This window comes from Sminthopsis crassicaudata, chromosome 4 (genome assembly GCF_048593235.1).
Source record: "Sminthopsis crassicaudata isolate SCR6 chromosome 4, ASM4859323v1, whole genome shotgun sequence".
Taxonomy (NCBI): Eukaryota; Metazoa; Chordata; class Mammalia; order Dasyuromorphia; family Dasyuridae; genus Sminthopsis; species Sminthopsis crassicaudata.
In genome coordinates this window covers 207,857,628-208,001,806 of record NC_133620.1, presented here as the reverse complement: position 1 = coordinate 208,001,806, position 144,179 = coordinate 207,857,628, and positions in this window count along the sequence as shown.

Genomic DNA, 144,179 nt, shown 5'->3' with positions numbered 1-144,179 from the left:
TTAATTTCCTCCCACCAATTACATAAATGATTAATGGCAGTTATTGAGTGTCAACAATATGCTAGGGGCCATCCACAGTGCAGAATTAGACATGCCTGTTGGGCACACTATCTAAATTAGAGTTGTTGATGAACAAGAGACATGGAGGAAGAAGGTAAAACTCAGAAAAAATAAGATGGTTTATCTTGAAAAACACAGTCCTCAGTATAGGGAAATCTTAGTGAGCCTTTCTCCAATGATGCAAATAATGCTAGTCTGAAACATTTAGTCCTACTGTGCTGCCTGAAGATATTGAAATATTTAGTAACTTGCACATATTCTCATGTGTGATAAACATAGGACTCAACCCAGATCTTCCCAGCCTCAAAATCAGCCTTTTATCTACCAAGTCACACTGCCTTTTCCATTTGTATCTTACCAACTGTCTCCTAATCAGTTTTGCTCATACCTATTATCCCAACTGAAATGCTCTCCTCTCCATCATTGTGATGTGGACTTTGAGCTTACTCTCTTCCCTGTTCAGGAAGAAGTCCAACCTGAAATTATCAGACATAACCAAGTTCTTAACTATCTTGTTTGTATAAAATTATTGTGAGAATGAAACGCTTTATCAACCTTCATTGTCTATCCCTCAAATCTCTGGGCATCTTTAATCTTTGAGATATTGATTAGTATATCTTTAGATAGTTTTATTCCATTTGGCTCCTCCTTGATTCCTCCCTCTGAGCTACCAAATTCTTCCTGGTCCTCCCCTGAGAAACCTCCAAGGTTGTATTTCCCCTACAAAAGATCTGTTCATAAGTAAGATCTTTGCTAAGTCCTTTTCAGGACTAAGTTGACTAGAAGATTCTCTCTCTCTCTCTCTCTCTCTCTCTCTCTCTCTCTCTCTCTCTCTCTCTCTCTCTCTCTCTCTCTGTCTCTCTCTCTCTCTCTGTCTTTCGCTCTCTCTCTCTCTCTCTCTCTCTCTGTCTCTGTCTTTCACTCTCTCTCTTTCTCTGTCTCTGTCTCTCTCTCTCTGTCTCTCTCTCTCTGTCTCTCTGTCTCTCTCTCTCTCTCTCTCTCTCTCTCTCTCTCTCTCTCTCTCTGTGTGTGTGTGTGTGTGTGTCTCTCTCTGTCTCGCTCTTTCTCTCTGTCTCTCTCTGTCTGTCTCTCTCTTTCCTCTCTCTCTCTCTCTCTCTCTCTCTCTCTCTCTCTCTCTCTCTCTCTCTCTCATAGTGTCTTCCCTCTTATGCCATCTTTCTTCTTATTATGGCTAATTCCTGTTAGTCTGCTAAACTTTTCTATGAATTTAGGCTGCAGATCAATGACATATTCATGCCTAATGGCATATTCCTTTAATTCCTTTAACTCCTTTCCTCAGTCCTCTCTTTGGTAATCCTATTGCTTTCCCAAATCTATTTATATTTACCACTCCTGGTACCTATTTTACCTCTTCATTTTGTTTGTAACCTCTTCTCCTTAAAAACAAAAACAAAAACAAAATAAAAACAAAAACAAAAACCCTATTTTTTGGCAAAGAGAATGGCCATTGTGAATTTGTCAAATGTTTATTTTGAAATAGGAATTTCTACCTACCTGGACTCAGATGGCTTTGGAAGAAAAAGTGAGGCTGGTGATTTTTGTACAGCTCTGCCTGACTTAAATCCAACTTACTTCACTCCTTTTCCTGATATTATGGTCCTTTTTAAGAAGGAAGGATACAGCAATAACCTCCTGAGCAATTGATCTTATATCCTCTACTAGACGAAACTTTTTGAGAACAGGGATTATATTTCTATTTCTTCATAATTACCCTAATACTGACCTAGAAAAGTACCTTATACTTTGTAGATATTCCATAAATCTACATTTAGTAATTTCTTATTTGGTGAACCTGAGATCTTCTATAACCAGACTTGTAAAAATCAAAACCAACTCAGGTCAACTCAATTTCCAACTCAAGCTCCTGTTAGTGTCAAGTAAAAGTCTAAATTATTCAGGATAAATTGTTCTATATAGTCTGATCATGAAGTTTCCAGATATGGGTGATACTTCCACCCCCTCAAGAGTATACTCCAGTTTCTTATTCTGAGAAAAAAAAATTATTCCTTTTCCCCAAATGAAATGCCTAATGTTTTCATTTGAACCCATTATCTACTTTGTAACTCTTCAGATGTGAAGAACAACTAAAACTCTTTAAATATTGAAAAGCAGTCATCAGATGTCAATGTACCAGGTAAAACCTTTCCTGATGATGTTCCTTATAGAAAAGTTTTATCCCTGAACAACTGTCCATATTCTAATGCCTAGCACATAGAGGCCTTTATTAAATGTCTAATGCATTGACTCCCTTGTGGTATTGGGCAACCCATATCATCACTCCAGAACCTGGACCCTACTTTTTTTTCCCAGCATCAACCTGAACCTTGTAGACTGCAGCTTTCAAAAGCTATTTGACAGCAGAACTCTCTTAGTGCAACTTACCTAAATAAACATTTACCTTCTGAGTGAGAATGTAACCTCTATGAAAGCAAGGAGTATTTTATCTTTGTCTTTGTACCCAAATGTCCAGCACCATGCCTGGCATATTCTAGGGAATATGCCTCTAGGAAGGGAAGAGGAGGAAAAGGGAAAGGAAAGAAGGGGAGGAAACTCCCCAGAGTCTGCCTGTTCTGAAAGCTATTCTACCTGTCCCATCTCCACTTCATCTCAAACTCTATGAAACTATAAAGCTATGCTCTGACTTCTAGATATTCTACCTATCAAATTTCTAATCTTATTTGAACTCCCCTCACTCAACCCTGTCCACTTCTGCTCCTCAGCACAGACCTTTCTGCCATTGCTCAGCAGTGTGAGAGGATGAAAAATGTGCCCCATCTCCCATTCTTTTCCTGGAGCAAGTGGACAAGAAAATTAAGCACAGTTCATGGCATACTTGAGCTATCATAGCTGTCTGCTCGACTCACAGCCTGACTGATGTTAAGGAAGAAGCAGGGGGTGGGGGTGGGATGGGAGAAATCACTGTCTTTCACCAGTCCTTTTCATTTCTTTGTCTCCATCTTTCTCTTTAGTTTTCAAATGCCAGTAAGATGCTGAATTGTGGTTTATTATCAGCTACTTACTAGAATACATTGGTCTGCACCCTACTGGGCTACAGGCAACTTGAGAAAGTTTTTAAAGCCCCAAAAGAACCATGACAAAGAACAAACTTCAAAGTGTGTTGACTGCCTGAGATTTTAGCTGCCACACTGAACATCAAATAATTTTAGACTGGATTTTTTGATCTGTCCCTCTTTCATTAAAAAAGAGACAAAGAATTACAATAAGAAAAATAAATAAGGAAAGCTCTTATAAATCTCAGTTTCCAGAGAGCACCAGTTATTGAGACATTACATACATTAAAGCAATGTAATGGAAGTGAGAGAACACCAGGTAAGAGTCTGAGGACTAGGGTTCAAATTCCACATCTGATATTCACTAGCTAGGGGAACTCAAGGGACTCTCTTTGTCTAGCCTCAATTTCTATATCAGCAAATTGAAGGTATCTCAATTGAGGATACAAAAGGTATCTAAATATCAGGGATAGAGCTTAGATTTCATTAATATATAGAATTTCTTTCCACAGGAGGAAATCATTTCTACTGTTGTAAGGGAGTACCTCAGCTACAACTTAATAGTCTTAGAGAGTTGCCTAGAAATTAGTTTATCAGAGGAAGATCTAGAAACCACATTTTCCTGGCTTTGAAAACAGCTTCTGTTCCACTATACCATGCTGTTTATCTACGCAAGTGTTAGTTATTATCATTTATTATCAAAAAATTTCAGTTTCCCCTCACAGTGAATCATTTCTCCATTCCTGAAATGTTCTTCTTCCTCACCTAAACCTCTTGTATTTCTACCTCCATTAAAGGTTCAGCTCAAGTGTAAAACCAAGAGAACATTATGCCCAATAACAACAAGCTTATGTGTTAATCAACTGTGATGGACTTGACTCTTCTCAATTGGATGGCTATTCAAGGCAATTCCAATAGACCTGGGATGGAAAATGCCAATCACATCCAAAAAGAAAACTACAGAGACTGAATGTGGATTGAGGCATAGAATTTTCACCTTTTTTGTTTGTTTTCTTCTTGTGGTTGTTTTTTTTTCCTTTTGATCCAATTTTTCCGGCACAGCAAGACAAATATGGAAATGTTCAAAAAGATTGCACATACTTAATCTATATCAGATTGCTTGCTGCCTTGGGGAGGGAGGAGGTAAGTGAGTGACAGAGAAAAATTCAGAACACAAACTTTTACAAAAACGAATGTTGAAATCTATCTTTACATATCTTTATAAAAATAAAATATTATTTTAAAAAATTTCAGCTCAAGTATCATCTTCTACATAAGGCCTTCTCTGATTCCCCTCCTTCATTGCTAATGTTTGCCTTCTCTGATGCCCCTCCTTCATTGCTAATGTTTTTCCCAACCAAATGACTTTGAATTATTTATATATATTTTTGTATTGACTTCTCCTTGTATGCATTATTTCCCCCTCCATACTCCAAAATAGAGAAACTTCATTTTTTATATCATAATAGCAAATATTTATATAGCACTTCATGACTTCATGTGGGCATGTGGGGTTTTCTTGGCAATGATGCTGGAGAAGTACACTATTTTCTTCTCCAGCTCATTTTATAGATAAGAAAACTGAGGCAAACAGTTAAATAACTTGCTCAGGGTCAAAAAGCTTATAAATATCAGAGACAGGAATTGCAACTCAATCTTCCTAATTTCAAGTTCCTTACACCAAGATCAATAGATGAGTGAAATATAGTTTTGTTCAATCATTTCAGTCATATACAACTCTTTGTGACCTTATTTCGGGTTTTCTTTATAAAAACAGTAGAGTGGTTTGTCATTTCTTTCTCCAGCTCATTTTACAGATGAGGAAACTGAGGTAAACAAGGTTAAGTGACTTGATCAGAATCATACAGCTAATAAATGTCTGAAGCCAGATTTGAACTCAGGAAGATGAGTCCTCCTGACTTCAAGCCTAGTATACTATCTTCTATACCACCTTAGCTCTCTAGAATATAATAGATGCTGAATACACATTTATTGAACTAAATTCCTCACCCTATCCACTGGGGGAAAAAAATGAAATTTTCCCATTTGTTTCCCCTAATACTATACCATGCAGGCTTTTTGTCTCTTATGAAACATTTTTGACACAAAATGATTTTCAGTAGGTTCAAATCCCCGCCCCAAAGTCCCTCCTATCTCTCCCACAATAACCAGAAGACAAGATCCAGCAGGAAGATACATGGATATGGGACCCTAGGTATCAGTGTTCCATGGCAATGTTTGTACCTCATTAGTAAACATTTTCTTTAAATTATCTTGGATACTCATTAAATATTATCAGCTACTTAGAACCAAAGGATAATTATGAGTTTAATGAAGCATGTACCAGCTTGCTCAAGTCTAACGTTCGCTTCTCTGCTGGGATTCCATTTTACTTTGCACTTCTCCTTCAGCAAAGCTACTCTACAAAGTCACTTTGGCAATAAGAAGTATTTAATTAGATTAATGAATTTTTATCACCTCTCCTAGGGATTAGGCTTGTTAAATCCTGGCGACCAAAGAACAACAGATTTTTTATTACTAAATGTTTAGGGATGCACTGGTTGTGTTACTGTGGCAGTCCTCCTCATAAGTCAGGCTGCTCTGGGCAGTCCTACCTTGGATCCCCTGATAGGCAGGAGATACTTGGCAGGGACAACCTGTGCCTTCAGTTAAATCGCAGAAATCAGAATGCAAATGAAGGTAGTAGGCATACTCCAGACAGGGCTTCCAGCAGCCGACTTTCTGTCGGAATTTGCAGACTTTTAGTTGCACAGCAGTCTGGGAAGGCATCCTCTTTTGTTCAGGGGTTCCTGGGAAGAAGAGGCACTATAGCCAGCCCTATTAGCTTACCCAGAGAGAGGAAAGAATGAGCAACTTGCCGAGCCTGAGGTAATTAACAAAAGGATTAACAACATGCCAGAGTGAATCTCTTTATGACATTTCTGCCACTTATCCATACATTCTATGGGCCTTTTTCTCAGTCTAAAGCCAGTTCCCATGCCTCTCATTATTCTTCCACCAGTAAATGAAGAAGGTTTGGCTTATTGGATCCCCATAATAACCATTGCTTCTGATACCCTGAGCTATTTTAACGATTCTAGCTACCTAAAGACATGAGTTCCCATCTCTCTTTGGACTGATAAAATTTTTTAAAAGTCAAAAATGAAACTTGATCCTTTCCATAAATGTTAAAATTCTAATTCTAGATCTTTTATATATCCCCAACTTCCTTTTCCAAATCTCTTCTTTCAGAATTTGTTTCCACAAAGGACAAACAGTCCAAACACTGTCAGCACCAGATGCCAGTCCCTACTAGGATTTTTCAGTCATTCTATAATCCTTTCTCCGGATATTTCTCTGGAAATAGGACTGTTGATTTGGGAAGATACTTCTCTATATGGCCTCTTAACATACACACCTAGAATTCTTTCCCTTGTGCTCAGTAACCTTCCCCAGGTTTCATAGAGATTTCATTGGCTAGGATTTCCAAGTCCTCTTTCAAGTCATTCCTTAGTTCTTAGCTTTCTGAATCAAAAACAGTTCTTTGATTACTTGGCTTTCAAATATTCCTTCTCTGGGTCTCAGCCTTTATTGCATTGTATGTTCCACCTTTTTCTTTTAGAGATTTCAAAGCCACTGATCCCAGAAATATCAGCAAGTTCTAAATCTGTTTGGTTTCCTATCTTGTCATCTCTCCTCACCCTTCCACTCAATGCTTTCCCATAATCTGATTATTTCAGTTTAACAATGCCAAATAGAATTAAAAAGAGAAAAAAATTGCAAGGCAGCAAGTTGTAGCAGGAGAGAACCATATATGAACACAGGAAAATGAGTTCAAATTTTCCCTTTGATATATATTAGCATTGTGACCATGGATAAATCACTTAATTTCTCAGAACCCCCAGGCAATTCTAAATTGATTGACTGAAGATGCTAATCTTTGTTAGAGCAGGGATTTTTTTTACTGAAGATTCATGGACACTGATGAAATCATAGATTTCCAACTCCTTGTTCCCATCCCTTCCCATAAAAAAGATAGTGACAATTATTTTAAACAGACAAATAATAATACATTTGAAATATAGTTGGAAAAGACCTCAGAGGTTACATATGCCTTTAGTCAATAGCATTCCTACTTGAAAATGTCCAGTGATGGGGAAGTAGCCACCAGTAAAGAAAATCTCATTTTCCCATTTATACTATGCAAAATACTCTAGTTTGCTTCCTAAGCTCTCCAATATGTTGGACCCTTGTGCTATATTTCCTTCAAGCAATTCAGAGTACTAAACAAGTAGACTGAGAGAATGAGATGGACAACTATCAAATCCCTTGTTCAAATCTAGATACAATAAATCTTTCATGATATTGGTTTTTTTGTCCATTTTTGAAGAAGGCCAGAGACATCACAGGGTGATATCTTGACTCATGATGATCTTGACTGATACCACAGACTCATGCTTGAATTAAATTTTAAAAAGGTAGGATTTCATAGTCATTAACTTCATTCTTCTGCTTCAGAGTCATTGAAATCCAGTAGCAAGAGAAAAGTTAAGGTGACTGGTGATGGTCTGGGATGCAATAGATGATCTTGGCCCCTTTGATGTCTGCCCAAGCTCTAAGCACTCCATGCTGTCTGCTGTGGTTATCTTCATGGCTTTAAGAATAAATTGTTCTCAAAAAATTAAGAAGAAAGAAAGAAAGAAAAATGAACAGAAAGAAAGAAAAATGGAAAGAAAGAAAGAAAGAAAGAAAAATGGAAAGAGAGAAAAAGGAAACAAAGAAAGAAAAAAAGAAAGAAAGAATTAAAGAAGGAAAGAAAGAAGAAAAAGAAAAGAAAAGAAAAAATTGTTCCCATCCACATTTCTTCCAGGAGAAAGCTTCACATGTTTGGGATAAATATCCCCCTAACTCATGAATGGATTTGAGACCTGTTGGTTATCTCATTTTGGTTTAGCCCATCTGCCAAGATGGTTGTACAGGGATGTGACCACTTAGCATGTTATAACTTCTTAGAACTACAAGAGTACCAGAGATACACTAAATGTGGATGAGTAGCTCTGAAATGGGCTCAACAGCCCTCACATCAGAGGTATCAATCCTCCTTTAACAGCCCAAGTAATATATAATAATATAGGCAAGATGGAGAGGTATATAGGTGATAGTATAGTTAGAAAGATTCTGAATTGATGAAAGGAATTTTGATAAATGATTTGAATTTATCTGTGAAAGATCTCTCTAGTGTATTTCAAGGCTCTGTCCTTTGTCTTAGTTTGTTATAGTTGTTGTTTTAATGTTAAAGACTTATTAACACCAAGTATGTTTTTGCATACTTGTTGAAGTTTCAGATTCCATAAAATTGGAAAAAAATAATAATACAAATGGATGACTACAGTGATGAAGCTAATAAGCTAAGACTGTAATGCCAGAGAAACTGAGCAAGATAGAGATTAGAGAATAATTCAATAATTTATTAAATGGGAGATATTTACTGGAACCAAATGGATCCATGGTCCCTATCATCTCAAAGAATTCAGCACTGAATGTCAGATTCAAGATTCTTTTATAGGGTTACAAGAACAATGGCATAATGGGGGGAGGAACCTAGGATGAAGATGACATAATGGAGGCAGGCATAATGAAGGGAGGTACTGGAGAGGCTGCTGATATTCTAATGATGTCTAGAATGGATAAGGTTATTTTAATAATCCTTTATTTAGTCACACATCATTTCAAGTTTTAAAAATTCAAATTACATATACATGTAAACATATAAAATAGTACTAACAAATTCTTTCCAAAAAAAAATTGACCTTTAAGTGAGATGAAAATATTAAGTGTGAGAAATGAGGGTCTATGATACAGATTCTTTGCAAAAGAATCAGCAAACCCAAATAACTGAAGTTTGTGGCAAAAAGGGGGTTTATTACACTAAGAAAGCAACTTTCTTAGCAGGCAAAATCCTGTTAGGATTATTTGCAAAAGTCTGGGAACATAGCCTTTGATTATATTGGATTTTTTGTTGCCCCAAGCCAGGGAGCAAATTGAAGGACTAATTTTCAATCCAATAGAGGGCAGTGATTATGCCCACACCAAGATCTCCAATTGAATAGGAGGAGATTACTATCTGGGAGTTTCTCCTATAAATAGGAAGGTAGGGCTAGGAGGATTTTGATTCTGGATCTTTTCAACCCTTCCCCTCCAAAGATTAGGAGGACAGTTTGTATCATTGATCTCTCAAGCTGTCACCCCAAAATCATTTGGGGCAAAGGAATGAAGGTCTCATCTTCTGTAACTGCTTTAAGCTGATAAGTGTAGAGTTGTCCCTATGTTTAATGGGGGTTCAGGCCAGGAGGGGAAGTGTGAGACCTTCAGATCTCACATCTAGGAGATGTGGAGTGTCCAAGTGAGTTGTCCCATGATTTTTAGACTGTACTAGTAGTTGGAAATTCATAGCTTGAAGCCTAGAAGAAACAAATCTCACAAGTAGATTAAAAAATGGGGTGGCATCCAGGATAGAGAAGGCAACATTTGGGAATTATTTTTTTCCTTGTTCTTATCTCCAATAATGGCCGTGTTACATTATCTGGAATCTACTATTTATATTTAAAAGAAAATGTGCAAATCCTAGAGACAACTTGTTAGCTGTTGAACACTGCAATCCTTATCATTGGTTGAACGATGAGACTTTGTCTTCTGCTGGGTCTCCCCTACCAACTTAATTCTCAAATTCCACCTCTTTTATGAATCTTTCTCTAATTTCCTTCTATACAAGTCTAATAGTGAACTCTCCCTTATTTGAACTACCATTGTGTATTTGTTTCTCTTTCAGAAAATTTTCCTTGATTCCTTATCTATAAAGTCATGGACTTCATTTACTGATATCATGTACTAAAGGCAGTTTAGTTTCAGAAATAACTTCTGGTTTGGAGTCAAGAGACTTGTATTCAAACCTAGATTCTTAATTCCTACTAGCTAGATGATTCTGGGCAAATCAGTTAATCTCTCTTTAGTTTCCTCAACTTTAAGATCTAGATACTTGAACTAAAGTTTTAAAAGTTTTTTTTTTCCTTTTAGGAGAGGGCTTTATAAACCTTAAAATACTATACAAACATAAGTTGTAATTAAGTCAAAATATCATTGCTATATTCTGAACTCCTTGAAGGTAAGAGCCATTATTCCCTTTCTGAATATATATACACAGACACACAAAGAATATTGTATATATAAGGCACTCAATAATTTTATGCATAATGTATCACTTAGTCTATAAATTAATTCATAGTGAGAACAGTCAAGCTAGATAACTCATGTCCAAAAAAAATCAATTCTCTTTTTCTTTAAAATATCATTTTAATATCTTGCTATCCATATACATATTCTTTTGAATATAGAAGAATGTCTTTCCTCCATGAGATCTCTTTGAAAGGAGGAAAAATATTTGTATTTTTATGTATATAGAAAGAGATGAGACAGAGATAGGGCAGAAAGAGACAAAGAGAGAAAGTGAGAGTGAGACAGAGATACTGCAAAGCATTCAATGAAGCAAACATATATTTTCTGGGGAATTTTTAAAATATATATTTCTTACCGTTCAAATAAAGATGTTTTATTCATTTTTATCATTATTTCTCTCTTTGTTGCTTTCATCATTCTCTTCTACCCAGACATCTTACAATATGTGTGATTATAGGCTGAAGTTAGATTTTATACATGCCAAATTTGTGGAGGAATAGTACATCCTATATTCAAACCTATATGATAATTGTCTCAGCCTGGCACTTGCTCTTTTGGCCAGTTTAAAACAATTACCTCAAAAGTGAAATTCTGAGGCTATTTGTGCTTTGCTCCAGACATATAGGCCATTACCACCACTACCACCCCCCAAAAAAACCACAGCAATACAGAAGTAATCACAAAACATCTCTAGGCCCCAAAGCAAAAGACTTTGAAGAGCTGCTGGGGCTCTCCTTTATCAAGTGTGACTTGGAGGCTAAGAAAGAATCTCATACCCACAGATTTCAGGGGCGAAATTTTATAAGCCATTTTGTTTTCCAAAAGGGACTAAAAAAGTGAGCACTTTTTCAATCTAGGCTTCTCTTTTTAACCTGGCAGAGCAGAATTCAACTTTTCTCCTTAAGTGTGTGTGTGTGGTAGTGAGAATGACACAGGGTGTTGGGGGTTGGAAAAGAGTATTTTGAAATAATAATCTGTGAAAGGGAAAGAAATGGGGTGGGGGAAATGAAAAGGGTGGAACCCATCCAGCCTCCCCATCAGCAGAGCAAAAGAGAAATGCTTGATTTAGACAAACACTGGTTTATGTCACTCTGGGGGAGGAGGGATTAGGAAGGGGGGAGATTGTTGCTGCTTTTTTGAGGAAATTGTGGATTGGGAAGCAGGTAGAAAGATCCAACTGGATCCAAATAGAATGCCTCTGAGTCTGCCCAAGCAAAGCCTCCCCTGGCAGGAATGAAATGCTATCTCTCGTTGCTTTTATCTGCAGTTAAGACACAGTTTAAAAGAGCTGAGTGGTTGCCTTTGTGCTAATATCATTTAAGGCAGCGGGTTGAGTGGCAGGTCTGATTCATCTAGGTAGTGAATCTGTCCTGGGTGAGAAGGCTCTTCCAGCTGGAGACAGCTCTGAACTGCATAGGGAAAGTGCAGGTTTCAGGGAGCAATATCTGTGTCAGACTGCCCCCTGCTGACCTTAGAAGGAAATGAAAAGGGGGAAAGAAAGCTTTTTTTCTCCCCAAGACTGTCCACTCTGTTTTCTAACTCAGGGCTTTCCATTTCTGTTTATAAGTCAGAAAGCCTTAACTAGATGCCCTTTGAAAACAATGATCAAGTAATCACCAATCTTTTTCAAGATTCCTGAATTCAGTCACTTTGTGTAAATTTAGGACCAATTTTCTTTGAAGCAAGACCAAGGCTCTTTGTTTCTCATTGAATACTGACAACTTGATGTGAATTTTAATAGTTTAGATACATAGACTTACTGACCAATGTGATTTTGGGGGAAAATATTTTTAAAGACCTTATTTTAGGTGACTCCTAGAGAACAAGAAACAAATATAATGCATAAATGTGAGCATACTTTTTGTCACTAATCCAAAATATATTAGAACCAAGACTAGCAAGAACAATAAAACATCTTATACATAATACTTTAAGATTTGCAAAGCATATTACTTATACTATCTCATTTGAGTCTTAGACTCAGGGTGAAATCAATATTATTGTAATAATCATTTTAACAGATGAAGAAATTAAGGTTCAGAAAAGTTAACTGACTTACTCAAAGTTATATAGTTAATGAGTATTTGAGGTAAGTTTTGAATCTGGACCTTTCTTGGTTTAAAGTCCAGCATTCTATCCATCACATTATACTACTATGGCAAGTAGTCATGTGGGATCAACATACAAAGAGTTGCAGTGAGAGATACTTTTAAATATATTTTTAAATCAATATACATGTTTTATGCTTTATTTCACATTATTCTCTTTTAGGAACTCTGTGATCCAACCAAAATGATCTGCTTGCTGAATTCAGTATAATATTCCATCTTCCTTTTCTATTTTTTTTTGCAAACACCTGGAATGTTCTTCTTCTTCATCCCTGCCTCTTAAAATCCTTAACTTTCTTAAATGTTCAGTTCAATTTTCAATATCCTACAAGGATCCTTTCTGGTTGTTATTACTTTTCCCTTTCTCAAATTATCTTATATTTATATGATTATGTATTTACATGATTGTATCCTTAGGAGGCAGTTTGTGGCACAGGAGATAAAATGCTAGATCTGGAATCAGAACAAGTTGGAATTTTAATTTGGTTTCAGACACTTATTAGCTGTGTGATCCCGAGTAAATCACTTAATTTCCCTTTGACTCAGTTTCTTCATCTGTAACATGGGGATGATCATAATATATAACATAACACTTTTTGTAAGGATGACATTTGTAAATAACACTTAGAACAAAGCCTGGCACATTGTAAGCACTATATAAATTCTTATTCCTTTCCTTCTCTTCCCTTTTAAAAGAGTTTAGTAAAATGCCTGGGACATAGGTGTTCAATAAATTCTTGCTTCCTTACTTCCTCTTTTTAGTAGATTTTGAACTCTTTAAGAGTGGGGGTTTTTTCATTGTGTTTTTGTTACCATCACTACCACCACCACCCCCCACAACTAGTAAAAGAAGCACTTGATAATACTTACTGAATTAGACTGTGATTTTAGTTCTCCATTACACATGAGTATTTCTTAGTATTGTAAAGTCACATGTGTTCTATTGAAGGCTCAAAGCTTCCAGTGGAAAATAAAACTTGGGATGCACAACTTTCCAAAACTTGCTTAGGTAGGACAAATGCCTTGTTCTAGCCTTTGTATAATTTCAGTTATTGATAATGGTTTTATATGACCCTTTACTTTTCACAATAATGCATATATTTTGTCCTTCATTTATGCCTCAGTGACTAAGTTCTTCAGCTCACTAAATGAAGGCATCATATAAAGGCCACAAAGTGATTATCAAAGTCCAGTTGTTTGCATACCTTCACAGACTATAGTGCAAGAGTCTCAGTACTAAGGGTAATACAAATTCAGTAAGCATTTCTTTCCTAGTAAATGAGAATATATATGTACACATATATAGAATATATATATAATATATATACATATATATATACACATATAATTTAGGCCTTTTTTGCTTTTCTTTGGGAGTTTACTTTATGATAAATTGTAATATTTTCTATATTCAATCTATTTCCCCATCAAAGTAATTTGATGTGTTAATTAAATGAAATTCACTTTTATTTTCTTATATTCTTATATAGCTAGAACATCATCCTAGTCAACAAACAGTATTTTTTGTATATCTATGAACACATAACGTTATACATCAGTGTTCAGCAAAATCATTCAAAATAACTCTATCTGTTACTGCTGCAGGTTTCTAATTTTACCCTTTTATAGTGAGTTCATAGAATCATAAGATAATAGAATTGGATTTGGAAGGGATCTGAAGATCAATGAGACAAACTCCTTCACTTTATAGATGAGAGAGTTGAAGTCTCTTGCCCAAGAACACACAGCTAATTAGCAACAAAGCTAAAATTCAAATTTATGTCCTCTGTCTCCAAATCCAGCAATTTTCTACTGCACGACTCAATGCTTCTGAGATCCCCCTAGAATGAAATGGATGTTCTTAGAAAGATGTAGATGCTAAGTCCTTTGCCTGGACAGTCAGAAATAACAATGGGCCAGAGGCCCTTGTTTTTGTTGTTTTTTTTTTCATTTCCCCTGGCAAGGTTTGGGTCCAAAATTAACTTATGCCCTAGCATTTTAACCATATTTCAGTTTAGGAGTAGAGAGCATATAGCTCAAATAAAATATGAAACTATCACAAGGTCATTAATTTAATCTGTTGCTGGATCTAAATTGGCTGAGCATAAACTAACTAGTGATAGCACATGGAAAACTGTTAATAAGGAACCTGCTGTCATGTCCTGGATGGTAGTGATTGGAAAAACGTTAACATTTATCTTTTCTGGGCACTAGGCTCATTATAGGAAAAGGCTACCAATTACTGCAATAAGGTAAATATCACCAAGAGATAAAGATTAACTTTCTAGAAATCAGTCCACATACACACAATAAAGATAGATATAGATAGATAGATAGATAGATAGATAGATAGATAGATAGATAGATAGATAGATAAGATAGATAGAGATATAGCTGATAACTCACTGCAACTAGACTATAATTCCATTGAGTTATGCAGGAAGAATCCATACCTTTTGGAGTATATGTATATTCCCAAATATACTTTGTCCTCTCGACTTTTCTCCTTTTTAACTTTTCTTGGATCAGCATTTTTCTCTAAGCTAGAGATATTTGTAATGTGTTTTTAAAAAATGAATTATCACTATGCACCCTGGTATCATATATTTTAGAAATTGTCGTTGACAAGACTCTCATCTCATGGGAAGGTATTTTATGGACATGGTAACTTTGTAGCATTTTGTTTTGAAGAAATATTAGAGCAAGTGATTAGATGAAAAGAGCAGGAACCAAGCCCTTGTGAGCTCTCAATTTAGCCCTCCCATCAATTGTATTCAAGGTATCAGGTGCAGAGAAAAGCAATTAACTTCTTCCACCTCAATTTTCCTCCCTGTATAAAATGAAAATAAGGTATACCTACCTGACAAAGGTATGTTGTTTATACATGTAAAATATCTTGAACATGAAAAGGGATAACTATATCCCTTCTACACTGAGGCTTTCCTAATCATAGTTTCAATATATCATGTGTCAGCAAAAGAAATCAAATGGGAATTTGGAGGAAGTTTTGTGGAAGTCACAGACAAGAGGCAAAGGCCAAGAGATGACACAGAAAAATTTTAGAAACTGAGAAATGTATAAAAATATATGTATGTAATGCTATATAATATCCCATATATATGTACAATTTTTTAGTTAAAAAGGCAATTTGTGAAAAAAAAACATGAAAGCCATTAGAAGACTCACAAAAGCTACCACATTTTATGTGGATTTTCCATATGTGAAAATGTAAAAGGGATAACTGCATTACTATTGTAAGGACAAGATACACAGGTAGTTTATTAATTCAAATTACTAAATTTAGGTCCTTAACAAGCAATGGCATTAGAAAGAACCTTAGAGATCATCTAGTCCAAGAGTTTCCTACCCTTCTGATTAAGATTACATATACTCCATGAGAGTGATGGTGTAATTGGTACCTTTTGAATGAGAAAGATGATGACAAAAAAAAAAAAACTATTGAGTTTCCATAGACTTTTCAAATCTCATCTCTGACATTTACTATGTAACAATAAGCAAGTCCCTCAACATCTCAGAGCTTCTGTAGTCTCTATAAAATGGTGATAATATTATCTGGCATACCTACCTCATGGCATTGTTGGGGGTCTCAAATGGGGTAATAAACATAAGTTGCTTTACAAACAGCATAAACATTATTATTAACTTAATGCTTGTGATCTCAAAAATTGAATTTCATTAATTTTACTTTAACAATCTTTATTTGACCAATCATAATTGCACATACATGCATTTAAAATAGTAATATATATTCATTCCATCTAAAGAAGGTAAATTTCATTGTTTATTATGCTGAGTTATATTGTACATTTTGTTGGAGCTAAATACAAATAAAAGTGACAGTTCTTACTGTGCATGTAAATTTGTGGATCTCTTAATATAATTCTGCTTATATGGCACAAGAATTAGAAACCACTGATTTAGGCCAACACCGTCATTTTTCAGATGAGAAAATGAAAGTTCAGAGAAGTTAAATGAAGGTTTGTATACTCATATTATTAAGAAACAGATAAAAGGATTCAAACTTAGATTTGTTGCTTCTAAATTCACCCTCTTCCCATTGTATTACCCTATCTCTACACATATATCACATAAGAACTAAAATAAAATGACCACTTTATTATCTCTCAAATAATTCATAATTTCTGGCCTTTCTTCACCTATTGTTCCTTATGCCTATAACATCTTTCTCCAAAATCTCCACCAATCACTGTCTACAAGGCCCAGGTCAAATGCCACTCTATTCCATGTAGCTTTCTGGATAAAATAGGCCTACCTTTGGCTCTTTGTACTATTTTAAGAGCCTTCACATTCTACATTACATTTTACTATTTCTAAATATACATTAGGTATGTTGGTAATTGCCATTCACTTCAACCTATACTATACTGGATAATAAGGTCATGATATGAATGGATTATTTTATTCCTTATCATTTCCCCAATATGGTACCCACCGTGATGCCTGATATAAAATAGAGATCTAATAGACATTAGCTGATTTAAAGTTAGATTTTTATCTTTGAATATTTAATATTTATATTTGGACTTATAAAGGAGGTCTGGATTTAAATTCCAGTTATGCTCCCTAACTACCTACTGAATCACAGAGAAGTCAATTCTCTCTAGATCTTAGTTTTCTCATGTATAAAATGAGTGGGTTGGATTTAAGGATGACCAAGTTTCTTCCTAGCTCTAAATAGTAATAAACCTATTCCACATACATATACAATTCACTTTTTTGTTTTTCAAAAAAATCATTTTAATTTATCATTATTCTGAACTTTAGAAAAGTCAACAAACATAAAATTTCCCCATACAAAGTAAAAAAAGAAAAAGATTGTATGTTAACCTATGAATGTATTAAGTTCATTTTAAAGTATAAAATAAATTCAACACATTAATCTACTCCATATTTATCTTATATGTACTGATTTATGTATGTGTCATCTCCTCTATTAAAGAATGAGCTCTTTATTTGAAATTATGGAAATAAAGTAGTTCAAATGACTGTACCCTTTGATCCACAGATTCCACTGCAAAGCATATGCCCCAAGGAGGTCATTGACAAAAAAAGAAAGGTTCCAATGTACACCAAAACATTTATGTAGTAATAAAGAACTAGAAGCAAAATAGATGCCCATTGATTGGGGAATAACTAAACAAATTATGGAACATGAATGTAATGAAATATTATTCTACTGTAAGAAATAATTAATATAATGATACCAAGGAGCATGGAGCATCTTACATGAATAGATACAAAGTGAGATAAGCAAAACCAGGAAAACATTATACACAATAATTACTACAAAGTAAAATGAAAGAATAAGCACCAGAAAACAATGGAAAATGAATGTTATAAAATTACAAAGAAAAAGCTTGGTCCCAAATTGCAATGAGAAGATAGTTGCTTTCTCCTACTTCTTTGCAGAGATAGAGGTCCATAGATGTGAAACATTCCCTTTCAAGGTCAGATATAGACAATATAGGAAAGTGCTGTGTGTTATTGTCCATGTAGGTTATGTGTGACCACATGGCTCAGTCTACATGTGACTCACAGGAAAGCAAGAATAGTTTCCTAAGAAATGGGGTACAATGTATTGGTCAACCTGCCATCTGGGGGAAGGGGTGGGAGAAGGAGGGGAAAAGTTGGAACAAAAGGTTTTGCAATTGTCAATGCTAAAAAATTACCTATGCATATATCTTGTAAATAAAAAAGAAAGGGATACAAAGAGAGAAATATACTTATCTGCCTTCCCTCAAGTATTGTTACTCTTGGAGAAGTAATTTTTAGACATTAGCTGAGCATTTGATTGCTACCCCTTAGTAGGAAAGGAGTATCCCAAACTATTAATCCTAAAATTGATTGAGTCACACCAAATGTTTATTCCTAAAGGAACCCACATAAAAATACAAAAAAAACGCACACATATTTACTCTAAATTTAAAGAAAACAGAAGTCAAAGAAGTATAAAGATATAACCATATTCAAAAATATAATGCATAAACTGAATGTGCTTTCTCCGTGGGAATGAAGTGGGGAAAAGAGACAGAGAGACAGATATAGAAATGAAGAGACAGAGAGAGAGACACGGACAGATACAGACAGAGATTTCAAGAGGAAATTCCTCAAATTTTCTAATATGTTAAGATTGGCATAGGAATATAATTGAGGATCCAGCTCCTCATGTCAGCTTCTTCCAAAGTTTTTGTCACCCACTCAAAGAAAATCTGTAACCATTTATCTTCTCTCTTCAAGATGAAAGTCAGAAGGCCAAAACTCTCTCTTCTTCCAAGCTCTTGCCAACTCCATGACTCAGGAATGAAGCATCAAGTAATCATGCAAATGAGCTTTGAAACATATGTATACATACATACATATATATATACGTATATATATTATATCTAATATGTTTCTATATGTGTGTCAGTTTTGATGATATTTTCCCTCTTTTCCTCTCTTTTTTTCATTCTAAGAGATGATTCTCTATGAAGAAGAGAGAGTGATGCATAGAGAAATTTAAGAAATGTGAAAACAAAAGATATTAATAAAAACCTATTTTGTAAAAAATAATAATAATAATGTAAGCACCTTAAGAGCTGAGATTATTTTTGCCTTTTCTTTGTGTCCCCAGTAACTATTATAGTGCTTGGAATATACATAATAAGTGCTTAATAAGTATTTGTCAATTGATTGATTGCTCAATCAAGCATAGAGAAAAAAATGATGCGGAACAAAACCAACTTAAAGAAAACTTGGCAAGATACCTACCCAATCAAAATCATCCCAAGGACATTTAAGGATAAAAATAGAAGCAGCATAAAAAAAAGAAAAATGGAAAAGATTTGCAAAATCTATTTTAACTACAAACTTTTCCTCATAAAGAGCAGTGAAATCATTATACTTCTACTCTAACATCTTAGTTTAGTAAGAAGTATAGGCTGAAGAATTCCCTGTGAATGCTGAGTTCCTCTATAAAATCCTATTAATAGATGACGTCATATTTATTACATCAAGCCCACAAACACGTTAGAGCTTAGAAGCTGTAATCATTCAAAGAAATTTGGTCTGTCCATCCAAATAGAAAAAAAATAGATAAAGAATTTCTATTCCCCATAATTCAACATTCATTTGAATGGTCATTATCTGGACCAGAGAGTATCAGTGCATGATGAATTGGGCCCAGAGTTGAACAGGAAGAGATTGGGCTAGATTGCTTTTGGCAAATTACAAAGCTTCATTACTCCCATGAAATCAACAACATATATTTTCAATGTTAACATTATATCAATTCTACTATATGGCAGCAGAACATGAAATACAATTGCCTCCAAAGAACTAAAAATTAATATCACACAGAAAGCAGTGAAGAAGAACATAATGGATTTAAGCAGCTGCGATGATAATAAGAAAATTATAAGATAAACTTTATGATAGGAAGAAAATATGGATTATTTGGTTATATGAAAAGAACAAGTAATTATTAATGCTTATTAATAAGTATTGTTAATTAAGTTTTTCTGGGTGCCATGTTCTATGCTAAATGCTATGAATACAAATAAAAATAAATAAATAGACATATAAAAAAATAGACAGACCCTATCCTCAGTCAGCTTACATTCTAATGGGTGGAAGACCACACATAAAACAAAGCTACTGCTGGTCAAGAACATAGTTAAAAAAAAAAAAAGTCTCTAGCTAGATTGCTGGATGGAGAAAAATGAACAATAAAAAATAGAGTACTCTATGGTACATTCAGAATGACACAATGATTTGGATAAACACTCTGTGGTGAAATTTTGGGAGGGCATAGAGAAGTCACTCACCATAGACATGTGTACATAGACTGTGATCTGAATCCGTGGATAATACTTTCAAAGTAAGCATATCCCAGATCCATTTGAGTAAAAACTGAAAATTTTTTCTATATTTCAGAATAGCTCATCTTCTGAATGTAGGCAGAGACTAATTGATGCCAAGAGACTGTCATGCTTGCTTTTCAGAACTATAACTAAATGGCTTTGACCAGAGTGCTGAAACCCATAGAACCTTAACAACATTTTTACCCTTACAATGCAACATCTAGCAACATACAATTAGCTAAGTTTCATATATAGTTAGCAAGAATCATCGGCTTTAATATCAAACTTCTACATAGCTTCCCCTATTCATCAGCTCCCTTGCTCAATCCCTGATGAGCTCTGGACCCAAGTAACCTCAGTATATCGTCTCTTTCTTCCAACTATCTGCAAAACTAAATTTATCTGAAAGGATAAATTGAAGGGGGATTTTGTGCCATTTGCCCCAGTTTCATTTTGTGAATCTTTTCCTGAGCATTAAAAGTGCTCATTATTGCTCTTGTGCTTTGATATGCTTCTAGAACTTCCAGGATCGATTATTTTCTTACCACAGGTGCTCTCAGATATTCCTTGGTAATGATAATTTACATTCACATAGCACTTTACAAAATGACTTACATACAACATCCCATTTGACCCGCACAGCAACCTTATGAAGGGGATGCTATTGTTATCCACCTTTTTAAAGAGGGAATTGAGGCTAACAGAAAGCAACCTCAAGGTTTTCTGACCTCAAGTCCAGCTTCCCACCTACTTTACTACACTGCTTCCTTCCATTGATGCAAATTGCTATCCCTTTAGAACTTAGTAGGCTTGAATAGTTTTGTCTGAACAAAAATCAATTCCCCTGTGGTCATCCTGGTGATGATCCCTCAGGACACAGCTTAGGTGGTTCAAGTACAATATATATTCAAACCATTGCAGGCCTTTCCAAATTGGAAGGACCCATCCAAACTTGAATTCTGCTAGCATTGTCTTAAGCATTGAGGTTCATCTCTACATTATGAGATTATAGAGAAATATTCATGGAGGGTATTATACAAGACAGGCCAAAATTGCTCTTGCTATTTGCCTTGGCTACACTAGGACAAAACTGACAGAAAATTTTCTATAATCTTGCTTAACCAAAGGTAAGAGCTCATGTAAAGAGAATTCAAATCAATGAATATTTTTATTTAAATGTTTATAGGTGCTTTATTTAAAGCACTTCTGAAGCGCTAGGCTCTAGGATTACAAAGAAAAGCAAAGAGGCCTTGCCTTCATGGAACTTACATTCTACCAGGGGAAAGAAAAGAGAGAAGAATAAGCATTTATTAAGCATATGTTCATAGGAATTATATCATTTGACAGTGTATACACAGGTAAGTAACTGCAAGTCAATTTACATAGGAAAAGGATATAAACAACTTGCAACACTAGGGAAAGCTTCACAGAAAATAGTGGTTGTGTGTATGTGATTTCAGGGAACAGATTTGTTTAGTTGGAATTATTTCAGCAATGACACTAAAAGGGGGAATGAATGAGCTTCATATAGTTGTCAAGGATTTGAAAGAATATTTATTTTTAAAAATATTTATTGAGAAACAAAACCAAACACTCCTCCATAAGAAACAGGTTAAAAAAAATAGCTAATGAATAAATTATTAATATATTTAATTTGCTTAATCAAAGCTAAGTATATATTTAACCAGGGCAGGACCTTTAGGGCTTTATCTCAGGGTATTTGTGTTCCTTCATCAGACAGAAACAATTGAGTTTAGTATCTGGTTGACAAGAAAATTTATTGCAATAGGAAACTACTGATCTATAGCAACATTTCAATTTAATTTCTTCCTGATTTAGGACCCTGTACTCAAGACTCACCCCCAACAATTAAAAGCAAATCTGTCTCTACCATCAGAAAGCTTACATTCTATTGAGGAAACAATATATAGATAAGAATGTAAGCTCTTTTTTGTATATATCCTGTGCATGTGTAACAGCACCTGTTAGATATATATAAAAAGTACATGCAAAATGTATACAAAATAAATATAAGATAATTTGGAGGAAGAACAAGGACAGCACCTGTTAGATATATATAAAAAGTATGTGCAAGATGTATACAAAATAAATACAAGATAATTTGGAGGAAGAACAAGAAAAGAGATGTAATTCTGTTTCCTAAAAAGTTTTACATATCACTTCCTGCTTCATTTTTAATATAGGAAAATAATTCCAATTCAATAACTAACCAGAGTGACTCCAAGAGAGATGGATTATGAGTTTGTTCTCAAGATTTCTTTGACATTATAGATGTGTTCAGTGGGACATAACACAGTACTCTTTTGATTTACTATAATATGTCTATTGTCAATAGGTCCATCACTTCCCTTTATTTGTGGTGATTATGTTAATTTCTGAAGACAGGCAAGAGTGAGAAATCGAGGAGATACAAGCAGTTGTCCCAAAATTTGAATCTGCAGAGGTCTCAGTTTCTACCTGGGAGTGGAAGAAATACCACAGAATCTGATTCTGCTTGGCTCTGGGAGGGATATTGTTTTTTAATAGAGAAAAGGGGAGAAGGATAAAGCCAAAATCTAATTTTGAAAAATAGGGATTAAAGGTTCCATTATTCATGCTGTTTTCACTGTATATATTGAGTTAACAACATGTGATTTTACTGGATGAAAATTTGGGCCTCATGCAAGGAGAGCATGGGACAGATAAATCCCCACTGAGACTGTAATGAATGTAGGTTAGTGTCTCATAAGGTGTGAGGCTGTAAACAGTTTTAAGTTTTGAGCTGGTATAATAAGTAGAGATTGTTCTTGGACTTACTGGGGAGTACAGATAGTTGCTGCCACAGGAAAAGCAACGCCCCCTGAGGTGGAGTGGCACAGAGAGGCCTTCCTGCTTATCCTGTTGTAATGTGTGAATTGTTGGGCTCCAGAGTGTGGGCTCCCAGTAGGGGGGGCTTTAAGGCATGCTTTCTTGGAGTTGGCTTCCTCCCTCCTTCCTTTTATTTTCTTACTTATCTGCTCTTCCTACATATAGTTCTGCCACAATTTGTGAAGATGGTATTTCCTTTCTCTCTTTTCTCTTCCTGGGGTATAGAACTAGTAAGGTAGGGGGAAATTGAGGGCTTATCCAGTTGTATAAAGACAAACCCAACCAATTTAAGTTTGAGTCAATCTCTTTTGATGGGACAAAGAGAAAAGTAAAATTATAAATTCAGCCTATGAGCCCTAGAGATTTGAGGTATCAGTAAGGTTAGAAGCTAGGAAGAAATCAATTAAAAGAAAAGAATGGTAGCATATTCATCCAAATCTCATAATGTCACCAACTGCCTAGGGAAGTCAGGAAGTTAATCGCCAAACAATTCAAGGCCTGGTCTTTACATAAAAGAAGAGGGAGGAAAAGAACTTGTATCATTCAAGTCTTCTCACATTACCTTTATACACATTAATCCCCTCATAAATGAGCTGTTGTCTTTATTGAATAGCTACAAACATTCTAGATGAACTTATATTTCTATCATAAACTAACTTATAGGTCCATATTATGACTTTTTCCCCCTGCTTCTTTTGAATAAACTGGAGAGGCCAGAGGAAAGCTGGATTCAGTCTATGATACATAAGTGGACTTGCTTATACTAAGTTCATCAGATGCTGACTAAGGTCCTTTCCAACTCTACCTTTTGTGTTCTAAGCTATTCTGATCAGAATCTGTTCCACAAGAATAGGGATCCACCAAACAAGCAATGTATCGTGAGATATATAATTATCTTATAAAAGAATTGTTCTGCCTGGGAATAATTGCCTGATTAATCAGTGACCACAAGAATTCTTCTTCTGTTTCCCACCCCAACCACTTGGAATTTCTCTCCTCCTCTCTGTCTGCTGCTATCTAGAATAACATTCTTACCCTTACTTTGTCCCATTGCTCACTTGACATCAGGATAGGTCCAAGACAGAATCTGCACTAGTGGGTTGGCCCAGTAGTAAGATACAGTAAGGGGCACACTGTCTAGGAGAGGAAGGTTAAATATAATTGCATAACCTATAAGCTCCTACCCCACCACTATTTCTGTTTACAACACACCCCAACCTTCAATTCAACTCCACCACCACATCCCCTGTCTTTCTATTCTTCACCCTTCATAGTATCTTAATACAGTTCATGAAAGGACATGTCCTGAACAGTCAAGACTACCTTCTGAATTGTAGATGAATTTTTGGATTTGGATTTGAATTTGAATTATAGGACCCACATATAAACATTGTGTGTGACAGACAGAAGACAGATGAGAGAGAGAGAGAGAGAGAGAGAAAGAAAGAAAGAAAGAAAGAAAGAAAGAAAGAAAGAAAGAAAGAAAGAAAGAAAGAAAGAAAAAAAGAAAGAAAGAAAGAAAGAAAGAAAGAAAGAAAGAAAGAAAGAAAGAAAGAAAGAAAGAAAGAAAGAAAGAAAGAAAGAAAGAAAGAAAGAAAGAAAGAAAGAAAGAAAGAAAGAAAGAAAGAAAGAAAGAAAGAAAGAAAGAAAGGAAGGAAGGAAGGAAGGAAGGAAGGAAGGAAGGAAGGAAGGAAGGAAGGAAGGAAGGAAGGAAGGAAGGAAGGAAGGAAGGAAGGAAGGAAGGAAGGAAGAGAAAGTATGTGAAGGAAGTAACTTTTCTTTATACTCTAGGAGTGCCCACTAATGAGGAGAAATTGAGGCTCTAAGCCGAGATGGATCAGCTGTTTTTCTGGTGGTGTGAATACTTCCTTCCCCAAAGTAACCAAGGGCAGGTCCAGGTAGCAAATGAATTTGCTATCAATGCTGTATCAAAACAAAGTCTTTATTGATAGTAAAGGGATAGACAGGCATTAGGCCTCCAGAAAGGCCAAACTGGCTGGCAAAGGCCGGGACACTAGAACAAGTTGGCGGGCACAAGGCAAGGATAAACCGAGTGTGAGGATTACATTTTTAGAAATTCCTTTTATACATAACCAGGGTCATAAAACAAAGTTTGTATAGAGATGTTATCCAAGAGGTTCTGGAGAGATTTGTAAATAAGACAAGAATTTCTAAAATTCTATAATTATTTGTCTCAAGTTATCTCCTTTAACTTCTCCCAAGACAGGAATTTCCTGCTGGTTATTTGTATCTTGGGCTATCTCATTTTGACGTTATCACCCACTACTTTACATGGAAAATCCTTCATGCAAATTTACTTCAAAAAAAAAAAATGTATGAGACTGCAATCCTATCCCACAATGGGCCAAAAAGGAGAGAAACCTTGGTTGGAAGTGAAAAGAAAATATCAATGAGAAGAGAAGATAGACCAATCCCTGGGAATTTCAGAATAAAAGAAAGGGGATTGACCATGGAGCTGTCCCAGAATAGAGAAGTATACAACCCTCCACCAAAGTTTTCTATTGAACATGATATGTGGCTCTGGTGTCCTCTATCTTGGGGGGTCTTTTTGATAACTATATTTCAATATAATTAGTTTCCTTTTTAATCTTATGTATTCTATTTTATGTATTTCAAAATGTTTTTTTTCTGAAGAGACCTATCATAAGTTTCAATAGACAACCAAACACTTTTGTTGCAAGAAAAAAGTTGAGAATCCTGGATTTAGCTCCTCTAATCTTCCCCATTGATCCACAACCCAAAAAAAGTTTAAAAGAAGCATTATTTAGGATGTGGGAGAGTTTCCCCTACTCTCCCATTGCCTAGCAACTAGAAGAGGAGTACCAATCTCATCACATGAGACTGAGAGCAGGAAAGATACTTCTTAGAGTACTAAGTGGGAACTCTGAATAATTTTACCTCAGAAACATCATTATATATGTTTATTGGGAAAGATAATATGACTAATTCCCTACTATGCTTCAGGTAAATTATAAATAAAATAAGTTTTTATAGGCTAGCCTAGGAACTTAATTACCAAATGGAAAAATGTTTCTAAGTTCCATACCACAAAAACACAGTCTATTCCTAGATTGGGGATTGTCTGTTTTCAGGATATCCCCATAGCATATTGACAATTTTTATCCTATTCTGATAAATTGTCATACACAAAAGGCCAAGAAAGCTAAATTATATGTCAGTTTGTTTTTAAGTTATAAACGGTTCTAAATGGGGGTATCTGAGAAATGTTTCATTTGAAGAAGCCCCAACTATGATCATATGTCTGCTCTAGCACCTCAGCCACAAGAGCCAACTATTAGTCTGGATTTTTTCTTTCAGAAAAAGTCTTCATAGTCTAAATCTTACAGATGGATAAAGAAGACCATATTTTTCTAAATTACAATGCCATTTTTACTGGTGCTTTTTTAACTGACAATTTTTTTTTATTTCCCTTTACTGTCAATCCATAAATTTCCTGTTTGGCAACTCAGTCTAGACATTCACTTAATTATGCAACCTGAATCAAAATCTTGCCTTTCTATCTGTCATTTGACCTCACAGAGATTCTGGGGCCTGACGAAAAGACACTTTTTTTTCCCTCAGGGACAATCAGGTTGAATGTTGTTTCTTGTCTACCAAAGATCTTTCTTTTTTACTAGATGTGCACATGAATTCACTTTTATTGAATATTTCACAGAATCTTATAGTTGAAAAAGACCTCAGTGGTCATCTAATATAACCTATATCTCCAAAGTATTCCCTCTACAGCATAATCTGAAAATGGACATCCAGTGTTTACTGAAAACTTCCAATAAGTGGTAACCCCTGCTTCCTATGGAAATCCATTCTACTTTTGGATATCTCTAATCATGTGGAAGTTTAGTTTACCTCTTTGCTGCTTCTATCCAGTGCTCCCAGTTCTGCCATTTTGAAGCAAGTTGAACAAACCTAATCCATCCTCCACAAAATAGCCCTTCAAATACATGAAGATAGTTGGTCTTATCTCTCCTAAAGCTTTTCCTTTCCAAATCCCAAAATTCCTGGTTTCTCCAAACAATCCCTACCTAGCATGAACTTAAGGCTATTGCTATTTTTGTTGCTCTTTTCTACATGCTCACCCTCCCAAAATTTGATGCTTAAACTGAACACAGTATTCCAGAAACAATCTGACAAGGATAGAAGATATCAGATATATCATCCCTTTTTTTTTTACTGGAAATCATACTTCATTTAATGAAATACAAAATTGAATGTTTTTTAAGACAACTAAAATCACAATGTTGACTCATACTATATTTATGATCCACAAAAATGCTAAGATCTTCTTCAAACCAAGAGTTAATTAGATATCTAACTCTAGGGGGCAGCTAGGTGGCATCTAGGTGGCACAGTGGATAGAGCACCAGCCCTGAATTCAGGAGGACCCGAGTTCGAATCTGATCTCAGACACTTAACACTTCCTAGCTGTGTGACCCTGGGCAAGTCACTTAACCGCAGCCTCAGAATTTAAAAAAAAAAAAAAAAAGATATCTAACTCTACCTTTCTCATCTTAATTTGTAAAGTAGACTTTTGACCAGTGTGAACTTTTATATTTATTTCTGTTAAATTTCATTTTATTAGATCAAACCCAATGATTTTACATGTCAAAATATTTTTTATCCTGTCTCTATCATCCAGCGTGTTAACAATCTCTCCTAATTTTGTCTCTTCTGAAAATTCAATCAGGAATCCAGTTAAGTCTTATAGGAGCCATTGCTAAAAAATATTAACCAGTCCAAGGCCAATCATATAAATCCCTAAACATGCTACTGAAGACTTTCTACCAATTTGGTTTTGAACCATTAGAGACTTTTCTTTGGGTCCAGTCATGTAGTCTGGGCCAGTTTCATTTCTAGACATCAAATCACTAATAGCTATTTATTTGCTAATTAAATAGTGAGATGGTTACTATAGCAAATGGAAATTACTTCATGAGACCACAGATTTACAATCCGAAAGAGGTTCTTAATTTGCATTCATGAACTTATCTCTTAAATATTTTGATAATTGTTTTTCAATATAATTGTTTTCTTTAGAGCTTTAAGTATTAAAAAACATTATTCAGAGAAGGAGTTAAACTATAGGTTTTACCAGAATGTCAAATGAAACAAAGATATAGAAAAGAGGCAAAAGGGATCTCTGGTCAAAAAAGATCTTAAAGGTGATCAAATTTAACACCATTATTTTTAAAGATAAGAAGGCTGAAGTACAGAGAAGTTAGATGACTTCTCCTAGCAAACATAGGAAATAAGATTCTAACTCAGGTCTTCCTAACTCCAGGTCCAAGAGTACACAGCTCTCAAATAGTTTTCATTCATCTTAGTTCTCTCATCTTCTGTCTCAGTTCCTATGTACAATCTGTATAAACCCAACTCTTATGCACAACCCTTTCCACAGTTCCTACCATGTGGTCATGGCATCACAATAGCTTGCATATATCACTTATGATTCTATCCTGTTCACAAAACATACCACCTGTCGTACAGGACCACAAAAGCACCACAAGAGGTCTGCAGATGGGAGGAAATAGTAACCTAAGAGTACTATGAGAGTTCATTGGCCTTTCTGATCAGAATAGGGACACATGCATTATTCATCCAATATTAAGTTAAATCAATGATTATTCATACAAAAGGGCAATGCCAGTGTTCTTGATATTTGATACTGACTTACACAATCCAGCAGTCAATAAAACTGAGGGAAAAGAGAGGAGTCAAGCAGATGCCTTGTTCTGGCAAGACAGAATAATTGTGAAGGTTTGGAGATGTCTGCCCTTCTATGGATATATATTACCTATTGCTAAAAGAAAGCATGAGCTATGTGTGTTCCTTTAAAACAAACCATGCAACTGTAGACTTGTTGCCACACTGTTTCAAAGTCTTATACAGTTCATTAAATGGGAAGTGACTTGTGATGACTTTTTCTTCAAACTCATTAGAAACTGTATACTTATCAGAGTTTTCTGAAACTCTTTTCTTGAAAAGATAATAGAGGGTACTATGTAACAGAGGCTGAGCTACTTATAACCAATTGACACTGTATCACAACTGACTGCAACCAAACCATATTACAATTGTAGGTTGTTATTATTGTTGGTATATTTTTTCAACCATCTGCTTTATTTACTGGTTCCGTAGTTCAATGACAAATAAACACAGCCTTGGCAGCAATTGGAGGTCATAAATAGAGAGACTAAGGTTGACTAAGAAATCTCTTTGGAAAGAATGTAGTATTAGAGGCTGATAAAGCAGAACAAGTGATCTACCAGTCATTCCAACAACCTGGGGCTAATGCCACAATTCCTATATCTGGAGAATTTCCATTAATAACACAAAATATTAAATAAGACTTTTTAAAAACAGGAAAGTATTAATATTTTCAGTGAAGAAACTACTTCCCCTTCAGTCTCAGTAGGTTTATTGTCCTAACTGCAACATCCCTGGTGCCTAGCAAAATATTTTGCATATAGATTACATGCTCCTGAAGAGTGGAAATTGTCCTTTGCCTTTCTTTATAGCTCTTGAACTTAGCACAGTGCCTGGGACAGAATAGATTTTTAATAAATAATCATTGATTTAACTTAGCAAATGCTTAATAAAAGCTTGATGACTTGAATACTACCTGTCCTGCAAATGTGTCAAACCAAATAAGTTTGTTTTTTTTTTTTTAAGTGAAGAAGTCTAAATATCCCAAGCAATAGCTAAACTAAATTGGAATTCAATCCCTGGAAGAAAGTCTATAGCGTATTTGAATGACATTCGGGATGTTTTCAAATCTGCAGCTGGACCCTTCAAACAGTACTCTTTTTTTTTTCCCCCTGAGGCTGCAGTTAAGTGATTTGCCCAGGGTCACACAGCTAGAAAGTGTTAAGTGTCTGAGACCATATTTGAACTCGGGTTCTCCTGAATTCAAGGCTGGTGCTCTATCCACTGCACCACCTAGCTGTCCCATGTATTTTTATATTAGCTAAAGGAAGGGAGAATATTTATAAGGCAGGCTTAGTCATCATCAATGTGGAGCGAGATTGGATGATTGTAGCATGCCACTTTATACATGCAGATAGATAAATAAATAGAAATGCCAGACTCTGAGAAAAACTTTAGTTTTCTCATCAAGGGAGATACTTCAAAAAGAGGGAAATGTATCCAAAAACCGTTAGAAGAAAAGTAACACAAAGGATGGTCTATTCCACAACTAGTGATTTTTTTTAATATCTCACTCTTCTGAAAAAAAGTGAATGATGCAATTTACCTTAATTAGAGGTATAACATAACTTCATTAAGGCATGAATTAAATGTGGCCACTATAGAATAGGCTAGTTTGCAATCAAAAGTTCCCAAATGGGTAAAATATAATCAATAATCTACTGAATTTTGGACTCGCATGCTCCTTTAATTTAAAATGGAGAAAAAACTTACTAGGACTCTTTTTCCAATGTCTATTCTAACCATAAACAAAGTACAAGCCATAAAAATAAAAGAAAATATCTGATTGGAGTAAAATATCAAGGTAAATATAAGAAAATCATGTATCACCATGATTCTCTACTCAATGCATACATTAAGTGCAATTTTCCATAGTCACAAGCCAGTGAGCAAAAGGAAAATTCCCAGAAAATTCATGCTCACACTGAGGATGAATTTTGGTTTCAATATATAGTTCAGAATGTTTTTTCCTGCTTAAGTTCTTACAGATCCATCTACCAACAGCAGCTGATGACTTTTGACTGTTGTTTAATGGATGAATCAATGAACTAAAAGAATTTATTGAGCTCTTACTAATAAGTGCTAGAGATATAAGTACCCTAAAAATGACAATTTCTGATGCTAAGGAGCTGTATTATAATAGGGAGAAACAACATATATATATATATATATATATATATATATATATATATATATATATATATATATATGGGAACAGTGAATAAGGGAGGGAAATTTTGATCTGGAGAATCACAGAAGTGGTGAATTGATCCATAGGACAAATGATTAACATGTCTATTCATAAAACAATAATAGCATTGATTGAAAATCTGTGCTCAGAGTAGAAGTTGTAAAGAGGAGAGAGGTTATTTGCATAACAGGAAGATAAATGGAGATGAAGGTGAAAGAAGCATAGGAGGATGAGTAGAGCTGGCCAATCAGATCAGCACAACCCCAGAGGAGGAGCTGTTGGCTCTGATTATGCAGCTACTCAACATAACCTCTAAAGCAGGGCTTTTTAAACTTTTTCCATTTGTGACCCCTTTTCACCAGAGAAACTTTTACATGACCCTGGATATATCGACATACAAAATATGTAAACAAAGTCAAACATTTACTGTTAATAAACCATAATTTCACAACCCCTATATTCAATTCCTTATATGGGATCAAGACCTACAGTTTAAGAAACGTTGCTCTAAAGTGTCATTCTCAACTATTATTCTTCAGCTCTAAAGCTGCTGGATCATTTCTTCTCCTCCATGTTGCTGCTTTGGAGAAGCATCATCATCTTCTTAGAATGAGATTTTCCTAGTCAACATAACTCAGGGCTAATCAACTAATTCTCATCTCTACATTTAGTTATTCTCATAGTTCCATCTCCACAGGAGTTCCAAAGGGTTATGTAAGTAACTAAGTTTTCAGAATTACCCTTCTCAGTGAAAGGATCCCATTCATTACTTTTGAATGAATTAATGTGACTAAATTCCATTCCCTTGTCTGCCATCCTGATGTGCAGTCAAAATACCCATATACACTGCCATCACCTCCAGTAAAGTCCTTCTGGGATTAAATACAGGAATCCTCTTCCATTGCCTCATTTCTATTCCCATCACCTCTTTTCTCATTCCAGGAAACTTGCAATGAAAATTTTCTTAAAGCTTCAATAAATTTCAAGAAAGCACCAAAAATATTGACTAGGGAGAGCCTCAAGCTAATATCATCTACTGGAAAAGGCCTTGCACACCTTACACATAATTCATCTTAGGCAAAGTTGAAGTCTATTTCTTTTTATACTATCCTTAATGGTCTGGTCTCACTGTTCCCTCCCTTCCCCAAGCTACTTTATCTTCCTCAACTCTCCCCAGTACACTGTATTCTCTGGACTTTTATCCTATCCCAATCCAGTATTCCACCCCAATCTGTCTCAAGCAAAAGTTTTTTCTGCTCTCTCTCTACCCTCCCCTCCAATGTATTCAATTCACTCTTGATTTTCACATTCAAATTAGATTCTGCTAAAAGCACATTAAAACAGTCTTGGTCCTTCACTACAAAGCGAACTTCACAACAACAAATTTTAAAAGGATCTTTCTTTTTTCTTACTTTTTTAATCCTTTAATTATTATGTTTTTAAGTTTCTTTATCATTATGCATTTAATAGTCATCAGTAAATATAAACATTTCTATACCTAAAGAAAAACAAAAAGGAAAATTGTATATGAAATCATCAAGTTGGGTTTTTAACATATCCAGGATGTTACAAAAGCCTTAGTACTGTTTTTAAACTAAGAAAGCTCCAAAACAGTTTCTCCCCACTCTAGTCCATCCTCCTTCCAACTTACAAAGTGATCTTTCTGACATGCAAGTCTTATCATATTACCTATTCCCTACTCAATGAATTCCAAGGGTTCTCTATTAACTCCAGTATGAAATATAAAATTTTCTGTTTGCTTTTTACAGCCTTTCATAACCTTATTCATCTCTACATTTCCTTATACTTTGATTTTCTCTAAAAGTATAATATACTAATACTGGTCTTCTTACTATTCCTCAACACAAATGTATCTCTTATCTCTGTATCTTTTAAGTAGATGTTTCTCATGCCTGAAAGGCTCTCCCTCATCATATCTGCTTTCTGGCATCCTTTAAGGCAGCTCAGATCTGACCTTCTAAAATCTTTCTTTATTTCCCAACCCCTCACTACCACTATTTTCCTTTCCCTCTTGTATCTTTCTTTTACATATATATGTACAAAGTTGCTTTTATGTTGTCTTCCCAAATTGAATTATGAACTCCTTCAGAGACCTGTTTTTGCCTGTATTCACAGTGGTTAACATAATGCCTTATAAATAATAAGCCCTTACTTATGGAGTAAACAGGGTTTTCATGGAGGACTATTGCATCTGGTGTGAGGGACTGCTAAAACTTTTCAGACCTGCTCATCCAATTTTTCTGTCTACCTGGCATTCAGTTCTAACCTGTGTCTCCAAAAAACTGTAGTATGTGCTATGGCCATACCTCAGTAAACTATCTTAACTAATGTGGTTAAACCATATGGAAGGTAAGGGACATTGATGTATTGAGAGTCTACCGCAAACATGTAAAGACTTTCAAGGGAAGATAAAAACAATCTGTTTCAACAATCATGTAGTTCATTAAAGCAGATATTATGGAGCACTTAGAGTTTGGTCCAACATCAAAGACATCAACATCATCCATTGCATCCTGAATCATTGCAAGTTGTCTTGACTTTTATCTTGCCACTAGATTTGGATGACTTTAGAAGAGAAAATGAGGCTGACAATTTTGTACAAATCTACCTCATCTAAATCTAATAGTCATATGAGTCAAGACAGGGCTCTTTGATGTTATTTGTCCTCATTGAAAATGAAAGTCAAAAGTTAACCCTTACCAAATGATCATTGAGTGACTGATTCCACCACAGGATATGAGTTCTTCTATCTTCTTGTTTAGAATTGATTTTTTTGCCAAAAAATATCAAGTCCTACTGAACTTCCAGGTGAAATTATTATAATTGAAATATTTTTTGAATTAATTTGAAATTAATTTAATAAATAGTCATATCTATCATTGAAAAGCTGAATTTTGATTTTGACACATCATTATCTTGAAGCTGGAGAGAGAAAAGCAAATTATTTAAGAGAATGACAAAGTAAGGAAATCATGGAGCTTGAATTCATTTTGTACATAGGACAAGAAAGCTTTTCTTCTGGTTACTTTTCAGTTTGAGGGTTCTGAAGAGATTTGGGTGACTGCTATGAAGTGTGGTGGTAACACCCTTCCAGTTCTCAAAGACCATAAACCTATTATCACAACCAGTATATATCTTGGTATCTTCTCTGGGAATTTTAAAGATGCTTGCAGCATTATTTGGTAGCAGAGATCATACTTTCCTCTAAGTGAAAGGTTTACCTGATGAAAAATGAGAGAAATATTGAGGGGAAAAAAAAGAAAAGCTTGTTGTGTTAACATGAAAGTATTCACTATGTGTTGACCTATGAACCTCACAAGCAAGAAAAATCTTGAATTTAGTCTCTCTAACTTGAAAAAATGAATAATTTCTCCCTTTCTCAACATAAGACAATAGCATTATATATTTAAATCTGGAAGAGATTTTAGTACAACCTCCATGTTTTACATATGCATGGTATTGTTACAATCTCTAAGTTATCGCCTAATTCCCTCTTGAATTTGTCTTCAAAGAAAAGTTACCACTACTACTCTCAGGAATAATCCTGAGAGGTTAGATTTTTTAACTCATGAGCTCCCACTTCTATGTGCTCTCTTTAGTATAAAACACTTCTTTTACACCAGGAATATGCTTCTCCTTTGTCCACACAAGTTTCCTGAGTAGAGTAGGTTCAAATTTAAAGTACAATTGTAAAGCAACTACCTACAGAGAACATGTATGGCCAGGAGGGATCTCATGTCTTTTTCTGGAAGATCTTTTCTCCTTTTATCAAGTCTTCATAAAAATTCTACTTAGGTATAGGTACCAATGGATTCTGAGAATTGGTGTCTTTTCTAGAATCCCTATATGGCATTTCACTCTATCACAAGAAGTTTCATGGGGGCAGCTAAATGGCATAGTGGATAGAGCACTGGCCCTGAAGTCAAGAGGACCTGAGTTCAAATCCAGCCTCAGACACTTCACACTTCATAGCTGTGTGGCCCTGGGCAAGTCACTTAACCCCAATTGCCTCAGCAAAAAAAAAAAAAAAAAGTTTCATGACCCCTGAAGCTACTTCAGACTCCAGTGATTGTCTTTCCATAACCATATACAGATGCATCCTCTGTCATCAGTTACTACTTCTTTCGCAATCACCAGTATCAACTATAATTAGTGATAAGACCTCTACTTCTGGATGGAACTTCAGGATCTCTCATACTCACAAGATTAGCCTCTAGACAATTCTCTCTCAGATACTCAATTACGTAAGAAACTAAAACTGCTTCCCTACCCAACATTCAAGAAGCAGTCCTTGCCTCACTCACTGAAAAAAAGGTGAGAGAAAAAAAAAAAAAAAAAAAAAAGATTGAGACAGACAAGTTGTCTGTTTTGTATGTATATTCAATTTTGACCCTAGACCTCCTGAAACATCAGTTCTTCTGGCTCAGTAGCCAATAAGAAGTTCTTTCAATTTGGTTACATAGATCGTAAGCATCAGAGCTGCAATTTAAACCCAGGTTCTCTGATTCCAAATCTTATTCTATTTTATTTCATAGTTCCAAAGTGAAGGGATCATGGTTGCCCATGATCCATGTTTTCTTCTAAAATTTTTCTCACTGTGAAAGCTCAGCATAGGCAGATGATGTGTTTACCTGCTAGATCCATTGCACTCATCCAGATTTATTGCAGCTAGAAACTACTTTGAAAATCTAAATCACAGCACAGTCAGTTTTGTATACAGGGGACCTTGAGGGAGAAAAGTAAAGGAGGTAAATTGAACTATCTGGAGTAATTTAACCAGACACAGAAAATCCCACTCATGCTATTGTTTAGGAAAGAAGGTTTACCTATAGAAGAAGTATCTCAGAGAATTGTGATATAGGGGAAAGATTCCTGAATTTGGAGTCAGAGAAGCTAGGTTACAATTATGGCTCTGTGTTTATTACCTCCACTAAACTACCTGAGCCTCATTTTTCTCATCTGTGAAATAAAAGGATGTGACTAGATTATTCTAAAAATCCCTTTCAAAGGGCAGCTAGATGGCACAGTAAATAGGGAACCAGCTCTGGAGTCAGCAGGACTTGAGTTCAAATCCAGATATTTCCAAACTCTATGACCTTGTATTGACTGTCTGGCTGGCTGGGTAAGCTTCTCCTGTCTCTTAACCCCAATTGCCTTGTTTAAAAATAAAAGTCCCTTTCATCTTTAAATCCTGTGCTATATATCATGTGAATTTGGCTAAGTCACTTTATCTTTCTGGGTCACAGTTTCCTAATCTGTAAAATGGAGAGATTGAAGTTAATAATCTATAAAGTTCCTTTCAGCTCCAAATTTATGAGCCTGTGAAATTCCACAGATAATAAAAAACTTCATTTTAGCCAAAGTTTTTACCAAAATGGATGCCTTCACAGAATCTGACTGATTCTGGTTTCACTTCTGGTATCTATTTCCTCCTTTCTGATAAAAATGTTACTGAAGAATGAAAGAAAGCTAAGAAAGAGAAGCCCTGTAGTCAAGAGGACCTGAGTTCAAATATAATCTTAGATTTTTATTAGCTGTGTGACCCTAAATGAGTCATGTATTCCCATTACAAAAAAATAACTCACAACTCCTGAATTCTGCAACATATCCAACAAGGGACACAATCTAGCTAAGTAATACATCCCACTTTCAAGTAGCTCTATTCCTTAGGAACTTTACTAGGAAGTTCAAAATTCTTGTGAAGTTTTTTCCTCACAACCAGCCTAAATCTATGTTTCTACCATCTCCACCCATTGTTCCTAAAGCAATATGAAGAATTATTCTTATTCATTTTAGCCAAGTATGCAGCTCACTCTAATGTGATATAACTGTAAAGAAGTCACACTAAAAACCAAACACACACACACACACACACACACACACACACACACACACACACACACACACAAACACACACGCATGTACACATCTCTTTCCCTTTCTCTGTTTTTGTGAATTTTGATTTCTCCTTGGTCCTTCACATCCTCTCTTTGGCCATTTGCTTAGAAAGTCCAAAGAAGAAATTCCAAAGCTTTCTATTAATTTGTATCAACCATCACAGTTCTCTGATAGGATAGCTGTTTGTCCGAGCCACAGCTTGGTGTTCCAATCAGTGATAACACTGCTGTGTCTTCTCATATGACATCTGAATGGAAGAGCATCTCTTCTTGATAATATGTCCCAGATTTTCAATGTATAGGCAAAGGAACATGTCACTTAACAAAGATCTCATTTTTATCCCAGATTAAACAAATTATATCCTCTGCATTCTTCCTGAAGGTACCCTATAAGGCTGATTCCAAGAATGGAATGCACTCTTACATTTCTTAAAAAGTTTCCTGATGGGGCAGCTAGGTAGTATGGTGGATAGAGCACCAGCCCTGAATTCAGGAGGACCTGAGTCCAAATCTGGTCTCAGACACTTAACACTTCCTAACTGTGTGACCCTGGGCAAAAAAAAAAAAAAAAAAAAAATGAAAAAAAAAAAAAAAGTTTCCTGATTATCTAGACCTTCATGTTTTCAGACTATGCCAGAGATAGTTAAGCCCTAGCAAGTATTAAAAAGCTAGAAAGGTTTCAAATATGCAAAGATCTGTCATTTGCTAAGATGGGAGAAAGTTATCTTTGAGAAAGTTAACTATCAGGTCTCAATATTTTTTACAAGAAAAATCTATCAACAGACATTTGTTAAGTACTTCCTATGTGCCAGGCATTATACTAAACAGTGAGGATACATAAAGACCAAACACATTATCTATCTTTAAAGGAGCCACATTCTAATAGGGGAGACAATATGCATATGAATATGTAAATTCAAGATATGTAAGGAAGGAAAAGAAATAAGGGAGTGAAAAAACATTTACATAGCTTTTATATGTTAAACACTCTGCTAAGATTTTTTTGTTTTGGTATAAATATTATCAGATAATTTCAGTAGGAAAGTTGGATAGACTGAGAAAAGCCTCAGAAGATTTCATTTTATTTATTTTTTTCTATTTCTTTTTTTATTAATTTTATAATTATAAAATTATAAAAAAAATTTTGACAGTACATATGCATGAGTAATTTTTTTATAACATTATCCCTTGTATTCATTTTTCCAAATTTTCCCCTCCCTCCCTCTACTTCCTTCCCTAGATGACAGGCAATCCCATACATAATACATGTGTTACAGTATAACTTAGATACAATATATGAGTGTAAATCCAATTTTCTTGTTGCACATTAAGAATTGGATTCCAAAGGTATAAGTAACCTGGATAGAAAGACAGTAGTGCTAACAGTTTACATTCAATTCCCAGTATTCCTTCTCTGAGTGTAGCTGATTATTTCCATCATTGATCAACTGGAAGTGAGTTGGATCTTCTTTATGTTGAAGATATCCACTTCCATCAGAATATATCTTCATACAGTATTGTTGTTGAAGTGTATAGTGATCTGGTTCTGCTCATTTCACTCAGCATCAGTTCATGTAAGTCTCTCCAAACCTCTCTGTATTCATCCTGCTGGTCATTTCTTACAGAGCAATAATATTCCATAACCTTCCTATACCATAATTTACCCAACCATTCTCCAATTGATGGACATCCATTCATTTTCCAGTTTCTAGCCACTACAAAAAGGGCTGCCACAAACATTTTGGTACATACAGGTCCCTTTCCCCTCTTTAGTATTTCTTTGGGATATAAGCCCACTAGTAACACTGCTGGATCAAAGGTTATACACAGTTTGATAACTTTTGGGGCATAGTTCCAAATTGCTTTCCAGATTGGCTGGATTCTTTCACAACTCCACCAACAATGCATTAGTGGCCCAGTTTTCCCACATCCTCTCCAACATTCATCATTATTTATTCCTGTCATCTTAGCCAATCTGACAGGTGTGTTCTCAGAGTTGTCTTGATTTGCATTTCTCTGATCAGTAGTGATTTGGAACACTCTTTTATATGAGTGGATATAGTTTCAATTTTATCATCTGAGAATTGTCTGTTCATATCCTTTGACCATTTATCAATTGGAGAATGGTTTGATTCTTATAAATTAGGATCAGTTCTCTATATATTTTGGAAATGAGGCCTTTATCAGAACTTCTAATTGTAAAAATATTTTCCCAATTTGTTACTTCCCTTCTAATCTTGTTTGCATTAGTTTTGTTTATACAGAAACTTTTTAGTTTGATGTAATCAAAATCTTCTATTTTGTGATCAATAATGATCTCCAGTTCTCCTCTGGACATAAATTCCTTCCTCCTCCACAGGTCTGAGAGGTATACTATCCTCTGTTCCTCTAATCTATTTATGGTCTCATAGAAGATGTCATTTTAAATGACTGTTGGGAGAGAACTAGAGGAGAAGAGAACTGGTTCATGCTACCAAAGATGCAGTAGATGGAGAAAAAGCAAAGGCAGCCTCACTATTTTCCTTTCTTCAGTCATGCCTCTAGAAACACTGAAGAACTGAAATCTAAATATAAAAGTGGCACTATATAAATGTTTTGTGATTTTTTAAAAAAAAATCTCAGATATTAAGATGACTAGAACATTGAGAGGAAAACAAATACAAAGGAATTAGTTAGTAGTCCTTATTCTCTCCCCTGTTTTACTTCACCTGGATGGGAAGAGCACCAATTTCTCAGCATAGTGTCTTATTTTGTAAGAGATTGCTTGTCATTAACCAATCCTATTTCTTATAAACAACTATAGGAAGGGGTGTGACAAACTCATGTTTCAAAACCTAGCTCTCCAGGAAAAATGCATGCACCACACACTTTTAAGTTGCAGCTTTAACATTTTTTCTGTCACTTTCTTAATTCTAGACAATCAACAAAATCAATTCATTAATCCCTGCTTTTCACGTGTTAACTGATTTTCAGGATATAAATGTTCACCCTAAAATGTTAATTATCATTTCTCAGGAACTACTATGTTAATGCCTCGAACACACCCCTGTATATGTAAACCCCCTCTTCTGCATTTCTCTATATTCTTTTGTTTCCTACATGATAACAAGAGATCCCAAGTTCAAATTCTGAATGAGCTCCCGTTTATAACACTAAGTGCCACTATGTTAAGGCTGTCAACTAATAAGGTAGATTTAAAGGGCACAAGTCCATAATAAATTTGTTCTCAGAAAAGTAATTTAAAAACTTATGATTGGCTTGTGAGTATGTGTCCAGAGAGAGAAAACTCTTTAATAATAGGCCAAGAGGTTGAAATCCCAGCCCCATGGCAGAAAGTCTCTTCTGGATGGCAGTGCCTAGTATATGGTAGAACTTAATAAATGCATATTGACTGACTACCTGGCTGGGTAGCTTCTCTTGTAAGAAGTCCTACTACCTTCCTTCTCTTCCTGTATTTTCTTTTTTTTTCTTTAGTTAGTTTTCCTTTTAGTCCTGCCCCCAAAAGGGAGAATACATGTGTGTATACATATATATTTTTTATGTTATATATGTACAAACATATTATCCTCTCTCAAGTGATGAGCAAAAATACTTCTGAGTCCCAGAAGTCATTGGGGGGCCACACTATACTTATTCCTCCAGAAGAGACGTAACATTATTAATCAGCAAGCGTAAAGAAGAACAGCAACAAATTGAAAATCCTTCAGCATTCCAATGTCATCTATCACTAGATAACTGAACTGTTATTCAGTATCAGACTAGAAAGTAATAGTTTTCATTAGTTGTTCCAGAATATCAAAGATAAAGAGAGAGAGGAAGACAGAGGATAGATAGATAGATAGATAGATAGATAGATAAAATAGTGTTTAACTTGGTTGGTCTGATTGGTAGGCTGAACTTACTAATTGACAGATCAGGAAGTGCTATTGATGAAGAGAGGAAGAAGGAATAGTTTTTATTTCCTATATTTTATGTATTCCATGACTATTTCTGCAAACCCATTTAGTACAAAATTTTTACATAGGACTCCATTCAAAAAAAAAATACCAATGGGAGTTTTTAGTTTAACTAATAGAAGAAATTTTAAATGTCAAGGAGTCAATGAAGTGAGACAGTTTTGGTCAAGAAGGTCTTTTATCATATTTCAAATCATCATATCATAGGGAGCCACCTATTCTTTAAAGCATAGAGGCCAGACTGGTACTGTTTTATTGTTCATACTTGTCCATTCTGAATTTGAAAACATCGCAAAAATTGTTGCAGTTACTCTCTACATGACCTAATTTGTCTTCACATTAAAAATTTACATCATTGTGGCCTAAAATAAATTTTCTTTATTTTCTTTTTGGTGTTACATTTTAGAGAATCTCATCTACATGATAACTCATGATTTTCTTTAGGCATGTACTTGTGTTGTTCAGGCCAACACAAAAGGCAAGGAAGTGTCAGTATGTTAAACTCAGAGTTAAATTAGCAATCAAAAAAAGCTTCAGGAGAGGTAGAAGAGGGTATTATACAAATATTACATAAAATTATTTTAATATAATTTTCAAGACTTTTGTCTTTTACTCTGCTAATTAAGGGCTTGATCTTAATTTAAGTGTTTGTCTATTTTACTAAAATTAATTATAATTCACCTTCCCCATTTTAAATAATTATAATAATATTTAAATTAAAGGAATATCCTATTGGGAAATTACTAAGCAAATTGTGAAATATGAAGGCAATAGAATATTATTTTGTCGTGAGAAGTAATGAAATGGAAAATTTCAGAAAAAGTGTGGTGACAGATCTTCTCTGTGTTATCCCAATTGATCATACTCTTGTTCTGGTTATCATCCCTTACTAGCCATCTTTTTGTCCCACACCTATCATCAAGCCCTGAAGTCTGGAGCACTCAACAGTGTAAGGGAAGACAGCTTAAGAATGATCATTTCCTACAATGACAGCTTTGTACATTTAAGAGTCATCATAAACAAGAATACCAATATCATCATCTTTGGCAAGCTTTGGAGTGGCAAATTTAATCTTTTAAAAGAGAATATTGATGGGACTACATCTGGAAGCAGATGGGAGGCAAGTAGAAGAGCTCATAGTTACTCCTCTATTCAGTTTTCAAAGCCCTTTGTAACTTGACTTCTCCCTACCATTCCAGTCTTCTTCCAACTTAATACCTTTCAGTAACATGGCCTCCTCTTGATTTTGAGCATTTTCATTGGCTATCTTCCATGCCTAGAATTATGTCCCATTTCATCTCTGCCTCCTAATTTCCTTGGCATCCTCCAAGTATCAACAACAAATCCCACCATCTATAAGACACCTATCCTGATTCATTTTAATGCCAGTGCCTTTCCTCTGTTGATTATCGTCAAATTATCCTACATATATCTTATCTGCACATTGTTGCCTCCTCCATTAGCACAATGTAAAGAACATATATGGTAGGCTTGTAATACTTTGTTGACTTGATTTTTGCTAAACACTGAGGAGTTACCTTTCCTGAAAAGTATTTTTCTAATGCTGTAGACAAAAAACTTTTATATAATATTCTAATGATGCTTTCTTTTAGTTCGCTAATTAAAATCAATCAATTGGCATTTATTAAATGTCTATTATGTGACAGGCACTTTACCAGGTACAGGAAAATAGATCTATTCATTAAATAACCTTGCCCTCAATCAACTTACATTCTATGAGGGAAATACAATATTTTTCCAGAGAAGTGTGGGTTTATCTACAGAAACCCATATATTAAAAATATCTATGTGTGTATATAATGTTCATTTTTATAAATAATTATACAAAATAATTATTCAGTGATGGTGGGATGCTCACAGTTATTCTTCTATCAAGGAATAATAATGTGAATAAGGTGAAGCCTTAAAGAGGACTAGGAGTCTCCAGAAAAAGAGGTGAGAAAGAGGGAAAAAAACATTCTATGGTATTCATACATACAAGCAAACAGGCCAGTCTGGCTGGAACATACAGTGCATGATGAGAAATAATGGATAATCAAGTCAAGTCAACAAGCATTTATAAGAGTTTTGCTATGTGCTAGACATTATGCTAATAGATCTGGAAAGATGAGCTAGAGGCAGATTGTGAAGGGTTTACATAGACTACAACGTTGTGAAAGGTAGAGAGACTTGACAAGAATTTGACATTCAGAATAAATACCATTTTTCCTAGTAAAATTATAAGTAGTATGATGACTGTTCTGGATGATTAACCTCTGATTATAACAAAGTAATTGGAAAAGTCCTTCAGGTAAAATAAGACAAGCTGTAGGCTTGCTGGAGAATTATTTCCATTTTACACAGCCAATAATTATTTATTTTCTGAGTGCTCAAAGATAAGATAACACTAAACACATAAGGGTAAATAGTAAAAATAAGTTAGCTCCTGTACTTAATAAATTTACAGGCTCAGGAAAGAGTTTATAATTTACAGTGTTTACTTAAGTTTTTTTCCCCTCCTTTTATTCTTGTCATTGTTTTATGTCCTCTTTTTAAATGTTTAAAAAGTATTATTTGTATTTTTCAAATAATAATTATTTTTAAAATTAATTTATTCATCCTTTCATATAGAGCAAATTAGCAAATTTTTAAAATAGCATATTGTCCAGCAAAACAAATTTCCACATTAGCTATGAAATTATGTATATTTCTGCATTTTTATTTCATCACTCATCTATCAGGAGATGAATAGCTTATTTCATCTTATTTGAATAACAGTGGTCATTTCATCTCTTTAACATTGCATTGATAGAGTTCAAAGTGTTTCAAAGTTGTTTTTCTCTATAACACTTATAATTGCTTAAATTGTTTTCCTAATTCTATTCATTTTCTTCTGCATCAATTCCTTAAAGTCTTTATAGTTTCCTCTGTAATTTCATTTCATCATTTCTTAAGATATAATAATATTCCATACCTTCATATACCACAATTTTTAGCTATTCCCTGACAAGATTCTCTTTTTAATTAAAAACTATTTTTAAATGTGAAAGATGAATGATTATTCTTTTATACTCTGTTCTCTCCAGATTTTTATGATCTGATTCTCTTCTGCTTCTTCTTCTATGTATCTGACAACTCCTGAGCAATGGTTTGTCAGACTTTCATCCAGATCATGTTTGCTAACAAGGATTTGGGGGAAGGAAATGGTAATGAATTCTGTTTTGATCATATTAAGTTTAAAGTATCTATGGGATATCAAGTTCATGATGCCCATTAAGCAGCTGGAGGTGTTAATCTGGAAGTCTAGAATTAGGACAAAGGTAAATTAGGGCTAGATAAGTAGATCTGAAATTTTATCCAAGAAAGCTGTTGAAGTCACTGGGACAAATAGTGTAGAATGGAAATGGAAAAAGGTCCATGAGAGAACTTTTGGCTATATCCTGGTTAGTAGATATGACCTGGATTAAGATCAAGAAGAAAATCATCTCAAAAAAAAAAAAAAACCATAAATAAAAGTGAGTATTATTGTTGGTAAAATTGTGAATACATCCAGCCATACTGGAGGGCAATTTGGAACGATGCTCAAAAAGTTATTTTCAAAGTCAGATTCTTCTTGTGCAGCAAAATAACTGTATGGATATGTACACATATATTGTATTTAACATATACTTTAACATATTTAACATGTATTAGTCTACCTGTCATCTTGGGGAGGAGGTGGGGAGGAAGGAGGAGAAAAGTTGGAACAGAAGGTTTTGCAAGGGTCAATGCTGAAAAATTACTCATGCATATATCTTGTAAATAAAAAGCTATAATAAAAAAATAAAAGTGAGTATCAAGCAAAAGGAAAAATGAAATAGATTCAAACATTAAGAAAAATTTTGAAACTTTGGAGAGATTTGAATATCAAGGGGTTAGAATGGTGACTTGAAAGTCAGATTGCAAAGTTAAGAAGATAGTGAGAAGAAAGGAAGTGAAGGAACTAATTGTAAATTACCTTCTCAAGGAGGTTAGCCACCATAAGAGAGAAGAAATATAAAAAAATAACTAGCAAGAATGGATAGATCATATAAGGATTTTTTGAGGATGAAGACACATGAACAGGTTTGTAGGCATAGGAAATAAGACAGTAGACAGGGAGAGATTGAAGAATAATGAGATCATGATGATGATAGAGGAGGCTATCTACTCAAGAATATGGAATGTAATAGAATTACTTGTGCACATAGAGGGGTTGATAAAGAAAAAGACTCCCACTGATCAGGAAGAGGGAAATGAATGAAAGGGAATATGTATTTCCATAGTGTTTTCTATGTGCCAATCACTATACTAAACACTTAAAAATATTTCATTTGCTACAAAATAGGTGCTATTATGATCACCATTCTATCTTTATAGAAACTGAAGCAAAGAGAGGTTAAGTGGTTTGCCTATTTCATGTCTAATATAGGATTTGGACTCAGACCTTTCTAATTCTAGGCCCAGGATCCTATCCATTTCTTTATTAGTGAGTGAAATTGCAAGCAAAGCTAGAAAAGATAGCCAAGGAAGGTGAATCATCAGCAGGAAGTAAAATCTCATTGAAAGAAAGAATATAAAATGACCTAGAAGAAAGAAAGGAAGGAAGGAAGGAAGGAAGGAAGGAAGGAAGGAAGGAAGGAAGGAAGGAAGGAAGGAAGGAAGGAAGGAAGGAAGGAAGGAAGGAAGGAAGGAAGGAAGGAAGGAAGGAAGAAAGAAAGAAAAAAGAAAGAAAGAAAGAAAGAAAGAAAGAAAGAAAGAAAGAAAGAAAGAAAGAAAGAAAGAAAGAAAGAAAGAAAGAAAGAAAGAAAGAAAGAAAGAAAGAAAGAAAGAAAGAAAGAAAGAAAGAGAAAGAGAGAGAGAAAGAAAGAAAGAAAGAAAGAAAGAAAGAAAGAAAGAAAGAAAGAAAGAAAGAAAGATTTAAGATAAAAACAGTGGAAGTGTTAGAAAACTTTAGAAGGAGAAGAGGGAGAATATCTTGAAGAAATAGGAATAATAATAAGTGATCAATCAGGTAAGAAGAAGGGCTCTTAAATGATATCTGGAGTTTATACTCACTGAGCTGGGAGCAAATATTTTAATCACTGAAAAGTAAATTCAGGTTGATTATCATTACCTGCAATGATACAGTTTTGGATGAAGTTGTTCCAGGGCATATGACAGCTAGCTATGTGTTGTTGAAATCCAGAAAATAGTGGATGATGAAGGTCAGGAATTGGGAGAGAAAACCCCTTGATATTTTTTACACTTTTGATTTTATTGCTGAAAGATAGCAGAAAAGAACTTCTATGGTGAAAATTAGACCCTCATGTTACACATTTTTCTCTGATGATTCAAAAATTTACAGATCCCACTTTATGGCAATTACAAAAACCAGCAGTCCTTATTTAGTTCCATAGCTTGCAAACTATTATTTGATGTATTGTTTCTAAGTTTTTATCTTTTAAGCCTTAAAAAATATAAATGAACAAAGGGACCAAATGACCCTGGCCACTTTTCACTTTTCAAACTGTTCTCAATATTCTGATTCTTTACACTTGAATTTTATTTTAGTGCATAAGATTTCTTTTTCTGACCCATTCATCCATCAAACTGTTTACATTTGAAAGGAACATCACCTTTAACTTTTACAAGATGATTTAGGACTTTTTATTTATGTAAAAATTCACTTTGTACCTGTTTTACTATTAAACAGCTCACATCTCATTTGAAAACTGTTTCTTTACATGTGAATTTAACCATTTTTATTAAGCTATTTTCTGCCTATTTCAACCACCAAGCTGTTCTCACCTGTGGATATGAAAGAGAAATTACCTTAAATTCTTCCAACATTGATTTATTTCTTTTTCTTTACAGGAAAATACTTTTCTTGGTGTCTTTCAACAACCAAATTACTTATATGTTAAAAGGCAATACCTTTCTTTGATCTTAGGCAAACAATTATATAGGTAGAGAACTAAGCAGGTTAAGACCTTGCACAATTTAAAAGACCAGAAAAGTCAGATTTCTAACTGAAACAGCAAAATCCAATAGAGGTGGTAGCAGAGGACAAGCAAACAGACATGAAAAGAAAGCTAAGCAAGGACAGCTAGAAATTGTGGTTGAAAAAAGTGAAGGCCATATATTCTCAAAAGGTAACAATCCTAAAAGCTTTGCAGAGACCTACATCTAAGGAGAACTGCTTGAGATCTCTATAAAGGCAGAAAGAGACTCAAAGGTCAAGAGTTTAGAAGTTCCTCTTAATTTTACACGTCCTGTATAAATGTGCTATTTATGACCACTCTCTCCAGGACCCCTGTGGAAAGGGGTAGTATACCTGAACTTTGGAAAGATAACATTGTGATTATAGTTCTTGCTATGCCTTCTTTGTAAATATCCTTATCTAGAAGCTAACAAAATTCTACTATATGGTTGATATGGGAAGGGAGGTCAGTAACAACAGTACTAGAAACCATAATCTTTCACAGTGACTCCTAGAACCCTTCACAGAGTAGTAATCAACTGCCTCATAGGGATCCAACCTGTGAGAATAGAGGTCAGCATTGTGAAGATTCTGTCTACAATCCAATGATCATAGAATTTTTGCAAAACTTTTTAAAAATTACTATAAAAGTGGCTTCATTGTTTCTAGAAGATGTGATTGATCACATTTACTTTAGAAAATTAATATATATCAAATATTTAAGACTTTTCACAGGATGCAGAATATTTAAATTGTGCAATTTATTTTTTCTATTCTTAAAGGAGTACTGAAACTATTTCAAAGATCTACAATTGAAAAGAAAGCTTATACATAGAATCCCTCCTTCCTGTGGAATAAAAATCAGATTTAATTATTGACATATAAAAAGAGCTACTTTACAAGATGCTATTAACAACAAAAGATGCTGTAGCATACACTCTGATAACAGTAAAACTCTAGTGGGTTCTCTCACAAATAAGCCAATGACAGAAATTTAATAGAAAAGTGGCAAGCATGTCACATAACCGCTGAAGATACACAGGACTGAGGAAAAAAAAAACTATGGTATTCTCTTCTCATATGGAATTTTGTTCCTTCCATGCCCAACTAGAGTGATGAATACATATGCATATATGCTTCATGTGAATGTATTTATATACATATAAGATATATTCAGAATATTTTCCCATTAAGCAATCTTTTTAACATTCAAGAATGAATTACTTCAAATCTTAGAAGAAAATTCAAGTCATTTCTTATCACTACAGCAGTGCTTTGCCCATTACTGTTCTTCCTCCTGGCTACATTGCTGAACAGTCTGATGTCCTGATATTAGGACAATTCAATCTCAGCAAAAGTGGTGGCTACCAACAACAGAAATTTTATCATTCTGACTATTTTTAGATTCTGATTTACTTATTCTGAGATCTACAGCAATGTAAGTGAAGATTCAAATATGATGGAAGGAATAGAAGTATTCTACTAGATTAAATATGAAATCAAGAACAAGCTATCAGATGACTTAGAGCCTGTCGTTATATACACATGTCCATACACACATGCATGCACTCTTTCACATCAATATATAAAATAGAAATGATCCAGAAATGCTGTTCTCTTTAAATTTTATTAAAGAACTAAGTGGATGAGCATGTTACATGAGCAACTAATTATGAAGACTGTGCATATATGTTTATTAAAATAATCAAATAAAGATTACAACAAAGTCAAGCTGACTATATTTAATAAACTGTATGTAGAAGTGTGTATTTGTGAGCAGACTTCATATTCCCAAAATGCTTGAGGCTTAAAGATTCAATCACTCATTAAGAAAAATTATCTTGTTTATACTTCCCAGAAAGCCATGGGTAATCCTACAGTACAGCAATGTCACCAAATACAAACTCAGCTCTTCTTGACTGCCTGTCTGACACTCTATCCACTTTATCACCCAACTGTCCTGTATCTTTAAAAGCAGGGGAATGAAAAAAATGGCAGTCATGTCCAGAGACATTAAGAGTTCAGTTGTAAGCAGAATGAGATGGGATAGTTGAGATGGCAGAAACAGTGATAGAGGTTCAGGTGGTGCTGACCTTTCTAGATGTCTTGAATATCCATTTCTCAAGAGGTCAATGGTTGCTAGTGCTGTTCTGAAATTAAAAGAAAAGTAACAGCAGGGATAGCTATGGATGCTAATTTCAAATATAACCCAGCTTTATTACATATAATTGGCTTTGATTTTCCTTTTAGTTAAATGTTTTTGCTCTGATTTCACAAATTATCTAGAATGGTCTGGCACAGTGGTATTGATTGAGGACTCAACATTTTGATTTTGCATAATTACTGATGCAAACAGTATCCTAAATCTAAAAATATTAAGAAGGTTCCAGAGTCACAGGGATATAACAGAAACACCTGACTTTATACTACAAGATGCTCGATTATCTCAAGAAAGCTTTTCATTGAGGTAGGGAATAGTTTCATCAACACATAATGCAATGTCTTAACACTCTAGTAGATGAATTCTTAACTTGTGGTCCCAAATTTTTATTATACAGTGTCTCACCTTTTGTTAATGAGTTCTTTGAACTCAGAATGGTCTTTGGAAAATTGTGTACTATTGCAGCCATTCTTGAGGCTTCTATAGTTTTATAGGAATCTGCTAATTCTTTTTCTGTTGATATGGAATTTGAGAATCAGAGGTCACCTCTGTGCCACAATGAAGCATTGGTATGAGTCTTAATGGAGACATGCTGCATGATAATTAGACATTAATAGCTAACAGTTCATGTAAGCTGCTGCAATTAGACTTACCTTTATACAACAAAGTTTTAGCTATTTCCTAAAGAGTCAAGGTGGTGTAGAGGAAAAAATAATGGACTTACCATCATAATACATGGGTTAAAACCCTGCTCATCATTACCTGTGAATCTATGGAGAAATCATTTAACATGTCCAAGACTCAGTTTCCTCATCTTGAAGAAGTAATGATAATGACAAAAAGTACATAAAATAATTTGTAGTTGTAAAGTGATATAAAATGAAAAAGTATTCAATTATTTATTATCTTTATTTTGTTAATTCTCTAATTAAAATCAATCTCACTGCTGAAATTTTTATTTTGATATTTTATCTTTTCTAATATATATAAAAATAATGTTTAGCATTTGTTTTATGAAATTTTGAGTTTCAGATTTTCTCCCTCCCACCTTTTCCTCCCCCCTTATTGAGAAGGTAAATAACTAACAAATGTTGTCCTTGAGAGTCCAGAATAATTCAATATTCAATACTTCTAGAAAAAAAATAGGGGGACTAGCATCTTCATTCTTACTACCTTCTTCTTCTTCTTTGTCTTTTGGGTCACTAATAACTCTAAGAGCTAAACTCAGAGAATCTAACTTTTTCAGCCACAAAAACTCTCAGAAAACACTTTGCTAAGCTAGAGAAGAATCACATCTACCTCTACCAACCAATTTCAGCTCCTTGAGTTATTGAAGTACAAATATTACAAACAAGGAGAATAAAATGTTTGTACCAGATTATACCTATAGGCATTTAACCAGCTCCCAGGTTTGGACAAAGGATGCTTATCCTCACAAAAGAAACAGAAGAGTGTCTTGTGGTGAAAGGGGAAAATCAGACATCTAACCCAGAAACTTTAAAATAATTAAAGCTAGTTTAAACTCAGGGCAGATTTTATGTAGTCAGGGGTAAATGAAGGACACTTGCCACCAACAGAAAAAATCCACACCTCATTGTGAATATTAAGAGACAACAGTCTTGAAGAACAGTGGATTTGAAATTTAACTGTTGCAAAAATATTCTTCAATGACTCTGTGACCCCTTTGTGACTCACTTTCCTCATCAGTAAAACCAGGGGTTGGACCAGAAGACCTTGAAAGTCCTTTCCAGTTCTAATATCCTGTAGAGATGCTGTGCTCTGTAAGCAAAGCAGAATTGCACTAGCTTAGAAGAAGTACAAGATGCTCAAAATTAGAGAATTCACCCCAAATAGTTTATGCTATAAGGTATTTGTGCCCTAACTATGGCAGAGCACTCCATACTGGTATTGGTCTTATTAGCTATAGTCATATAACTCTGTATCTTGACTAGCATAATGATGTCGGTTTGGTCCTCTTCTAGAATGAAGGACAACAATCAACTCTTTTGTATATAAAAAGTTTAAAAACCAGGTATCCCTGGAAGAAGTAGCATGTCTGTAGGAATTAATTTTAATGATAGTACAAGTAATGCTATCAGATATTTTCATGTTTTATTAAGGAAAAGAATGCTGACAGCAGGAAGCCTTGACTGCCTAATGGTGGAAATGGTATGTTAATGACTAAAGAAATGAGTAGAAAGTTTTGCCATTTCTTCCTGAGCATCCTTTTTTTCTCAATAGTATTTTATTTTTCCAAATTGAAATAGATTTGGAATAGAAAATGCCCTCCACATCCAGAGAAGGAACTATGGACACTGAATGTGGGTGGACATATAATATTTTCACTTTTTTTGCTTGTTTCTTTTTTTCCCATTTTTTTTCTTTTTGTCTTATTTTTCTTGCACAACATAGCAAATATGGAAATAAGTTTAAAAGAATGGTACATGTATAACCTATAATAGATTGCTTGCTAACTTGAGGGGGATTAAAGGAGGGAAGGATAAAAATATTGGAATTCAAAAATCTTACAAAAATGAATATTAAAAACTATCTTTATATGGAATTGGAAAAAAGAAAATTTTATTAAACAAAAAAAATTTTAATTAAAAAAAATTGGTACATAAGAAAGAAAGCTATTGTATAAATGAAAAGTGAACAGGAGGGATAGCTATATAAGTGGACATAATAGAATATGTAAAGAGATATTGTGAAGGTTGAATTCAAAAGATTTGTCGATAGATTACATTTGTACGGTAAATAAGAGAGGAGTTGGGGATGGCATAGAGTTTGCAAGTCTGTGTTACTAGAACGGTGGTTGTACCCTGAACAGTAACAGGAAGGTATAGAAAAGAAAGAATATAATTACATTCTTAAGTCAATATTATGTCAAATTCTTGTGTTTCAAGCAGCTTCTGGGGGCCAAATCATCAGCAAAATAATACATAAGAATACCTTAAAAACCATTGCCTCCTCAGCACTCAAATGTTAGGAAAATATGATTCTAGGAGAATTTACTTTAAAATATTGTTTTCCCCCAGCCCACAAAAGTAACCGAGGGCAGAATGACATCCAAAGCTCCATTACTTTCAGAAGCAGACATTACCTCATGCTGCATAGCTTTATTCAAGGTAGAACACAATGAAACAGTTTCAATAGCATTCCATCATGTCTTTAGTTTGGTTATGGGTTCAGAATGAGCCCTTTCTAGGCACTGCCATTGAATGACATTAAGAAATTCACTGAGACTAATTTCCCTAAGGTCACCTTCTAATCATCAAAGCCACTGACTTTTTTAAAGTAGTCAATTTCCTCTACCCCCGTACATCAGTTGTATCATCATCAAAATTAATTCGCATAGATATGCTACTTCTTCCAGGGACACCTGGTTTTTAAACTTTTTATATACAAAAGAGTTGATTATTATCCTTCATTCTTGAAGAGGACCAAACTGACATCATTATGCTAGTCAAGATACAGTGTTATATGACTGTAGCTAATCAGACCAATACAAGTTTGGAATGCTCTGCCACGGTTAGGGCACAAATACCTTACAGCATAGACTATTTGGGGTGGATTCTCTAACTTTGAGCATCTTGTACTTCTTCTAACTGACCACCCCTTCTGTCAGATACTCTTCCTTTTGTCTCAAAAACAACACATGCTCCCAGTTCTACTTCTACATCTCTTTCACATCCTGTTTTCTTCCCAGGATACTGATCTTTTTTTGCTACTTTTCACTATGAATATCACTAAGGGCCTCATGTGTCCCCCCCCCCCCCCCGGCCCCTCCTCTCTCTCTTCATTATCTCTCTCCTTCAGCAATTTTATTCAGAATAAAATGACTTTAATGACCGCCTTATTGCTAATAACTGCCAAATCTATATCTCTACTCAGAATTATCTAATCACCTCTCTTGCAAGTTCCAAACCTTTACCTCCAACTACCTATGATAAGTCTCCAATTGGAGAACCTACTGACGCCTTAAGTTCAATATGTCCCTAATTCATGTTTGTTATCTTTCCCCCTCAACTATTTCTTCCTATTTCCTATTTCTGTTTGTTTCCAAATTTCACCAAGTCTATCATATACATACCTACTCTTTTCTCTCCCTTACCTTTCAGTTACCAAGTGTTGTTAATTCTATCTGAACAATATCTCTCAAATCCATCCTTTCCTCATTATTACCTCTCTTTTAATATATACTTTATTATATATATATATATATATATATATATATATATATATATATATATATATATATATATATATATATATATATATATATATATATCTTGGATATTGAAATAGCTCCTAATAGATTTTCTCAACTCCATTCTTTCCTCCTTCCAACCAATGCTTCTTACTGCTACCACATGATGTATGTCTTTTTTTCCTGTTTTTTATTATTAATGTAATCAAAAAATGAGCATTTCCAAACATAAAAAGAAAACAAAGAACATTTTATATGAACCTTGAATCACCTTTTCATACTACTTCCTTTTTTAAAGTAAAAAGTATATTTTTAAAGTAAAGTATATAATAATTCTGCCCTTTACTTTCAAAACTATCCTCCACATCTGTGCTTCCTACTGAACTTCTTTCTGTTCTCTTCTGTGAATTTTTAAAAATGCTTCAGAAACCCACTTTTTGCATTGTTATCACTAATCCCTTTGCTCCTAAATTTCCCCTCAATTAAAAAACTGAAAGAAAGAAAAAAATAAGCATAAAAGCACTTTTTAACAAAATGGTTGACTGAAAAAAAGAGCAAATCATACAACTCCCACATACCTACCTACTCCAACCAAAGCTTGAAGTTTGTATCAGACAGAATCCAGTGAGAAACTAGAGTAAATAACTTCTTCTACCCCAGAATTGCACAATAGGTTAGTCAAAAGTCCAACAAAAATAGAAAAGGATATATTCTATCATGGACAGACCAAACACAAGCAAGTATCGCAAAAAGAGCAGAGGCGAAAGACATATGTAGACTGCTAGACCCTATGTTCCAAGGCAGAAACATCTGGTGATTCTCCAGAAAAAGCCTCACAGTAATCAGAAAGTCTTATGGTGGGGACCTTCAAATCTCCTAAAGGGACATCTGTCAGTAACCAATGCAGTGGGGCAACACTAAGAACACACATACATTTTATACCTTATACAAAGTTTTAGCCATGCCCAGTAATCTTTAAGGTCCTTATTACCTATGCAGTAAAGTTAAAAAATTCCATTAAGGCATACCAGACCCTTCATGATCTGGATATATGCTGCCTTTCCATTCTTATCTCTAGCACACTCTCTGTGTTTTACTCCAATGGTTCTCCAGGTGTGGTCTGGAGACTAAGGTTTAAGTCATTTTAACTATTATAAATATCTAAATTAGCTATAAAGGATATATAAAGACACTATCTACATCTAGAGAAAGAACTAATAGAAATACATATAGGCTATTTTACACACACATATATATGTGCAAGTATATGTATATTTATATATGTATGTATGTCCCTATTTGTGTATAATGGTAGCCATAGGGAGGGAGGGTGAGGAAGAGGGGAAAAAAGGAAAAGAAGGAAAAGAAAAAAATTTACATTATATCTTTATTATATATTTGAAAGAAATAGGAAGTTGTATAAAATCTGCAGTTGCATGTACAATCATGTTTTGTATTATACTATGTTATGGAATTATTTGTTTTATTCCATAAATTAAAAATATAATAAATAAAAACAAAAATAAACAAATTAAGAGTATCAATGGATCCTGAGACCAAAAAGTTTAAAAATCATTGCAATATTCAAACTAAACTACTCTCACCCCAAATATGCTCCATGGTCTCTTCTGTTTTTGCCTCACTGTTCCTTGTGCTTAAAATATCTTTTCTGCCTCTCTGAATATTAAGTTGCTATGTACTTTTAAATGTCACTTCTTCCTCCTCTCACTCCAGAATTTGATGAAAACTTTCCCTAAAGACCTTATACTATTTTGTACCTTTCTAGTTAATTTATTATGTATTGTCATGTAAGATAGTTATGTGTATTTGTGTCTTATCCCTTTGCTTCAGTGAGTTTCATGAGGGTAAAGACTATATCAACCCTAGTACCCAGTGCATTGCCTTGAAAGCAATTGGCTTTTAAATGTTTGATGAATGAATAAATGCCCTATCCCTTCGTGGAATTAAGGTGTATTGGAGATCTTTTTGATCGTGAACATAACTTCTCTTTGGTACCCTTACAGTCAAAGTACTTTGCAAGTAACTCAGTTCTATTTCTTCACTTTCCTTCTCAGTACTGAAATGCCAGTTCCTGTGGGTGATTGCCGACAGTTTCTTTGCCCAGAGATCATCTCTGGCCTCAAAGCAGCTGAGCTGCAAATGGAATTGTGTGTGCTGCATAATACTGTAACATTTCCAGAGTCCACGAAGATTTATTCAGTGATCAACTGCTTTAGTGTGTGAGTCACTCCTGAGAGGTAACGCGTTCAAGAGGGGACCTTGAGGGAGATGGAAATGTAAACAAGAAGTGAACTAATGCTCTCACTCTCTCTTTTTGTCAACCTTTGAAAATCTTAAAATGAGAATTACCATGAGCTTTCTCAGTTTCAGAGGAAGATTGAAGGGCAAAGAAACCAGTACTTTGGGTGGTAGCAAAAAAGTGGAAAGAAAGAAATCAATCAAGCATTTATGAAGTGCTCACTTTGTGCCAGGCACTGTGCTAAGTTCTAGAGAAACATATGCAAAAAAAATAAATAAATAAATAAAAGTGTTTGCCCTTGAGGTGCTTATATTCTATTGGGGATGGACAGCATATGTATATGCATAAAGAAGTATAACCAAAAGTGATTATAAATTTTAAAAATTAATATGATATAATTTGAAAGGAGGCAGTAGCAATTGTGGGGGAGGGGCAATAAAGTAAGTCCCCGATAATTAGAGATTGGCTAAAAAAATTGTGATCCTCAAATGTTAGCAGAAAATTATGATTCATTAAGAAATAATAAAAATGAGAAATTCTGAGAAAACTGGAAAAGACTGAATGAACTGATACAAAGGGTGATAAACAGCCCTAAAAGAATGACATTCACAACAACAACAATAATGTAAATTAAATGAACACAAAAAACAAAGCCAAAATAAATAATTGAAAAATTATGTCTCAGAGACTAGATAATGAAATAGCCCTCTGTCTTCCCCAGCACAGAAGGAGGAGGCCATGGAGGCAAAATGTTACTTATGTCATTTTACATGGTCACTTTTCCTAATTATAAAACTTGTCCCATTTTGAGGATTGGGGTAGTTTGGGAGTTGGGGTAGGTACATTTAGAAGTGACTATAATATAAAAACAAATGGCATCAGAAAAGAACTCTCAGCTCCCTTGTGAACTTCTTTCCAAAATTGAAAGACTAGATTCTATTTATCCAAAAGTAACTAGACAAAATTTCAGAGACTTAATGTAACTGGAAAGTCAGTGCAATAAAAGATTTTTCATATTTCAAATCAACACAAAACCAGCATAGCTAATAAGATAATTATATTGGACACTACTTATTAGGCAGGCATTCTCCTGCTTATTTTGAAATTGTATAGAAATGAGAATTAAAAATTGGCAACTATTAATAACTATATGAAAGAATTCTCCAGATCACTAGTAATAAGAGAAATACATAATGAAATAATCCTGAGATTTCACTATCAGAATGGTTGTGGGAAGACAGGCACACAATAAACATTTATTAAGCACTTACTATGTGCTAGGAACTGAGTTGTATACAGAATGGACCAAGTCAAAAAGTCCAGTTTCTGCCCTTTGTAAATGGAGGCATTGGGATAAGTTTGGTACTCTACCCTCCAGCTGTTCAAACAGGGAAAAGGTGAAGTTCAGGGAGGGAGTGTCAATCAAGTCATGAATTAGTATCATGGTGATGAGAAAAGATTTGATGAGCTTAATCTGGAAAGAGTAACTTGTTCAGAGGAGCAGATAGACAGTTGTTAGTGAAACTAATGTAAATCAGTACAACTATTCTGGAAACTGATATGTTATAAATTAATGTCCATATCTTTGGATCTACTAAGTTTATACTCCAAGGATATAATTAATAAGAAGTATCCAAATGTGACTTATAGCAGAACCTTTTGTGATAAAGAATTCAAAACACAATTGAAACCCAATCCTTTCAATAGCTCCCATCACCTTCAGGATCAAATATAATTTCCTCTGTTTGACAATGAAAGTCCTTCATAACCTTATCCCATCACATTTCTAGTCTTCTTATACCTTATACTCCACCAGGTATTCTTGTGACCCTGGATTCCTTATTGTTGCTCAAGCAAGAAATTCTATCTCCCAACCCCAAGCATTTTCACTGGCTGTCCACCGTGCCTGAAAAGCTCTCCCTCCACATCTCCATCTCCTGGTTTATCTGACTTTCTTCAGGTCCCAGTTAAAATCCCACCTTTAATAGAAAGCCTTTTCCAATGTCTCTTAAGTTTAGTGACTTTCTTCTATTATTTCTGATTCATTCTGTATATATCCTATTTGCTTATATGTTGTCTCTCCCCGTTAGACTGAGAGCTCCTAGACAGCAGGGACTGATTTTTGCCTTTCTATATATCATCATTGCTTAGCACAGTATCTGGCACAGAGGAAATGGTTAAGAAGTGTCTATAGATTAACTGAAATATTGCTGTGTTGTCCAAAATGAGGAATATGAGAAATACAAAGAAGCATGAAAAAAATTTACAAAAACTAAAACAAAGCAAAGTAAGCAAAAACAAGAAAATAATGTTACACAGTGATCATAATTATATCAAAAGAAAGAACAACCATAAAATAATCAGAAGTGAAGATCGCAAAATTACAAAAAACAAGCATAATTCTCAAAAAAGAGACATGAGCTGACATCTTACCAATGCCTCTTTGCAGAGGTGGAAGGTATACAAGTGTGATACATTGCAAATATTTTTCAAACTTTGTCAATGTGTTGAGATCTTTGCAATTTTAAATACCTTTTTCTTGTTCTTTTTGTTTTTAAAATTATTTGTTACATAAGATAACACTCTGGGAGGGGATGTAAAGAGATATTAGGAGAAAATTTTTTGTTGTTGAGTCATTTTTTAATTGTGTCTGATTCTTCATTACCTTTTTTGAAAGTCTCTTGGCAAGGATAATGGAGAGGTTTGCCATGCTATTCAACAGCTCATTTTACAGATAAGGAACTGAGGGAAATAGGATTAAGTTCACACACACACACACACACACACACACACACACACACATCTAAGACCAGATTTTTAACTCAAGAAGAGTCTTCCTGACTCTGAGTCTGGCTTTCAATCTACATCACTACCTAACTTTCCTGGGAAAAATTGGAGGAGATGTAAAATTAAAAAATAGATAGATAGATAGATAGATAGATAGATAGATAGATAGATAGATGAATGAAATAATTAATTAATAAGCAAATAAATAAGTTAATAAATGAATGAATGAATGATTTCTCTGCTTCAACTTTCTGGCTTCAGCTAGTCTTTAGCTAAAATGTTACCTCATCATAAGAGTAGTAAGCTCTGTCATTGACCTCTTTGCTTAAAGCCCTAAAGCATTTCCTTTTACTACAGTTCTCTTGGAAAAGTTAAAAACCCTAATACAACCATTCAGTGAACAATGGAGAAAGCTCCAATTATTTTTCTCTTAAATGGAAAGAATCTGTCTGTTTTTTCTAAGCATTGGTAGAAATGGATATTTCCTCTCCAGAAGGTTTTATTCCATGCACTAACATTTTTAAAATATTGAGAAGCCTCAGATAATTAGAAACTTCTTAACTAAAACTATTTTTACCTGTATTTCCTGTATTTCTCTAAAAGTTCTACTCTGAACTTTTACTCTACCATCTCTACCATCATAGAGTGAAATCCAAAGACAGAAGAGATATATATTAAGGGCAACTGAGGGAGCAACTGGAAGTGGCAATGGGGAGTAAGGAACAAGCAGATTCTTCCTTCTGGCCCAGTAGATTAGCGATATGATCGATGTTAGTGTTCTTACATACATATATATGTGTAGATGGCACAACGTACTTGAGATTCTAGCTGGCTCTACTTCACATGGGAATCAAGACATCACCCTGCAATGTCATTGATCTTCTTCAAAAACAAAGTATAAGCAGTAACACTAACAAGTAGATTTATTGCTGGAAAAGTTGAATCATATGAAACACATTCTTGCTAAGAATAACAAAAGAAAATAGGCAAATCACATGGCAAGAGATAAGGATAATAGCAGTAAGAGAGCTCCTCTGGTACTCTAGTAATTTTAGGGGAAATAAAGGAAGGCTGTGAAATAAAGGCAGTTCACTGGCATGAACTTTTAAGAGCACATAGACAAAACTTCTCATTAGAACTTCTATGATATAAGAATTCTACAGCAACACAAACTTGATTTGTCTAGTAGCAATTCCACAATCTAGACATTAGGTGAATATCAGAAACTTTATGATGTTATCTACATGGTATCTTTTATCTGGAAATCCCTCAGAGAAATTGGAAAGTAGAGCCACTTTCCAGTCATACAAGTCACATCTTCTGATTGCACTTCCATGAACTTTTATCCTGTGTTCACCTGTTCATTGCTATGAAGAGTCACAAAAATCTTGTAGTATATGTAGGCCATTATTTAATTATTCCTCCTCCTAATAACTGACTAATAAGAGTCAATAGTTTGAAAAGTAATGTAAGAAGGTAGAGAGTTTATCAAATAAGAAGATATTTGTAAAATTCTTAACACAGTGTCTGGCATATAGTAAATATTTATTAAATGCTTGTTTTCTCCCCCTTGCTTCCCCTTTTACAGAACTACAATGTATATGGATCTGAAGCAAGCACTTAAAAGCTTTGTAAGGACAGCTGGGTAGCATAGTGGATAGAGCACAGGAAAACCTGAGTTCAAATATGGCCTCAGATACTAATAGCTGTATGACTTTAGGCCAGTCATTTAACCTCAGTTTCTTCATGTTTAAAATACAGTTAGCAACAGCCCCTACCCACTCCAGGTTGTTGTGAGATTAAAACAATATATTTGTGAAGGTCTTTGCCAACCTTTTAAATGCTAGCTTTTATTTTTCATATGTTCATGCTCCTCTCTCAATAGTAGCTTTGTAGATCTAGGATCAGATGGTCAAGAAAATCTCTTAAGAAGATAAATGGTAGATAGTCATTGGCAAAAGTATATCAGGGAAAAAAAGTTTTGAAAAATTTGACAGCTCATTGTTCATCGTGAATATTACTTTAGCTACTGACTCTGCATAGCCCATCTGAAACACAATGACTTTTACTTTCCTGGACTTTGGCTTGGCTGATTTATTATATCCTTGGCTGCCTCTTGCTTGGTGCTTCTTGTACAAGTTCTCTCTTACACATTGTTATTGATTGTGCTGCTACCATGACTTTGACCTGGTCATTATTTCAAGTTTGTTCAGTCATCTTTTCAACCAGACTTCTCTTACTGCTATCAAAGACTGGCTTTCTGAATAAGAGTCAGACTCAGTAAACTCTCCCCACTGCCTTGCTCAGTGGCTAATATTTTTACATAGGTCAGCCATAAGAATAAAGACCTTGGTTGTGGGTGTCACTATAGGAAAAAACTGGGAAAAAGAAAATAAGCATGTATGTATTAATAGCTACTATGTTTCAGATACTGAGCTAACTGCTTTATACAAATATTATTTCATTTGATCCTCACAACTTTATGATATAGGTTCTACTATTATCCTCATTTTATAGGTAAGTAAACTGAGGCAAACAGAGATTAAATGGCTCGTCCAGGCTCATATATCTGGTCTTCCTGATTTCAGATCCAGTACTCTATCCACTGTGCTACTAGCTGCTTTGAATGGATGGCTGACTGGATCTGAAGGCTTTTGTGAAACACAAAAGAAACAAAGTGATTCAATATTCCTGTATAAATTCAAACACATCATGTTCCAAGCAATCAATTGACAAGCATCTACTATGTGCCAAATACTACATTGGTTTTGGGGGGAAAGAAATAAAAATGAAGCAATCCCTATTCTCAAGAAATTTCCATTCTATTATCAGAGTCAATGTTTATGTGTACACATATACATTTACACAAATATGTATACATATGTATATATATATATATATATATATATATCTACATCTACATATATTATATATTGTGTATGTGTATATATACAGATTAAATACAAAAGAAACAACAAGTGGTTAATTATAAGATAGCTTGGGAGGAAGGACATCAGTATTTAGAAGAATAAGGAAAGGTTTCATGTATAAATTAGTGCTTGAACTGAATCTTGAAGGAAGAAAGGATTCTTTGATGGAAAAGAAAGGAGAGGAATGAATTCCAGGTATGGAAGCCCATAAAGACAACGACAAGGGAAATAGAATGTTGTATGAAAGGAACACAGAAAATGTCTAAATGGCCTAAATGGGGGGGGGGGGGTTTCAGAAGAAAAAATAATGAGTTCCATTTTACATTTGTTTGAGTTTGAGATTTCCTCTAATATATTCAGTGTGAAATGTCCAATAGGTATCTGGTGATATAAGACTGAAGCTCAGGGGAGAGAATGGAACTGGATATGTGGATCTATCAGTTATCTGAAGAACAATGTAATGATAAACTCAAAGAAATTAATGGATTTCATAAAAGCAAAATATCTAACTTTAAACAAACTAAAGGTTAGCTTTGCCTGCATATGTGTAAATAGGACTCTGATAAATTAATTTGATAATTGTTGTTTACACTATTATCTTCATCCAGTATTTGGCCTTTAGTTATGACATATATAGTCAACTTCTCCAGCAAATTACACATATTATTAAGGTCAGTACTTGATATTTCTGTGACAGTAATAGAGAGAGAAAGAAATAGACACAGAGGATCAGACAAGAAAGACAGAGACATCACCATTTCCATAGAATTATTTTACTTAGATAGAATATATACTTTTCTCCAGTGCAATTTTCTCTTCAACAATCCAACAAACTCCCCCTTTTCTTTAATGAACATATTGTACTGTATCTCCCAATCTCAACAGATGACTCAAGAATGACACTCAAAAATCAATGTGCCCTCTGAAATGGGATGAAATAGAGATTTTAAAGCCAGATACTTACATTTATGTGGTTTCAGCTTGTGTTTAATCCCTTGGAAGGAATGTCTCACCAATATTATCAGATTTGACATTGTTTTCTATTTTCTAATCATAGCTTGTAATGAGATTGAGCACTGGTTCCAGATTTTTTAAAAAGACAGAGAAAAAAGAGAAAGGAGAAAGGGGGACTATTATTTAAGAAATAATGTTCACCTGGGACCAATTTCTCCACTATTTCAAATCTTAATATGTATAAACATTGACATTTCTCTTTGAATAATCTATATTCCACTTCTGAACCTTGAAAGAACCTCACTGATGAGAATAAAAGTAATATTAAAATCTGAGCTATGTCACTGAAAATAACTAGTTCAATTCAATAGATATTCATTTAGTGTCTATTGTGTATAAGATCATGGCAGAATATTAAGATTTATAAGACATGGTTTCTACCTTTGAGAAGCTTACAATCTAGTCCTGAGATTAAAGTGAGTACACAAAATACCATAGTACCAGGTAAGTGGTACAACAAATAAAAATAAAGTGTTTCAGAGATACAGAGAATGGAGAAATCACATCTGGTTAAGGGAAGAGAAAAGCTTCCAAAGAAAAGGTGACCCCTGAGAAAGACTTTTATGGCAGAAGAAATAGCATTGAGGTTGAGACCATGTGATGGAAGGAAATGAATAAATAAGATGTCTGAACTTTATTTGGTGGATAAACTTAAGAATTTTGAGCATATGGCATTATTAAGCTATGCTGTGGAAAGAGGATTATTCCAACAAATGAAAAATGCACTTATGTAGAGGGTGGATTGCAAAAGAAACTGATAGCAAAAATTTGAGTTGAAAACTTCTAACAATTGTGCAGATAAGAAGCAAGGAAAGAGTGGAAAGGAACAGATCTGAGGAAAGGAGAGAGACAAATTCTACAGAATTTGTCAACCAACTGGAAATGAGAGTGAACCAAAGATTACTTAAGGTTTCTATCCTGGGTTTTAAAAATAAATAGATAAGTCAAGAGTAGATGTTTTGTCTTTGCTTTAAAAAATGTGTGATGTGAAAAAGAATTTAGTTGAGAGCATATGAATTCATTTCTGACATAATATAAATACAACATAAGTTTTTTCAGGACTGTGGGAATATTTTTTCATCTTTGTCTCTGAATTCCTTTGCTCCTAACACAATGTTTTGCTCATAGTAGGAGCTGAAAAACTGCTTTATTAAATAAAATATTAGGAAACAATTTAAGCACAGCTTAAGTGGTGCTGAATCTTCATAGAAATTAATTTTCCAGGAATGTGACAAGGTATTCATAGTTAAGTGTTCTTACCTTTAGGTTTCTTTCTTAAATATATGAAATTAAATCAAATGTAACTAATAAAATATTTTGCACATTTTTCTAGTTATAGGATCATAGGAATTTAGATGAAAGAAAGAACATCTAATCCAATACATTAGTTTTTACCAGTAAAGAAAGTGGCATGCAGAAAGGTTAGTGCTTAGAGGATAGTAACTGTTTCTTCTTTATATTTGTATTCTCAATGCCACGTACAGTCTCTGGAACATAAAAAGTGCTAAGCAATAGCCTGTTTGATTGATTGATTGATTGATTGATTTTCCAAGATCTCAAGGGCAATAAGTTCTTTCCTATGGGTTTCTTCATTAACCAGGATGGCGATATGGTAGATGGCTTTGTATTTTGTTTTTAAATAAACTCACGTCCAAAAAAAAAAAAAAAAAAAAAAAAGTTGTTATAGGGGCACTTATCAAAATATCCACTTCAATCTTCTTGCATAAACTCTAGCTATTATATAGGCACTAGGTTATTATTACGACTCCTACATAAATTCATTAATAATAAATCCACACATAGTTATTAACTTTATCAAATGCCCATATGGTACATTTTCCTATTATTTCTCTTGGCCCATTGGCAACTGTTTCAGCCACAAGTGACACCAAGTTTAGCAATACTAAGTGCTGTCCTCAACCAAGCTGTATTGCAGCATTTTGTTGTTAGGGTAACAACATTTGTTGACCTGTGGCATACCCCTCAGTGAAGTGAAAAGCATCTCACTGGCTGTCTTTTCAACTGTGACATGCCTTAGTCAGAAAACCAGAGAGTGTGACATGCCAGTCACAGAACTGAGAGGCCTGAGGGCCACATGTCACACTATGTGGCAGCCCCCTCTGCCTTCTTGTATAAGCATTCCCAATCAGTGCTGCTCTCTTTCCCAGGAGCTGAAAAACAAAAGACTTTTCTTGTACACTTACTTACAGCTTATATGGCAATGTGCTTAGGTGACTTATAAGTGGAAATGATTCCCCATTTGGGGAATAAATTCTTTCCCATATGGGAGTCTGTCATTAGTTAAAATATAAGCTATTATTAATTTGTTGGGTCTACAATCCCTTGACAAGGATCACTGATCCAAATCTGAGTTGCTGTGACTGAATTCATTGGAGGAAGAGGGGAAAGAAAGTGCCAGAAACTTCTAGATTTTGAATAGCATCATGAAAAATAGCCTTGGACAAGGGATACAATTTCCTTTTGGCAAGCAAAGTGGCCTGCTAAACCAGGACCTTATCCAGTTATAATCCTCCCATTTCCAACAAGTTCTCTCATGTCATTCTTCTACTCCATAAACTAAAGTGTCTCCCCCATACCTCTAAGATCAAACATAAAGTCTTCTTTTTGGCATTTAAAGTTATTCATAATCTCACTCTGACTTACCTTTCCTCACATGTTATGTTTCCTCCACTACACTCTCTACAATCTAGACAGTGTCCTATTCACTGTTACTCTAACATGATGCTCCATTTCCCATCTCCAAATTTTTCATAGAATTATGCCTGGGATTCTCTCCCTCTTCTGCTTTTTAGTTGCCTTAGCTTTCTTCAACCTTAAATCTTACCATCTCTATGAGGCCTTTCACTCTGAGGTTACCTTCCATTTATCCTATATATACATATTATTTGTATCTAGTTGTATAGAATGTATATTACATGTAGAATATATATATATAGAATGTATGTAATATATAGACGGTATACTCCTAATATACAACTATGTCCAATGAGCTATCAAACTGCACATACCCTTTGATCCAGCACTATCTCTTCTAGGTTTGTATCCCAAAGAGATCATGAAAGAGGGAAAAGGATTCACATGTGCAATAAGGTTTGTGGCAACCTTTTTTGTAATGGCAAGAAATTGGAAACTGAGTGGATGACCATCAGTTGGAGAATTGCTGAGTAAGTTATAGTATAATGAATGTTATGGAATATTACTGTTCTATAAGAAATGACCAGCAGGATGATTTCAAAGAGGCCTGGAGAGACTTATATGAACCGATGCTAAGTGAAATGAACAGAACCAGGAGATCATTATACACAGCAGCAACAAGATTATGTTATGATCAGTTGTGATGGATGTGGCTCTTTTCAACAGTGAGGGAATTCAGACCAGTTCCAATGGCTTGTGATAGAGAGAGGCATCTACATACAGAACGACTATGGGAACTGAGTGTGAATCACAATATGGTATTTTCACTTTTTTGTTGATATTTGCTTGCATTTTGTTTTCTTTCTCATTTTTTCCTTTTTGATCTGATTTTTCTTGTGCAGCATGATAAGTGTGAAAATATGTATAAAAGAATTGCACATGGTAAACATATATTGGATTATTTGCCATCTAGGGGAGGGGATGAGGGGAAGAGCAGGAGAAAAAAAATTGGAACATAAGATCTTGCAAGGGTGAATGTTGAAAACTATGCATATTTTGTGGGGGAAAACTTAAAAAAACAAACAAAAAAAAAAAAAAAACAAATGTGTGCTCCTTGAGGGGAAGAACTGTTTTTGCCTTTCCTTGTAACCCAGTATAGTTCCTGGCTTATAGCAAGATCTTAATAAGTACTTTTGATCAATAGTTAGTTGCCAACTAGACTTTAATATAGTTAGATGGATCTGAGACTGGTTAAACAGCCAGATTTGTAGAATATTTATTAACTTTTCAATGTCAGCTTTAGCAAGAGATCTCCATTGGAGTTACCTTAGCATTTATTCTTGGCCTTGTGCTAGCCAATATTTTTATCAATTACTTATAAAAATGATATAGATGCTCATCAAATTTGCAATTCACAGGAATCTATAAGGAACAAGCAATACTTGATGACAGAGTTGGGATCCAAAAGATATGAAAGAGCTTGAGAGATAGAAAAGAGCACTAAGCTGAATTTAATATGAAATAATTCTATTGGGATGAATGTAAAATATTTCCCTTGAATTCAAAAAATCAATAAGAGAAAGTTTCTTAAACTTGTTTTGCTTTTGACTCCATTTCACCCAAGAAATTTTATATAACCCCAGATATGTACAAAATAGGTATACAAATCAAACATTTACTGAAAATAAATCATAATTTCACAACTCCCACTTTCAATTATGGAATCCCATATGGGATTGTGACACACAGTTTAAAAAGCTTTGTTATAGAAGTATAGTTAGCAGTTTGTGGGGGTTTTTTCATCTAAAAGTTTTGAGACTATAACAAGTGGTGTGCTGGAGTCAACTTATGAAAGTTGATTGTCAAATTTTTAGTGTGAGCATTTATACCTCAGAAATTGTTATATGCTACAAATCAGAGTTTAAGTTATTATTTTGTTGATTGTCTGTTTAGAGCAGGAGTTCTGAACAGGTGCCTGGCCAACCAGATGAAAATATAATTGAGAAATATTTAATAAAACAAATATAAACACAAGAGAACATATATAATGTTAATATGTGATTTTCTGAGTCAATGTGCAGTCTACTGGGATACTTATGTACAGATTAACGATTGAATTAATTTGAGTTTGACACACCTAATCTAAATCTAATAAAGTTATGGAGGAAATATTAATAATGCAGACTAAACCTAAAAGTATGTCATGTCTTCAGAGACCTCTTGTTAAACATTTATGAGCATATCCCTGACTTTAAGGTTGCTATATGTTAGAAGTATTATGTATCAACTAAAAAAAGCTAATTCAATTTTGAACTGTATTGAGATAACTTTAACACCAAAGTATAAAGATTGAATAGTGTCTCTGTACTCTTATTTTCAGAGTCTTGGTTTTTAAAGGACTTTTATAAGTATCCAAAGTAAAGGCACACAGAATGAAGAACAGTCTCGAGTCAATATCAAATAAGAGAAACTGAAGGACCTGGAATTGTTTAATCTAGAGAAGATTGAGAAAGAAAAGGAAGTGGAGAGGACATAATAAATAGCTGTCTTCATATATTTGACCAGCATTGGACTTGTTCTTTCTGGTCCCAGGAACAGGCACAATGGTTGAAAGTAATGAAAAATTACATTTAAGCTTAGTAGTAAGAAAAATTTCCAAACAAAAAGAGCTATCCAAAAGATGAATAGTTTACAGGCAGTAATCTCCCCCTCAGAGAGGTAGGATTCCACCTCTTTGTTAGGTATGTAGTGGGAGTTTCTTTTCAGGAATGGATAAATTAGATGATCACTGGGGTCCTTTCCAATTTGAAAGTTCTATGAAGCTCTGACTCCTCCTTGACACCTTAGGTAGACTTAGACGTTGCCTGAATCATGATCAAAGGTACTTAAGGAACTTCACCCTGAAGGTCTATATTTTTTAAATCCAATATGCTATCGGTGCCACAGAGAGGTTAAGAAGGATAAGACCTGAAAAAAGTCCATCACATTTTACAATTTGTAGCTTTGGAGAGAGCAGTTTCAGCTGAGTGATGAGGTCAGAAGCCAAAGTGCAAGAAATTGAGTATTGAGAGGTAAGAAAGTAGAGGCAACAAGTGTAGACACATGATCTATTCTGTTTCTGTTCCTTTGCACTGAATATCTCCCAAATCTGGAATGTTCTACCCCCTTCACCCTTCTTCAGAAAGTTTATAACTTTTGATCAATTTTCTCTAACTCTATTCTGGAAAGAAATATGTAAGTGATTAATAATAAGGGGGGAGCCCTATGGAGAAAGATAAGAAAATTAATCATATATGCTATAAGGAAAGCATATGAGTAAAAAATACCAAATGTTTGCCTTAAATTAACTAAAATCATCAAATATTAAAGCTATTTTTAAAAAATCTTAAAAAAAGAAAGGCCATGGTGCACTAGGTTCAAATCCTTGCTCTGCAACTTATTTTATGACTTTGGGTTAAGTCTTTTGTTCCTCATGTGCTTGTGAAATTCAGTTGTTTTTAGTCACGTCCAATTTTTCAGGACCTATTTGGGGTTTTCTTGACAAAGATAATGAAATGGTTTGCCATTTCATTCTTCAATTCATTTTATGGATGAGAAATTAAAGCAAAGAGTGTTAAGTGGCTTACCCAGGACCATAAAGCTAAAAAGTTCCTTGTTCATAAAATGAAAAAAATAAGATCACTTGGACAGAATAAGATGTTGGATTCAACTCTCTCATTTTATAGATGAAGTAGCTGAGGAACTGAGAAGTAACTTGTCTAAGATCCCATAGTTACTTAGCAGAAGAGTCAGAGCTCTATTTTAGTTTACTAAAACACTAAAGCTAGAAGAAATATTAAAAATCATCTATCACAAATCTCTAATTTTACAGGTGAGGAAACTGAGGCCCAGGGAGGTTAGATGTTTTGCCTAAGAGTATACACAAAGTAAATTGGAATATTTATACCAGCATGTTTTGTGGTGGGAAAGAACTGGAAAAAAAGTGGAAGGCAACCAGAATGGAATTATTCCTCATTGATTGGATAGTAGCTAAACAAATGGTGGTATTTAAATGAAATGAAATGCCACTATGCTGAAAAACCTGATGAAATGAGGAACACTAAAAAAGAAAAGCATGTATACATGTGAACTAATATAAAATGAGGTAAGTAGAGGTCCAAAAAGTGCACGACTATTACGTCAATTAAAAAAAAAAAAAACTAGTATGCACTTAATAAATGTTTCTTAATGGATTGATTGAAAAATAAATGTCACAAAATTATAAAAGATAAACTTGACCATAAGAAAAAGATATGAGAAGCTATGTTCATTCCTTTGCAGAAGTGAGTCCATGAGTACGTCTATAGAACTTTGCATAAAACATTGGATTTTTTGCAACATATTGATCAATTTTGCTGATTGTTTCTTCTTGTTGTTAAGATTTTTTTCTTTAAAATCTTTTATACATAAGAGGACTTTGCAAGGAGGAAGAGAGATACAGGGAGAAATCTTGGTCATATATATGTATACACAGATACACACATACATATACATATGTATACACATATGTATTTGTATGTATAACATGTGTGTATGTATATTTCACACACACATATATATATGAAATTGACTTTTAGCAATTAAAAGAATATAGAGCACAGTCTAGATCACCTGATTCCTGGCCTAAAGCATAATGCATGAAAAATTTTCTAACTTAATTTGCTAAATAAAGTAATTGGTGTGCTATTGGTTTAATTGTTTTTTTACTTGTTTCCAATAGCCAAATAAAACAATCTTTCAGGTGAAGCAGCTCTGAATTTAATGGCCATTATAACTGCTATGAATTTTTCCAGGGTAAAGCCACAAATCACAGTTTGGATCTTATTTTTGTGATGTAGCCTTCTTTAAAAATTGGATTAGAGACATGTGTGCTTTCTATATACATTCCTTCAAATCTGAATGCAAATCAAACTTGGGTTAATGGGTTACACTAGGGAAGCTTACAATTTAAAGGTTATATATTCTTCTCTCTATGACAGAGGTGTGCAATTATGAATGTTGAATGTTTCTTACATAATGTGTATGTCTTAATTTTTCTGGATGTTTTTCTTTATTAATAATCTTAATAATACAAGGTAGCTCAGTGGATAGAGGAAAAATGAGGGATAATGAATGTCATATAAAAATGAGATATCAGCAACTATGATTTTTAAATAAGATAATAGAATCTTACTGTGATGCCTTTTGTGAAATAAATATAGAAGGTTGAGCAACTTTAATAAAGTCACAATGAAGTGCATCTCTGTTTGGAACCTTGTCATCTCCCTGTGGAAGACATGATTCTGTCCAATAATGCCACCTTTAGAATATTGAAGTGACCTTCTGGTCCTGGATATTTATCAATCCATTCATATTCCAATGAAGAATAATAATTACATTTTAGAATCTGGAGATGATCTGATTGGCTCAATCTACTGTGGATCAGAGCTGCTGTTTTGCACTAGACCACAGTAAAAGGGAGTTCTCAGTGGTAGAGAGAAATTGGCAACAGGGTTGAGGGGATTTGCATCTTTTTGAATTAAGAAATTCTCCTTCTTTCTTGGGAGCAGCCTTGGAAAGGCAAATTGCAACCAAATACATGATCTCTCTCATCCTTTTCACCAGAGAAGTGACAATGAGAGAGAATGGTGGGATCTTCCTTTTACCTACATTGTGAAGACTTTAGTATAAACAATATTCAAAGTTCTCAGAGGAAACTCTGAGGGGAGGCAAAATGAGCTAAAGGAGTATTCATAGCCCCACCCTCACCTCCTAGATTGCCATGTAAACCCAGAACTTAGGTGGATGGATATAAATTATAGTTTAAAATGCCTCTTATAAAGTGAATTATTACCTTATAATTACATATTTTATAAACTTTTTGGTTTTCATCCCTAACTGTGATTTCATTCCTATGGAGAACTTCAAATATGAAGTTCTCTCTTTGCCAATAAAGATCAGCTATCTCTCATATAGAGTTATCTGAGACACAGCAAATAGGCATTAGAGGCAAAACCTAGACTCAGGTCTTCATGGATCTGCCCACTATCTATACTACCATGCTATTTATAAATAAAACTGTCATAGTTTGTATCATTTGCTTAAAGTAAGGTACATCTTACAGTACAACCTATTGAAAAAAGCAAACAGTACATTGGCAGTTATCCCATGACATTAAAAACATGTGATTTGGGGTGAAATAATCAGAGCATTTTGCTCTTTGGGGTTCTGTCTTAATAAACAGTCTGTTTAGGGATTTTTTTTATTTTCTAAGAAGATTGTTTTATGCTTGATATCAATCCTTGTCTTCTCTCTACAAAGGCTACTAGGTGAGCACAATGGAGTGCTGGACCTGGAGTCAGAAAGGCTTAGTTGCAGTCTGACCTAAGGCATTTAATAGCTATGTGACTCTGGGTAAATTATTTAACTTCTATCAGCTTCAGTTTCCTTAGCTGTAAAATGGGAATAATAATCATCCCTAGTTTTCAGGGTTGTTGTGATCTAATATTTGTAAAGTGATTAGCACAATGCCTGGTACAAAGTAATTGTTTAATAAATGTTTATTTCCTCTCTTCTTTCTAAAGAGTTCCACAAAGGAAATTGACAACAGTATCTGGTCTGTACCCTCCTCATTTTTCTTTCACAAAATCTGTTTCATGTTAGGTACAGAACACTGGATTCTGAGTCAGAAAAACCCCAAGCTTCTAAGATCTTATCTGAAGAACTATGTTCAATTCTGAGTGCCACAGTATAGGAAAAAATTCTGATGAGCTGGAGAGGATTCTGAGAAAGATAACAAGAATTTTAAAGGAACTTCCTTTCTTCTAATATAAGAATCATTGAAGGAACTAAGCTTGAAGAAAAGAAGGCACAGGAAAAATAAAATAGCTATCATGTAGAAGAAAAATAAAGCATATTTTCTTTGACCCAAGAACTTGAAAGAGACAAATTTAGGCTTGAGGTCAGTAAAATTTTCCTAATCATTAAAATTCTTCAAAAGTGGAATAAGGAGGGTTCAAGAGTTGATGAGTTCCCCCTTCTTGGAGGTCTCCAAGTGCAAGCTGGATGGCCACTCACATATATTGCAGTGGGGGGTTCCTTTTGTTTATGGATTGGACCAAATAACCAATGGGATCCCTTCCAACTCTCAGATTCTGTTGTGGGTTCACATCCCAGCTCTACCTCTTATTTTTATGCAATTCCTTTAGCATTCTTGGCTCTCTGTTCATTTTGCCAAAATATGGGGAGACAGACAGGAAGAGGGGACAAACTGACCAGATGATCTTTCAGTTCTCAATTCTATGAGCATTTTTTTTCTACCACTCTCTCCATCATTACTTGTCCTGGAAAGATGGATCAATTTCTAAGATATCACTCAAAAAAAAATTATAATCTTCTCCCTCTCCCTATCTTTTTTAGAACATTTCCACATTAGAAACATCTGATAAACTGACCAGCTGCCACCCACTACTATTTAATCCTCTTTAATCTGGCTTGAGAATGTTGAAACTACCCACCCTGGTTTTTTTATGCAAATCCTGAAAGGAATGGGAGATAGGCAATTAGAATAATGGAGAGCCAGGAAGTGGATAAGCAATATGTTCCACTCTTTGTAGGAGAAATGTGGTTACATGGATTTTTATTGAGTTTAAGAAATTTATCAGACAAAGTCAATAATAATTTAGCTGAACTTTCCTGACTTCCACAGCCCATTTCTCTCCTCATTCCTCTTCAATCCTCACTGAATCCTTGCCTCAAATATGACAGGGATTCAGATTTTTCTCTTTTTAAAAGAAGCAAGATGACTTTCTACAAAGAGAGACAAGTCACTGACCCTCACTTCTTCAACTATATAGTGAGAGAATAACATAAAGACATAATATAAAATCTTGCTGATTTGTATCTTCTGTGTAAATTCCTATATCATAGTCTGCATGAAGAAATTTGAAATACAGTAAAAGCTACAGTATTGGGGTTTTTACTATACCAAAATACTAGAAAAAAAAAAAAAAAACAATGTCTAGATTCCTCTCAATATAAATGATTAATCTATAATTAAGGCTAATACTACTGTTGGCCTTAATAAAACTGGAACCATGAAACTACCCAATGAAGGCAGTAGAGAGTTACTAACAAACTGCTCATTTTCCATTTGGTAAAAGAGAGAGGTTATTATACTTAGATCTATGCCACATAGGATTTTCCCAAATAGTAATGAATGATGCATGTAAAACTCATCCTTTCTTTCACTTATTAGGAAATTTCATTCATTTATTATAATTTTTATATTATTGCATTATTACATTACATTATAATTATTTTATCCACTTAATAGGTTTAGAAGAAAGAAAAGGAAGGAAAGCTAAGAAGAAGACTCCCTGGTGAACTTTTTATTAGCCAGTTCTCTCTACTGATCTGTCCCTATATGTTATATCATAAACATTTTACTCTATTTGAATTTTTAGTATTGAATTTTGATGGCTGACGTGAGTCAGAATCAGCCTCAGTGAATTGAGTATATAAATATATTTATATGTTGTATTTTAACTAGATCTATATCATATCTATATACATGTATATATCATGTGATTTCATTGATATGGGGAATTCCTAAAGGCAGCTAGGTGGTACAGTGGATAGAGCATCAGACTTAGTGTCAGGAAGACCTCTTAAAATCCTAAATTGATCCCAGACATTTACTAGATATGTAATTCCAGGCCAGTTACTTGACTTTTGTCTCTCAATTTTCTTAATTATTAAAAAAAAAAAAAGGATAATAACAGCATCAACCTCCCAGGATTATTATAAAGATCAAATAAAATAGAATTTGTAGCAAAATGCCTGGCACAGAGTAGGTACTTTATAAAAGCTTATTTCCTTCCTTATATTAATGCAAATGTAGGCAAAGGGGTAGATATAGAGCATTGGACTTGGAATCAATAAGACCTAGATTCATATTCTGCTTCAATCACTTACTAGCTATGAGAATTAACCTCTTTGGTACTCAGCTTCTCATCCATGAATGGGAAGGCTGGACTTAACTGCTGCTAATGTCCCTTCCAACTCTAAACTATGATCCTATGCATATTTGCCACTAATAATCTCCAGAGTTGCCTAGGTCACTGAGTGATTAAATCCCAAGTTTACAAAACCAGCCAGAGGTAGATCAGGACATAGATATTTTATACTTCAAGTCCAGCTCTCCATCTATTAAACTAGACTGCTAGAGATTTATATTATAATTACTATAACAATTATAATTATAATTAAAGATATCTATGTTTTTTTCTCCCCTTATAGGCTACAAGTTCCCTGAGGATAGGGACTTTAAGTTATTCATTTTTCCTCCCACCAGATAGTCCTATCCCTTGCACATAATACAGACACTTAATAAATATTTGTTAAATTAAACTAGACTAATATGTAGTAAATAGCAGATATATGAACAGAAAGACAGATGAGGACTGAAGAGAGAAATGCCTATATATAAAAACAATATGACATGGCATAATGGAGAGAATATTGACCTTTAGGTCAGGAAATTCTGGATTTTTAAATCCTACCTCTGACATATACTAGTTGTGTCACTTATCCAATGACTTGGATGGATAAGTCATTGAACTGCTAAGTGCTTTAGGTAAATTAAAGAGAAAGTGCTGACCTGTATTGGGAAAAGGAGTTTCCTTATTTGAAAGTTCCTTCTATCCAGGAAATCACAGACACAGACCCTATCCTACCCTATTCATTATGGAACAGTGGCTTAGAGTGTTCCACTAAACAGATCTTGGTCTTAAGCAAACTTTTTTAGACCTCAGTTTCCTCACCTATAAAATCAAGGGGTTGAACTAGATGATAACTCAAGTCCTTTCCCACTTTCAAAACGCTATGATTCCAGAAAAAAAATGCTTTAAACACCTGGAGTTGTGATGGATAAGAAACAGGACTCCCCTTTGAGGTATAACAGAAAGTGGAAAGTTGGTTTGAGTAACACACAAACATATTTGAAAAGCTGCACTAGTGTACGTAGCTTGGCTCGATGTAGTCAATGAGAACAGTATTGGAGGAGGGAGTCGAAGCATTCAGAGAGTGATAGTGAAGCACTAGACAAGATATCTCCTCTTCTTCTTTCAATAATTTCAATAACAGCTAACTGGAACTCATTTCTGTGAAGATTGAAGCCAGTGAACAACTTGATGCAACTCCATTTAATAGCTTAGCCCACAAAAGCCAGATGTCTTCCTGAGAATATTTTCTATTTAAAGCCTGTCTCATATAGCTAGGATATACTTGCTATTCACGAGACCACTTGAAGCGAATTTTTCTGACTACTTTGTGAAATGCTTTCCCCTTTTGACCTGAATCGCTACTTTCACAAGGTGAGGAGCAACACATATTTCCTTACTCAGTGATATGGAGGGGAAGGCAAACTTCAATATTAATCCTTCAGTTCTGTCCTCATTGAAAGTGAGCAGTTCAAAATACAATTCAGGTTGTTGGTTATATCCATACTTTAAACTAAATTGCTACAATGCCTCTCTGGAGACTTCTTAAAGAAGTATTTGGTAAGGAGATGGTAGAGGGGCAAGACCTACTTACTACCTGGATAACCTTGGAAATGTTACTTAAACAGAATCCCAGAATTTTTTCTAGAGTTGAAGGGAGCATCTCAGGCATCTATACTTAGATCTACAACACAGAACTTTCCCAAACAGTGATGTTTGACACGTTGAAACTCACCCTTTCATTCATTTATAGTTTTAGGAAAGCAAAGGGAAAAAAAGCTAAGAGGAGGACTTCTTGGGGAAACTTTTTCTTTATCAATAAACTTTCCTGATCTCTCTTCTTTCATAAACATTTTACGTTACTTGAATTTATGACATTGAATTTTGAAGAGTGATAGTCAGAATCCTCCATAAAGCCCATACCAGAAACAGAATCCCTACCTAAAGCACATCTGGCCAAGTAGTCAACCAGTCTGCTTAAAGATCTATATAAGGAGAAGAGCAGTAGTTTTGAAATCACAGGACCTGGGTTCAAATGCTGTCTTTGATGCTTACTACCCATGTATCATTGGACAAGTTAGTTAAAATCCTCTAGCCAGTTTCCTCATCTATAAAATGTGACAGTTAGATTAGATAACCTCTGACATCCCTTTCGCCTCTATATTTATATTCATTTCTATATTCCAATAAAAGGCATAGATTTATAGCTGAAAAGATCTTTAGAGGATATCTGGTCTAATTCCCTTATTGACTGATAGGAAGATGAATAGGAAGGGGATAGAGAGAGTATTGAACATCAAGGAAAAACTTAAAATATAGCACAATGGAAAGAGCACTAGTCAGTATTGAAGGAGACCTGTACACACAAAAGAAACAAAAATTCTTTCCTTCCGAATCAAGGTTCCAAATTATCCAGGTAACAGAGTGAAGCTTTAAACCCAGAATCTTTGACTCCAAAATCAACCTTCTTCCTACTACATTAAGTTGTTTCTGGGGTAGCCTGTTCCACATACAGGTAGATCTAATTGTTAGGGAATCTGTCTTGTCACCAAGATGACATTTACCACTTCACAACTTGTACCCAATGGCTCCAAGTTATGTCTTCTGGATCCAAACAGAACAAGCCATTCAATCAAAAAGTATTTATTAAGTACTAACTATATAGATACTGTGTTTAGTTCTGGGTAAAATTAGAAACAATCCCTTCCCTCAGGGAGTCTCTAGTCTAGTATGGAAGACAATGTATGAAGAAAAGGATACATATAAAATAAATACAGAATAAAATATATTAATCCTTTCCATACTTAAAAAAAAATCTACCTTGTCTTCCCTGAGTATTTTCTAGGCTAAACATTCCCACTTCATCATGTTATTATTATTAAGTAAAGCCATCTCTCTGAGTCTCAGTTTCCCCATCTACAAAATGAAAAGCTTTGGCTTTTTTGATCATTTTGATCATTTGGCTTGAATAATCTTCAGAGTCACATTTGGAGAAAAATAACCTGGATTTGAATCCTGAATACACTATTTAATACCTGTGCAACTTTTGGCAAAGCACTTAATCTTTATGAGTTCTTTAATTTCTTCATCATCAAAATGTGAGTGTTGACCCAATGACCTCTAAAGTTGCTTGCAATTTTAAAGTTATGATCTATGTTGTTTTTCTAGCTCTACTTCCTATGATCCCATGAGAAATTTGACTGATCATTCATTTAAATGTGGAGAAAGAGGTTGAAGGAAATTAGATATTTTTCTGACCTTTCAGAGCTGCAGCAAAAGGCACAAGTGGACATTTCAGCTATTACTAATATTGAAATCATAATTATTCAAGATTGATGGAATAATATTTGGATCTTTGTGATTTGGCATTAGATGATCAAATCTCAACTCTGTGAATCAAAAAGAGCCCAGGGATCCATTGTAGTCATCAAGGTCAAGTTCTCACATGCTTTCAAAAGCAGGAACTGGCACATAGGACAATGAGATAAAACAAATGAAGAGAGACTAAAGGAATCAAAGAGGTTACTTCAAGAAAAAGGGGAAAATTAAAATCTGAGAACTGTTTTTACCCTGGTTTTTTTTTTGTTTGTTTTGTTTGTTTTTTTTGCCTTTCGTACACTGTTATTGATATTTTCCTGAAATGAAGGTGAGGTGAGAGTTAAAGGAGAGAGAGCTTTGGGTCTTCTAGGTTACTATTTTTCAAATAGTTCTTAAAAAAAAAAGATTTTATTTAAATCAAGCCCTTAGCAGGTTGGCTGGATCCTTGAAAGCTGAACACAGCTTGCAGATGTCTGTCTGTAGTGCCACATGGCAGGACCAGCTTGGGGAGTCCCAGGAGCCTCACACAGGACCCAAAACTTCTTCTTTTGGTGCTGATTCCAAAACTCCACATCCCTTTCCAGTTCATTACAAACGCCTATTGTTTGCCATATTTATCTGCCATCACTGCTGTTTGTTAGCAAATGGAAAGAAAAACGCCAGGACTAAATTTCTGCCTGCCCCAGAATAGTGGAAGGGGGTTACAGGAATTGCATGACAGATGGTCTTTGAATGATATACAGAACCTCTGCCCCTGGGCCTGCTTTGGAGGAGCTGTTTTGGATTGTTGCTCAGAAGAGTGGGAGGTTGTTGTGTGATATGTGATTATTCCATAATAATTTTAATTATTTTGCCTGTTTTCAAACAATAGTCTCAGCCTTTTTTAATTTTTACACTCACTGAGTTGTGACATGAGCATTCTTTTCTCTGTGTTAGCAGGGATTAAAATCAAGCCCTGTATCCCTTCCCATTTTTTTCAAATAATCCATGTTTAAATAAATTACCTCAGTCTGGAAAACCAAGTTACAGGGCATTCTCTTGGCATGCATGCTGGCAAGAAAGGGGAGAGAGAGGAAAAAAAAAAAAAAACCTTATTGTGTTGTCTAGTGTGAGATTGTCACCGTAACAAGTTTCAAGAAAAGCCTGCCCATACCTCTCCTTTCTTTGAGCTGAGCACCAGGCTAGGGGAGCTTCATTTACATGCATATGGGTATCTGATTGGATCTGTTCAAAGGTACAGTAGGAGTCACTCAGACTGCATATGATGCGCATATAAATGAAGTTTCCAAAGTGGGGAGTGATGCTTCAGGAGAGACAGAGAAAATATGCCTTCATGATTTCATCTGAAATCCAATAGAAGCTTCAGGAACCAACCAGAAGCAGAAATGAGAAACTTTTAAAGTTTCTGCATTTTCTTATTTCTTTTTTTAACAATTAGATCTATGGCTAGGGGCATAGAGGTAGAGCAAGCATCCTGTTAGGTCCTAGGCTAGTCTAGGAAGCTGCCAACATCCAAATTGTTATGGCTCAGATCCTTTTCTGCTTACACTGGCCAGGAGCAGCCCTCCTGTTCTATCCTTTTCTTGAACAGAACATCACCACTGCTACATAATAACTGACCCTTATAACATGAGCATGCTTGAAAAGCACTTTGCCTAAGACAGCTAAGTTACATAGTAGATAGAGCTCTGGATTTAGTGTCAGCAAGACCTGAGTTCCAATGCTACCTTAGCCATTTATTAGCTCTGTAGCCCTATGCAAGGCATTTAACCTGTCAGTCTCTGTTTCCTCACCTGTGAGATAGAGATAATAATAGCACCTACCTCACATGAGCTCTCCAAAGCAGACCAGGCGAGTAGAGATTTTATATATTATTCACAAACCATCTGTCATGTAATTTCTGTGGCCCTTTTCACTATTCACTGTTTTTGGCAAGTAGAAATTTGATCCTGTTTTTTTTTTCCCCATTTTCTTTTTCTTTTTTTTTTTTTATGCTGAGACAAATGGGGTTAAGTGATTTGCCCAGTGTCACACATTTTTTCTAGAAACAACAGATAATATATGTAGGTAATCATATATGTAAAGTTTTTTCCCAAATCTTTAAATGCCTTAAATGTAAGTTATTATTACATATTTTATTTCATTTAAGCCTCACAGTATCCCAGAAGGCTTTTAATAAAGATAATATTTTCTCTATTTTATAAGTTGAGAACCTGATACTCAGAGAAGCTGAATGATTTATTCACCTGGGAAGATTTGAACCCACATCCTCCTGACTCTAAATGCAAAGAAAAACTCCTGACCCACTAACCCACAATCATGTGCACTTATGAATGGTCATTTTCTTTTCCTGAAATTCAAATCAACCCATCACCCAATAAAATATATTCCCTTCCATGGAGAATACAGAAGAATAAGATTACCTATAAATCTAAGCCAAAGGGAGAAATCACAGTGTTAATTTTCAATATAACCCATTCACTTTGTGAGTGGCTTCTAGTAAGTGACTTCTTAAACTGTTCTCCCATCAGATGAGTATTGATGCCCTAAAGGAGATATAGCTCCTGATCTCACCATCATGGTGGGAGGGAGTATGATATAATTTATATATATGTTAATTTGAGAGGAAGTGAGTTTATCATTCTGCTGTGTGATACTGAACTAGTTACTTAACTTCTCTGGTCATTAATTCTTTATCTGAAAAATGAAGGGGTTTCTCTTTACAGTCTTTAAAGTTCCTTTCTGATCAAAATCCAATTTTTTGGTGGGGGGAAGGAACTCTCAAATGAGTGATTATTTGCCTGGTCTTTCAGACAATGATAATTTTTTTAAAAATCTATTCCTCCCTTTTCTGCAATTAATTGATATAGTTACCTCAAAAACAGGATTTGCCATTGAGTGAGTTTGCTAGAAAAGAGAAAAATAAATCACTGGCCCATTATTTGATAGAAGAATCCCCTGTGGAGTCTTGAGTGCTTCCCAGCAGCTATGGTCTTAATCCAATAATGTCTAGCTCCTCTAAAAGGGAGAACTGAACTCCCACCACAGTTAATGCCCAAATGAAATTCAGATAACTCCCACCAGGTGTTGACAAAAAGGATTGGAGAAAATGTCCTCTGTGTCTTCACAAGGAATGTGAAGAGACACGTCTGCTTTCCTGGGAGACAGTAGCATTCCAGACGGGGGGAGGAAAGAGGGACCCATGCCCCTCAGCAGCTTCTTGTGTGAATAAATATAATTGTTCATGAAGTGCCTCTTGCCTGGGTTACCTCCCAGATCCTGAGATCAACAGATTGGTTCCTTTCCGCCACCCCACTCCCTCTAGGGACTACCCCATGTTCTAGATGATATGTCAGATCAAACATCTCAGAGGCATTAAATATGGTTTAAATCTTGAAGCTGTAAAAATAGAGAAGGAAAAGGAAGCCCCCACACACACACCCCTGCTTGCTGGCTAGAGGCCTATTTTGCAAGGAAATTTCTTCTATATTATTTGCCCTAGCCTCATGATTGTAATTTATTGGGATAGGAACTGGATCTGTGGTTTCATTGATATGGATAACTCCAAGGTAAAGAAACTCCTTCTACCAATACTAATTGACATCTCTGCAATTTAGTCTTAGGTTGTTGCTCATAGTCCTGAGACATGAAGGGATTTGCCCAGAGTTTCTTTCAATTTATACAACCAGAAATATCAGATGATAAAGATGACATCCCACTTTAATAGTTATCCTTTTCATGTAAGGTGCCTTGTTTACGTTCAATCCTGTATCTTGACATCCCTTTCTCTCCTTCCAAAGGATTCTACGTTATATATTTCTTTAAGAAATTAAAGTGAATTAAAAACAATTTAGTTCTAAGAACTTTTCAGCTCCATTTGAGTTAATTGGAGGCAACCTGGTGTCACAAAGCCAGGGCTGAGTAGGATCAGAATAGAGAATGAGATTGAGGGCTCCTTGTTGGGTACTGGGGATTAAGCTACACTTACTTTACCCTTTTCTTCTTCTAAGTCTATGCACATGTCACTCTTTCTGGTTGAAATATTCCCTTCAATTAAGCAGAACTCTGGGAGGCCTTCCTAATAGGCAAAAACTATCCCCCTCCCCCATACCACCACAAACCCCTGTGCACCCATTTCAGAGGTGAAATTACTCCCTCTTCCTGAAATTCAGATTAATAAATATTTTTAAGTATGTGGTATCCATGACCAGTTGTAATCAAAATATTAAGGCATAAAACATGAAAACAGGGGTCCTAAAGTGGGAGGCTTCCTATGGCTCTAATCCTGTGAAAGAAGATGTTTTATCTTAAAAGTGAAAAAGAATTAATGGAGGAAAGTAGGCCCTTTATTCAAATACCATATAGATTTAGGTCTTCAGAGTGGTAAGCAAGATGATGTCTTGTGTTTTTATAATTAAATTTGCTTGTGCATTTGCATCTATTTTACTCTATAGTTTATGAAAATTATTTTGACCTATACACACAAAAGAAACAAATAATTTTTTCCTTCAAGATAACCATTGGAGGATTTCATCCAAAATATTTTTTTCAATAAAATAGCCTGGATCATTAGCAATATGAATACCAATGAAATTTTTTTTACAGAAAGAAATAGAAAAACAACATTCAAATCCTAGCTATTTTGTTAAATTCCCTAAAGCTCTCTTATTGTTAGTGACATATGACAGAGCTGAGAGTGACATTGAGATGGCCTTAATAGTACAATAAATGGCAAACTTCGGAGAGTTTAAAAGATTCCACAAAGTGCTTTTATTCTGATCCACAACTGAATTATATTCAAGCAAAAGGGAAAAATAGGTGGGGAGTTGATTTATAACTCACGGAGGCATTCTAGTCAGAAGGAAGACACCAAATTAAGTCCCAAATGCAATTTACAAGTACAGTATTTGAATTCTCTAATTGTTCTCATAAACATTCAGGAAAAAAAAGAATCACGTTAGAACCAGTTATTCAATAGTACAGTTTTACAGAAAAGTATCTCCAAGTACTTTTTCTTCTTCTTCATGAAGTAAAGGAGGCTAGCAGATCCAGACAGTAATCTGTGTCTGATGATCAAATAGGACCTGGTTGGGAGTGGTTTCCAAAAAATTAGAGGTCATGAAGATCCTCTGGAGGTCTTTTTACACTGACTGTTCTCAGACTTTGGAGCCATAAGTAGGCAGAATGACTGGGATTTTGCCACAGGGTATCAAGATGTTTAGGATATGAACAGTACTTGGACTTTCTCAATAGGGGGAAACAGCAGGATTCAGCACCTAGTTAGAAAAAGTAATTAGTTAAAATAAGAAGCTATCAAATGGTACATGTTTTACTCCCTGGTAGCTAATCCTCATATGAACTCCTTCGCACCTTATTGTCTTTCTCTGGGGTTTCCTTGACAACAGGGACCAAAATGTGTTCTAGGATCCCTACTTACCAAGCTTCATGTTTGAAGGACTGAGATTTCATCCCAAAGTAGGCTTTCCTCTGTCATCACTTCCAGGCTCAACATATTTTGCATTATAAGATATGATTTGAGGGCATCTTTCAAGCTGTTTTCTCATTCTGAATTTGGTAGTGCTGGCCCCAGATAAGAAAAATTGCTTTTATAACTCTGACCGGAACTTCTGAGTCTAGATCAAACTTTCCCCTTCCTCCAGATAACCTATTCACCTAGTCCCTCGTACCCACCAAATCTCCAACAGAATTGTCAAGAAAATAGAAATAGCTTTAGATGAGCCTTCAGTAAGATGATATCCTCCTCTTATCTTACCAAATAAAAGTCAATTATTAACTTATGGCAGGAACCAAAGTAAATAATTAAATTAGAAATACTACTAGAAGACATCTAAAGGACCCTCAAGATCACACATGATACCCAAACTATTGATGTAGCTCATTCCCTCATGCCTCTTTCCTAAAGCATTCCAAGTAGATGTGTGTGGCTGTTCTGTACTTAAGGGTGTTTAGGGAATCACATTCCACAATCAACTTCAATGAAGCAAACATTCTCTCAGAAATTCCCTCTTTCTTCCTCCTCTCCACATTCTTCTATACAATCACTTAATTGTGTAGCTAATTCTGTATCTTCGTCAAGTTGAAAAGGCCAGATCTATTATTCTTCTATTCTTTTGGATGGGGCTGGGTCTTCCATCCTAGCCTCTCTCATGAAGGTAAGAGGAGGCAAAAGGAAGAAACATCCAAGCACTGAGAGGAAGGAGGGAGGGTTCTGAGAAGAATTTTCCAAACAAGCTAGACCCTGCATAAATACTTTAAAATAAGGACTCTGAATGCTGCAAAAATGTTATACTTTTCTATGCTTTTACCTCTTCTGTTACCTCATTTATTTTCTTTTTTCCTAATAAAGGTTCTTTATTTTTAAATTTTATTTTATATAGCATTTTATTTTTCCAAATACATACAAAGATAGTTTTCAACATTCATTTTTGCAAAAACCCATATTCTAAATTTTTCTTCTTCCTACTGTCACCCCTGCCCAAGACAGCAATGTGCAATTCTTCTAAACATATTTCCATATTCGTCAGGTTGCACAAGAAAAATCAAAGCAAAAGGGGGAAAAAAACATAAGAAAGAAGAAAAATAAGCAAACAAGCAACAATGCAAAAAAAAAAGGTGAAAATATTATGCTTTTATCTAGATGCAGCCTCTATAATTCTCTCTCTGGATGCTGATGGCTTTTTCCATTACAAGTCTATTTATTAGAAAAAAAAAAAAAACAAGTCTATTGGAATTACCTTGAATTGTCTCATTGTTGAATAGTCCATCATATTTGATTATCACATAATCTTGTTACTGTGTACAATGGTCTCTTAGTTATAAAGGTTACCTAGAAAATTTAAAAATTAACATTTAACTTATTAAGAAAAACTTGGATTTGGGCAGGGCAGGTGGTACAAGGAGAGAGAATACCATAGCTGACTTCAAATAGTTCTAAAGTTGCTTTTTGGAAAAGAGATTAAACTTATTTTGCATAAAGGTAAATGATACATTCATTGGATAGAGTGCTGGATCTAGACTCACAAAGACCTGAGTTCAAATCTATCTCCAAACAATTAACAAGTCACTGTCTGTCTGTTTCCTCAATTGTAAAATAGGGATAATAGTAGGACCCATTTTCAAGGATTGTTGTGAGGATTAAATGAGATAATAATTGTAAAATGCTTAGAACAGTATCTGGCACATAGTAGGCACTTAATAAGTGCTTTTTCCTTCCCTTCACCTTTCTTTTTTGCTTGGCCCCTTGAGTAAACTAGGAGCAATGGAAAGAAGTTGACAAGTCAGATTTTAGTTCAGTGTAAGGAAATTAATTAATTTATTATTAAAGTTATATAAATTAATTAATTAAGGAAAATAAAATTAATGCTGTCTAAAAAGAGAATGGGCTATCTTATGACTTATCACAATGTCTAGAGGTCTTCAACCAGAGATTAGACTACCGCTTATTGAAATTGTGGTAGAAGTGGTAGAGATGATTTCTGCTCAGGTACAGGTTGGAATGAATATCCTTTGACATCTTTTCTAGTCCTTCAAATTAGGACTTGGTGACTCACAACTAGGTTTATGTGATAATCACAAAAGCAGAAAAAAAATTTGAGTGCTTCTGCAACAATATTTGAAGATGAAAAACAAATTCAATTATGCTCCAAATGGTGCTGGAGTTCCCTTAGTGACCAGTATGGTCATGGTAGCCTTCCTCCAGTTTTCATGACAGCAACCACAAATGAGGCATGAAAGCTGCAGACATTGTCGCTAGCAATTCTTCCCCTCAAAGTGAATGCAATATCTTTTTTTTCATATATTTTCACCACAAATGGTAAAAAATAAATAAATAAATAAAAGGTGCTTAAAGGCATAAACTTTGGCTAGATGGAAAAGTCATCTATCCGAGACTCCCTTGGGCCTCCAGAGAATCATGTTTCTACCTTGTATTGATTCCTCTGGGATACTCTGAGAGAAAATAGTTATTAAATTACTCCTTTTGGCAAGAAGGAGTTAATGCACCTCTAAAATTTGAATAATTTGCTATTTTTCTATCGGAAGAACCAAGTTTGTTCTATCTAAATTCAACTGTTTACCTATGTTGAAAAGCAACAAGAAAAACCGAATGAGTCTCCCTTCTCTTGTCTTACCTTTAGTTGTAAATTAGGAACCATCAAAAATTGCATTAACTTTTTGGGGCTATTGTAATAATTTCCATAAGGACCATTTTCCAGGCACTAATTAGGGAACAGTTTACCTTCAAAATCAAATGCAGTTCCCAAGGGGTTTAAACCTAAAACCAAAAATACTTTACGCTAGGGGTAAATCTGGCTTGGTTTTGGAATCATCCACAATGAAGGATTGGGGCACTATTTATATTTTTAATAATATTTCTTGCTTTCAGATCATCTTCATTTCTCAATAATTCCTTCTCTATTCAATAGGTCATTTCTTTTAATGAAGAATGAAAAAAAAAGAGAGAGAAAAACAGTTCAGTAAAATGAAACAGTATATCGATCAAGTCCCATGCCTATCTGCAAAGTCCCCCACCTCTGCAAAGAAGGAAGGAAGGTGAATTTTCTCAATTCTTTTCCAGAGCCAGGCATAATGAAGCTTTAAATATGAAAAAAAAAAAAAGTTGATCTCATTTCCAGTTCTAAGATTCTATGATTTCATATCTATTTAAAACCAAAGTGTCTAATAACCAAGTCAATTTTCTCCATAAGAACTGGAGCCAACATTCTTTTTTTAAGGCCCCCAAATTTCCTACAGCTTGATGCTGTAACTGACAAGGAAAAAAACATTAATTGGAGAATTGAAATTTGAGCCATTTTTCCTAACTTTCAAGTCTACTGACTAGATAAGTTAGAGACAAATCTAAAAAAAAAAAAAAATTCCAAGCCTAATAATATTTTAGCTGAATAGGTCTTTCATGTGATCTTCAATATTCTCTCAGTGTATTTATTCATAATCAAGTCATAAGAAATCTGAAACTTTTGTTGTGATAATAGTACATCAAATAAAGTTTGTAAGACTTTAGAAAGAATGCCAAGTTTTCATTTCTTTCTTTCTTTATGATGTGTCATTAAGATTCTTCTGCTATTGCAAACTCACTTATAATGTGATGATAAGAGAAGAAGGGTGTGGGGGAGAGAAATAAAGCTTCAGTGAAGAGAATTGAGGGACATTGTGAAATATAATGGTTTTGGAGAGTGATATTAAAATGCAATTAATGTGTCTGGAGCCTGTTTCAGCTACCTAGGCGAAAGGTTCAAAATCTGTAGCTATTAATAATGATGGATAAATAACAATAATCTAAGTTAATGGCAGGTGTCTCTTGGGCTGTGGAACTGTTGCTGAGGAAATTCAGAAATGAGTTTAAGAAAGAAGTATATTATATTTAATCACACATCCTCCCTCTGGTCCCTTGGCTTCAGACATTCCACATGCTCTAAGGTCTAAGGGGAAAGAGAACTGATGCTGGCCCACCCTTTTTTTCCCTCCCCTAATTGCAAGGATCTTTAAAAGTGAGAGTAATGACTTCAGAAAGGCTTCCTCAAAGCATACAAGCTAGAGTTTGAACCTGTCATATGCAAGCACCAAATTATCAATCAGTAAAAAATAAATGACATTCAAGGTTTTAATCTTCATATACTTTATGTGAAGTGCTAATCCTCACAACAATACTTTTTTTCACAGATATTGTTTCCATTTCATAAAAGATAAAACTGTGAAATAAAGTGATATGTTCAGAGGAAGGATTTGAAATCAGGCTTTTCCTAATTCATAATCCTATCACTTGACCTTTATAGAACATCTAACATGTTCCCAGCACTACTGGGTACTCTGGAAGAAGCATAGAATATTACCCCTATTTTCAAATAGTCTGTTATCTCATTGTGGCATTAAGATCTACTCTAAACAGAAATTCAGGAGCACTTGGGCATACTCCCTTTACATATGGAGTCCTTAGAAAAACTACTCCATATTTAATGTATTGCGTGGATTTGCCCCCATTCAAAGACAAACCCCATCAATTGTAAAAAAAATTTTTTTTTAATTTAAAAGTAAGCCTATTGCTTACTTTTACCATTCAACCAGAGGAATATACTTATACAGAGGTATTTGATGAAATCAGATATTAAGAAAAATAGCAATACAATATTTTCCTATAAGCCTGAAGCAAATTCTCCCAAAACTATATGTATCATCAAGAGCATATTTGCTTAGATAATACACGTATTAGGGAATACATGTAAAGTGGGTTCATTAAGGAATAGACAAATCAATCTCCTGATACTACAGGCCTGTAGCCAATTCCCAGTAATGTCACCATGTTTCTGTGGTTGGGTCTGGTCCCAGTTAAGGGATGGTCTTTACAATGCCTACTCCCCTTTGGATGCTGCTTCATAACTTATTCCCACTGGGAATCAAGTCTCTGCTGCTTCCACTAGACACTACATTTCTCTCTGTTGCCCTCTACTATTCTATTTGCTATAAGTTTCTGGGGCTTCATCTCTTCAGGGTCCTATACTGTCTTCTAAGATAACAATTACTAGAAAATAATTCTTTGATGAGAACAGGCTGACAGCTCCTTAGTCACACCCACCAAGTGACCACTTAGTCACACCAAAACACTCAGCCCATCAAAGAAAAGTCAAGCAGAATGCCCTTTATGGAGGATTTAATTTATTCTTTTAACTACCTGTGTCTGGGGCTGAATCACAAATCATTATCACAGACAACTACTGACTTGGAGCTAGAAATCCCTTATAACCCTTATTTAACAATTTACTTTCCCAATTTAACAACTCATATCCCCAAAGCCAATTTTTAGAAACTCTAGCAAAAAAAATAATAATAATAGAAGCACTGTATGTATTAAACTACATGACCTATTTCACTCCCAAGATCACATCTGGATGGGTTTGTAAATGACTCTCCAGAAAAACAGGAAGGAAAGATCATTGTTCTTTACCTTCCTGACTCATATTCTTTCTTTGATTATGTGTACCTATTTGTATCAGTTTTTAAAATTAGCTTTGATTCTATATTCTGATCAATTCTAAGTCTCTATCTCTCCCTATAGAGAATAAAAGAGAGTGTAAATTAACACATTCAATGTTCTAGGAGTTCAGAGAAGGATTAGATCTATATGTCTTCAGATAGAAAATGGCTTATTGAAGATAGGAGTTGATTTGGCCTTTAAAGGTTGATACTAAAGATATTCTCAAACTGAATAATGGGATTCATTTGACTCACACATTAGGAGGAAACATTTCATGAGCCTTTTAAAATGGTTGCATCAGGAAAGACTTAAATAAGATTAGACTCTTTTGTGTCCTAAGACAGAATTCCAGTTGAAAGAGCAGAGACAAGGATTGATTTGGGTGACTTCCACAAAAATCTTTCCCTTGAGTTTGGCCAACTCTTCTAGGACTGTGGTTAAAATAACCAATTATTGGCAGTTTTAGCCTCTGTAGCTCACTGTCCACTAGTCACATAGTGATGGCTTTAAAATTTCATTTCAGGGGTAGAGTTGAATATAATGTGATTCCAAAAAGCAAAACCACGTAGGAAAAGGTAAAAAAGAATAATTACATTATACAAATGTAGTACAAAAAGAAAGAACTGACACAGAAAAATTAGATGAAGAGGATGTTTTGGAATTCTACTGTCATTGGTAATGAATATCTAAAAGGATATAAAAGTCTTCTAAATTTATAAAGAAATATAAGATCAGGGGAGTATAGAAGAATGTGTAAATTAAGGAGAATGGGATGAAGAAGGAACAACATTTAGATTCAAATACAAACAAGAGAGGAAAGGATAACAAAAAGAGGAAAGGATAAGGGAAGGATCCTTATAGGGGGAGAGGGGGGTAAGTTGAGTAACAGGAAGGCAATGTAGTTTGTAGAAATAAATCAGAGGACTCAGTAGGGATAGGAAATAGGGGATATAAATAAAGATCAGTAGTAGAATTTATTAGGTTAAAAAAAAATAAAAGTAGTAATCATGATTCCAGACAAAGTTAAAGCCAAAAGAAATTTAATCAAAAGAGGAAAAAAATGATTGTAAGGCAGCCATATTAATCAGCAAGGATTTTAACCTATTCACCTCACTCACACCAACTTTCTCTTCAGTTCTCTTCTGTCCTTCTTCAGCAAAACCCTCCTACCTGAAACTGTCAGGTAACTCTATCTGAGAGACCACTGCTTTAGGAAGAATTCCTAATCAACCCCATCCTCTTCTCCTTTCTAATTCCTTTGTATTTTGTCTTTTCCCACTAGAATGTAAATTCCTTGAGAGTAGGGACTATCTCACATCTTTGAGTTTCTATCCTGTTCCTGCATATATAAAGTAGTTAATATCTATCTATCTATCCTGATTACAAGTCCAGTACACTTTTATTACACTTTTATTTTTAAAAAATATATTATTAATGTATTAATGTAATGTATTATTAATGTATTAATGTAATTTACATTGCTAACATTTATAGACCACACACACACACACACACACACACACACACACATTTGAAAGGTCTCTTGTAATAAAGTAAAATAATTAAATAAAATTAATAATACATTGACCTCATCTGTAAGACATGAAACATTCCATATTTGTAATACTCATATCACTCTAATTACAAAAATTAACAGAAATCCCAGTGATGCAATGGAAATACCACTGGGCCCAGAATCAAGGAGACCTGAGTTCAAACTTGATTTCAGACACTTCGTAGCTGTGTGATCCCTCAGACATGATGCTCAATCCTGTTTGCCTCAGTTTTCTCATCTATAAAATGAGCTGGAGAAGAAATCATACAGGCATTTTTGAAAAAAATAGGGTCACAAAGATTTTGAAATGATTGAACAAGAAATTTTCTCCCTATTATTTTCTACTCTATAGGAAAAAATTAATTCCTTGTAAAAAAGGATATTCATAGTCAAACAAAACAAATTACTGTTATGGCCATTTATAAAAAATATAGATCTTGTTCTGGACCCTTAATCTATCACCTCTCTGTGACGTATGTTTTCTCATTGGCCCTATGGAATCATAAATGGTCATTTTATCAATCATATTTTTCCAAATAGTTTGTCTTTACAGTGTTGTTGGTATGATATATATTGTTCTCCTGATTCTGCTCATTTCATTCGTCATCATTTATATAAATATTTTCATGTGTTTTTGATACATTTTTACATATTTTCCATGTACTTCCTCATTTCTTAAAACACAATAATATTCTCTTACATTCATATATTAACAATTTATTCAGTCACTCCTCAATTAATAATGACAACAGTTAAATGTATATACCACCTACTATATATCAGGCACTATGTTAAGCATTTTATGATTACGATCTCATTTGAATCTCACAACAACCATAGAACATAGATGGTATTATTATCTTCATTATCCCACTGAGGAAACTGAGGCAAATAGAGGTAAAGTAACTTACCCATGATTACACACAATTGTCTAAGGATGGATTTAAACTCAGGTCTTCCTAATTCCATGCCCAGAGCTCTGTCCATTGTACCAAGTAGATGCTCCATATTTTCCAATTTTTTGCCACCACAACAAGAGCTGCTCTATCTATATATTTGTGTGTGTGTGTTTGTGTGTGTGAGTGAAACCTTTTTCTTCTTTATTTGATCACTTTTTTGTGTTGGCCTAATTGTGGAATAAAGAATGTGCTGTTTAACAACTTTTCATATATAATTCTGGATTGCTTTCCACAATGGTTAAATACCCATTTATAGATTCGCCAACAGTGTACCAATGTGTCAGTTTTCCTCCAGCATTTAACATTTTCAGGTCTTGTCCTTTTTGCCACTCTTGACAGATGGGAGGTGGAATGTAATAATTGCTTTAATGTGTTCATATCCTTAAACTAGTTATCAATTAGAAAATGGCTTTTATTCTTATAAATTGGAATCATATCTTTATATAGGACATCAATCTCAATGCTCATGTAATGGTACCAAATGATAGTAATTTAATACTGAAGAGAATCTATTTAACATATAGCCAGGTTTGAGCTTTTTTTTTCCTGTTCAGAATGTTTTCTTCATTTAAATAGTTTACTTAAAATGCATCATTGTTGCTTTTATAAATATTTCTAAGTTAAATGTCATTTCAAACTAAAGTTCCATTATTGCATTGTCACACTTTCAGATTTTAATGCCTTGCTTTTGAAAATTAGAATCCATCTACATAATAATGTTCACCTCACATTTAACTTTTTGATATATAATAAAAATCTAAACTTGTATTTTTAAAAATAGTGAATAATTGAAATATTTAGATTTTAAAGGGATCTTTTATCCATGACAACATCGTTTAATGGACAGAAAAAAAAATTTTGTTAGTTTTATGCTATAGCCAAGGCTGCTCTTAAAGAAGAGTACTCAGTACACCAAATAGCAAAAACCAAAGAAAACAAAAAATAAGGCATACACTTCCCGGCACTTAGGGGCTATATGTGCATGTTAATTTTTCTGTAGTATTACCTTTATCTTACCCAGATATTTAGGTTGGCAAGAGCCACCAGACGGGTCAAGATTCAATTGGCACAGATACGGGTGACAAGTTAGCATTATCAATCCTTTGACAGATACCAATAGTACTTCACCAAACATTTATTGAGGACCTCTCACATACTTAATATTGTAATAGGCATTGTAAAGGAAACAAAAATGAACAAACCAGTGTTCCTGTTTTTAAGGAGTTTTCAATCTCATAAATAATATTTATAATAATCTCAGCAATTAGAAACAAATGGGAACAAATAGATCTCTTAATAGGAAAGAAAACAGTTTTCACAAAGCCCACACACTTACTCTGTAGGATAGGTATATAACTATCATATACCTCACCCAGAGTCTACTAACTTTAAAATATACATATAGACAAGGAAACATTTTAGCATAGTAAAGCAGAAATATTATTATATATTATATATAATATATATATATATAGAGAGAGAAATACTATAATATATTATAGTGTAGTATAAATAAAATAGTTAGACTTGGAGACCTGAAATTTGAATTCTGGTTCTATCACTTTCCATTTATGTGACTGGAAAACAAGGAAGGAAGGAAGGAAGGAAGGAAGGAAGGAAGGAAGGAAGGAAGGAAGGAAGGAAGGAAGGAAGGAAGGAAGGAAGGAAGGAAGGAAGGGAGGGAGGAAGGGAGGGAAGGAGAGAGGAAGGAAGGAAGGAAGGAAGGAAGGAAGGAAGGAAGGAAGGAAGGAAGGAAGGAAGGAAGGAAGGAAGGAAAGGAAGGAAGGAAAGGAAGGAAGGAAAGGAGGGAAAAGAAAAATGTAGTTATAAAAATAAATGAAGAACTTAATTATTTTCTTTTTTAGACTTTAATAATAAACTGCATATACATATCAATCCTTGTCAAAATAATAGATCATATTTATACAATGGAGAACTAACCATCGAAAGCTCAGCCCCTATATGCATGTACAACATCCTTAACTTGCTACATTTCCCCATGTAAACTTTAGAGCACATCAGTTTGAAGAAAGCTGGATTTAAAAAAAATTCAACTTTTAAAATTCATCTTGATACTTAAAGATGGATATGGAATGACAACAAACAGAAGAAAAATGAAAGATATCTACAAAAATAATTTTAATGTCACATTATTTTCACCAGTCACAACAGAATGGCCACCATACTGAGATTCTAATATCACCTTCTGAATATACTTATAGAGAAGGTAAAAATGTCAATAAAGACAAAGATAAGAAAGATCATCTAATTGCACCAAGTATATACACAGAAGATCCATGTCTGAGGCAACCTAAATAGAAAGTATTAAAGTATCAAGGTGTCTAAAAGAGAACAGAGTATTTGAAAGAAGTGACAATACCAAAAAATAGGGGGAGTGGAATTCTGGATCTTATTAATACAAAAAAATTATTAAAAAAGCATCAAAAACTACAAAAATACACCTATTTTTCCATTGGCACATCTACACAAACAATAAGGTGTCCTCAGTGATGGTATTGGTAGGGAGCAGGAAGGTTTTCACAAGCAATATTCCACAATATCTTTGCTCATTCAATTGGCTTAAAGTTAGAGAATATAAATACCACTATCCTTATTGTTTATAGACAATCGATTCAATCAATCTAAATACTACCTTAAAAGTTCTCTTTAAACACTCATACATTAAATCAATTCAAAAGTCTTTTAAAAAGACAGCATTAGAGATAATAAAGATCTTTTGGTCATAAATATTAACCAAGCACCAAAAAGGGAAATAAATACCTGCTTTCCAAAGTTTTTCAGCACTTTGATAGGAAAGATGCAAGCAAAGTTCAAAATGAAGAAGGATTTTCTATGGATGATGAGGTCCTTCAAATATTCCTGCTTGTAGACAACATTATACTCATGACATTAAGTCCCAGAGCAGAGATGTCATGCATGTAACCAGTGCACATGAATCTGGCAACACTTAAGAGTGCTTAAATCATAATTAGGAAGTATTTAACAAAATAAATAAAAATACGATAAAACATAAATAATATCAATATGCAATTTTCTAAATCAAATAGGCAATGACAAGGATCCTTATGAATGTTTTACTGGTCCTGTTTTTATTTGAATTTGCCATCACTGTCCCCCAAAACATTGCAAAACTTTCAAAAAATACCCATAACCACTCAAAAGAATGACCATTCACATATAGGAAATATCAAATGGATGAAGAATATTGTACAGATTATGATGTATAGTTAGATGGACAGCCTATAGAGCCTATCTATTGGGATATTTTATGAGACAGACAGCACAAATGGACAAGTTAAGCTCAAATTTAAACAGTAGTAAAGTAAACTGTATTTTGCCTTCATAAAATTGCATAGCTATCTTAGTGGCTGAAAATTCAAAGAAACAAAGGCCCATCTTTTTGATGCAATACTGTTGTATAGTTATAAGATAAATAAAATAATAGAATCAAAGTATTGAAAATGAGTATCACACAGAAGATAATGGTGGAAGGGAAAAGTTTGTAATATATAATCAGTAAATCAAGACATTCTCCAACTGATAAATGGTCAAAGGATATAGACAGACAATTTTCAGATAATTTCGTAATCATATGCAAAGATGCTCCAAATCACTATTGATCAGAGAAATACAAATTAAGACATCTCTGAGATACCACTACATACCTCTCATATTGGCTAAGATGACAGGAAAAGATAACAATAAATATTGGAGGAAATGTGAGAAAACTGGATCGCTGATACATTGTTAGTGGAACTATGAACAGATCCACTCTTGGAACTATGCTCAAAAAGTTATCAAACTGTGCATACCCTTTGATACAGCAGTATTTCTACTGGGATTATATCCCCAAGAGATCTTAAAGGAGGGATAGGGACCCACATGTGCAAAAATGTTTATGGCAGCCCTTTTGGTAGTAGCAAGAAACTGGAAATTGAATGGATGCCCATCAATTAGAGAATGGCTGAATAAATGACAGTATATGAATGTTTTGGAATATTATTGTTCTGTAAGAAATGACCAGCAGGATGATTTCAGAGAGGCCTGGGGAGACTTACATGAACTGATACTAAGTGAAATGAATAGAACCAGGAGATTATTATATATGGCAACAACAAGACTATACAATGATCAATTCTGATGGATGTGGCTCCCTTCAACAATAAGATGATTCAAACCAATTCCAATTGTTCAGTTATGAAGAGAGCCATCTACATCCAGAGAGAAGACTGTGGGAACTGAGTGTGGTTCACAACATAACATTCTCACTCTTTCTGTTGTTGTTTGCTTGCATTTTGTTTTCTTTCTCAGTTTTTTTCTTCCTTCTTTATCTGATTTTTCTTGTGCAGCAAGATAATTGTATAAATATGTATAAATATTTTGGATTTGACATATATTTTAACATATTTAACATGTATTGGACTACCTGCCATCTAGGGGAAGGGATTGGGGGGAAGGAGTGGAAAATTTGGAACAAAAGGTTTTGCTAGGGTCAATGTTGAAAAATTATCCATGCATATGTTTTGTAAATAAAAAGTTTTAATTTAAAAAAACATATAATCAGTAAGAAACTTTGAAGGACAGAAATAAAACATATCCTTGGAGAAAAGTGTGACAGAAAAAAGCAGATGAGCTGTTTTTGTAATAAGAGTGAGGGATGAGAGAAAGTTAGCCCCAAATACTTCATAGAATCTTTTCAACACATGAAAAAATCAAGGAAGGTCTCCAGTATGTTGGACTGACCCCCTCTCAGTCTTTCAGTCAGTCAATTAAGCACATATTAAGTGCTCACTATGTACCAGGTGCTGTGTTAAGCATTAGAGATACAAAGAAAGGTAAATTCCTGATCTCAAGGAGCTTGCAGTTTAATGTAAGAGGGAATATTAAAATAACTATGTACAAAAAAGATAAAATAATCAACAGAAGGAACATACTACAATTAAGATATATCAAGAACAACTTCCTCTAGAAGGATTTTAGATTGTTTTTGAAGGAAGCCACAAGGTAAAAATGCGGCGGGAGAATATACCAGACTTTTGGAGAACAAAAGTTATATTAGATGTATGTACGTGGACAGATGGGTTGTGATCTGCAAAAATATAGGGAATTTTCAGAGCAATGAGATCACAAATCTACTTGAGCCTAAATTTGCCTTCCAACAACTTTCACCCATTGCTCTCAGTTGTACCTATTGAAGGCAAAACTTAAAGATAGCTATCATATCTCTCCTAAATCTTCTCCTCTTCAGACTAAACATTCCCAGTTCCTTCAGCTGGTCCTTATGTAGCACGGTTTTCATTCTGCTTCTTTTCCTGACTACCCTCTTCTAAATACTATCTATTTTGTAAAATATTTTTCCTAAATTATAAGGCTCAGAATTAAACATAGTACTCTAGATAAGGTCTTAGTGGAACAAAATACAGCAAGAAGTGAACTGGAAGGAAAAAAAAAAGTAGATCAGTGCTTAAAAAGGAAAAAAATCAGATTCTTGGCACTAGTGAAGAGCTCTATTATCAAAGCACCATAGACATGTTTATTACCTAAAAGTGTGGTTCTCATGTTACCATTTTATGACATTTCCGCTGTGTCTCATTTCCCAAAATTGCCTTCACTTTTCATCTGGCAATATTGTCTCCCAAATACCTGCATCTGTCTAGGACAGTCTACACATATCCCTTGCACATCTCAACTTTCCCTATCACGATTTCAACAAATTGTAAAACAGCATAAGAAATTACTAAATATGGGAATGGAGGGGGGAGTACCTCAGTATTTTTACTGAATATCATCTTATATATAGTCTATAACCAAATAATTTTTTTACAATAAGGTACTATAAAGACTATAAAAGAAAAAAGAAAGAAATTCAGACTTCTCTGGTACGAAGGGAGGACCAAAAAATTTTACATGGATTTTCTTGATGAAGGAAGTGTCATACTCTTAGACCCTAAGATGTTGAAGGAATAACTATATAAGGTAAGGAGGCAAACTAGATGATTTCTGGATCTCTTACAACTCTAAACACAATGTTTCCATGATTTTAAACAACAAAGAATAAAGGGGAAAATCTGAGGTACAGATATTATCACATCTTATATACATAGCATACAATTCATCACTACCATTAAAAATTCCCCAATTATTACATCTAGACTACCCCTCCATACCTCCAAACTCTCCTATGACAAGCCCTAAACATTTTAAATCTATCCATATCTACTCCCCACTTAGAGAAACAGTTACCTTTGACAAATACTCTTTTCTAAAATGCCATTATGTTACTGCAGGAAACCAGGAAGGAGGTGAAATGTTAGATGACACCTGCTGTTAGGACCCATTTGTCCTTTACAAAGCACGGGGGAGCTCACTTAAAATGAGCCCATTTCAGGCAGAGACCTTTCAATGGCTCTCTTCTTAAGGGGGTTATTCTCAATAAGAACTCCTTCTTGACATTCTACACTGGCAACATTGAAAATGGTGGTAGTCAATTAAAAAAAAAAAAAAACAAGAAAGGGGGGAAAAAAAAAGAAAAGGAGGTTTAGTTCTTTTTTATGTGAATTATATAGAAGGATTAGACTTCTAATTTTGGGGGTTTTGTGTGTGGTTGTGGATTTTGTTTTGTTTTATTTTAAGAGGGCCTCTACAGCCCAGATAAATCCGTTTAGTGGCTTGAAGATTGACTTGGCCAATAGTCATCTCTGTGCACTAGGCATATCTGTTTAATAAGTCCAGAAATGGGAAGTTGAGACAAGGCAAAGGCAGGGGAGAGTGATTGAGAGTAAGGGAATTGTTGAACCTCTTTTTGCCAATTAGAGGATTTTCAAATCCCACCCAGAATTCATTATGTGCCCAGCATTCTCAAGAAATATGTACACCAGGTGGTCCTGCTTGCTACATGGTTTAAATAAACAGGAAGTCCTCATCCAAAAAAGAATAATAGCCTTCTCTTATTAAAAAATAAAATAAAATAAAATAAGGCCATATTAGTGTGCCAGCTCCTGGTCTGTTTCTGAATAAAAACATAGTACTGAATGTATTGATTTCTAATCAGGAGTCAGTATGATATAATGGGGAAAAAAAGCCAAGATTTGGAGTGTAAGGACCCAGGTTCAAATTTTATTCTGATACCCATTCCCAATATAGCCTTTAGGCAAGATTCCTTAACTTCTGTGGGCCTGTTTCCTCATCTACTTAATAAGGAATTTTAAATAGAGAGACCCTAAAGTCTCTTCCAAGTCTGACTTTATTGTCCTATGATCGTACATCTTTAAAAGGCAGACATCCACAAACATTTGGCCTCTGGCACTGGATCAACTCCAGGGATTCCAAGCAGCATCCTTCAGTATCTAAGAAGAATTTTTAAAGGAAAGTGTTACATCAGAGACTTGGGAAGGCCTATTTCAGCAGGGGCTTGCCTTACAGCTTTCACTCTTCCACTCTCTGCCCAGCTGAGGACCATATTGACAGTTTGCCAGAAGCCTGAAGGCCTCACTTAATGTGTACATGTGGAACAGCTTGCAGGCACTGCCGGGGCTCTGATCAGCATCAAACCCTACCTGGCAGACCCCATCTGACTGCAAGCTTCATGTCAGAACTTCATTCATCCAGCCAGCAGTCCATACTGCTTCATTCTCAGTGAACAATCTGGCTTTCTTTGTTCCTAAGGGGATGGAGCTCCACACTACCTCAATTTCTCTTAACCTCCTTTCTCACCAGAAACTATCTATTCATCTTTACTTACCCTGTCTTCCTTATTTGTTTTCTTTCTTTCTTCCTCCCTTTATTCCTTCTCTTCCTTCCTTCATCCATCCCTTCCTTTTCTCCCTTCTTTTCTTACTTCCTTCCTCAGAGGATGAATCATCCCTCTTCCTACAAGTACCTTAAAGTACATTTCTCCATTTTTCTCTATTTCCTCCTTTTTCCATCAATCAAACTGTTTTTCTCTTTCTTCTTCAATTCTACCTCTCAGCAGATCGGAGCATCTTGAAATGGAAGGAACTTTAAAATTCAATTAGTTCATTTTCTCTTGTTTTATTGATGGGGAAACTGAGACCCAGATAAATAAAGTGATTTGTCCAAAGCATACACTCAGTAGCCAAGATTCAAAAAATAAGTCTTGATTCTGTGTTCTTTCCATTATGGTTACATTACCTCCCAGATGGTTTCTTTGCCTAAAGGAAGCTTTTCAGTAAATTTTTATCTTGTATGAACATAGTTATTTACATCTTGTCTCTTCTATTGGACTGTGAGTTCCTTGAGATCGGGAACAGGGTATTTGCTTTTATCTATATCTCCAGCACTGAGTATAGTGTCTGGCACATAGTAGGTAGGCATTTAATAAACACCTAATAAATCCTTGTTGATTGGTTGTTGACTAAATGTGTGCTGTGTCAATCCTAAGGAAGAAATGTTTCCCAAGTAACTTTTAAATTCCATTTTTATTTTCCTAAAAATTATTTTAGATTACAAATCATCTTAAACTGTGGGTGACAACTCCATATAGGATTGTATCAATGTGGGGTCATGAATTATGATTCATTATTAGTAACAGTTAGATATTCGGTGGATTGATTGAGCTTTCTTTCTAATTTCCCTCTCTACCTGATTTTGGTCCACTTCTCTACTTGTAAATATCTTCAATAGGGCAAGGCAAGGATTAAAAAAAAGGACTATAAATAAATTTGATTTATATATGTTCTTTATATACCTATATACCTGGGATCACATAAAAATTTCTCAAAAGAAAAAGGGAAAAGTTTAAGAAATCCTGTCTTAGAAGATAATCATTAATTTATTATCTACCACATGTCAAAATGTTTATAGAAGTAGTGTCAAGGAAATGGAAACTGAGTGGATGCCCATCAGTTAGGAAATGGCTGCATAAGTTATGGCATATGAATGTTATGGAATGTTATTGTTCTGTAACAAACAGTGAGCAGGATGATTTCAGAAAGGCCTGATGACACTTATATGAACTGAGGCTAAATGAAGTGAGTAGAACCAAAAAACCATTGCATACAACAACAACAAGATTACATTATGATCAATTCCGATGGACATGACTTTTCAATAATGAGGTGATTCAGGCTAATTCCAATAGACTTGTGATGGAGAGAGCCATCTGCATCCAGAGAGAGGACTATCTATGGGAACTCAAAATAGATCACAATGTAGCATTTTCACCTTTTTTGTTGTTGGTTGCTTTTTTTTGCTTTTGCTTTTTTTTTCTTTTTGATCTGATTTTTTTTATGTAGCATCATAAATGTGGATGTATATTTAAAAGAATTGCAGGAGGAGAAAAATTTGAAACACAAAGTTTTGCAGTGGTGAATGTTGAAAACTATCTTGCATGTTTTCTAAGTTTTTTAAATAAACTATTAGATAAATATTTTAAAAAATTATTGTCTAAATGGTAAGACTGAGTCAAAAAGATACTTTATAGCATTGTCTGACTGAGTGATTGGGAGATAGAAAAAGATTATGAGTCAAATCCCCTGGATCTTAAGTGTTGTACTAATCATTCTCAAATACCCCAAAGCATTTGGTGTATTATCTGAGCTTTCTTTCTAATTTCCCATTCTGCCTGATTTGGGTCCATTTTTCTATTTGTAAATGTATTCAATGGGGCAAGGCAAGATTACAATCATTTTATTCAATTACGTTAGAAATTCTAAAAAAGAGAGTTGAATCTGAAAGCTGTTAACTGATATAATGGACAGAGTCCTTGGCTTTGAGTTAGAAAAAGCTGAGTTCCAATTTTGCTTCAGATAGGATTATTGAATAATCTGTTTAATAGCTATGTGAGCTAAAACAAGGTATTAACCTCTCAACTTTCTTGATTTATAAATAATAATAATAATAAGAGGGTTGGAGTCAATGGCTTCTAAGGTCCATTCTAAAACTATAATCCTTTGCTCCATAAGATTTAGAAGTATAACAAGGGAAGAATACAGTTGGAGATTGATCAGCAAGGCAGATAGATTCTAGGCATGATAGGGAGATTACTGGGCCTGGAGTTCAATGAGTAGTACAACTTAATGTAGAGGACCACAGATATTGGGGAACTCTGAGAAAAGTATACTTGAAGCAAATTACAACAGGGTGTTTACTCAGTGTGATTGATGAGATAATGGTTCTCTAATATATATACACTTAGTATGGTGATGTAGTGGTTCTATAGTTGGCACATGCTCAGTTTGCTGTAGTAATGTAATTGTACTAAGGTATATAAGAGCCGAGAGGATTTGAAATAAGCAGACTTGAGACTCAAGTGAGTGTGTGCTGAGCTCAGACTCCAGACATCAGACTCTATCCCTGACCATCCTCATGGTGACTCTCCTGCTAAAATCAGAGGTCCTCGAGAAAGCTAGCCTGGACATTACAATTTAACTCTTGTCTATTGCACTTATCTTCCTGAGTTCACATCACTTCAGATTGCTCTCCAAAATTTGAGGTCAAATTTTAATTCAGGAAGATGAGACACTTATTAGCAATGTGACCTTGGGCTAGTCACTTAACTCTGTTTACTTCAGTTCCCCATCTGTAAAAAAGTGAACATGAGAAGGAAATGGCAAACAATTCCCAGTATCTTTGCCAAGAAAACCCCAAATAGGATCAGAAAGAGTTATGTATGGCTGAAATGACTGAAGAACAACAAAGCATCTAATATAGATTGGGTACATACTAGATCCTGAGAATGAAAGAGAAAAGTATGGTGAAAAGAGCACTGACTTTGTAGAGGACCTAAGTTGAAATTTTGTTCTCATATCCTTATTGCCTGAGTGATCCTGGCAAAAGCACTTATGATGTCCTTCCATCTATAAATAACATACAGGCTGGCTCAACCACCCAGAATCAAGGAGACATTAACTGTCTCTCAGGGTAATAGGGCGATTTGTAACCCTGTCTTTCCTCTTTCTTACCTCCAATACACTATAGTTGTGATCCTTCATTGTTAGGTGCCAGTGATTAGTACCATAGTTCTGCTTAACCATTTAATGTCAATTAGCTTTTTAAAAGGAATATTTACTTCAAAAATATAGCAAGAACAAAGTACAAATATTTCTCTTCATTACTTCAGAGACTTACTGTTCTTTATATCACCTCAGTCTATAAGGAGAATAGCTCAACCTAGCTCAGTCCCTACATGGTTGATTAACAAACAATTATTAAGCACCTATTATATACCAGGCACTGTGCTAAGTTCCAAAGATAAAAAAGAGGGGCATGTTGAAGGGAACACAGATCCTGCTCTCAAGTAGCTCACAATCTAATGGGGAGATAACATGCAAATAACTGTGTACAAGCAGGATAAAGAATTGACAAATTTAAAAATTGAAGACAAACACTAGAGGGAATACAGTAGCTTTAAAGGGGATATGGAAAGACTTGTAGAAGATGAGATTTGAAGGAAACTAGAAAACATGTGAAAAACGAAAATATTCCAGACATAAAGGAAATGTTCGTGAAAAGGCACAGAATCAGAAGACGGAGTATCTTTTGCAAGGAACATAAAGAAAGCTAGTGCCAGTGGATGGAGAAGTATATATTTGCAGTGAATAGGGAGGTTATAAGACACACACACACACACACACACACACACACACACACACACACACACAACTGGAAAAGTAGGAGGGGTTCATGTTATGAAGGGACTTAAATTCCATATAGAGAATTTTATACCTGATCCAGAAGATAATAGGTAGCCAATAAAGTTTATTGACTAGAGGTGTTCCATGATCAGAACTTTGTTTTAGGAGATCACTGATAGCTAATTAGAAGAGGCATGATGCAGACAGGAAGGAAACAAAGAAGGGGAATGACAAAGTAATCTGTTAGAAAAGAGGGATTGAATGGGATCACTTGTACATGTGGAAGATTTTACCTTGACAAAAAAAAAAAAAAAAAAAAGGATCATCTTTTTATATGAGATAGAGATAAAAGAGAAGAGAGTGGGCAAAGGCATCTGAGAGATGTGAAATGGGGTATGTGAGCCAAAGTTCTCAGCTAACAAGAGCAGGGCTAAGGAAAGCCAAGTGAGGTTTCAGAAGTGATGAAGAGGTTTGGTAAAGTCACTGTGGAGAATGGGATAATGAATTAATTATGGAGATATTAAAGTACAGCATTACCTTGCTTCAGTGAGAACCCAGTTATGATTATGTAACATAAATTTGCAGTAAATCCAATGAGCACAATTTTTAATTTTCTCCAGCACTGTTCAACAACATATGAAGAGGAGCAAAAGAAGTACCAATATGTATGTTGAAGTCCCCAGTTAATACTTAAAAGCAAAATAAATGCCACATAAGTCCTCGTTCCAGGTACTACAGGTTTAAAGGTCATTCCTAAAGCTCATTCCTTGCTCCTCAGGACATGAATGCACTGGCTACAAACAAAAGCTCTGGAACAGACTTTTCAACTCACAATGTCATAGGATATTCTTTCTTCATTAGTTATCACGAGCAAAATCTGTCAAGACCACTGAACTTAAAAGGAAGCACAGTTATCTCTTCTACATTTGACTTTGCCCAATTACGAATTTTGGGAGAGTTTTGTGAAAGCCACACGAAGGACAGCAGATGACAGAGAAAAAATTTAGAATCTCATAAATTCATAAAATGTATATATAGTATTATACAATGTCAATCCTAATTTTATAGTAAAGTATTGTAAATACCCCACAAAAGAATTTTTTTAAAAAAAAATCTTCTTCTCTGGTACAAAGGAAGAGCCTCAAAAAAATTTACACAGTTTTCTTCAGATCATTGGGAAGGTGTTATGTCCCTAATCTCCAAGATGTGGAAGGGATAATTGTAATTGAAGCTAACAGGTACTTTCACCCTCTTCCACAGCCAATCAGAGAGCCTCCTTTTCACCATATTGTTAGCCAATCACAAGTAATTATAGAACATCCATCCAAGCTCTGCAATCTTTGCGAGGAATTTCTGTATTGTTAATTCTGACTCTCCCAGAAGCAAAGCAGCCTCCCCGGTGTCCTATTAGAAGTATTCTGTCCATCCCCAAGATCCTTATTACAGATAAAATGAGGAGATTGGATTAGAAAGCTTCAGTCTTCTCCAGCTAAATCTATGACCTTAGTCCCTACCCTGCACTTGCTTCTATTCTTCTATTAGAGAAAATATTAGATGAATTCTGAAGTCCCTTCCAATCTAATCCAATCCAACAAAGCATTTATTAAACATCTACTGTATGCAAAATAGCTTGCCTCTGACTCAGAGCTATAATGTGAGATTTAGGGTCACATAGCTAATAAATAGCAATGGTATTGGTTTCAAACCGAGATCTTTTGAAATCAAAACTAATACTCTTTCTGCTCCATCAAATTCTGCTAGTTGAGTCTAGGGTCCTATCGCCTGCTCAGCCTGGAGGATTTATGGAACATGAAGTCTAATCTTACAGCAAAAATCCAACTCTTCATCTGGGACTTTAACAAAGGTTGCTGCCATTTGGCTCTAAGACTGAATAATCATCCTTCAGTTTTTCAAAGGAGCCAAGACAAACATCACTATCCCAGACAGTCAGTATAGCCCAAAGCAGGCAGGCAGGCAAATGTTATTTCGTTTAAGACATGGAAAAAAGCGGACTGAGACCAGGTAGTAATAAAGTGAACTAATTAGAGGTCCGACACAGCAGTTGAGTGTCTAAATCATAATTCCATTTGCTGGATATGTTAACGTTTCCAAAGTACTGCTTTATACACATTAGTTAATTTGATCCCCACAACTGCCCTAATCCCCATCTTACAGATGAGAAAACTGAGGTTCTCATCAAGTGACTTACCTAGTACCCCCAGTTGATAAGTAGCAGAGCCAGGTCTCAAACCCCAAGTCTGCTCATTCCATGTCTGGGGTATCCTCCACCATACCTGTATACCTGGATAGGAAGGTCTATCTGAATCTAGACAGAGGGAGCCTCCCGGATTTTGCCTTTCCCCAAACCATTTGGAGCACCTGAAGTTAGTGTGTCTTGGTGAAGAGAAATTAAATCTGAAATCAAAGTGATTTTGTAATTGAGTCATTTCAGTCCTGTCCCACTCTTTGTGACTCTATTTGAAGTTTTCTTGGCAAAGATACTAGAATGGTTTGCTATTTCCTTCTCCAGCTCATTTTACAGATGAAAAACTGAAACAGAGTTAAGTGAGTTGCCCAGAGTCACACAGCTAGTAAGTGTCAGAAGTTAGATTTGAACTCTAGACCCATGTTCTATTTATTTCACCATGTAGCTTCCCTGAAATCAAGTCCTTAGGCTCAAATAACACCAATTATACTACCTCAGTCACCTTAAGGCTCAGTTTTCTCAAATATAAAATGAGAAAGAAATACATTTATGGGGCTCATTTATCCCTAAAAGAGTTCCACTAATCACATTTCTTGTGAAAATGTGGAAAAGGAAAAGATATACAAGATTTAGTAGATTTCCTTTAAGATCATTATCATGGAAACAGATGAGCCCACATCCTAAAAATTCTTTTCCCAAATAGCTTCTTGTTTGAGGCTCCTACTCTAGAGGAAGTGTAGATATTTAATTCAATTGGATTCATTTTAGAACATTAAAGCTTCTAGTTCGTTGACTCTGTCTGATTTTTATAATGATAACCCCACCCTACCACAAACCATTAAAAACAATATTATTGTGGAAGCGTTGGGTTATAGTGGCAAAAGCAAAGAAACTAGAATAAGTATTTGTGGGTTAAAATTCCACCTCTGCCATTAGCTGTGGCACCCTTAAGGAAATCTGTGTAACCTTAAGGAACTCAAGCTCTATGGGCCTCAGTTTCTCATTTTTCAAATGTGGTAGTTGGACCAGATGACTAGAAGCAGCTAATGATGTGAACAGAGCACTGGGACTGATTAGGAATTCTGACCTCAGACACTTTACTAGCTTAACCTTTGCCTCCGTTTCCACAACTGTAAAGTGGATATGGTAATGGCATCTACCTCCCATAGTTGTGGTAAGGATCACATAATACAAATGAAAATGTTTACCCAGTGCCTGGAACACAGTAGGTACTATATAAATACTTATTCCCTTTCCTTTCCCCTCGTTCCTTCCCTTTAAAGTCCCTTTTAGCTCTAAATCTGTGATCCTAAGACTGAACTATGGAAAACTAATAGTTTCTCCCATATCTGAATTACATTATTTTAACAATTTGAGCAAGAAACTGCAAGCACTTTCATCAACAATCTGAGGAACCTTTTTCTGCCTCCTCTTCCACCCAGATCCTCTACTAGGGTGTCATTGGAATAAATGGTAATCATAGAGTCACAGCTTATAGGAAACTTACATATTCTCTAGATCAAGCTCCTCATTTTACAGATTAATTAACTGAGGTACAGAAAAGTTAAATAATTTCTCCAAGGTCACAAACTGAAGAACTAAGATTTGAACTCAAGTCCTGTAATTCTAAATTCAGCCCTCTTTCCATGGCTACTTCCATACTTAGGAAAGAATTTCAATTCTATAAATCATGTGACTACTCCAATATATGCACCATTCCCTTGTACCTAAAGATCCTTAAAGACCTAAATCATTAAACCTTCCAGTAGAATGTATACAATCCTTGAAGTTGGAGATGGTTCATTTTCTCTGTATCCCCAGTCTAACATAAGCCTGGCACATAGTAAGGTATTTGCAAATTAGGTGTTTACAAATTAAATTGAATTTTATTTAATTTCACTAAATTTAATCCAATTGAATTGTGTCTACATTCTTCTCAGACTGGGAGCTCTTTGTGGAAATCAGTCATAGAATTTGGGCTCTTCTGTTTCAATGATAAATAAGATAATGACCTTAAAGGAAATGTAATAAACCTTGTATCTCCTTTCCTCTTCCACATTTTCACAAGATTTGTGATTAGTGGGACTCCTTTGGGGATATAATGAAGGTCTCTTATGATGCTGGTGTCTCGCTGCCTTAAAGATGGTGCAATACCAAGATTTTCCTGTATTATGGCAGTTATGCTTTATGTGACATGGTCTGACCTCAGCTGTGTCTGACTCTGAAATAATGAATGATGTTAGAACAGAATTCTCCTGCATTTGTTTTAGTCAAACAGCTATGTTCTTTTAGTCTAATGACATGGGGGAAGGGGGGTGAGAATGGGAGGCCTGCCATGAGATACATCAGTAAATATGTGTACAGCAAGGCAAAGCTGATGAGCTGATGAAAATCTGGTCGGCCAGGAAGACTTCGAGTCAGCGATGGAGCAGAGTAGGCGCCTGCCTAAAACTAGGATGCATTCTGAGATGCTTTTACTTAAAGCTTTTATTCACAGGTCAACTAGATACATTTCATTCCATTAATGCATTTGGTGAATACCTCTTTCTATTCCCCTTGGGTGCTTTCCATATCCCAATGAAGAGAGACTCATCCACTTCAGAATTTTCTTCACCATCATGTATTTTTGCTCCCAGCTCTGATCTTCTCCCATTCTAACCCTTCTTCTCTCCAATCCTGTTCTCATTCCCACTCTTCCCGTTCTTTGCAATCTTCAACCCACATAGATTATTCTACTCAACCTTTACATAACTGCAGAAAGTACCATCTATAAGGGGCTAAAAGATGCTGGTAGGTGTTGTTGCTTTTTTCTCTTAAAAGATAAAATATAGCCAGAAACAAAGGCTGACCAGATTTGTCTTCTCATCTGGCACTTGGAGACGATATGACTGAAAATCAGTCATCAAGCATTTAATAAGAGCTTATTATGTGTCAAGGATTATGGTAGTCACTGGATGTTGTGATACCAGATATGATTTTTTTTCCTTAAGTTTATTTATGTATTGGAAAGGTGACTTGGCATAGATGGGAGAGAGGTAGAAATTAAGTCAGAAAGATCCGGAAATCCATTTCTGTCTCTGTTATGTCATCAGGGACAAGTCATTTATCCTCGAAGCATTAGTCAGTTCCCCAAGACTTGTCCTTGCTTATGTCCTTAGTTTCTCTTTGTGCTTTCTCTACTACCTGAGGTTTGGGGTATTGCAATAATGCATTCCTTTTTAATCAATTAGAGAAACTTTAATATAAAAATATGATCCTCCTATGAACTTTATTTATGGTATCCCTCTTTGGGATACTTCCTCGGTCTTCCCTTCATATTAATGGAATAAGTACCCAAAAAATTGTTCCATTGTTCCAAGTTTTAAGTCTACTCTTAAGAAAATAGTTCACAAGCCCTAAGTAGTGTGTTTCATATTAACAATCAAGCAGCATATAATTAACTCTTTTTAAAAAGCATCTCCTAAGAAGGCATAGTAATAAAAATAGTTACAAATCCTTCTCATACATCTGAGATCAGGTTTACTTTTTAGGAAATTGCCTGTAAAGCCCTAAATACAATCTATTTTAGGGATACCTAGGTGATACAGTGGATAGAACACTAGGTCTGGGTATCAGGACGTCTTGAGTTCAAATGCAGCCTCAGATATTTGACACTAACTCTATGACCTGGGCAAGTTTTTTAACCCCAACTGCCTTGCCCATAAACAACCAACATGCATATATATGTATGATCTATATGTGTCTTATGAAATATACTTTGAATTAATCTTTTTAAAAAGAATTCCTTTTTCTTTCCTCCTCATTTCACATCATTTGATGCCTTTCTCTACTATCTCCTCTTTCACCTCTGCCTCATATAAAAGTGTGACCCTTTTATTTTCCACATTCACAAGTTTCTTCTGTACATTCACAAATGATCCCATTATATTCCATCTTCTCCAACAGATTTCCCCCTTTATCATCCTTTCTCTCTCACTTATCTTCAGTTTCTCCATTTGCTGGTTCCTTGCTGCTTATAAACGCATGTATCTCCCTCATTCTCAGAAAACTCTCATTTGATCTATTCCATCACTATTATCTTTCCTCTATTTTGTACTATACTCCTTGAGAAAGCATCTACAATTTAGGAGCTCTGTTTCCTTTCTTCTCACTCTTTTTTAACTCTCTGCAGTCTGACTCATTCATCACTCAACTCAAATTACTCTTTTCAGAGTTACCAATGATTTCTTAAATACCATAGTTAATGAATGGTCAGTCTTTTCTCAGTTCTCCTCCTTTTTGACCCCTCTGCAACCTTTCACACTGATAATCACCCTTTTCTCATTGATAATATCCTCTATAGGTTTTCATGTCACTTCTCTATCTTAGTTCTCCTCCTACCTGTCTGTCCTCTCCTATCTCCTTTGATGTATCTTTATTCATATTATACCTGCTAACTATAGGGATCTCTCAAGGCTCTATCCTGAGCCCTTTTTTGTCCTTTCTCCAAACTATTTCATTCAGTTATCTCATTAGTTCATAGTTCATTAGTCATAGTTAAGTAGACTTAATTATCATATTTATATGCTGATTCTCAGATCTATTTGTTCAGCCCTAACTTCTAGCCTCATATCTCTAACTCTAATTCATATCTCATATGTCACTGGACATCTCAAGTTGAATGTCCCAAAGACATCTAAAACTCAATATGTTTAAAACTGAATTTATTATCTCTCCCCCTAAAATTATCCTCTTTTCCAAACTTCCATTTTACTGTCAAGGGTACTGCCATTCTCCTAGTGAGTGATTAGGTATCCAGGCTTACAACCTTAACCAACCTGAACTCCTCACTCTTATCCATATTGACATCCACATGTTGCTATTTTTTTCAGTATCTTTACATCTCTTGCATATGCCTCATTCTCTTCTCTGACATTACCACCACCATAGTACAAGCTCTCATTTATTCATTCCTGAACTATTACAATACCCTGCTCATTGGGTTCCCTGGCTCAAGAATATTCCCACTCCAATCCATCCAGATGATGATTTTCCTATGTCACCCTTTCCTCTAGACTTTCACCTTTAAACAGGGGTCAAAATCAAATATAAAAATTCTCTATTTGGCTTTCAAAGCCCTTCAAAATATGGTCTGTTGCTATCTTTCTAGTCTTCTTATACTTACTCCCTTCCATATACTCCATGGCCCAGTGACATTGGTCTCCTTGCTTTCTTCGCAAAAGGCACTCCATCTTCTGACAAAGTCTTTTCTATAGCATTTCCCCCATGACTAAAATATTCTTTTCACCTCTAACTCCTGGCTTTCTTCAAATCTTAGTTAAAATTCCCCTGTTCTTTTCCATTCCAAGTCTCTTTTCATGCTAATTCCTTCTCCCCAGATTACTTCTAAGTTATCCTGCGTATATCTTATTTGTATATACATGAATACATATGATCTATCCCATTAGACTGTGAGCTCATTTAGGGCAGGGACTGTTTTTACATGTCTTTTTGTCTATTTTTGTATTCTCAGCACATAAAACATAATTTCTTCCACATAGACCACACTTAAGAAACCCCTAGTTGACTTAATTAGACTTTTAATTACCTTGACCTGAAGTCAGTGTTTGACTTCATACAGTTCTACCTTCAGGTTTCCTAGGGGTATATTTCTCTTTCATGGACTACAAGCAGCAGAAAGTTAATAATTAATTAAATTCATTATTTTTTTGTAATTAGACTAATAATAAATTTAAATTTGTATGACATCTTTCTTCCAAGGATTTCAAAGCACTCATTGCTTATATATCATGACTTGGACATGACTAAAAACTCCATTTTTTCAGAAGGAGAACTGGGGTGAAATGAATTATTAATTAAATGTAAGACATTTAAGCAAACAGTTCTGAAAACAAAAATATCTGCCAGATCTAATCCCAGTACCATCACATATTTTACCTATCCAATTCTAACCATTGGTTTCAAAAAACTTAAATTCCAAGTTAAGACACTTCTCTATCTTGTCATTAATTATTTTACTCCCCCATTCTTATATTATTAATTAATATTTGAGAGTAAGATCAAGAGCATGACAGCAAAGAAATAGCTGAGAAAAAAAAGAGGAAATTACAAGATTCAAGGATACCTCTAGTAAAATTTTTTGAGAAACAAGCCATAATTTACACCTTCTCTTATTCCCTCCCCAGTGTTTCCTGACGTACTTCACACTATTTGTCCTCCTCACACTTTAAAATGTTCCTCTGACAACTTCCTGCCCAGCCCTGAGTATTGATTTACCTTTGGTAAACTAATAGCATTCATTTTGCCCTTTCAAATACCCATTTCCCCCAGGAATCTTGTTTCCTTCCAGAACTTTTATTTAACCTTATCCATTTCATGGTCCATCCCTCAGAGGAAAAAATGGTCAGATGGCACCCATGGACAAGTTATTTGAAGTATCTAGACTTCATCTTCCCTATCTGTACATGGAAAGGATGGACCAGATGTCTTCTAATGCCCCTTGGAGATTTTCTGAAATTCTGTGATTCTTAAAGCATTTGTTCTTTCAAGTAATTTGTAAAACCACCACAACAAAGTAGTCAATCTCTATATTTAGCAAATGATTTCTTAAGAAATGTTGTAGCGGCGCAGCTAGGTGGTGCAGTGGATAGAGCACTAGCCTTGAATTCAGAAGGACCGGAGTTCAAATTTGATCTCAGACACTTAACACTTCCTAGCTGTGTGACCCTGGGCAAGTCACTTAACCCTAGCCTCAGGCGGGGGGAAAATGTTATAGCGTAACCTCCCAAATGACAATCAATAGAAATGCTTCATTTGGGTGTAGAAATCATTCTCTATAAGATTTCTGGCTGATAGGGGAGAAAAAATCATCTAAGATTAATTTAAACTTAGGTCCCTTGAGTCCAAGAGAACACAACATCTTTGCCTTATAAGTTCACTTTCATGGTGGACCTCAAAGGGAACATTTTATCCCATGAAGTCAGGAGATAATTTTTTTTTCTGTCTCTCCACAATTGATACTCAACCTGAATTTCTTTCAACCTTGCCTCTAAAGAGGCAAGTTCAGCTATAAGAGAGCAAACTAAAATGGAAAAAAGAAAAAAATGAAAAGTAAAGAGGATTTTTTAAAAAGTTACTTAAATGAGCAAGCAAGATGTCATAGACCTTAACGCTAAATCTTGGTAAATAGTTACAAATGAAACACTGTGCACCCAAATGGGTACCTAATAAATATTTGATGATATTGATTCTGCAACCTACAATGAGTTTTTAGTAGGCCTGTGATAGTAATTGGGTACCTCATCTTAATACCTTGACACAGATGACTTTGGAATAATCCATCATCCTACTTCTGCATTCCAAATAACAGTCACAATAGACAGGCTATGAGCTGAGTGACCTCTCAAGGTCCCTTATAGTCCTGTGAATCTGTGATTAATAATAAATGAGATCTGGTGTTTTTGTGGTCTACATCTTTTCACCATTCAAAGTACTTTACAGACATTATCAGGTTTTCTCACTGTTTCTTAAATCACAAATAAGGAAAAAGAGAATTAAGTCCATTCTACAGACCAGCACAAGTTAAATGACTTATCCAGTGTCACACGAGACACCCATAAAGACAAGAATAAAATCTACAGGTTCCCTGCTTTGCTAATTAATTAGTACTATTATCAGATAGTTAAGCTAATACAATTGAAAAGAATGCTGACTCTAGGAACAGAGAGCCCTGGACCAAATCTTGCCTTTGAAAGGATTTTGGGGAGTTCTAGACCTCAATTACCTCATGTATAAAATTGTGATGTTAGATTAGATGACCTCTGGATCTATGATCCTGTAAACTTTATAAAGAACATATTAGCTATTTGAGTTCTTCAAAATTTGGAATTTGGGATTTTCATCCTAGTCACCAAATCATATGATAATAAATATTAGACTCAGAAATTAAAGAGAATCAATATTGTAATCAGATTTGAATCTTTGTAGAACCAATTATTACCTGTGTAACTTTAAATAAGTCATTTAGCCTTTCTGGGCCTCATTTTCCTAATGTGTAAAATGAGACTAGATCTTAAAGTTCCTTTCTGGCTCTAAACCTGTGATACTATGATCTAATTCCCAGTTTTTTAAACTGTGGTTCACAACTTCATATAAGGCTTCATAACGGAATGTGTGGGTCATGAAATTATGATTTATTATCAGTAAACATTTGATTTGTATATCTATGTTATATACCTTTATATCCAAGGTCACATAAAAATTTCTTGAGCAAAAGGGAATTGCAAGTGGAAAAAGTTTTAAAAGTCCTGATCTAACACACTCCCACTCTCTTGACATTTTGTAGATGATAGAATGCAGGGCTAGAGAAGCAAAGTGAATCACCTAATGTCCTATATCTATGTTTGTGAACTTGGGCAAAATTTTACATAATTCTTCTATTTCAGAATTAAACTGCAAAAATCCAGCCATGAATGAACAACCAGATCTACATGTCCAAAGGAAACTTAATCCATTTTCATTTCTGATGACATATATATATATACATATATATATGTATATGTATATGTTTCTACCTTGATGAAAATTTTCAATGAATTAATATGGCCTGAATCAACAAGATATATCATAATCAAATTAAGCAGAAAGAGTTGCTCTTTGAAATCTGAAGGATCACCATCTACTCTATTCCAGATTCAAGATGTAAAATTTTTGAAACTAAAGAAGTCCTTGTATCAAAGAGAACTTGAAGGAAATATATTTGAAAAAAAAAAGTCTTATGGTTCTCTGGTTTTTTATGCCTCAACCTACTGATCAACAAGTATTTATTAAGCACCTACTATGAGTTCAATTCTGTGCCTCTCGGTATAATTGCACAGCAGCTACAGTTGTTCAGAACCCACAGAAGCAGCAATAAATAAATTCTAGCTCCTTTCATTTACCTTCAATCCAATCACATTGGTTCTTGACTCATCCTTTGGCCAACAAAATCCCATATGTCAAGCTTCCTTCTGAACCCAGAGCTCATCTAACCAGCCTCAGGGTGAAGAGGAAATTGTATCACTAGCATCCCAATCAAAACTCCCTGGAGCGAAAACTCAAATGTTTACCAACACCATTAGGTCAGCATCCTGTGTGTGTTCAGTACTTGGAAGAAATCATTGTAGCCACCATGGAAAGTGGATAAAGTGAAAAGGCAGTCCCCATTTTTTTTGGCTGATGTAACAGCATTACTATCTGCAACTCTTTCCACATCAGTCTCATGAAGAACACCCAGAGTACTTTAATCTACCAAAGAGATTGACTGCTTAAGAGAGTGAGGGACAGTGAGGTGACCGAACTCTGAGTTGGGACTCCATCACTGATCTGAATTCCTTACTTTGAAATTGATGATAGTTATACTTCTAATACCCAAATGCCTTTTCAAGGGTAAGTGTTCCTATGACCCCCCCTCCCGTCCCCACGCCCCAAAAAGACTTTGCTCTAGATTAAATTGAACACCTCCCTCCACCATTTCTCAGGTTGCTTTCAGAATCAGAAAATCCAAGAAATATATTCACAGATGTTCCCTTGTTTATTTGTTGACTCGGTGTAATTTGTTTGCCCTAATTTGTTTTTGTCTACCCTGGGACTTCCCTTTTTAATTTCCCTTTCTCTGTTTACCACTCTTTGTGGAGCAGCGGTCTGTTAAGCTGTGAGAGGCACATGCCAAATTAAAAAAAAATGCACTGCAGATTGTTTTAAGCATGGGCTGCCCCTTTGGGCCTGAAGGCCTTGCTTGAAGCCTGCACCTGCTCCTCCTCCTGAGACACAGGGCTCCTGATCTTTATCCCCTGCCTTTAAGCTGCCTGATTCCTATTATCCAAAGTCAAACAGCGTTCTCTACATTCACGCCTCCAGCACTTGGCATGAAATTAATAAGCCTGGCTGATATATTTCCCTGGAAGCCTGCCACTCTTTAACAGTGGTGTTAGATTAAAAATTTTGGCATGGTTAATGAACAGGGAAAAGCTGAAGCCAAAAGTTTCATGCAGCAATGCAAAGATTTGGAGGGGGGGGAGATGAAAAGAATACCAACTTTGCTCATATTTTCTAAATGCCACCCTAATTACAGGGTTAGATAACAAATACAACTAAATGGGCAGCACTAGGAGAAAGGGGGTATTCTCAACCTCTTCTTGCATGGAGATTATATCTCCTGCCCCTTTCAAACATTTTAATCATTCTCTATTATATGGAGTTATCTAAAATATAATAATAGCTATTTGTATTCTGAATGGACCTGCCTCAGCCCAGGTCACCATATTTCTCCTTAAAGGGGGACCATTGACCTGTTTCAGGCCAAAAAAAATTATCTCCATAAAGGAAAGTCCATCTAAATAGAAAAGAGATGATTCTGAAATACTAAAAATCTTCATTAGCCTCAAATCAGAGTTCAAATCCTTATTGTTTCCATCCTAATTCAAGTGTCTCTGTAATCACAAAAACTGTTTCTTCATCATGGAGGGACTGCTCTGTCTCTAGACTTCATCTAAAACATGACTGGCTATAGTACATCATCAGTGATCCAAGAAGTTCTAGTTCCTTTACATGTGAATACTAATTCCTACAAGTATATTGATAGACATGATAGTACTTTGTGCAGTCAAAAAGTTTATTAAAATTTGCAATTTTTCAGAAACCATTGCCCCAAGATCAAGAAAATTATTTGGCAAATCTAGGAGTTATCTTAGGCATAGTTTCTCACAAATAAGAGTTTCTTGACCCATCATACCCCATCTTGGTATCAGTAATTCCGATATAATTGTCAATTTAATGAAAAAGGAAGAAGAAATAGAAAAAGAAGAAAAAAGTTATTTATGTACCACTTTGCAATCTGCAAAGAAATGTTACCTGATTTTGTCCTCACAACAACCCTGAAAAGTAGATGAAGCTATTATCTCATTTTGCAGATGAGAAAACTGAGGCAATAGGATCATTCAGAAATTGGCTGAAATAAACTCAGAAATAAACTAATTCAAATGCTTCCCCTTCCAATTAAGAAAATTGAGACCCAGAACATGAGCAGAAGAGGCCATAACTCACTTAACACTAGTTCACAAGATTCAAGCAAAGAGAAACTTTGTAAATCCTATAGTTCAAATGTTTCCTTATCTGGAAAATGAAGCTAATAATAGTATCTATCTCCCAAGGTTGTTCTGGAGATAAAATGAGACAACTTTTGTAAAGGGTTTTGTAAATCTCAAGATTCTATATAAATGGTAGCTATTATTATTATCAGACAAGACACTTCTTTTGCAAAAAAGGGAAACAGCCTGAGAGGCCCTTGATAGAGGATACATCACTAGTAAAGAATAGAGTCAGGACTTGTTTTTGCTGCAACATAAGTTACAGCCTCTACTTCAGTAGAGCTCATGCAATTCACCCAGAATCTCTATGGGTCTAATTAGGATTTGAGTGAAGTGAGTGTGAAGGAATAGGAGACATAGAGTAAAGACATAGACTGCCCCAGGAATAGACCATTGGCACATATAAGAGCACTTTATCTTACTTTCATATCTCTTGATTTAATAAAGGTCATTTAGGACTCAAGAAAGAGAAAGTTTCATGGAATCTCAGACCCGGGTGAGTTCTTTACCATATAGGATTTTTAAGGTATCTTTGGGATCTTTAAGATACCCACTTCTTGTTAACCAAATACAGTTAGGAAAGGTTAAGAAGATAATCTCAAGATGGGGGAAATTTTTGGTTTTCTTTTGCTACTGAAATAGATAAAATCAAAGCAAACTTGAGGTAGCAGTCTTCTTTCTGGATTTCATTGCACTGATCAATCAGATAGCCACAAGGAAATAATTATACAGAAGAATCTCCTCCCTGGCTTCCATAGAGTTCCCTTCCAATTGATATAGCCTCTCAAGTTTTATTTATTTAAGAAGAGCTAATGTGGTGGCTAGAGAATTGTCCTCAGAGTCAGGAAGACCTAAATTCAAGTCTCACCTCTGACATACATTGGCTTAAGACCCTGGACCAAACATTCAATCTCTCAGTGCCTCTAGCACTCTAAAAAGTAGCAGAGCAGCTGCTGATTTATTTTAGAAGAGGATATCCCTTCACCGGTTAGTCTCTACAGCAATGAAGCCACAAGTTTCAGTCTACTAGTGTTTATTAAACACCAACTATATGCTTAGCATCATTGATTTTTTAAAGGTCTCATATTTTTTAGATTCAGAAGTAGAAGAAACCTCAGAGGTTATTTATTCTATCCCTTTTATCTTACAGATTGGAAAACTTAGACCAGAGAATTTTCTTATGGATACTAAGTGATCAGCACTTAAACTCAGGTCTTTTGTCTCCAAATTCAGAGTTCTTTTTCATGTACCAATCTGCCTCATGCTATCTCCACACTTGTAGTCCTATGTGATAAACACAATACCTCCAAACCCCTACCCAATAAACTTTCTGAAGGAAGGGCATAGACAATAAGCTGTCTTTATAACACAGAGCACAGAGGTCAGGAATGACATGTAGTCTAACCATAGACCAGGAATTTACTATAAGAGAATATTCATTTGGGGGGCAAAATTTGATGCAAATTATGTCCCAAATCTGATTAATGTTAAAAAATTCACCTTCCAAGTTTACATTGACAGGGTACTATTGAATCACCTTTATCTGCTTTTCTTCTCAATCACAAAATTATATAAAGATATTACAGTCCCCAGACCATCCATCCAGACAAGAGGGCTGATTCAGATAATAACCCAGCTCCATTTCAGTCACTTCAAAGCTGCCCCAGCATGTTTCCTGCCTGCAGGACAAATAAATGTACTTTGAGACCTCATCTATTCCCCCCACCACTCTTTGAATGCCTTTGCTTCCTCTTAGGTCAGTAACTGCTTTAGAAGGAGAGAAGCATGACTCAGAGATGCTCTAATGCTCATTACATCAGCTTTCAGAACAAAACAACTCATTTTCCACCACTTTGGAGCTGTCTCTACTATAGCACACATTCCAGTGACATTGGGATGCTGGGATCATTTGCATTGTTGGCCACGCCTCTTCCCTCTCCAACTGAAACCCTCATTAGTATGTCACCTGAACAGGGTCAATCCATTTATGTGAAATCAGTTTAGCTTCTTTTTCCCCAGAGTCCAGTGCCATTTCCCTTGTTCATTGACTGCACTAATATACAATTTTCTCTTCCTATCAAGCCTGCCCTTGAGACTGATTGTCACTGTAACAAAGGATTCACTTTTTTAAAAGATTCTCCCGTGACCAAGTATTAATACTGATTCTGATCCAGTTAGTATCTTTTGAGAAGGATTTTTTTATTGCAAAGAAAGACTAGAAACTCTAGCATTCAGCTCTCTTAGATCCTAGAACTATAAATCTAGTACTAGTAGGGCCTTAAATGTCATCTAGTCAAACTCTCTCATTTTATATCTGAGGTCCAAGAATATTAAATAATTTCCTCAACATCACTCAACTAGTAAATAATAGAGCCAGGATTCAAACTCATCAGTCAATGAGTATTTATTAAAAGCTTACTATGTGCCAGGCACATCCTATTACTCTAAATCTAATGTTTTTTCTCCAACATTGGCTTAAGGAGCCTATATTGTCATTCAGAGTCTGAGCATGGTTCTCTAGGGAAATATTCATTTCAGAACCGGGGCAGAGAAGGCAAAATCTGACCTGGGGTCATAAGATTTAGGGTTGGGGGATCATTAGATACCATCTAGTTCTAATTCCTTAATTTTGTAAACAAGGAAAGTTGCTGTGATTTTTCAATTATCACAGGCCCAGGACTCTGATACCATAATAGTGCTCTTTCTTCAGACCAGCTATGATACTCACTATATAGTCTTAAACAAAACACATAACCTCTATGGACCTCAATTTCTTTGTAAAATGAGGTATTTGACTAAATATCTTCTAAAGCTCCTTCTAACTCTCAATCTATAAACCATAAACCTCAAAATCAAGGAATCCAAAAGCAACCAGTGCCAAAATTTAATAACAATAGTTTCCATTCAACTACAGCTTCAATGTCTCAAAGAACTTTACAACTGATGAGGAGACAGTGGAAGTATTGTTATCCCATTCGCAGATAAGAAAACTAGGCAGAGAGAGGCCCGATGATTTATTCAATAGCTATGAAGTGGCAGAGTTGGGATTTAAAGCTACATCTTTTGCCTCCAATCCTTTTTTCTCCTGTAAACTCTTAATTTAAGTGACTACACTTCCCATTTTTACAAATTAGCCAGTTTGTCAGAAAAAGTAATCTGGAGAAGGTAAAAAACCAGTTCGAAAATAAATGTTTCTGTTTCCATTCACAAATCTTATCTGCCTATTAGAACCATGCATGTATTTCAACTTAACAGGGTTTAACAATAGGAGGAAGAAAAGGAAAGATCACTGGTTATGTCACTCCTCACATCCTTCCATAATTGCCTGTTGTCTGTCAAATAAAGTTCAAATTCTTTAGTATGACATGATCTGGTCCTAACCTACCTTTCCAATATTATTAATTAAAATCTGTGTTCACATAGTCAAATAAGACTTTCTTCATACTAACCCTAGGAGAGAGTTAGTATAAGTAATATTATACCCATTTTACAGATGGGAAGAGTGAAATTAAAGAGAGAAATGACATGCCATGATTCAAACAACTACTTAATACTACTACCGAATCTCTGCCATCACATCTTTTCACATTTTCTACATTCCAGCAAAACTCTAGCAATCCCCTATAGATTTCTACCTTCATGTCTTTAGTTATGCATCCACTCAATTATGTCAAATCCTATTTATTCTCCAAAGTTCATGTCAAATGTTGCCTCTTGCATGAAGCCTTCCTTGATTTTCCTCTGCAAAATTATCTCTCTTTCCTATGGATTCCCAAGGCACTTTGTTCTCTTCTCATTATTAGGAGCAGAATGATAGAACAGAAATAGCATGGGAAAGATCAAAGTTTGTATTCTGGTTTCAGTAACTTCTAACTGTGTAAATATGGGTAAAATATTTAATGAGCCTGAGTTTCCTCCATTGTAAAATTCGGAACAAGTTTGTTTTAAAGAAAGAACCTTTGTAAGCCTCAAATAACTTATAGACATGTGATATTATTGACATCTGTCATGTATTTCAGTGATTTGTGATCTTACAATTATAAACTCTATGAGAACAGGGACAAATTTTTGTCATTTTTCTTTATTATATCTTATTCCTATTATTCCTCTTGACATGCTCTAATCTAGTAAACTGGTCTGGTAGCTGCTACCCAAATGTAGCACTTCATCTCTCCCATCTCCACTTGTACAAGTATTCAGCTATGCCTGAAATTCATTCCTTTCTTGCCTCTATCTCATAGCACCCTTAGTTTCCTTGAAAGGGTCAGGTGCCCCTTTCTAATTAGACCTACTCTTTTTTTTTATCAATCTCTCCCTCTTGAAATTATTTTGCTTTTTCTTGTATTTTCTTACTTTGGTAAAGGATGCATTCCACCAATAGAATATAAACTCTTTGAGAACAAGAATTGTTTTGTTTTGGTTTTGTATCCCTAGCACCTAGCGAGTATATTAAACACAGTATCTATCTAATAATAAATATTTATTTAATTAAATTGAATGTTTATGCCTCCAACAATACAGATGCTCAATTAATATTTATTTTTTGGATGAATTGATGACACAGTTCAATATGGGAAATATAAAGAAATAAAACAAGAAAAAATAGAAATATAAGTAATCTATGTGTGAAATAGAAAACATGATATATAGGAAGAAGCCTTGATACAGTCACCTGTATCAATGGCCTTACCCAATCTTATTCCTTCTTCCCTCTTAGCTGCTCTCACACACACTTTATAAAGTTTGGAAGAATTCAGAGTGAATTACAGAAATGTTGCTCCCTGGGATACCAATGCATGGCATGATTCATTTGTTTCCCTTCAGAAAGAAGGTCAGGTTATTAAATGAATGTCACTGCGGTTTTTGTATTTGTTCACAAGATCTAAGGTAGGAACATAACACATCAGTATAGTTTCATCTATGATATGGGGCTACAAAAAGAATTACATTGAGTCACAGAGCACTGGATATGCTACAGGTTGTTTCCTCTATCCTTAAAGCTGGCTCTGATGACTGATGGTAGATGAGAATGGAGACTTCCAGCTCTTAGCTCCTAATTAATTGCTTCTCACATTCTATTAAAACTCCTGATCATAGACTCATTCTCCCCACCCCCTATTAATTCTTCCAAACTAATGCACTCCTCTCTATATATAGTCTCATTCTTATTCTTCTCTCACACTAACAGATTTACTATCTTCTAATCAGAATTAACCCTTTCAGTCCTCTGAAATAGAGAATGGCATGCTGAGTTGCAGGTAGCATTTAAAATAAGAGTATTTCATTCCCACCATTGATACTAGCCACTCACTTTTTCTGAAACTCAGTTTGCTCATCTGCTCTAACAAATAACTGTAAGCATCTACCTCAGAGGTCTGTGAAACTAAAATAGTATAGTTCACATCAGTGTTTCGCAAATTTTAATAGCCTGGATAAATCACAATTATCATATAACTGTCCTTTCAAAAAAAACCAGAGTTATATTTCTTCTTCATTTAGGAAATAAAGAAACTAATGTGAGATCAAAACTTGAAGAGGAGAGGTATTGAGTCTCTAACTACAATAGGAGGACTTTTGGAAATATTTTAGAGGACAGGGACAAAAAAAAAGAAGGGGGTGATGGGAATCCCCAAGACATAGAGCAGCAGCTCAACAAAGGAAATCAGTGGCAGCAAATATCTTATAGTCCCCATCGTTAGACCCAACCTTCAACCAGAAGCCATGAGAGATGAGTCCAAATGGACAAGGGAAAAAATATATGACTATTTTTTCACAGGCAAGAGCTGGATCACTAAGAGGAAATAAGACACAAGGAATTAGTGGTCCTAAATCCCAACTCTCCACTTCCACCTTGCTTTCATTGGATATAACTTACATCTAATTCTATTTTTAAAGTTCTGTTAAAGATCACATAAAGGGTCTATTTTTATTTCTGATAAAAATTTGTGGTTAACTTTGTTCTTATACTTCCTGGTATTCCTTTGTGCATGGCTTTAGGGTAACAGACAACTCTAGGAGCCACAGGAGAGAGTGATCTTTCCTAGCACAGTCTAGACTCTTACCTCCCCACGCTACCCCAGCCTACTGGTAGAAAATTGTTGCTCTCTAATTGGGAGCATACACATGAATCATTTCATATCTACATATCCCAGGGAAGAACTGAATCAACTTTGGGCCATTTTTTAAAATCTGCCTCATAGATCATAAAGGAAGGGAAATAATCCACTTGTGGAAAAATATTTGTGGCAAGAAATTGGAAACTGAATGGATGCCCATCAGTTGGAGAGCGGCTGACTAGTTATGGTATATGAATGTTATGGAATATTATTGTTTTATAAGAAACGATCAACAGGATGATTTCAGAGAGGCCTAGAGAGATTTACATGAACTGATACTGAATTAAGTGAGTAGAACCAGAAGATCATTGTGTATGGCAACAACAAGATTATATGATAATAAATTCTGATGGACATAGTTCTTTGGAATGAGATGATTCAGGCCAGTTCCAATGGCCTTGTGATCAAATGAGCCATCTGTACCCAGAGAGAAGACTGTGGATCACCACATAGTATTTTTACTCTTTTTGTTGCTGTTTTCTTGCATGTGAGGGTTTTTTTCCATTGTTTTTTCCTTTTTTGATCTGATTTTTCTAATGCAGCATGATAATAGTATAAATACGTATAGAAGAATTATACATGTTTAACATGTATTGGATTATTTGCCTTCTAGGGGAAGTGGTGAATGCAAGGAAGGGAAAAAATTGTAATACAAGTTTTGAAAGGGTGAATGTTGAAAATTAACTATGCCTATGTTTTGAAAATAAAAAGCTTTAACAAAAAATAATCCAAAAAATTAAAAAATATACAAACCTGCCTCATCTTTGAAAATTAATAGAAAGTAAGGTTCACATTATTATAAGGGCTTTGATCCTTGTCTCCATTGAATCATGAGTGAAATCACCCCTCTCTGCAAACTTTGCAAAACTTATCCTAGCTCCTCAGCATCAGTCAAATCTCCCCTTCCTCCTATCCAGGGTGTGAGGATGAGTTTCCTTGATTGAAAAGGACCAAATCATACCAAGAAGGGTTCCTTGGTTGAGATTCACAAGTGACAAATTTATTTGGAGAAAAGATGGACATTTAAAAAATTATACTCCCTTCACTATTCCATATTTTCTTAATCCATTTGTTTACATGTCACTTGACTCTCAAAGTCATGTGTGAGAGATTTGTTAGATTTTGTGTTCTCTGAGTTGAGAAGTAGCATGACATGGCTAAAGAAAATCCCTTAGAATAAGGAAAAGAAGTATTCAGATCCTATTTTTGGTATTTATTAACTGTGTCATTTAGAGAAGTAAATAGCAAATCACTAAAATATCCTTGCCAAGAAAACCCTAAATGGGGACACAAAGAGTTGGACATGACTGAAATGATTGAACAACTACTATGTCACTATCATCCTTATCTATAAAATGACCTCTGTGGTCCCTTTCAATTCCAAATCTAAGGTATTATCATCTGCCCTTTATAAAGCCAGCAAAGAAAAAAAAAAAAAAGAAAGAAAAGAAAAGGAAAGGAAAAACAATATTCTACATTGTCTCTACTTGTTCCAAAAGAAGATAAAATTATATAGCAAAAGATTCTATTCAGATGATTGAAAATGAACACAGTAACACTGTTTATTGGATTTTCAACAAAAGTTGTTTCGAGGAGGAACACTGAAGAATTCTCTACAAAGTGACAATTACTTGTGTTTCAAAGTGACATCACTAATTCTTTCATATCATTTCACCACCACCCACAGCAGCAAAACTTGCTCAGGCCAGAACTACTCTAGGATATTTGCATGTATTTCCTATTGTCTGTAGCTCTAAAGCACTGGTGAGACTATATTACTGGGGAGGGACTATCAGAAAGAATTAAATAAAATATTAGAATTTTCCAGTCATTTCTTCATTTCTCATAAGCTTCTTTGCTTAGTTTCAATGCCAAGTACATGATGTTTCTCCCAAGAGAAACTTAGCACCAGAAATCATCATCATGGAGCTTGCTTCAGCATTGATACTCAAGAACTTCTCAGCACCTTCAATTGCTCTTCCCAATGTTTTCCTTTATAGAGGGCTCAGAATTTTCCAGTGATTACTTCACTTCCCATCAACTACTCTGCTTAGCTTTGGCTCTATGAATATCACTTCTCTGCCTTATCCTCTGACAACAACCTACCAACTTTTCAACTTCCTCTTGTGCGTTTTCTTCCTTCACTAAGTTGTAGGTCCTTGAAGACAGGGACCATCTTTTCCTTATTTGTATCCCCCAGTGTATAGCATTGTGACTGGTACACAAGAGGCACTTGATAAAGTTTATTAACTATGAAATATTTATTATAGCTGCAGCAAATCAGAGTAAAATTGGATGTGGAGGTAGGGATATACTATCTCTGCCAGATAAATAACAATTTGTCTTTTATATCAATCTATCAAAAGAGTCTTTACTCACTATGTTTTAGTCCCAAAAGGATTCAGTAACAAGAATTTCCAGAATTCCTGTACTGACTAGTGCCTTGAGCATTAGTCATTCAGTCATTTCAGAGATGACCAGTTCTTCATAACCTCATTTGGAGTTTGTTTTTTGCAAAAATACTGGAAAGGTTTACATTTCCTTCTCCAGCTCATTTACAAATGGGGAAACTGAGTCAAACAGGATTAAGTGACTTGCCCAGGTCACTTAGTAGGTATTTGAACTAGTAAAAGTTAGTAAGCATCTAAGACCAGATTTGAATTTGAGTATTCCTGAGTCCAGGCTGGATTCTTTATTCACTATACCACCCACCTGCCCATGTGAGCTACCTACTTAGGAGATAATAGCAAAGATTTTGAAGAATCCTCTTTCTTTTCTTCCTGTCCTTTTCCCCTCTCCATCATTCTTTCCCTGGTGGTCAAAATAGCAGGAAGAAGTCCTTGGCAATTTTTTGCCATTAATTGCATACAAGGCCCAAATGAGCCTAGGAGAGATATCAATTGATCTTTCAGTTCCCATTATCTTTGTAGGCCTATGTGATTGTATCTTTAGCATGTCTTTTAAGAGTTACATCATTGGGGCAGCTAGATGGTAGAATGGATCAATTCTACCCTGAAGTCAGGAAGACCTGAGTTCAAATACATACATATATATATATATATATGTATATATATATATATATATGTATGTATATATATACATATATATAATATTCTGAATTTACAGAAGTCATTTTGATTTTGCATATTTTTACTAGATTTCTTAGAGAATCCACACATTTTCATTAGATAGATATCATACACATGCACATAAAATTGTTTTATTCATTACAATTCAACCACAAAAGTCTATGTTGTTCATTATTTTTAAAAACTCAAGGTACTTAAAGGAAAGGGGAAAAGAGAATAAATTGTATTCCAAAATATCTTCTTAGAAAAATCTTAATAAATTTGTTGGAGCAAACAGATATAGATTTAAAGGGAGTATTGTATTTAATATACTTTTAAGAATGTACCTAACAAAAGACTGTCCAAGAACAACTTATCTGGATTCAGAGGGGACTCATCACCATAAATGAGGCAATAAATGATAAAAAGATTTTATAAACTCGCCTAGACTCTTCACTATGGTTTGGAGGAATTCCTTTCTGTATCAGTGAAAGGAATACCCACATTGATTAAATCATTGATTCATTCAACATACTGTGTTGTGTCTATGTCAAGGTGCTATTTCAGACAAAGGGAGAGAAAAATAAAATAAGGTTCCTGCTTTTATTAAGCTTATTAGATCATAAATTTGGAGCTAGATCCTAGATCTAAAGAACTTAGAGGTTATCAAGTCCACCTCTTTCCTCCATTTTACAAATAAGAAAACTGTACAGAGAGGTTAAAGTGACTTGCCCAGGTTGATACAGGTAAGTGGTAGAGCTGAGATTATAAACTAAGATCCTCTGACTTCAAATCCAGCATTTTTATTTTTTTTAATCCAGCTTTCTTTATACTGAACTATACTTCTCTTCTCCTTCTTTGCACTCTTCTTAGGATGAATTCATTTACTCCATTAATGGAGGGCTTGGTCATGGAAGGCTCAGTTCTTTTTTAAAGTTTGCACAGTGCAAACTCATATGGATGTTCAAGGAACTTGCTTCTGGGTATGAGTCTCAGAGGACCTCACCTTCAATTTCAGAACCTAGACAGGTATTCTGTGATTTTTCTTTCTGCTTACTGAGAAGTAAGGAAAATCATTTAATAATCTACTGAGCCAGAACCGAGTATTTATATGGACTAGGTGGAATCTGTCTCTTTACTAAAGGCAATCAAGGAAATACATACTGTAAGCTTCTGGGTAAGGTGAGAGTCCTCAGGATTTTTCTCTATCTTGGCTGAGATGTGATTTTGAATATGATTGGTTTTCTGTATTAGTTCTCTTTAATCATTTCTTGCTCCTAGATAAATGAATGAAGATAGAACAAACTAGTTCAAAACTTGTAAGCTTTAAAGGTCAGAAGAATCATCAGACATTCAGGAATTAGTCTTCATACCAAAGTCTGGCATCAGCTGAATCTAGTGGACCATCATAGGTATGAGGAGGGACTTGTTTAGCCTAGCTCAGCACTAAATCAACCCAGCAGCCAAGATACCAAGCAAAGGAACACTTGATCTCCTGACTATAACTAGACATTAATTTGGTGAGACTGAGCCTGTTCTCCCCCATTTTGGAGCTGGTTAGAAAGGAGAGTGTTCTGGTTTAAGGGAATGGTTTTTACTTTGGTTCTTGTTATATCTTTTCATCAAATATCTCTCTGTAAGAGCTAACTGATACTAATTAGCTGTTGATTTTAAGGGGATATCTACTGATTAAATTGATAATAGGGTACTAACCACTGACATCAATAATACTGGAGAAATATGAAGTGGTACTGGAAATCAACATCAAGGGAAAACACATCAGAACTGGGGTTCATGCCAATAGTATTAAAGAAAAATCTTAAAATACTTTAGGGTTACTTCTAGAACTCCAATGAAGAGTTATAGAAAATCACACTTTGTTACTCAATCTGCCTGCTTTATGTGTTCTGGAAGAGTAAATCTAGAGCCTCTGTACAATCCTACAACTTCAGGATTATAGGAAAATAGACTTAGATGTAAAAGGAATCTTAAAAGTCATTTTGAGTAATTCTTTCAGTTTTCAGGTGACAAATTGAGGCTTGGAGAGGTTCAGTTGCTTGACTAAGTTTATAAAGACAAATTTATAAGGTAAGTAGTTAGCATAGAGGAAACAGCGCTGAACTTGAAATCAGGAAAACTGCTCCAATTCCAGATGCAGATAACAACTTATGTGACCTTGAGCAAGTTACTAAATCTATCATCCTAGGTTTCCTTATCCACAAAATAGAAATTATAATAGTACATATCATACAAGGTTATGATGATTCAAATTAAGAAATATATCTTTGCAATATCTTTACAAACCATAAATTATATAAATGTTGAACATCATTATTTTAAAAGTAGTAATTGGCAGAACTCAATCTGATACCAAGTTCTCAGAATCTTGCTTACCCACATTATACTACCTAAACTTTTCCCTCTAAATTTCCCCTCTATACCCTTTTGCATGGTAAACTCATTTATTCCCATAGCTTCAATTACCAATTCTATGTATATGACTCCCAAATCTTTATCTCCAACCCCCACATCTTCTTTGATCTCTAGTTCGACATTTTAAACTCCCCAGGGGAGTCCTCTATCTGGTTTCCCATTGTTACTCTAATTTAAACATGTGCAATCTAAACTCCCATTCTCTTTTCTAAATCTATAATGCTATAGCCTCTAAATCTATAATCCTATAACCTCCCAAAAACTTGCTCTTCTCTCTAGCTTTTCTATTATTGATAGTCATGCTACCATATTCCCAGTCATTTAAGGTCAAAACTTTGTAGTTACTTTTAACTCTGCCTTCTCCTTCAACTCCAATAATAAATTATATAACATATTCAATATGTTTGAGAAAATTAGGTATAACAGTGGATAGTACACCAATCATGGAGTCAGGAAGACCTGAATCCAAATTTCTCTTCAGATACTTATTGTGTGACTGTGAGAAAGTCATTTAGTTACTGTTTGCCTCAGTTTCCTCAACTGTAACATAGTGATGATGATAATAATAATACTGACCTAGGATTATTGTGAATACTAAATAAGATAATGTTTGTAAAGCATTTTGCTAACCTCAAAGTACTATATAAATGCTAGTTATTATTTATTATTAATAATATTATATTCTATGTAATTTCTCTTAAGCTCTTTGCTCCTTTGTATTCTCTCTGCCACCACTTCAAAGAAAATAAGCTTCGGTGACCAAGCCCTTGTAACAAAGTCAGGTGACCTAGATATAAATGCAAGTTTAGTGAGCCACACAGTTATGTGATCTTGGATGAAATACCTAATTCCCCAGAACCTTTTTCCTCTTCTATAAAATAGGAATAATAAATAAACTTTAAAACATCATAAACCAAGGGAACTATGACATGTATACAGATAAATAAAACATATTAAAATATGATCAATAAATGTGAGGAATATAATCTGCTGCAAAATCAGGTAAAAGAGAAATCTTTTCTAGTGAGGAAAATAAAGGGAAAGTTGTATGGAAAAAGGATGTGGGACTTCAAGAAAATCTTTCAAGTTTTCTTACATTCTTTCTTCTTTTTTTCTATCTGTGTGACTACTCTTTCCCTGTCTTCTTGAGGGAATCATTCTTCATATCCTATCCCTTAATTGTGAGCATTTCCAAAGGCAATTTTCTAGGCACTTTTCTCCCTCCACACCCATTCTTCGCCATCTCAGTTCCCCCGGATTGAATTAATTCTACAGATGACTCTCAGTTCTATATACTGATAGAATTGCTCCAATCTCTCTCCTTCCTCTGATACATGCTAATTGTATGATTTTCTGGGCCCTCAGAAAAATTTGTAAATTGACAGTTTGCATTAGTACAAGGAATTTCCCAACCAGGAGATCCCAGTATTGACCAAATCACAGGTTTAGACAAAAAAAAAAAAATTTCTGAGCTCCAATTCCATATCACCAACTAACTGTTGAACATTTAAACTCAATTTCATTTGACTTCAATAAACATTTGTGATCTACTATATGTCAGACACCATGTTAGGAACTAGATATATGAAGACAAAAAAATTCATTAAACATCTCCTATGTGCAAAGCACTATGCTAGTAGTTGGGGATATAAGACATTACTTCCCTTTTACTCAACAGCACACCTCCCCCAAATTTTCTTAGATTTCTTAAAGGTAACACCATCCTTTCAGGAATTCAGATTTGCAAATTCAGAATCCAACTTGACTCTTCCTCTTCCCTTGACTCATATTTAATTAGTTGTCAATTCTTGTCAATTCTACCTATACACATGTATAACATCCATCCTCCTCTCCTTTAGTTCACTTTAGTTCAAATCCTTATCATCTCTTGCCTGAATCAGTACAGAAGTTCCTAATTATCTTCATGACTTCCAATGTCTCTCCTTTCCAATCCTTTCTCCACATAGCTGCTGAAATAAATTTCATGAACCACATATCTGAACATACTGCTCTTCTACTTACAAATCTTCAGCGGCTCCTTGCTTCTCTGGGATAAATTATAATTACAATAAATTACAATTATAATCCTCAGCGTGGCGTTTTATGCCCTCCACAATATAGCCTCACCCTCCCTTGCTAATCTATTTTACCTTGCTCCCCTTTATGTATCTTGAGCCATACACGAATACGTATTTTGCTTGCCTCCAAACTTGGAATTTCATTTCCTGCCTATTTATACAGGCTGTACCTTATGCTTCTGGAAGACAGAACTTTAAAAAAAATTTTACCTGTCATTTATCACCAGATCCTAGCATACTACCTTGCACAGATTGCTAGATTGAACTGGACTGAGTAAAATGGAATGAGATAGAATTGTGGCACAAGACCTTCTAAGCATAGAGAACAACATGATTAAAGTTTAAAGACAGGAAAGTGTGAAATGTGTTCAAGAGAGAAGAAGTAAGACATGTTATTAGAGATCAAACTATATGGTTGAAACAAGGACCAAAGCGTAGGCTGGAAAGATAAATTGAAACCAAATTGTAGAGTCTCAAATGTCAGTCTTGTTATTTTATTTGGGAAGAAATAGGGAGCCATCAATGGTACTTTTGCATGTGTATACTTGACATAATCCAGAAAAATTTCACAAAGGCAGGCAGAAAGAATTAGAAAGGGAAAAGGTTGGAGGTCATGAGTCTTATTAAGAGGCAATTACAATAGTCTAGCCAATAGCTGATGAAAAAAATCAAATTTAAAAGAAATATAGGTAACTGGAAGAATATTTTTTCTTTCTTATACCTCCTTTTATTCAGAGTAGGTGGGTTCAATATGCTGTATGTTTAATGCATGGCTAATATGCCCACATTCAATGAGCCACAAAAGCATTCAAGGTTAGTCCCTCCAAATCCAGTGGTAGATGCCATATTATAACACTTCTTCCCTCTACACTGATGGAATTCATAAGGGCTATGTTTGATGACTTTAAGAAACATTTGAATATAGTCCATTTGGAAAATGCTGGATAAGCAAAATTGCCTGTGAATTGGGATAGGCAACAATCTGATAAGTAAGGAGAATAAGCTGTTATAAAATATACCTCATGAAATTTCTGCCTTTGGTAGTACTATGCCTCTACAGGACTAGACTTTGTCCAATATGAAGATTAAGAAATTCATTATTATCAGTTCTTCCGGAGGTGATCAAGCTATGGGGGTAATCAGTCATACACTAAATTTATGTGAATCAAAATGTGAACAATGTATCTGGGTTGAATCTTAGGACCTCAATGCACATGAAACTTTCTAGAGGGTAATTCCACTTGGAAAACTAAATTATAAGTTAGGAGACTATTTTGTGAATATAGATTTAAAGTAAAAGAAATTGGATATTTGTTCAAACAAAGTTGATGGATTTTCCTTCTATAGCTTGAGTATATTTTTGTTTCAAAAATTGAGAATCATTCTAGAATCAAAAGGGTATGTATAGCTGTCCCATCCAATTCTGGCCAATCTTTGAATGGTCTATTAGTTCACACACGCGCACACACACACACACACACAGTTTGAGGGTAAAGTAAGGGAATGTCAGTTGGTATACTATCAAATTGATAATCTAAAACACAGATCTGACCATATCCCTCTCCCCAAGCCCCATTCAATAATTTGCAGTGGTTTTCTTTTATCTTTAGGATCAAATATAACCAAGTTATTACATGATCCTGCCCCATCCTCAGCCTTTCTATTTTCTTACATTTTACTCCCATCCAAATACTCTGTAATTCAGTGAAATGGACTTCCTTTTTGTTCCTTCAGCACATCACCACCTTCACAATATTTCCCAAATGACATTTTCACTGAGGGTCAGTTTAGAGTACTCTCCTTCCTCTTCCAACTAATCTCAGTTAGTTAAGTAGATTTGGGGGGGGGGGGGGGAATTCCCAATCCTGTTAATATTAGTAGCTTTCCTCTGAGACTATCCTCAGTTTTTTCTGTATGACTCCTGTTGGTACAAATACATTGTTTCCTGGGACTATTTTTGCCTTTCTTTGTATCCTCAGCACTGAGCACAGTACCTGGCATATAGTAGGTACTCAATAAATGCTAATTGACTGACTCTCCAGGACATGTAGGAAAAAATTATAAGTTTGAGAGGTCTAGATCCTAGAATCATCAGCCAGAATTTGTAATGCTTAGCCCCAGTCAGGTCGTTTCCCTCAGAATGCTCCAAAACATTATTAATTCCTCTTTGCTGATCAAAAAAAAAAAAAAAAAAAATCCAAACTCCTTAGCTGAATTTAAGGTAATCTACAACATGGCTCAAACATAGTGTAATTAAAGAATATACTGGATTTGAAGTCAAGGGACCTTTTTTAAAATCCCAGGACTATTTGATCCTTCGGCAAATTACTTAATTTCTCAGGACCTTAGATTCCTATGCTCTTACCTTCCTAGTATCATCTCATGTTTTACTCTGACATATTCTATACTTCAATCAAATTTTTCTTTTCTCTGAATATGTCCCTACTCCATCCATGTCCTAATCCCATGCATTTTTCTATATCTAGAACACTCTTGAGTCCTCATCCTAACTTCATGAAATCTTATCCTTCTCATCCTTCAATGTCCACCTCAAGTCCTCCTTCACAAAGTTTTCTGTGATTAATCTCAGATGGAAATAATTTTTTCCCTGATCTGACTTAATATCACTTTGTACTCCTCTTTTAGATAAGTGCTTTAATTTGTATTATTTTTAAATCCCCTAGAGGAATAACAGGAAAATATGGCCAAGGATTATACAGGGTAGAAAGTTGAATTGCAGTCTTCAGAAGTAGAAGGAAAACCCAGTGGAATGGAAGCTCCTTGAGAGTAAAGATGGCTTCACTTTTGCCTTTGTTTTCCCATTTCCTAGGAGAGTGCCTTATACACAGTAGGTGTGTCATAAATATTTGCTGGATTTAATTGAATTGATGACATCATAAATTCACCAAAAAATTGAAGAATATATGCCATGCTAGACTATGAGTTGTAAGCTCAGGAGGCTGAGTCTGGCTTATCTTTCCATCTCCCCTAGCACCTAACATTAAATACTTAATAAAGGCTTGTTGAATTAATTAATTAATGAACACAAGAGTGCCAACTCATAAAACCAATTTTTTTCAAAACCCTTAGAGATCTGAAGCATCCTCTCCGGGACAGAACGTGAGTAAAATAGGAAATTGTAACTTTTCCATCAGCATTTGCTGCTGCCACCCCCTTAGGGGCACTACTGTGGGTGGGTTAATGTCCTGTGACGAGCAGGGAGGTGAGATTCTTGATGGTGTTATGTTTATCCGTACCATATGTTTTCTAGTATTGACTGAGTGCGTTAATTGGTATTTCAGAAATCAGGAGGGGAAGATCAAGGGCATCTGGGGAGACCTCATCATCTAGTGTCCCCCTCCCCTCAATTAGCACATTAACACGAGTCTAAATGCTCATAATTTGTGCTGATCTACTGCTTAGCCAGCAAATGGGTCCCACTTGGAATGGGCTAGATGTCAGGCTGTGCAGTTTGATCTCTTTTGTTTTTCTTACAAAAAGGAGGGGATTTTTTTAATGGCTAAAAAAAAATGTAAAAGACACCATCACTTGGGAATCATTTGCACTCATCATTGTAACATATTGTGCCTAAAATTCTAGGGGACAATAAAAATAACATACCTATTGAGAGCTTTCAAGTTTCTCAAAATAATCCTATGAGTTAGATTATATAAGTTTTGCCCCCATTTTACAGAAGAGCAGATGAAACTTAAAGAAGTTAATTAAGTGGTCAAAGAGCCAGTATAAACCAGAACTAGGGCTTGGACTCGGATATGTGGAATCCATCTTCAGAGTTTTCCTTCAGAGAGAAAGAGACAGAGATCACTGTGACCCCAGTAGAATGAATATAAACTCCTTAAAAAAGAGATGGTTTTATTTTCTATTTCCAGAATGGACTGCAGTTCCTTGCATACAGTAGGTGCTTTTCAAATATGTGTTAACTTGAATTGAATTGAGCAAACAAGAGTATTACCATTCATGGGTTACAATAATCCTTATTGTCTTCTATATATAGTATGTCTGATTTCTCCCAGAAGTAGCTAAATTGACCAGTGGAGAGAGCACTAACTAGGCTTGGAGTAACGAAGATCACATTTCAAATCTAACCTCAGAAATACACTAGTTTTTAATCCTGAGAAAGTCATCAAACCTCTGTCTGCCTCAGTTTTCTCAACTATAAAATGAGGTAATAATCATACCTATCTCCCAAAGCTGCTGTGAAGATTAAATAAATGACTTCAATTTTGTACAGCATTAGCAGAACGCCTAGCTTTCTTAAGATCTCAACAATTTTCTTCTTTTTTTTTTTTTTTCTTCCTTCTTGTCTGGAAGATATTGTGTAGGGAAAAGTACCACAAACAAGGAGTCGAAAGATTTGAATTCTGGCTAGTTTGCCAACTAGCTATGTGGCCTCAGGTAAATTTCTTAATCTCTCTGAGTTTGCTTCCTAATCTGTAAAATGAGGTAGAAAGATTCCTTTTGCTTCTGGCATTCTAAAATTCTAGGACTCATGGAATGTCTGAGTGGTCATACATGTTCAAGACCAAAGTAAACTATCTTTATGTTGTTGTGCCTCAGTTTCCCTAATTGCCCTGCCTCAGTTTCCCTAAATAGTTTTGACTCAGTTTCCCTAATTGTTCTGCCTCAATCCCCTTATTTGCAAACATAACCCCCCCTCCAGTTCATTACAAATGAGGCTATAAATCGGTTCCTGCCTGGAGATTCCAGCTTACCAGAGTTTGGACTTTACCCCTCTGCCTTTGTTTAGCTACTGTGTATAAACGTCACTGAGAACTCATGTTCATTGCTGGATGCTTTGGACATCAGCCCTGGGGGAAGCATACTCCCAGCACAATCTCTCCCTCTCAGAAATCCAAATAAAATATTAAAAATTCTCTAATCTCTATTTTGCCTCAGTTTCTCTGGCATTACAATGTATAAAAAGATCTTTGAAAGAAAAACATATCCATTAAAATTAAAAGAAATTTCATATATTTCCTTCCCATACAATTTCCTTCTTTTTCTATGCAGGGGACAACTAATGATTCAGTAGTTTGAGCACTGAATTTAATGTTAGGAAGGCAAAGGTATTGCCTGTATTAGAAATTTAGCTGTATAATCTTTGGAAAGACATTTAACCTCTCTCAGGATCATCATCCTTATCTATAATACAGGGATACCTGTATTAAGTAATTCACATGATTGTGATCAGAATCAAAAGAGAAATGTATGTAAAGAACTTTTCATACTTTAAAGTGCTATGAAAATATCAATAATTATTATTGTCATGTGTCAGTATGCCATTTACATTGGCATTTATCGTTGGTTTATCATTGTCATAAGTCTGCCTAATAAGCCTTCAATATGCAGTCTTCACTCCAAGATTCCACACTGACTTACTTTTAGTTTCATTTCTATCTCTTGCTATTCCCTAGAGAACCTAAAGGAAAGGCTAGCCTTGAAATCTGAATTCCAGGATCTGATTCCCAACTCAAACTTTTCCTCACAGTGTGATCATAAGCAAGAAATTTCACGTTGGTTTCCTTGATCACAAATTGGGAATAAAGACACTTGGGCCACCAACTTCGTAGATCATTGTAAGGATCAAAAACCAAAATGAATGGAAAATACTATATAACTGGGCCCATTATTCCTAGATTCTACTCTAGCTCAGCCAGCCTTTTCTCCCTTTAAAAGTGACAGCAGCAACAAAAATATGTCAACTGCAAAAGCAATGTTTTACTGAAACTTCCATTTTTAAATCAAAATTTGGACTTTTACTTTTCCCTGAAGCATTCAAGGTAAAAAACTTAAAAAGTCATACAAAGTTGCATCAACTCCAGAGTGAAACTGAGCTGATTCTTTTCACAGTTTCTGATGAGGGAACCAAAGTCTAATGCTTCCCAGATGAAAAGTCAATTTGCTTTTTAAAAATGATTTCCTTTTTAATAAATAATAAAGCATGATACTAAATCATTTTGCACATGTCAAGCACTGTTTAACTATTAAATAATAATCACGGGTATCATCTAACCGACATAAGTTGTTATTCACTATGTAAATGAAGTATGAAATATGATTTGGCCTGGGTTCTGATCTAGGATCTTTTATTTCAGATTTGCCCTACTTTAGACATGCTCTGCCCTACTTTCTGCTCATTCATTAGTCCTCCCAACTGTTGCTTTATTTTTCTTCTTTTCCAAGTGAGACAATTTCTCAGCTTCTTTTCGGACTTGACTTTGTAAGAAGTGCCAGGTCTCCCCATAAGGAAAAAAAAAAAAAAGTGCCCAAGTTCAGCTTGAGGAGTCGCTGCTCACCTTGAAGACTTTCTTCAGCTGCTAGAGAACATGACTGGAATCAAAAGGCCAGATTTCAGTCTGTGGAGATGAGCTCTCTGCTCCCGTTGCCTTCCAAAGGAACAATGCAAACATCTGAGGCTGGAATTTGGCTCGTACAGAGCATTGTGCTGCTGTTCAAGATGTGCATATTTGTTACTTGGCTGTAACTGAACACAGAGCTGTTGTTTTTCCTTGGAAAGGGTATTTGGTTAAATAGAATAATTCAGTAGGTCGAGTCAATTCCACAGGGAGGTATTTTGGAGAACAGTGCAGAATTCAGTCAATAGAATGAAAAAGAAATTGGGGCACTCTGTGGCTAGACTCTACATGAACCAACCCAACTAGCAGAAACTAAGCAAGCTAATTTCCTGGCTGGCATTGTGTGGATATAGCCTTGTAGGGCTAGCTGCATTCCAGGGGTATGGCATCTGCTGACTTAAAAAGGATAAGGAATAGTTCTCTACTTCTCATCTGCTGTGAAATAAAAAAAAAATAATAATACATTGCATCTCTAAATAGCTTCTTCATTATAATAACTAACTATTATGTAGTGCTTCCTTTGTCACAAGAACTGTACTAAGCGCTTTACAATTATTATCTCATTTGTCCATCACAGCACTCCTTTGCAGTAAGTGTTATCTCCATTTTTTTTCACTTTAAAACTTAGGTTTATTTGCAGAAAACAAAACAAAACAGAAAACCTGGGGGTGGGGGAAAACATCAACAAATTCCACGGCTCTAAGAATGGGGATTTTATATCCTAAGACATCTCCCAGGTAGTAAATCTACAAATTACAAATCATTTTCATAGAAGATATCTTTGTACAAATTTTGCATCTCTTCAGGAAAATGAGACAAACAGAAATTAAGCAAATTGCCCAGGGTCACACAACTAGAAAATATCTGAGGCCAAACTTAAACTCAGCACTTCCTGACTCCAGGTCCAGCACTCTACCATCCTGCCAGCTAGCTGCCCAATATATATTATATCAAATCCATCACATTTACAACACTCCAGTGCTACTGCTAACCACAGAAACATATATGGATTCCCACATTGTAAGGGTTCTATTTGTCTTATTATAGTGCTTATAATCCCTAAAAACAGAAAAAGTCTCCTCATAGGGAAGAAATGAGTCAAATCAAAGCTTTAATACTGGCAGCATCAAATGAAAATCTCTTCAGGAGGCATATTTACCTCTAAGCAGTGTAAAATCAAAAGTGGGGGGTTTTAAAGATACATATTAGACATAGAATTGTAAAGTTAGAAGGAACCCAAGAGTTGACTTACTCCAACTACCCAATCAATGTAAAAATGCCCTCTACACTACTTCAGAAAGCAACCTATTTAATTGCTGGACATCTCTTCTTGTCACAACATTATTTCTTGTATTGAGATTAAATCTGACTCTTCATAAGCTAAATGCATGCCAAATTGGAAGGGATATATCAAAGAATGATATAATCCTAGGAATCATGAAAGAACAAATGACTAAAAATATGTTAAAGTATCATCCAGTTAAATGTTCTGATCATCCATCAGTTGCAGAATTGTTTCTACAAAGATGCCTCCCCTATTGGAGGCAGATAGAGAACTAGCCTGGAGAGCCAGGAAGACTGGGGTGCAAGTCCTTTCTCTGACATATATTGGCTGTATGACCCTAGGCAAGGTAATTAACCTTTCAGCTTTCCAGACAACTTTCTCTAGTTGCAGAGAAAGTCCTGTAAAGAATTGGTAGATGAAATTTCTTTATCACAAAACTCCCCATAGAAATAACATCATAGGTTCAGTCCCTATTCCTTTTGCTACATATTTGTTAAACTGTTAACCTTCACGAAAGCCATTGATGTCACCTGTCCAAATATAAACTTCTAAATTCATGGGTAAGTGTGCTTAGAATCACAGAACTGTGTGGGAATTCTTGCTGAGAGAATAATTTGGTGGTCATTCTTGATAATTTTGGTTAGAGGAGTGATTGGAGAGAAACCTGGAACATTGAAAGATACAAGATGAATTTTTTTTATCCAAAGGAGATTTCTGGGTAAGGGAAAATGAACCATATATTATTCATTATTAAGATGCTTCCAATAATATCTTCCATGTGAAATCAGAAGTATGATTAGGTCCCTGTAAAATCTAGCAAGCAATAAACATGCATTAAGCACTAACTGCAGAAGTAAAAATCCAGATTACACACACCAAAAAAAAAAAAAAAAAAAAAAAACCTTAGAGTTAAAAGGGACTCTGTAGTTCACCTACTCCAACTGTCCATCCAATATAGAAATATTCCCTATAGCATCACTGACAAGTGGCCAAACAGCCTCTGTCTGAACATTTCTAGTAGGAATAAACTCACTGCTTCAGAAGTAAACTAATTCCATTTCTGGAGAGCTCTCATTATTAGAAGATTCTTATGTTGAGTTGAAACCTGACTCTTCAAAACTTTTTCATTTGCTCTTAATTTTGTCGTGTATCACAGAATCTCTTATGTCTCTTTAAAATGGTATACCAGGCTCAACTATTTTGGATGTGCTATATATGTAAATACTATAGATGTAAATGCCATCCCCGCTTTAAAGATGGATCATTGAAAGGAGGCTGCTCCTCATCATAGATATCTATTTATTTTGTGGTAACATGGAATTAAGAAAGTACTTTCTGAAATATATGCCAGGGTCTCAGAGTTTACAGAGGAAATCTGAATAAATTAGTCTGATTTCCAAAAATCTAACTAGAATGTCTGTATCCCTGAGAGATATATTTCTTTCCCTAATTTTCCCCATCCTCCCTCTCCCATTCACAGAAAGAAATTATGAGAAAATAACTCTCTTTGATGTGACCATATAAATAAGGAGTTCATAACCTGGAGTCTCTGAATTTTTTATGTATTTTTGATAACTGTATTTCAATATAATTTGCTTTCTTTGTAACCTTATGTATTTTATTTTATGCTTTTAAAAGGGGTTTTTGAAAGGGGTCCAAAGGTTTCATCAGACAGCCAAAGAAGTCTATGACCAAAAAAACAATAATAAAAGGTTAAAACCCCCTGATATAAATAAATGTGACCAAACTTTCCATTAGTCAATAATGCTTATTAAGTATCTACTCTGCACTCAGCATTGTACCAATTTATATTCATATTAGAATACAAAGGAAAAGAAAGATCTCAGTCCCTCCCTTGAGGATCTCCATGAGAGGGAGAGATGACAAGGAACCCTAAAGTTTAAGGGATAAGGTTTAAGAAAAAGCAGGACTGCAATCCACTTCAGCACCCCTTATCTGTGAAATGTTGGACCAGAGGATGTCTAAATTTCCTTCAGTCTCTAGAACTCTATTATTTGAAATGGTTTAAGCAACAATCCATTATGGAAGAAGGAGATAGATTTGGTGATTCTAACGGTCACTTACAGCCTTGCAAATCTAGAAGTCAATGATTTTATCACAGTTTTGTTTATAAGGGCTACTTTAAAGAGAACTTTGCTTGGAGCTGTTCAGTGGGGTGTGAAGCAAGGTAGACTCGGGCCAGTATAAATATGCCTTTTCTTTCAACTCCTTGACTTTCCCTAGTCTTGCTGATTTCATACCTCTTGCTAATTGACTCTCTCCCAATTAGAACTTCCTTCACCCAAGACCTCCAGAGGCCCGCTTCAAACAGTGTGGGTTTGCTATATAGATCGCAGGCTGGTACATTGTTATTTAAGCTTTCATGAAATCTCCTGGTCTGTCAATGACTCATCTTGGTAGCTAAAGGGAACATGTGAAAGTTAATTTCCAAAGGTCTTGGAACACAAAACCCCAACAATTTGCAGAAGATTCACATTTAAGTTTATTTTAAAAGAATTGTATTTGAACTGGGCGATTTGGAGCGAACAGTGACTGAAATCTGTCTTTGATCAATGGGAAAATGTTTATGAATCCAAAATAAGCCTCCTCATTAGGTATATTTATCTTGACTTAAATATTTTATGCTGCCAAATCCTCTGAAAATATTCAATGCTAGAGAGGAAATTAGTCATGTAGGGATATGTTTTTAATATGTATGTTTGAATTAAGTAACCATAGAATAGTGGTATTGAAGGGATTTTGAGAGGTCAATTCAACACTAAGTCAACCATTTATTATGCTCCTACTATTACAGTATTATGCTAGGCTCTCTATACAAGAGATATAAAGACAAAGAAGATCCTAGATTCCTTTACCTTTAAAAAGAATCTTTATACCTCCCTTACAGAAACCTAAAAAATTAATAGGGAAAATACAATACAAACACAAATAATACCTTATGATAAGATTATAAATGAGGGACAAATAAAATGCTCTTCATTATTCAAGGTAGAAAAGATAATTATCATTTAACACTTGTTTCAGAGATTCCCTTATGACAAGAAGGACTCAAGGATATATTGGATGATTTTTCTCACTCTTATTGCTGGTGGCCTTTGCCCAAGAAATCTGGGGCAATGAGTGCATGGTAACTCTCGATATATTACTATCTATCCCCTACTGTCAGGTACAAAGACCATTATATTACAGAATTAAATTTTATTAAAAAGGAGGTGGTCAGAGAAGATTTGTGTCATTTTGATCTGAGTTTTGAAAGAAGGATTGGATTTCAATGAGTAAATGGAGTTGAGAGATTAAGCAAGGGAACAAAGTGTGTAAAGACATGTTAATAAGAGGGCACAAAAACAAAAACTACAAATGGATTGGATAGAAAGAAGGGCAGTTGTGTGAAATAAGGCCAGAAGAGTAGAGTGATACTTTTCTTTGTAAAGATCATCTAATCCATTCCCCTGCTTTAAAGGAAAAAATTCTACCATCATAATCATCACTTGCATTTATATAAGACTTTAAAGTTTTTAAAGAACTTAACAAAAATTTTCACATTATATCCTCACAATAGCCTCAGGAAGTAGTACTGTTATTATTTCTATTTTGCAGATGAGGAAAATGTCATACAGTATCAGGGTCACACAAATAGTAAGTGAGGACAACTTTGTGGCATCCTTTCCCAAAATAATAATCAACTTTGAAGTTATCTGTCATTTTCTTTAGAACAGCTAGGCCCAGAGTCAGGAAGACTGTTTGCCTCAGTTTCTTCATCTGTAAAATGAACTGGAAAAGGAAATGGAACACCACTCCAGAATCTCTGCCAAGAAAACCTCCAAAGAGGGTCACAAAAAAGATCAGACATGGCTGAAAATGACTAAATAACAAATCATTATCTTTCCTGATATTCTCTGATATTAAATATGTACGTAGATAGTATGATTTCTTTGAAATGTAGAAAATTTTAGAATGTTAAATTCAGAGTTAGAACAAGAGGGTTCAAATCGCTACTCAGATAATTTGCTAACAGCTTTACTTTTAACCTATCTAGGATTCATTTTCTTCCCCAGTAAAAATTGAAAGTTGGTATAGAAAAAATGGAGACAAACTCAAAAAGAAATGAGGGTCACTTAACTGAAGAAAAAGATCTCTTCCCCTGAATATGGACTCCATTTTAAAATGTAACATTATACTTGTCTTATTGTAATTTTATATATTTTGTTAAATATTTCCCAATTACATTTTAATCAGATTCCATCTATTCTTGGGAATGCTGTTAGTCTAATACAAAGTAAGGGCCTCATTTCTGACACTTTTGTTGTAGACAACCCCTCAGGTCTTTTCAGCTCTAAATCTAAATGGGTTATGAAATACTGGATAGGGTGCTTGACTTTTCTGAACCTCAATTTCCTCTTCTTTAAAATAATAATATCAGCATCTATTCCATAAGTGTGTTTTGAGGATCAAATTTGATATAGTTAAAAAATAAAGCAGCTCTGTAACTGATTCTCTGTAATTGACTCTTGAAAAGGCATCAGAGAGCTCAAGCAGGTTATCAAAATCATGGTTAAATCTATTAAAAATAAAATAAGATAAGATAAAACCAAAGAGTAGTGAGGTCATAAGCAAAAATCTTTCTAATTTCAGTGGAGGAAGGAAATTAGACACTTGTACTATTATTACATACCTCCCCACCCAAGCTCCCAGTAGGAGACCTGCTTCCCTGTGAACAAATCACAATACTTACACCTGAGTGCACAGTGAGCTGTAGCCATGATAAAGGGTAGCAGAAACAGTGAGACAAGTTTGATCCACAGTAGGAATTCATGACCAGAATATAGGTACTACAGGTATTTGTCCAAGCTCAGGGATCACCTGATGCAGGTGTAAAACAATTCTGGGATTTTGCTGTGACTGAGATCATCCAAAGTGTAAGCAGCAAAGAACTGTTATTATGGCAATTTCAGAACACAGCTTGCTTTCTAAATCTTAGCTCTAGAAAACAGGGTGTTTCCTAATAGTAAAAAGAGAGGAGTTAAAAGGGAGGAGGGATCTTGGCATAGGAATCCTGACATTTTCCCCTTTGGACCAAAGAAAGGAGATCGTTCCGGGTGTCCTATTCTTGCCAATAATTAACAAAAAGGTATAAGTCAAGGTCTCATGAGAAGCCAATTGGGCTAGGTTAAGATGTTGAGTTAAGGAACAGCTGTGAGTTTAGATTGGTGAGCTTAAGGGTTAAGGTGGCAAATCTAACAATTTGTTGTCCTTTCCACTTGGCATTTTTATCCTTGTAGGGAACCTATTGGGAAAGTATATTTCATGTAGAAAAGATCAAAAGGGAAAAAAGGAAAAAAAGGAAAAAAAACTAGGCTGGTATACTCAGACCTTATCTGGAATGTTAGAACAGCTGTCCCCTCTGGATGTCAGATGTCCATACTAGAAAAAGCTTGAGGTCCCTTTAAATCTACATTCACTCAGGAGCAGGAACTCTCTTCAGATAATCTAGGCATCCATATCCACAAGTTTGGCAACTATGGGAGTAATCAGAAAAGTAAACTCCTTCTAGTAGCAGTTATGTTAGGTTGCAGATTAAACTACTGAGAAGGCTCACAATGGACTACGTTTTGAGAAGGGAAATTTACATGTCACCAAGGTAACCAAGAAAACTTAAACATAAACTATAAAACAAAAGATCAAAGCAATACAATAATTATCATCAAAGTTAACTAATAAGTTTCTTTCATCCTAGTGACCCATTCTTATTGTCTATTTAATCAGTATATTTTTGAGTCCCAGATATCTCATGTTGTCATCTAATCCCCAGATATCTTTTCTTAGACAATAGGTTTTATTTTCAGGACAGCTCTGCTTCTCTGGTTCCCAATTTAGAGTGTTTTTTTAGATACTTTCTGACAATATAATTTAGTACAATCACTTAAATTTGATTTTCTAATTTTGAAACTTCGGAGAATTTCAGTTTATATACCATTTGTTGTTTCTGTCCTTATCTAAATTCTATACCTGATATAAGAATTTTTTTTAATTATTAGGATTTAACATAAAGTGAACTTCTATCTTTTAAAATGATCAGAGAGATGCTTTCAAATGGGAAAATAATTTCACTTTATCATTATCAATACAATTATGTGTAAAATTCTTAACCCAATTTTGATAATTATTACTAAGACATATTTAAAGCCTGAATTTCCAATATAGATAAATTTAGAAGCCAACTAGGCATAAAGATATAGATAGATAAATGTATAAATACATGTATATGTGTATGTATGTATGTATATATATATATATAGCTCTTAAAGAAAACAGTCTAATCCTGTTTCTTTATCAAAATTTATTATTCCATTTATTTAGAAAACTTTCCTACTATATCTTTGTCTTGTTATTTTAATCATGTCCCCTTTAGAAGGATTCATCCCTACATTATAATTTGTCCACAAATATAGATTAAAATTGTAAGATATTTTTATCTTCATCCTATTATAGCTCAGAGATGTTCTGGGATCAATTTATTATTTAATAGATTACAAAACTTCTTGATTATAAAAATTTGCTTTAAAAGGAAAAAGAAGGGCATAATTATACAATGTCATATATCACAACAGTTGGAAAAACTCCTTTAGTTCCATTTGATTCCAGTTATGATTCATATCCAAAAGCCAATTATGTAGTCATTGTATATTAAAAGCAAGGCTCAGGATTAACCAGGTGGCAAAATTTCTTTTTTCATAAAGGAAATAAAACAATAGGGAAGTAATCATGAGTATTCTATCTCATGACAGGACAAGGTCATCCCCAAAATTTTTCTCAGGCACAGATATTTATTTTTAACAGTTCTCAGACCATAGCACATGCCATTTTTACTACTGGCTTCATGATAATTCAGAAAACTATCTCTGTAATCAAAGCCAAAATAATAGTAAATTACAATCTCAGTAATTTTTATTTTAATAGCAAAATTTTACTAATCACAACTTAGAATTTGAATATCGTTCCTGAT